The following is a 138,571-nucleotide window of genomic DNA, read 5'->3' on the forward strand; positions in this document are numbered from 1 at the left end:
ACATCTGTAATGATTGCCTCAGCCAAGTTTCTTGATGTGTTCATTTCCAATGGATAAGAACGGAGAGTAATCTGGGCGACCAACCTTTTGCTTTTGTTTTCCGCCCTTGTTTGAAGTATTTCTTTTCAGTGTGAGATACCACATCCTGATTACAAGTGTGCTCAAGGGGCATGTGATGGATAGAACTGCTTTGCTTCAGAGATCCCTGGTGAAGTTCCAGACAGACAGAAAACTCCCCTTTCCCTCCCTCCTTCCCCTCCCTAAAGTCAGGGAGACCTAAAATAATAGTGAAAAGGTTAAAAGGAAGCATACAGCTCCACATTTTACTCTAATAAAGCTGTCCAGTACCTGGCCAACTAACAGAACCGTTTTTTAAAAAAAATTAAATGGTAACTGCTTTGCTATATAAAAGCATGGCTTCAAATGGATGATAATAATGTGGCTCTAATACATAATACTGTAGTTATCTAGATTAACAAACAAGACAAGGTTTTTTTTAATCAAGTGTGTATCAAATATATTAATAAAGCTTGCAGGTGACAGGAGCCTTGAGCTGTTTATATAAGTTTCTATCAATGTAGGGAGGATTGCATAACTTATCCAAATCTTGCATAACTTTGGATAACTTAATAATAATAATAATAATTTATTATTTATACCCCACCCATCCAGTTGGGTTTCCCCAACCACTCTGGGCAGCTCCCAACAGAATATTAATAATAATAATAAAGTGACAAAACTAAGATATGGATTGGATAATAGATGCCTTAATTGTTTGTTTATATAAATGTAAAGAATGAAAATGAAAGATAAGGAGAAGAGGGATGGGCTTAAGTTTATAGGAAATAGTTTAGTGCCCAGATGAATGATTATTTGAAAGAGAGGACATGCATCAAATTCTAGCCACATTTACACTCACATTAAATTTAAGTGGATGCGTAAGTTTGACTCTGGATTTATTGCTGGAAGTTTATGGAAACTGTCACTTAAAAGACTGTGGTTGGTTTTCAACTAGGTTTTACTCAGAATAGACCCATTAAAATTATTGGGCCTAACTTAGCCATGTCCACTAATTCCTAGTCTATGTTAATAACACTCTGTTTCCTCTTCTTTTCCTGGACCTATGTTCTATGAAACTGGTGAGTCTACAAAAAAATTGGACACAGAGACATAACTAAGCAGATGGGGAAATATTCAAATGCACAAGTTTTGCATTCTTGTTTTTTGGCCATAGGACCATGTCTTGCACTGGCATCAGCATTTGCAGTGGCCATTTTTTTAGGATAGAATTTGATCTAGAGCTTGTCACAGCTCAGCCACCAAACCTACATTTAGCATCACCATTTAGGATTGCCTTCACCAGGTACCTGTGGTGGGCCACACCCTAGCCAGGGCCCAACACTAACGTCATCCACACTCAAAGCACTCTTGTATCTTTTTTAACAGTCATTGCTTACCCCAAAGAATCCTGGGAACTGTAGTTTGTTAAGGGTGCTGTGAGTTCTTAGGAGACCTTTCAGAGAGCTACAATTACCAGCAGCCTGAACAAAGTACCGTTTCCAGATTCTTTGGGCGAAGCCATGACTTCTAAAGTAGTACAGTCCTGGCACTATAGTATGTTAAGGGTGCTTAGAATTATAACGTTCTGAAGAGTAAACTACAGTTACCAGAATTCTTGGGGGGGGGAGGCTTTGAGTGTGGTTTGAAGGTAGACCATGAACACAGCCAGTATCTTGGTATCTACCATTTTGTTGCACTTTTTGATGGAAAGAGCCAGATTGTAAAAGGAAGTAAGTCCAGTTGTAAGTCAACTTACATCCAAGTCAGGCTTAAGATTGTTTTGCACTGCCATACTGTCAGATCTTAAGCACAAGAAAAGGACTTCTTTCTTTTTCCTGCAGGGTATCGTTGAACAGGCCGGCTTAAGCCTAACGCTCGAATAACGAAATAATGTTCAGGCACCAACAATTTATAGGCTGTGACTTCACCCCTGACATAATAAATGTTTCACTGTGTTGTTTCATTGCAGGACACTGATTTAAGACACCTCGACTCTGTTAATCTTTGGCTTTCAATTGTAGGAGAACAAATTGATTAAAAAGGTAAATAAATGCCGTGGGAGTAACCAAAGGGCCAGCCGTTACTTTCCAAGTCAGCATTTACGTGACTTGGGTTCATTTTGATGAGAATAATTTACAGCAAGATGAATAAATAATAGCAGCGTGTTCTCAGTGTCTAAACACAATACATAATACCCTGGGATTTATTTATTTTTTTAAAAAACCTCTGCTCTAATGACTGATGGTTGGCTTTTATGTCGTGAGCAACTGTGACAAGTAAATCATCTGAAAATAACAGACACGCTTAGCTTTGTGTAAACCACACTCCTCAAAGGGCATCCCAAGTCAATTTGGAGAGACACTGCGCTGCAGTAAAGCAGTGTGATCTCTTTTCTCCTTTCTTTATCAATAGAGAGCCCCGCAGATGGTTAACTGGGCTCACTGTCAGCTATTTACTACTATGTGGTTGGATCCATCTCTTCAAAAGACAGGTGTATGTATCATGAAGGAAGGTGTACTTCTGGTTCAATGAAGCACAGAAATGTGCTGCATTCAAGCATTTGGAGGACGGAAACCACCTTGAGCTGTTGCTGGGCCCACCACTGTCCTAGCATTTACCATGTTTCCTACCACCATAACAAGGTGTGTGTGTGTCCTAAACAAGGACATCTCGGCTCTTTTTAGGTGACACTTCGCTTCAAATCTCCTGATGAGAGCTCCCAGAGGCACCATATATATATATAAATAGCATGGGGAACAAGATGGAACCCTGTGGGACACCACAAGGCAACTTGTTGAATATTAGCCTCACATGACTACTTTCTGGAAATGGCCCTGGGGGTAGGAGCAGAACCACTACAGTATGGTATTTACAACCCCCTCAGAGGTCCCAGAAATATACTGTGCTCAACAGTGTCAAAAGTGGCTGAGAGATCAAAGAGAAGTGCTTTTTGTTCTTGAATGAGGCTCTTTCAATCCCAGCCACTGACTTTTGAATATCGTCATGTCCCAGTCAACAAATGCCTCATATCAGCCATTGCCAACCTGGTGCCCTTCGGGTTTTCTGGACTCCAACTTCCATTGAGCCCCGACAGTTCAGGAGTTGTAGTTCAAAACATCTTGAGGACATCAGCATGGCAACCCATGACCCAGATAGTTACTCTGAGATCGAAGCCTATAGAGGTTTGAGTCAGCAGGAGACAACCCTGGCTGGCTTGAGAAACCTTATCAGGAAGGTGAGAAAGAATACTACATCCTTTCAAAGGCATTGTTCCAGAAATGTTCACTTCTTGTTTAAAGTATCATCATATTGTCATCAAGCAACAGGCCTTCAAAGCAATGTTAACATTTCCTCTTTCAATTGTGATCCTCTCTACCTCATCTCTCAGCTATTTGATGCCAACTTTTGACCTTCCTCTTCCTGCTGAGCCCAATATGGGGTGTCTGCAAACATCCCTGAACTTTCACTTTGGCCTGGATTTTCTTTGGACCCTGAAAAAGGTTCATTAATTTGAAACACATCAACGTGCATTTGGGGAAGGATTAACTCACTAAGCACTGATGCTTGGAACAGTTCTGAAGAACATAATGTAACCTCTTGATCCACAGATCTGCAGGAGATTTGAAAAATGACATTAAAGGCTTTCCACCCCCTGCCCCCGGTAGAAATACATCTAAAACAAACAAACAGAGAACTGCATCAAACTTCCAAATAATATTTTGGGCCAAGATTTTCAAAGGACCTCAGCATGGGGTGGATTTTCAAATGAATCCAACTCCCTCTGCGGCATGTGTTCTTCTGAGACTTGTGTACAGAGCTGCAAAGGGATTTGTACCCCTTTAATAGCTCCTAGAATACTTATTTTTAAACTATGTGTGCAGATTGTGGAATATACTGATGTTGCCCTTTATTAGAGCTTCAGTGCCACCTTTTGTGGTGTATGGTGTGTTAGGGGAGGGGTATTATTCCTTCTGAGGCAGTTTGTCCATCTTTGGCCCCCACCTAGCACTCAGATCTCTCAGATCAGGTTTAAGACATGAATAAAAATGCATAGTGTTATGCTCAATATTTCTTTGGAAGAACCATCCAAAATCAAAATTGCAAGAGCAGCCAAGGCAATGTGCTGAAATAGAATAGCGTCGTTCATTGAGAAATCATGAATTTCCAATATGCACTTGAAAGGGAAAGTAAGGATAGACTGAATGAAGGCTAAGCAATGGGCAATAGTGCAAAAACAAGCAATATCAGTACACAATAAAATAATAGCTTTGTGCGTTATAATTTTGTGCAGTCTGGAGGCCAAGATGATGCAGCCGTCCATTGAGTAAGAGACATTTGGGACTGTAAGCACAATGGCAGCCCTAACTACTATTTCTACCTGGAGATTCCGGGGATTGAACCTGGGTACTTCAATGATAATGGTCAAAAGGACATAGAATCTTTTCTTCTTCTTCTTCTTTTTGGGCTGTAATTTTCAGACCCTACCTTAATATGTATTTTTGTTCGGTTCCTACTTCTCCTGTGTTCTAATGAATTAGAGATGTCAGCTGTAATGCATTGCAAAGGGAGACTCAGTGAGGATTCCGTTTACAAGGGGATTTTTGCCAGGTTGGTTCCTAAGAAAAACAATTTAGAATGAAACAGAGCATGCTCATTTAATAAAGAAATAACCATTTCATCTATAATTCAGTATGAATCCACCTACTGGTGTGTGTGTTTGGGAAACAAATTAACAGGACAAGTGCGGCCAAATCTAAATTAGCTTAATCCCAAAAGTAGATTGATTCATGGCTTATGTGCAGCTAACTGCAGAATGCTAAATGGCCCCACCTGTGCCTATATCCTCAGGCCCAAGCTTAGTCATCATTTCAAATGGCTTCCTGTTATTTACTATCTTTTAAATATAGGTATAGGAGCTTAATACTCATCTTGTATGGATACCTATCCATTGAGATGATAGGGGGCTATTTCTTCTCCTGAACCTAAAACTGCAAACAAGTTTAGATATACATATTGACAGCAATGGATTACACTTGGCACTAAGGGACGTGTGACGCTGCCTTATACCAAGTCAGATAATGGCTCCATGATAAATATTAGCATCGTCTTCACTTACAAACCATCCAGGCTCCATGGTTCCAAGCCAGGGGTTTTCCAAGCCAGCCCTATGTGGAGATGTTGGGAGTTCTGCAAGCAAAGCAGGTTCTCTACCACTGAGCTATGCCCCTTCCCCAAAATATTTGGGAACCTGGGACCTTCCAGCTACTGTTGGACTCCAGCTCCCATCATTTCTAGCCAGCATGGCCAATGGTCAGAGTTGACTCTGTGAAGAAGTACTTCCTTTTATCTGTTCTAAAACATTGGACTTTGAGAGAGGGAGAAAGACTTCTCTCTATCAACTTTGTCTATACCATGCACAATTGGATACACCACTATCACATGCCTCCCTTATTCATCTTTCCCCTCAAACCTTACAAACAAAAAAGCCTCTAAAATTGGTTATGGGGACCAAATTGTTCAACTGTGCAGGAAACAATATACCAGTAGCTACAAAAATTCTCATTGGATGAATTCCAGATAAGCCTGAATGATTGCTCCAGGTATTTGCACACTTTCCAGAAAAGGGGGGAGGGAATGGCCCTGAAATCACAGATAGGTAAATATTCACATTTTGTCCCATGAATATTTGAGAAATCAACTATTTCCTGTTATCATGACCAAGCAGTGAATGTAGGGAGAGTTAGGTCTCAAACATCATTGAAGTAGGGTTGCCATATTTCAAACAGTGAAAATCCGGACAGAAAAGTTGAGCTTTTCTTGGCCAAAGTTGTTGAGACAGCTGGATTCCAGGTATGTCCGGGAAATCCCATATGTATGGCAACCCTTAATGAAAATTCAGCCTCCAACGTCTAACCATCTATCTTAAAGATCAGTAACAGATGGCAAATAATTGGTCATGGATAAGACCCATGTCAGTTTTCTCCATTGGTTTTGGCTGTTAAAAATCTAAAAGAAAATGACAACAGAACATAACTGGAGTGACTCAGAGGGGAAAATAAGGTCAAATAAGAGGCTGGCCCAGAGTTTGCTGGAAAATGTTCAACTGGTTTCCTGTACAGAACATGTTACCATAATTACCAGACCACTGGGCACTCCTCCTTATATTTAACCTTCTTAGTGACTTAAAAATAATAATAATCTAGGCACATGGATATGAAGCTATGTACCTTACTTGATTCGTATTTTCTTTTACTTCATCAGAGGCAGAGTAATACCCAGTTCCCACAAATGACAGAGGAAACAATTTCTTGGTGTTCCCTCTCTTGGGCAGTAATTACAATTTGCTTGGAATGCAGTTTATTGTGATTCATTAAGCACACTTCCCAAGGGCATAATTGAGTAGCACCTACATAAATATCTGATCCGGTTAAATTCTTGGAGACGATCACAATGAAAATAATAGTAGATAGAACATTAAAAATGTACAGAGATAAAATTAACAGGATATCAAAGTTTTCACCGTATATCAGATCTCAATTCAGCCCTTATTAACGCCTATGAGAAAATTTTGACTGACTTGAAAGATATTGAATAAGTTGTTGAATGATATTTCCAATTTTGCACAGGTATGGTGAATAGCAGGCCAGCTCTACTAGAAATCCAGGGTTCTGGTGGGTGTAGTGAAAAAGTCAGCTAGAATCACCTTCCCTAATGTTTCATGTTCATTTAAGGCAATTATTGATCAAGATATCTGCATTCCAGATTGTATAATAAAGTTGTCAGCCTACTGTTTCCAACCTCTAGGAGAAAACCTCCAGATATGTTATAGATTGAGGTGGGGAACCTGTGGTCTTCTAGATCTTGATGGACTGCAGCTCCCATCATCCATGGCCATTAGGCCTGCTGGCTCCGGTTGATGGAAATTGGACTCTGACAATGTCTGGAGGGCCACAAGTTCTCCATCCCTCTTATAGACAAAGATAAGGAAAACCTGAAAATGAAACCAGTTTCTTCATTTTATTTACTTATTTGTAAGTTCATTAAGTATAATTATGCCATATTTCTGTGAGATTTTGACCAGCTTCGGCCCATCTGAAGCTGATACAGGCTCGTCTTGTCTTGAGCCCAAGCAGAGCGCCGTCACACAGCAGAAGGATAAGCAGGTAATGTGCCACATGCTGACTTTATTTACAAGCTATGCTGAGAGCATACAAACATGCATCCTGCCTCTGTGAGAGCAGAGAAGCAACTGTCTCTCTAACAAAGAAACTGAGAGAACACTGAAAAACAGGAAACCAGTGTACGTCACATCCAGTCTCCCATTCCCGTGGGAACCAACAGTAACTCTGACTGTGGAATGCAAAACAATGTCTTGTGACATGCATTCGCTGCTCAGTGAGGAAGCAGAAACCAACAATTTCTACAAATGATATTCAAGAGAGATAAGAACAAATAAGACATCATGAAAATAACATGCAATATTGTGAAAGTCACAATATATAACAGCAAATATATAGAAAGGTAGAGACAATAAAGGAGCAAGTTCAATTTTGAACATTGTACTGCCAGAACAAAGAGCACTGAAAGTAAATTAAGCTAGCTGGTAAGCAAAAATAAGTTAAATATTAAAAAGCCAGCAAAATGGAACAGGGTTTGCCCGGTGCCAGAAAAAGAAGAAGAAGAAGAAGAAGAAGAAGAAGAAGAAGAAGAAGAAGAAGAAGAAGAAGAAGAAACCATGCATATCAACCACTGAAGCCTCCTTCCCAACAAACAATCACCTGATAAATGGATGTGGTAGCATCTGGAGAAGGGTTCTTTGACAAAGACTGCAGCTGCAGTTTGCACAAGAATCACTCAGGTATATGGGAATCTGCAGGTGGTTGCCTGATACCTCAAGTTCCACAAATGATATAAATGTACTCTTCTTTAAAATGAAAGCTGCAGCTCTGAAGATTATGGTTCACCTTAGGGGACAACTCTCCCACCCCGATGTGAATGCCCATGCTCAGGCACCATGTTCCAAAAGCATTTGGGCTTCATAGCTCAGAAGTATCACCTTTAAATGCACCTCCTGGACATACTGTGAGCTAGTGAAGCTCTTAAAAAAAATATGTTCATAATGACAACCCACCCCATCAACAGGTTCTTTGCCATATTTTTCACTTTTTAATGGTAGCCCTGTGTACCACACATTATGACCTTGGCCCAGTGTCTCCACCCCAATCGCTCAGCCCAGACACTGAGGTCCAGTGCCAAGGGCCTTCTGGTGCTTCCCTCATTGCAAGAAGTGAGGTTACAGGAAACCAGGCAGAGGGCCTTCTCGGTAGTGGCGTCTGCCCTGTGGAATGCCCTCCTAGCAGATGTCAAGGCAATAAACAACTACCTGACTTTTAGAAGACATCGGAAGGCAGCCCTGTTTAGGGAAGTTTTTAATGATTGATTCTATTTTTAATATTCCGTTGGGAGGCGCTGGTGATAACCACGGTCAGTTCATTCAGTTCCTGGAGAAAATGCAGCTGCTGTACAAACTTAAGTTGGGAAAAGTCAGTGCAAGCCCCAGATCCTGTCTTGGCCATCCAGCAGCAAATGTAGATTGAGGACTACCAGCAAGCTGCCACCTTGATTCCTGCATTGCAGGGGGTTGGCTTTAGATGACGCATGGAGTCCCTCCCAGCTCTACAATTCTAAGAGTACAATCCACTCTGTACAGGTTTTAGTGTCTGAGGACTTCCTGTGACCAACTCTTGAAGGTTTGTTCCTTTCTCCTTTGTGGGGAAAGGGTACTGTGGTTGATTGATGGTAAGGGAAAGGAACCTATTCTAAATCCCTTATTGTTATTGCTACCCCAGGATCAACACTGAAATAAAAAAGAGATTCTAGTGAGGAGGAGACCATCTACAACTGAGTCAGACCATTGTTATATTTAGTTCCGTCTCTTCCACACCAGGGGTAGCCAATGTGGTACCCTAGCCAGCATAACCAATGACTAGGAATTATGGGAGTTGTAGTCCAATATCGGGACGTGGGTGGCGCTGTGGGTTAAACCACAGAGCCTGGGACTTGCCGATCAGAAGGTCGGCGGTTCGAATCCCTGCGACAGGGTGAGCTCCCATTGCTCGGTCCCTGCTCCTGCCAACCTAGCAGTTCGAAAGCACATCAAAGTGCAAGTAGATAAATAGGTACTGCTCCGGCGGGAAGGTAAACGGCATTTCCGTGCACTGCTCTGGTTCAGAAGCGGCTTAGTCATGCTGGCCACATGACCCGGAAGCTGTACGCCGGCTCCCTCAGCCAATAAAGCAAGATGAGCGCCGCAACCCCAGAGTCAGTCACGACTGGACCTAATGGTCAGGGGTCTCTTTACCTTTACCTAGTCCAATATCAGAGGAGCACCACATTGGCTATCTGTTGCGTATACAGACGGGCCCTGGAAAGCTACGGCCAGTCGGTGTAGACAATACTAAACCAATAATGGGAAGCAGTTAAAAGGAAGCTTTCTATGTCCTTTTCCAGTTGTGAGCATTTTAAGCTCTGATGTGCATTCTGCCACAGACCCACATTTCTTTCTTTGTAATGTTCTTTTATAGTTTATTTAATCATCATTGTCAGGTACCAGACACACAAAGTTTTTTCTTCTCTTTCTGCCCCTTGTTCTGCCTGTGTTTGGCCTTTTGCATTATTATTTTTTTCTAGTTACCTTGGGTTATGCTTCTTGTATGTGCAAGTTTAATTGCATGAAGAGCCGAACGTCAAGGCACTTTTAATTAATGCCTTAAGAAAGGTATAAACTGGAGCTCAGAAGATGAAAGCTCGGCATTTGACTAATTTAACTAAATCACACATTCAGGCACTGCCATAGCTATAAGGACAAGACCCTTTGCCAACTGTTTTTGCACACTTTGAGAATTATTCTCTTTTCTTCAGAGAGTCTTATAATATCGACATTAAAGTAAGCTCCACGGTGGACTTTCATGTTCAAAGTTCTTTTCATTTTTCTCCCTTCTTCAGATCTGATTAAAACCTTCAAACTTGCAAGTTGACATTCTTCTGCATATTGGAAAGGAGCGGGTAGGGAAGAACTGATAAATCTTTCTGCCTTTTGGGATCCCCCTGCATGAAAGATATTCTGCAGGGCTACAAAATATGCTATGGTGTTCACCTAGAAAAGCGGGTGGTGGTTTTAGTGGGGAATGTGGTTGAGGCAGACAGGTAGCATTAAACTGAAATTTATAGTATTCTCTTCTAGGCACTTTAAAAAAAAATCCACATTGTTGTAATATGGAATTTTCCATGTCCCATGTCACTTGATTCCCAGTATAAGAACTGCTCATGTTTAACTCAATCAGATTGAAGGATTTCATTGGTTATATTAGCCAGGCTCCTCAGAATGCAAGGATTCAAAGACTCCATTAAACTAATATGAAACGATTAATCTTAGGGTCGTGGGTTAGAGCCCCACACTGGGCCAAGGATTCCTACATTTCCAACTCTACAGTTCTATTATTCCGTGAATAACAAAGCTGAAAGGGTTCTGACTTAGTTTTTAAACAAATCTACCCTGCCTTTTCTCCAGGCAGCTCAAGATGGTAAACATGGCCTTCCCCACCAGTCTTCCATTTTATCTTCACAATAATCATGGGAAGTCCCTAAAGTGGGAAGACAGTGAGTAGCCCATGCTTGCCCTGTGAGCTTCATGACTAAGTGAGGATTTGACCCTGATTCTTCCTGGCCCTAGTCTGATACTTTAACCACTACAGTACCTGTATAGGGTCATACATGTAACCTTAAGCCACCTTCCTCCCTCATGAATGGGTAAAGTTTTCATAATATGTGCATTTTAGTTATAGATGTTCATATTTTACTACTTAATTACTTAATTGGTTTGTATACTTGTAAAACAGCTAAGAAGCCTATTTTGCCATCAGGCAGGTCTGTATGGGACAATGACAATAAAGATATCATATCGTATAATTAAATTGTTGCCATCATTATTATCTAATAAAAGGTAGCAGGAAATGCTTGTTTGTGATGAAAAATGACCCATGCTCTTGCCACATGTAAAGTGTGGTTGTGTGAATTCACCCTGGCTTTCATGTTGGAACTGAAGACTGCCTAGGATCAGTTCTTAGAAGCTTTGCTCCCTAATCCTAAATAGGTGAGGACAGGATATTTGTGCATAGTTCCATATTTGGGGACACTTTTCTTCACTGCTACTCCACATGTTGCAGAAATCAACGGCAATTATGGGTCCTCTTGAACACATTAAGCCCAATTATGCATCCCACAAAGCTATGGTACAATTCTTTCTTTGTACATGAATGTGTTGAGTGTGTTCCTCCTCTAGTTTATTTAACCATTCAGTTTAAAAGGGTGTATATGACCAGAGGCATCCTGCATAGTAGATCATAGATGAAAGTTCCAGTGCAAAGCAGAACAACCTTAGCTAGAAAACACAAACTCTTGCCTGATGAAAAACAAACTAAAAAATGTGTTGCACAGTAGTTAGGACATCTTGGCAGTGACAATTCGTGTACCACTAACAGCTTATGTGGTTTTGAGGCTTTACAGCCTTTGGGTAAAGAATTGTTCTGAGTGCTGCTGATACTGCTATTGCTTTGAGCGTCCTCACACATATTTTTTCATGGTATTAAATCATTCTTTTATAAACAATGGTTTATAATAAAACTGCTTCGTTACCACTGAACCCATCCCAAGCTCCTTGACTCTAAAATAAGGGTAAAGCTGGGACATATCTTACAGAGATCAACTATACAGAAATATACAAATACCAGAAGGTGGGCTGTATTAGCTGGGGAAAGCTAATATTTTGGCCCTGGTTTTATTTTTCTGTTGGAGAAGGAGTATTTAACATCCCCATTATAATCTCTCTAGGCTCACCATTGGTGATAAGATTCTTTCACAAGCCACTGTAAAGGACTCCTATTAATGGAAATAGAAGTGATGCAAACTGTAATTTTCTAGCATCAAAAATGAATGGGAGAATTTATTCCCTCAGCTACATATTCTGATTCCTGCAATGTGAGCACCAGCTATGAAGCACATATTTGAAGTTTACAGTCCATACATTTCCATTCTGATGATAGGAAATTTCTTTGGAAGGGCATTAGCTCAGTGCTAGAGTATCTACTTTGCATGCAGAAGGTCCCAGGTTCAGTTCCTGGTGTCTCTGAGTAGGGCTGAGAATGTCCCCTGGAGAGTCACTGCCAGTCAGATGGATCAATGGTCCTATGAGTGTAATCATAGGGAGATTACCCCTGTATATGGATAATCTCCGTATGGGCTGTTGCTGCCATTTTGTGGCTGGACCTGCCCTCCAGCTGCCATTTCATCATTTGCCCTGGCTGATGGGAAACATCATTCCATTATAAGTTTATTTTTTAGTAGATTCCGTAAACCTGACATTGTCCAAATTAGTTTATTTGAAATATGTGGTTGGAAATTTGCAGCATCTATCTATCATCTATCTATCTATCTATCTATCTATCTATCTATCTATCTATCTATCTATCTATCATCTATCTATCTATCATCTATCTATCATCTATCTATCTATCATCATCTATCTGTTTTATATATTGCCCTTCATCCAAGGATCACAAGGCAGTTTTCAGTGTAAAAGCACAAAAATCCATAATATAATAAAAGACAAAACAATAGCGTCCCCCAGTTTCAAACAGCATAGATTGTTTAATTGGCCAAAATCCTAATTAGCCAAATCAACCATTGTAAGATGGTTTCGTAACAGTGATAAATCTAAGGTAACATGCTTTGTATGCTACTGTCAGACAGGCCCTCTTGGTATGCAACAGCAGGGCTGAAGGGAAGGTGATAACACTTTCCCTGAAATTTTAATATCTGTTCAATTTGGCCCACAGATTCTAACCTGTAGCACTGTAGCACATTCCAGTATGCATAAGCAACTCCATGCTCTGGCTTGATTAGGTGGAGGTCCTGAAAGGTAAAATGAAGGTTAGAAAGGGGCCCCACAGAGCAAAACATGTGAGAAACACTGGTTTGCTTGGCCAATCTTATGGGTGTATTCCTTCTGTGATAAGTAATGGTCAAGAACACAAGCAGTGACTCATTTCTTCCAGAAGAGTCATCCCAAATGAATATTTATCCCAAATGGCTGTTATCTATCTATGAAAGAGGGGCTGTTTAACTATCTCATATACAGTTGATTTATCTTCGTAATGTGGAACCTCTTAATGACCTCTCCTTACTTACATTGTTAAACTTTTATTCAAGTACAATTTGAAGCCAAATAAATAATTTTACATATTTTTAAAGGTCTGATATCACTATAACTCTACTATAGTGAACTCTTGGCTTCATTTATGGGGTTGAATCTAAATTAATATTAATATTTCTTAATCTTTTTTCCCCACACAGCCCTATGCATGTTTGCTCAAAAGTAAGCCCCTCTGGAACTTATTTTCCCTGAGTTCAGTGGAATTTACTCCCAGGTAAATGCATACAGTGGTACCTCGGGTTAAGAACTTAATTCGTTCTGGAGGTCCATTCTTAACCTGAAACTGTTCTTAACCTGAAGTACCACTTTAGCTAATGGGGACTCCTGCTGCCACCGCTGCACAATTTCTGTTCTCATCCTGAAGCAAAGTTCTTAACCCGATATACTATTTCTGGGTTAGTGGAGTCTGTAACCTGAAGCGTCTGTAACCCAAGGTACCACTGTATTGGACTGCAGCCTGCATATTTTCCAGTCTTTACAATGAGAGTGAATCTGAGGCTGTGTAACACAATGTTTCATTCTAGAATCAATGGAGATGGAGTACTTGTCCACACACAACCTAGATCTATTGTATTCTTTTTCCTTTTTGCCCTTGAAAAGTGCTTCTTGAGAAACTGGCTTCATTCCAAATATGAAATATCACTGCATATCGATTTTTGCATTACCCAGCAGTGTGCTTATTTGAAAATGTATGTAGGGGGTCTCGGCTATTGGAGTTGTATCCTCAGCAGCCCAGAGTTACTTTGGGTGGATGTATAACAAGATTGTAATCACTCCTTATTTGTTCACCTGGAGCATTTTCAGGGAGACAAAAGCATTGATAACCTAAAGAAGGGAAGGGTTTTAAAATACATTTTAAGTACTCACACCCACCCTTTGGATGGCAGGATCAAGAATCAATCTAGACTGAAAACAGCATGTTGAGGACAAGCGTGAACAATTCCAGATTGAGAAAACCTGATTTTGTGCTACACAAGTGTGCATGAGCTCAGAAATGCTCCAGAGTTCCTGTGCTCCAAAACAGCATAGAATAAAAAATAAATCATTTCATTGTCTCTGGCAAAGTTATTGATTTGTTTCTGTCATGCTTTCAACCAGTGTTTGAATTTTTGGAGGAAAGGTGGGGTCTCTTCATTAAACTTCTCCCCCCCCCCTTTTAGCCCCATCATGGCTCCTTTAGGCTTCTAAAGACATAGCTAAGGGGACTACAACAAATGTTAAGGGGATGGCACTCCCTCACACACATATTATTTAAACACTGCTTTCAGCCACTAATATATTGCCCTTAACTGGGCTTGAATCTTTGCATTTTTGGATGCTTGTTCTAAATCCTTACAAATAAGGGAATCAGTTCCGCCACAATTTTTCCATCTGCATATGAAGAGTAAGACTGCCAATCAACCAGACCCAAGTTGACCAATTTTTGCTTTTAGGATTGTTATTAGAAAAGCAAAGGGGCAAAACTGCTGAGTGTGTGTTATCACCCAGTGATAGCCTGGGCAGCAAGGTCAGCAGCCAGCTCTGAGTGCTGATATACATTGAGCAGTTTGATACTGACACAGTACAGAAGTAGTCAATCCCCATTCTGCTACTTCACGAAACTGTCATGGAAGGTTGTTGTGTTCCCTTCCTGTGCGCCTCAGCACTCGGAAGCTCAAGGTGCTGGGATTCAGATATGGAAACGTTAAATTCAAAATTATTTTGCATCCTATAGTTCTGAGAAGCACCAGAAACCCGTCATCAGCCTTTCTGAGTTCAAGCTACCAATAGTGATCTGCTAGCTGGTTGCTGGGGAACAAAACAAAGCAATTGAACAAATATGAAGAAGAAGAAGAAGAAGAAGAAGAAGAAGAAGAAGAAGAAGAAGAAGAAGAACAGCATCAGACAAAATCGTACATATGAGGGTCAGCAGTAAAATCAATAAATATCTTAGGAGAATAAATTCATTCCATATAGTTACTCTGTATAGGTCAAGCAGAGTTCTTGGGTTAGGAAAGTCTACAAGTGCATGAGACCATCGGTGGAAACAGCCTGACCCTTGTATCCACCAACTTTATAAATCTTAAAGAGTGGGGTCTCTGAGGCTAATCTTAGGACCTGGGCATATGGCTTTAAGAAGTCATTCAAGTGACTGGGTCCCAAACGGTTCAGGGTTTTAAAGATTAATATTGGAATTTTAAATTGAGCCTTGTGGAAGACAGGAGTGCCTGGCATGCTTTGGTCCATGGGGTCACGAAGAGTCGGACATGACTAAACGACTAAACAACAACAAAATGAATAGGTACACAATGCAACTGTTGTGAAACTGGTGCGTTAAGATTAAACTGCCTAGGTCCCACCAGCGTTCTGGCAGCTGAATTTTGCACCACCTGAAGTTTCCAGCAAACCTTTAAAAACAGCCCTATGCAGAGAGCATAACTGTCGTTTGGTCTAGAAGTAACCAACACATGTGTAGCCATGGCCAAACTGATTTCTCCAGACAGGATCTCATCTGGAGAGCCAACCTAAGCTGGTCAAAGTCATGAAAGTAAACTGCAAAGAAGACACATTGTGAAAATAAGCAATTGCTCATTGCAATCAATAACTCCCTGAAAGGAATAATAGTGGCACAATATTGTAATGATGCGCCTACATAGCTCCCATATGCTTGAAAAGGTACATTTTCAATTGACTGGGCCTTTAAAGCAAAGGAACCCCCAAAATAACATGGCTTAAGTCCATAATCACCATTTCTGAATATACAAACAAGGATGTTGATGGTGAAATGCCAGATTAAAAAAATGTATTTTGGGTTTAAATAAAAATCTGCTTTCTACCTCTTGGATAAGAAAGAGTCCAAAGTGTTTAGTGAAATGATCTTTCATAAGTTATTAGCATCATTTGAACTGAATTATTGCAGTCACTCAGCTCCATCTTCTGGTCTCCAAATGCACAACACCAGTTTTTTAATATGTACATGGATGGAGTGGAGTTTGGTTTTGGTTGAATAGCTGTCTTATGAAACATTAGCAATCATTTATATTGCAATGTTTAGTGTGCAAAATGCATGAATAGTCCATTCTCCTTTCTGAATCATTATCCCCCTTCCCTGTAAAGAAAACCGAGGCTAATAGACAGATGGCTATATAAATAGTTTGTTCCACCCTTCCTACAAGGAGTTCAAAATGGCTCGCTGAAATTATTTGAAACAGGTTAGACTCAGACAGTGACTTGCTTAAAACACCAAGCTAGCCACAAACCATACTGGACCATCTTTTGATTTGGCAAACCCACCCAAGAGAAGTGTGACTTTCAAGCTACATGCTGTTTGTTTGGGGAAGGGCTGGGCTTAGTGGTAGAGCAGCTGTTTTGCATGTAGAATCCCCAGTATCTCCAGGTAGGACTGGGAAACACCCCAGTCCGAAATGCTGGAGATCTGCTTCCAGAGAGCATCAACAATACTGAGCTAGATGGACCAAAGATTTGACTTGGTGTAAAGTTGCTTCCTAAGTTCCTGATTGTTCTCTGGTCCTGACTCCTGGCTGGTTCTACCCCTTCTGCATTCTTGTGTTGTCATCCGATCGCAATTGTTTTCCAATTCTGATTTCTAGCTCCCAGTTCCTGACTCACCCTGGACTGCTGCCCATAGCCCGTCCTTGACAGTTAAGCAGGAAACTGGTGATGTTTAACTGTGGGTAACAGTAGTGTGTATGCTAAAGTCTGCTGAAGGGTAGTGAGACGAATGTTTGCAATGGAGGGAGCAGATGTTCCAGACTGAAAGGTCGACCCTGCTGTGAAGGCATAGCAAAATACCTATCTGTGAGGGCAGTGAGAGAGTCAAAAATAAAAATACTATTTAATAATAATAATATTCACAATTGGAAATAATAATAATTATTTTTAGCAATGAGAAGAAAATAGAAGTGTATGCCACATAATTAGGCTATTGTATTGCTTGCTGGTTGGTGGCTGCTTAGCAACTGGAAATAATAGTCATAATAGTAATGTATTGGACTGTTTACAATGTAGTCACAAGAAACAAAATACTGATAAAGACAGAAAGAGAAAACTGAACACAGCTGTAAAAAAGCCTAAAAACTAGAGACAAAATTGGCAAAATCCTGTTGAGAATTCAAAACCCCTAAGCAAATAGCAGATTCAATTACTATGGTCATTCCTGCTCAGTATGGCAAGAGTTAGAAGAACAATAAGACATACCACCAGAAACAATAATATTAATCTCTTGTCGCCATACATGGCACCATGAAAATACCCAAACATAGTACAGAAATGGAACTGGTTGTATTTCACTAAAAAGGACACATGCAAACTTATTCCCCCCCCCCAAAAAAAAGAGCTTGCTTCATGATTCAGCTAAGATGTTAAAACTTATTTAGCAGCTGTTCCCATTCCCTGTAAACTGCACGGCTTTCCGTTTATATTCCTCAGCCGAGCGTTGTAAAGAGTTCATAGCTGAGCTATTAAAAAAGACCCCCTGGTGCTGCTCCAGCTAGAATCTGAGCAGCCTGGATGGGCTAAGACATGCTTTCCTGTCAAAGTGACATCTCTGTTTCAGGCTGAAGAGAAATGGCAGAGTCACCTGCTTCTTGGGTTCTCACCAGCTGAAAACTCTCAGTGGATCTTGTAAGCGTGACTTCGCTACGTTGCTACGTTTCAGACAGTAGGCAAGAAAAACGTGGGGTGGGGTGGGGTAGAGAAGGAGAGATGGCGGCTATAGCACCATCTGAGTACCAACTGCATGAGGCATATAGGGTTGTTTATCTGTGCACCCAGGTAAGATTGAGTTCCTGTGCTGAAACTGCGTTTTGGCATTGTACTAGGGACATAAGCCTTTTTTCTGAATTGTATGCATCAGGGGTTGACAGCATGACACCCTTGGGTGCCAACATGCCCACCAGTACCTCCTACTGCATGTGTGAAATCTCTCAGTGAATATTCCCTGAAAAATCCACAAAGTATACAAGACTGTTTCTTCTTTGCATAGGGACTCACCTCTCCTATATCCTGAACACATCCAGTTAAGCAAGCCTACATTTCATTGGGGGTTTTTCTTTTTGATGGGGCAGTCAGTTTGTGCTACTTCACGCCCCTCCCCCAAACAGTCTTTTCACAACTGGGATCCTCACAGCAATTCCTCAAAATATCAAATGGCCTCCGAAAGGTTAAGCACCCCTGGTGGACTGGTGCAGAGAGAAAGCCTACAAGGCTGGCTGGCTGGCTTCTGCTTCTGTCTCTTGCAGGAAAGGCTATATGACAAATAAGAACGAAAGCAAAATATACAAACAGACATTCGTATGAATAGTCACAGTAAAAATAGCAGTGAAGATGCTTTGAGCAAATGTGAACAAAACTACCCAAAACTCTAAATCAGTGTAGAAGATGTGCTTTTATATTTGGAGAGGAAACACACATTTTTGTCTATTTCTAGATTGTAAGCCTCTTGGGACAGGGACCAGCTCACTCATTCATTGTAAAGTATAACGTACAGGAATGAAGCTACATTATTAATAATACTAAACAACAAGCATATGGAAAGAAAATGAAAGGTTTTTGTTTATTTTTTATTTTATTTTTTGTTAAAATAAAGCAGCATTTACACTTTGGTGAAAAACCCACCTCTGTAATTTATATTACAATATCCATACTGAAAAACAAAATAGAAATCAATTAATTGGTTTTGCAAACTTCTGTAGCAATATATTTGCTCAAACAGATCTCATTCAGAAAAATAATTACTGTCCACTACACTCTATGACTGCTACTATTAAAAAGACTGGCATTTTAAAAAATAGGGGAAATGTTTGTTTGGTCATATTGTTTATCTGTTTGCATTTAACTACTACTTACATTTAGTTTTCTTAGAAAGATGTCATTTACAAACAAAACTATACCAAAAAAAAAAAAAAAAAAGCCTCTGTCCATGACACAAACTTGCAATCTGCACATGACTTGCAGAACACAGTAAACCAAGGTTTGGCATAGCAACTTGTCTGAACCCACTCTTGTGACTAAACTTTGTTCTCACTAGCCACAAGCTGTAACCAAGGTTTGCTCTTGCTTTAGCTCAGCATGCTGCTGGACCAAAAGGGAGCTTGCATGTTCATGCAGGCTTGCTAAGCTGTAGTTTGGCTTGCTGTTGTGTTGAACAAGACCAATATGTTGAGTTTGGTTCCAATGCTGTGAACTGTGGCAGCGTGCCAGAAAACCCAAACAGGTAGGTGTAAAGAAACTATCTGACTATCTGGTGTCGCTGCACCCAGGAATTCAGCCTGCCAAATCATTTTTAATACATTTATTTAGAGCCTTTCTATATCACTGTCTGCCAAAGGTGACCTCAAAGCCACTTTGCATATAACAGTCACACAATTTCAATGCAAATCATAAAAGGCAATAAAAACACCAGCCATAAACAATGAAAACCAATTCATCAAGAACAGTTGAGTGTGTAAAGCTCTCGAAAGGAAGCAAGCAACAGAAACTGGGCGTCTTCACGCATTTCTTATGCTGGGCTCTGTCCAAGGATGTCAGGTGCTGATACCAGCCCTCTACCATATTACTCATACTCAGTGCTTTTTTTCTAAATAAAATAAAATAAAATAAAAAATGTTCAGGGGTAATCTCATTTTCCTACTCACACTGAAATCCTGCCCCTCAATGAGGCCAAATTTAGATTCACAAAATGTTTAGGGGTATGCATACCCCTGAATACCCCCCACCCCCCCCCCAATAAAAGCACTGCTGGTACTATTACTTGAGTTAGGTTGAAAAGCTTTTACTTGGTTCTTCTGAATTACAACCTCAATTATGCAAAAATAAGTTCCGTTAACACTTACTGTAAGCTCTAGGCTCTTGAGACTGCGATCCTAAGCATACTCACTCGAAAGTCATTCCTGCTAGCAACAGTGGGGAGGTATATCTTTAAATATGTGTAGGGTAGGATCAGGTATCAAAAATAAGGTTTGGGCTCAGATCTAAGCCATGATCCTAGGCATGGTTCGGCAGGGATTGGGGATCTCAGTTGCGCAGCAAATCCAATAGGCTGAACTTCCCCACCTTGCCAGATCAAATGATGAATAGTGAATTCAACCATTCTTCCTGGATGGATAGACTGTGTGAACTTGGTTGCTGAGCCAATCCAGCCACATATCTACCTGCCCCACATCTGATGTCGCATATGGATGTGATTTGGAGGATATAGCCTTGCAGGCCAAAATGGGCTGGAGGGTCATTACCCCAGACATATAATTGACTTCTATTTGAAACTGCAGGTTTCCATTTGGAATTAAGGTGCCAAGTCATGAAGTTCTGATGCACTGGAATCATGATTCTAAACACATCCCCCTGGTTGATTTCATTGGACCTACTTAAGTGTGTCAAGGATCAAATTTGTAAAATTATTGTATTTTAATCCTATTGGCATCCAAAGTTCCTTAAGCAGCATATAATGTTTCTGAGCTATGTTCTAGCCATGGCTAAAAATATAGTGCAGGTTTCAAGTCTTATGCATGTTTTCCACTTAGAAATGGGAGGAGCATACTCTTTCAGCAACAGAGGTGTTATGCTATGAAGAAATCTAAATGGGATGCATAGGAGGCCATCACGCTGCTCGCTAATAAAACATATATAGCATTCTTCCTAGAATGCAAAGCTGGGATCCCTCATGGTGAATGGACAACATACTTTAATATCCATACAGACTTTCAACCTGTCCAGTAAGTCAGATATATTACTTTCATCATATCTTCCTCTATGAATATCATAACTTGAAATATATAGTACAATGAGATCTTCCTGGCTCAGAATGTTTTATAAATGGAATGTCAGGTTACTCTATTATGGCAACTTTTTGATAGTAGAAGTTTTAGCCTGGCTGCTGCTGCTAATAGATCTGCTCTGAGAAAGAGGTTGGACCCATTTAATATAATCGCTTAAAAATAGTAAAAATGCGTTGGGGTGCTCTCATTTGTAATTTTCTTCTAAATACTTGTGTCACTATTATTTACCTGGGACCTTTGAGACAGGATCTTCATATATACTTGATTTGCTCTACCTCTGTAGACCTGTAACACTCTTTTCGTAGGATCTATGTGCAATATTATTCTTTAGGAAAAAATGAAACGTCTTGGTTCAGTTTATTCAGTGTGATTATTTGCAGCCACAATACAATATATTAGAACCAAAACATTAAACTGAGTGCAGATAGATGTTTCTGGATTTATTCTCCAAGGTATAAAATATGAATGGTATAATTGTTGAACAGCAAACAATTCAACTAAAAACTCTTGAAATGTTATAACTGAAACTATTTTGATGAAATATTAATCTTGGTATAGTCCCTTTATTTTGGAAAAGGATGCAATTCTTTTGTTCTCAAAACACATTATTAGAAAAGGAGAACCTTTACAGTTCAATTTCTGTCCTTATTCATGTTGTGCAAAACAATCTGGATTTTCTCATGAGAGATTAATGAACAGATGGGAGATCAGTGGCAGCAACACTCAGCATCTCATCCATAAGCAATGGGCATGAATGCGATCTAATGTCATTCTTTTTGGAGATGGCTTCATCCAGATCCAGCTGTTTATCATTGATCTTCACCTCCATGCAGCCATTATAAAACACTGTTACAGGGGTTGCCTCAAGTGGAACATCTGCATTAAAAAAAATCAGCACTCTTTATTTAAATATTGATCCATGCTTCTTTTTATTTTTTGACATGTATAAATGCTAAAAGATGTATTCAGTTGTGTATCTCGTATTACACATATAGACACACACACATATTCAAACAAATGTAGAAATCAAACAAGAGTGAGGAATGTCACACACAGAGATTAAACAAACAAAATAACACGGAAGACAAACATTTCAGCTATTGAAAATGCTCTGCATACTCCTGACATTGGGCTCCAATCCTTTCTGCAAAACAGCAACAGTCTGTAGGTACCCATTCATAGTTTGTTCATCACATTTTTTTGTTTTGTTCTTGTTATGGGTTTTGTTGTTAAGCCTCATTTTGCCACATGAACTTCAAGCTGGAGGCTAATGGGGTGGGGAGTTAATCTTATTGAAAAAGCTCCTCTTTATCCAGCCATTCCCAATCTCTTTTCTTAAAACATCTCATGGTTAAACTGTAGCCACATGACTCAAACCATGAGGGAAACCTCCTTCAGGTGGCAATTGATGGTAGAAGATTGGGATTTTCCCAGAAAATTTCCCATTGACAAACATGTGACTATAGGTGATGTGCCCTTTGACTTTCTGTTGTGTTGATTTATGTACCTGGATTATTTCTTTGTGTGTGCTAATTCTTTTCATGGTCCTTGAGCACTATGAAGCACATGGTGGTTCCATGTGATTCTAATTTGCTCTTTTCCCATTACTTCTATTGCCAAGGTTTAGATCATCAGCATTATTTTTCTCAGCTGATCTCCCCTTTCTCAAATGAAACACCCAAAACGGCGACTACTGACCACTGGATAGCAAAGAGTATGAAACTTCCATACAATGTGCTGAAGCTGATTCCACCCATAGCTAATCTAAACTCAAAGCTTACTTGCACCAGCTAGGTAACATTGTTTATGAATGTTACCTCAGTGAATTTCAGTTATTCACAATTTCCAGGTTGATTTTTACACACAGCATTTTTACACACACAAGGAAGTTCACCAAATCATAATAGCAGGTAGCATTTTGGATGGCCTCTCATAAAAAGGTTTTCCTTCACACATCTCCAAATTATTAATATAGAAATAATAGGTTGCAAAATACACTAGCTTAGTTGCATTACATATGTAATTCCTCAGACTAGCCAGCAGAGGACACTTAAAGTATGCTGTAACAGCTTCATAAGATTACAGAGGGGGGAAACATAAAGGAGTGGGCAGGGAAGGAGGGAAAATAGGTCCCCTAGGGTCATGTCCAAAAATAGACTATGTGAGAGAAAGTCCTCTTCTATTAGTGCCAAACTAATGCAGTTTTAACCACTATTGCAAAACCAGGTTTCACTAGAAACTATGCAACAGTGTTTTAAAAGAAACAAAAGGACAAATAAAATTGAAACAAAAAAGTATTAAAGCATAACTTGATTATTCTAATCAACTAAATTAATTAAAGGGAACAACACTTACCAGGAATGCCACCTAAGTAGGTATCGACAGAGCCATTCATCGCTTGATCAAGGGCAGAGAGCTCCTGTTCCAAGGAGGCAAGCAGAGTGTGTGAATCAGTTGTAAGTTCAAGCTGCTGTCTAGTCACTCTGAGTCTCAGCAGCGTTCTTCCTGAGGTACACAATCGCTTTGACTCCAACTGGGCCACAATGACATTCTCAACTGATACAATGATAGCCTATGGACCAGAAGCAAAAAATGGCCTTGTTAACTGAATTTCTTTATTTCTTTTTTTCTATCCACAAGGAAACTCGAAGCAGTTGACAGCAGAACAGTAAAACAAATACAGAGATATTAAAAATCCACAGACAAACATGAAAAAAGTTACAACAAATCAACACATGCTCTAATACCCTATAAATAAAATACCCAAGAGGAAAAAAACACCACTTACCAAACAATGCACAATTCATAAATATTCAATCAATGCATCCTGACAGCAAAACCATGGTAATAAACAACAAGGGGACATGTACTTTAGTGGAATATAACCCCCAGCTGAAAATATACTGAAAATATTGTGACGCGCCATTAAAGCAGGCAAATCCACCTGAGAGCCAGCAGGAGCTAAACAAAAGCAAAAGAGGAGCCCTGCTGGATCACACTAAAAGCCTATCTAGTCGAGCATCCTGCTCTCACTGTAGCCATCCAGGTGTCTATGGGAAGGCCCCTGGCAGTTTATTAACAGAATGGCCAGGCTAATCACAAGATCCTCTAACCAGGGAGGCACCCATTAGTACTCTTTCATCATAGGGAACTGAGAGTCATTATACCCCAGTACACCTTTATGGCAAGGCTGATGGCTCACACCAGGGGCTTCCCTAGAAAACCTGTTTATTGAGCATTCAGCCTAATTTACTTGTACAAAGCTTACATAGTGGCTAGACAAGGTTCCAGTCTTTACTGAGCATTTGTTGTGATATGTCTGCGGGATGGATAACAGTGAGCACTCCTTCTGATTTGCAAGTGTGCTGGTTACACATTTTCCCGCTAATCATTCATTCATCCTATATTTTTCAGTGCCTTCAGTGATAACTTCCCCAATTGCAAAGTCTCAGCTGTTGCTGTTTTAAAGTGTATTTGATGCACCAGGGCGAGAGAGCGCTTTAACTGCGCAAACCTAAATTTACAGTGTGTGCTTGAATCCCTCCCACCGAAAAAAGAGAGACTGGGGGAAAAAGAGAGGCAGCCTTCTCCATTCTCCCAACTGGCAACATAAAGAGATGAGCTGCTGGAGGCAACTGTCTCCAGTAATGGTTGCGACTGCAGCCCAGCCTGGGGAGACCTCACAAGGTGACAAAGCTGTACTTCAACGCCAAGGGAATCTCTGGTCTACTACCTTTAATTGTTACATGTTTTATTTTCATACTGTAGCACATGAGGAACCAACTTTAACAACGTTTTCAAAGAACTTCAGCATCATTATTTCTGATAATGTTAATAATAATAATTTTTATTTATACCCCGCCCTTCCCAGCCAAGGCCGGGCTCAGGGCGGCTAACAAGCAATAATAAAAACAAGTTGAATGAATACAACTTAAAAACAAGATTAAAATACAACATTAAAATATCAAAACATTAAAATATTAAAATGAGGCATTTTAATCAAAAGTAAAGCACTTTTGCAGGACTGTACTAACTGTACTATCATCCAGAGAAGAGTTTGCTTTAAAGAATCAGGTCGTAAAAATTCTGCACATAGTAAGCTAGCAGGTCAAGGAGAGATTTCCCACAGCAAACTTTCAAGCATGCTATCTCCCAAGGGCATTCTGGAGTGGTGCAGCTGAGAAAGTAAAGCTGCCCCTCAGAGTTCACCACTCTCAGTGGAAAAGCTCCATTCACAATTCCAAAAACAGCCTAGTCATTTACAAGTCCTAACATTAGAACTGTCCCTTGAGTCTTCACCTTGCTTTAAGCCTCTGTGGAGTGCGGAATGGAGGAGGATACCGAATTTCAGTCAGATCAGATGCCATGGGAAGGTTGAGGGCTAAAATAGTATCCACACTTTCCCTCAACAAATTATCCCCCCCCCCCTCACTCAGCAAAAGAAAGAATCTGGCCAGCTCTGCCCACCATGCATGAAGAACTACCTGTGTGCCCTTGGAGTTGGAGTCAACTATGGACAAAGCAAGAGGCACTGTTTCACCAGAAACCAAGGCAAGCAGGACTCCAGTGCCTGTGGATGGCCGGATGGCCAGGGTCACATTTATTAACCAATCTTCGGCGTTGTTCAGGCTGCTGTCTGTTTTATTTCAAACAAATAAAGCAAGAGAAAATTGTCAATTTAGCAAGCCACAAAAGAATTGCTTTCTAGTTTGCTTGGAAAACTTGACTCTCTAACCAAATATTTAACACTGGGGTTTTGTCCTTCCTGAACTTTTTTGTTTAATGACCAGTATGTAATTTCCTCAGAGATCCCCCTTTTGATGGTTATAAGCCTCCCAGGAAGCCCTGATAAAGAACAGGATCAGAGTGTGCCAGTTGCCCTGACTTGGTTATTGGTCAAACTGTATGATTCTTGGTTATTGGTCAAACTGTATGATTGCAATGTTCACAGAAAATAGGTATCTGCTGATCTACAGCACATCACAAGAAGCTTTTCACCCGATAATCTAGTTAGAATCACATCCTGACAACAATTTAGGCCGTATAAATCTGAAGGACTGCCTACTTCCTTTTGCCTCCCTTGATGGTCTGGTCTACAAGTGTTTACCTATATATGTTTCAAAAAATTACGTCCCACTTCTCAGGGCAAAACCCTCCCAAGTGTGCATCAAAACCATTCCACAGTAAAATTAAAATCTTGAAATATTATACTGAAACAAAAGCAACTATATATATATAAAAATCAGAATGCTGCTTCTTAAATATTTTGAAATGAAAAGGTGTCTTGAAAGATGGTAGGGTAGGAGCCACTATATATCTCCCTAGGAATGAAATGGGGCAGGAGGCCTGTACTAAAAATGTGCTCTGACATTTCATCTGCCATACACAGAAGCAGAGCTGAGGCCTGGGAAATAACTCAAACTAAACAGAGGACACTGCCTCCTACTTTGGGAATTCTGGTACCACATCAAGCCTACCACCCACATGGTTAGATGGAGAACGTTTTTATAGTTCCACTGATTGCACTGAGGGCAAAGTGAAAGATAATGCCCTCCCCTCTCTGTGTGCTGTTCCTTAAATATAGTAACTAAAAGGTAAAGGTAAAGGACCCCTGACAGTGAAGTCCAGTCACAGACGACTCTGGGGTTGCAGCGCTCATCTCACTTTACAGGCCAAGGGAGCCGGCGTTTGTCCACAGACATTTTTCCCAGGTCATGTGGCCAGCATGACTAAGCCACTTCTGGCGCAATGGAACACCGAAACCAGAGCAGGGCATGGAAATGCCGTTTACCTTCCCGCCGGAGTAGTACCTATTTATCTACTTGCACTTTGACGTGCTTTCGAACTGCTAGGTTGACAGGAGCTGGGACTGAGCAATGGGAGCTCACTCTGTTGCGGGGATTCGAACCACCGACCTTCTGATCGGTAAGCCCAAGAGGCTCTGTGGTTTAGCCCACAGTGCCACCTGTGTCCCAAATATAGTAACTACCCCAGGTGAAAAATATTTTCAGAGAAAGTGTGAGAATTACTTACTGTAGTTAATATGAAACTTTGCTACTCCAGTGCCAGGATAGTAAGATCCTTTCCCAACGCTTACTAAACAGTGTTTGCTTTCTTTCTGTTGAATGATGTCTTTTACACCAGAATTTCCCTGATTCAATAAGTTCCAGGCACGGATACACCCATCCAGGCGTGGGTTAATCTGAAGAAGAAGTTGCAGCATTGTTTGTGGCAATCCACAATGGTCCAAAAACATACCCCATACTACATGTTACCAAATGTCATCTAGACACCTTTTTCTTTCTTTCTTTTTTGGAAAAAAATTAATTAGTAAGTTTTATAAATATGCCAAATAGTATAATTTTATATGCTAACAAAATTATAAATGGTATATTAAAGGTAAAGGTAAAGGGACCCCTGACCATTAGGTCCAGTCGTGGCCAACTCTGGGGTTGCGGCGCTCATCTCGTTTTATTGGCAGAGGAAGCTGGTGTATAGCTTCTGGGTCATGTGGCCAGCATGACTAAGCCGCTTCTGGCGAACCAGAGCAGCACACGGAAACACGGTTTACCTTCTCGCTGGAGCGGTACCTATTTATCTACTTGCACTTTGGCGTGCTTTCAAACTGCTAGGTTGGCAGGAGCTGGGACCGAGCAATGGGAGCTCACCCCGTCACGAGGATTCGAACTGCCGACCTTCTGATCAGCAAGTCCTAGGCTCTGTGGTTTAACGCACAGCACCACCCGCGTCCCTTTTAAATGGTATATTATATGTTGCTAAATTAGTACATTGAGGTTTAATAGGAAAGTAAGCATTTTTTCCAATTTGCCCAAATATTTCACCACCTACCACAAAAATGGAGAACACAGGCTCTCTATTTCCCACAGAATTCCCACAGACTTTACATCAGTACCCAGGATTTCCCAGATCATGTACTTAGCTGCAAAATGAATTATGTTCCTAACTTGCCATAAATCCAATAATGTATACTATAGTTTCCACCCTCTACAAGAATTGATAAATGTCACAAGGTTTGCACGTCAGCAGAAGAAAAGAATTATAGGTGAGACAAGATAGATTCACGGTTCTTCTTCTCTTATTCTGAAAATGCATAGTCACCCTGACACAGCAATTGCAATGAGCATGTGCAGTGTTATTCAAGGAGGGTTGCTTCCACCCCCATCACAGTTCAGGAAAGAAATAAAAATCTGCTTGGGATCAAGAGTTTTTTGTCCATCTCTGAAGTAAGATACAAAAGGGTTTTTTTAGATCACACAGTGAGGTTTTATCTAGCTAAGGAACTGTCAGTACCTGTGTGGTGCAGCTCAGTTTTGCTTTCTGCTCTTTCTTCAAAGAGGTGGATTTTATTTTTATTTTTATTTTTATTTTTAGTCAACTGGACAGCAAGCTATACAAGAGCAATGAACAAAAGGACCTGAATTCTAATTTTTGGACAAGCCAATTTCTATGTAACCCTCGTAAAATAAGAGCTTGCAGTATGGAGACAGCTTTCTGTGGGCTGACTGGTTCTCAGAAAGAAACTTTAATTATATGCCCATCAAGCTAGATAAAAAGAACCCTCAATTTAAATGTTCCATAGGGCCAGTGTTCACACTTACAAGGTTTTTAACCTGTGTGCTGGTTTCTTTTTGTGCCGTGTTCCCACACCAGGACAACTTCCATTGTGGCCATAGTTTGCTTGTATGCAAATGCTGCACAGGAGTCTAAGAACCCTTTAAATTCCTTTCCTTTTTATCACTGTTGCCGCAAGAGTACAGGGGGTCAGTGCATCTGGATGTTAATCAGAAGGTCAGGGGTTGAGCCCACCCAGGGCAGGATTCCTGCATTGTGGGTGCTTGGACTAGATAACCCTCTACAATTCTATGATGCTTGAAACTTAAAGCTGCTTCTTTTATCTGCCCCTTGTTTCAGGGCCTTTGCAGGAGTGGTTTCAAGGATATGGAATGGCTGGGGAAACCCAGCCAGATGGGCAGGGTATAAATAATAAAATTACTGCTACTACTACTATGGAATGTCCTTCCTTGGAAAACTCAGCAAGCTCCTTCTCTTTCAATCTTTAAGTCAAAACACTTGAATTTCACTGGATTTTTGGATGTTTCTAAGTTGCATCCTGCTGCTACAATTAGTTTACTGTTGCTCTGGTAACCTGCACTTTGTTTCCTTTTTCTTGCAGCAGCATATATTTATTATGATACATATATATAGTAAACTGCTATAATGTGCCCAAATGGCAGGATACAAATCTTCTAAATAAATAAATCTAGCACAAAACTGCTAGCACAAATGAGGCTGTTGCAAATCTGGTGTTTCCAAGCTTAATAGCCCTATTCTAGTCCTCTCCATTACAACCCTCAATGAGCTGAACCACTTTTTCCTCCATTCCAGGATGGCTTCCCTTTTTACTGAAGTTACATGAATCTGCAGCAGTAGATACAATTAGTTGCATGCATCCTTGAATACTTATTTCTGTTCAGAGTTTCCCCAACTTGAATGGCTTTCAAACTAATTTGTTTCCTTTTTTGTTTTCTTTTTATCTGGGGTCTGGAATTACTTGGAACGAGGAAGACCAGACTTGAAGATTAATCTACAAAGTGGATGTGTGTTCTAAGAATAAAACTAAATAATGAAATTTACAAATCTACCTGAAAGGATAATCTCTCACTGGCCACTGAAATGCAGTGGTACAAAGCTTCATAAAAGATCTCAGGAAATATTGTCCATGATGATGTTTTTAAAAAGGGGGGGGGGATGCATTAACTCTAATTACAATAAAGGAGATAACGCAACACCTGATGTGTGACATTAGCACTGAAAACAATTACCGGTTTAATGAGAGTGTTGTCCACTTTGCGAGGTAGTCCTGCAATATACACCTTTGTCTCCAGAAAGCCATTGGAGGGCTTAAAAAGATTTCTTGGGCTATTGATGCTCATAACTGCTTCTTTTGCTATTTTTACACTGATGCTGTGCTCTAGTTCTTCCACGGAGATCTAAAGGTAAAAGAAAGAGATATACTTGTGAATGTTGAGAGAAGTCGTCCCAAACCAACAAAGGGGATCTGTATTCAGACAGCATTCTGCTTTGACTGGCACAAGGAAAAAGAGCTCAGTTTGGTTAAAAGAAACACAAAAAACCTATGTCCAGCACCCAGGGTGTGTGCACACTGATAGTATGTGCATACATCCATATACAGAAGTGTTGGGAGCATGAAACAATATCCACACAAGTGCATGTGCTCGCAAAGGACAGGATCTGCTAGAAGTGAATTTTCCAGCTTTTCCTGCCATTCTTTAGAAAATGCCAGTGTGAGCTCCTCTTGTCTGAATGAAGAATAGGAACTGTATCAAATCTTAGAGTCAGACCTCCAACGGAGGGTTCTTTTATTATGAAGACATGGAAGTATTCTGGGGACATGAAAGTATTTTGTGAAAATGACAATCTGAAGCTAGTATTGCATATTCATCAAGGGGCTTTAAAAGTAGCGTCTTCTTTTATAAGCAATTCAATGTTCAGTTTCCTAACTCATGGGGGAGGGGGCTTACCATGTGCCACAAACCATCGTTAATGGCTTTGCCACCGCTTGTTACTTTGGCTGCCAGTTCATTCTTGAATTGAATTTCAATCTTTCCATCACGCAGTGCAAGCAAAAACCATTCTGTGTTGTCGTGGGATTCGGCATACAGTATAACACCCTCATTATCGTAAGTCCGGAAGTCAAATTCTGCAGAAAATCTGGGTTGTTAGGAAGGGGGAGAATGATGATAAAGGAACTGGATCTGTACTTTAAGAACTTTGTAACAGAATGACAATACAATTAATAAATGGTACTGATAGGAGAGCGGCACGCTACTACTCAATAGAAACTGATAATAATAGGACTAAATGTGCATTCATACCGCTATCTACTTAAATGTGCATTCATACTGATATACACTTACCTTGTAACTTCTGGCAATCTGAACCTTAAATACAAAACAGGGATCCCTGAAAATTGCTCTGCCAGATAAAGCAATTCATAATACTTTTCAAGATTCAGGGCAAGACAATTCTGTACAACCTAGACATAACAGAAAACGAAATGTTACATTATGGTTTGATCAAGTGAGTCCACATTTCTGTTCTGAGCCAGTTTTTGTAATTTATTCCTAATCAATAGGATGAATTCAAGCAACTACCTCCTCCCCAACTATCTCCATGTACGTTGGCTCTTGCAGTCACCATGCAGTGAGAAGGTTTTACACATAAGCAATAATATTGATTATACTGGAATGATATTTAATTTAACTGGTTCCTGGTACTGAATTTCCCACACATTAGATTTGGAAACAGTTTCCACCCACTAAAGGGAAGACTGTTAATAATCCTGCCCAGATTAACAAAGACTTCTGTTTATTCTGCCTAGTATTAAAAAATAAACCTGTGAAGCTGAAATCTTCTAGGGCAATATTTACTCGGAAGATAAATGGCCTGCTTGCCAGTTCCATTATCTTCAGGGAATGGAATCACACCCCAGGTTGCCTAATCATTAAATCACAGTTAACTACCACTCACTAGGTTCTCTTAAGTATGTTCAAGCACAATAGCAACCTTTGATCTGTGAACTATATAAGCCCCACTACATTGAACTGCGTCAAAGCTTGTTTTAAGTGGTAGCTGTCTGAATACATTTCAACATGCCCAGCCTTGCCAAAGAAGTATAAAGGAAGCTATTCATAGAGGAATGTTTTCATTGAAATCATGCACAGCCTCATGGTTTCCTCAGCAAGAAGAGTGCATGTTAAACTGCTTTGCCCACTTACTACACCTCTTACGAATTTTTAGCTTGCTGCGAGAGAATTAAATTATTTTTGAAAAAGTGGAGCCACATGTTAACGTTATAAAACAACTATACTAGTGATGGATAGTACAAACACAGGCTTTGAACCTATTATTAAACACTTACTTTGGAGAACTATCTGAAGAAGTGTGCAAGCACACGAAATCTCATGCCAATAACAAACTTAGTTGGTCTCTAAGGTACTACTGGAAGGAATTTTTTTATTTTGGAGAACAGAGAAAGAGACAGTCATTTGCAGGACTATTGAAAGTGTTATGATATGGACATGCCATTATTAATTGTTTTCCCCTTTCGTTGTCTCCGGTCAAACAGGGTTTAGAAGTTTCTGATGTGCTAGAAAACCCCTGCAAATTTAATTTTATGGATACACTCAATGAAGGGTCTCCATCAATGACCTCAGGGCACAGGTAGGGATGTATGAGATGAGATGTTCCTTTAGGTATTGGGGTTCCAAGCCATACAGGGTTTTATAGGTCAAAACCAGCCCTTTGAATTGGGTCTGGAAACAAACTGGAAGCAACTGAGGTAGGGAGCGAGGACCAGCTTTATGTGGACCCAGTTTACATTCCCCTGCCATATTCTGGACCATTTTGGACAAGTGGCTGGTGCATGTGTGGTTTTTGTCAGCCTCATTGGGGATGAATATTACTTTCCAAGGAAAGTAAGGAGGGGATACTTCACCTCACAAGTTTTCATGTCCTTAGAAAGCTTGAAGCCCTTCTTGCCATCACAATAGCAGGTGTAGCTTCCAGGAGTATTGACACACATTTGGGAACAGGCATTTTCAGCACATTCGTCCACATCTGCAGTGAAATGGGAAAAGGCAGCTTGACATTTGCACTTATCACGAGCCCAACCTCCTGGGAAGCAAACTGACATTTAAGTGGCATGAAGCTCAGGCAGTGTTGGGATTGCTCAACACATCTACTGTTAAGTTACATGGCATGCAAGTTCCAGGTAATGGCTCCATGGTTCCCATGCCTTTTTCCCAAAATGAATTTGGCATTCATCTACTGTGAAACTGAATGGTCTGTAGACAACAAACCCAAATGCAGCCCACTGGTTAGGTATTGTAGCTTAGCAGATACTTCACCCACACTCCAGTTTTGTAATCCTAGACTACCACCACCAACTTCATCAAACTTTGTTACAAGTTTTGCCAGCCTACTGCACGTATATTTTCATGCATCTTAAGGAGCAGCATGCATGAAATTTCACATTATGTGCAAAGGACGATAGGCAAATCTAACTCCCTTAGTCCATGTTTAGCTGAGAAAAGAGAAGGTTAAGAAGAGACATAAGAGTGTCTTCAAACACCCAAAGGGCTGCCATGCAGAACATGCAGCAGACTTGTCCCTTTAGATGGCAGAATGAGAATGAATGGGTGGAAATTGCAAGGAAGCAGATTTCGGCTAAGCATCAGGAGAAACTTCTTAATGGTAAGAGCTGCCTGACAGTGGAACAAGCTGCCTCGGGCGGTCCTTTGCTGGAGGTACTTCAGCAGAGGCTGAGTTGCAATCTGTCAGGGATGCTGCAGTTGCATCCTGCATTGAAAATCCTGCACTGAGCAAAGGTTTGGACTTCAATGACTTCTAGAGTCCCTTTCAACTAGTGGAGGCGGTCCATTAAGATGAATGAAGCACTCCCCCACTAACCTCAGTCTGCCCTCAGCCAGCCATCACCTGCCTGCCTTCTTATTCTAGGGAGTTGGCACTGACTGTCTGCTTCCTTCTTCTAGTCGTGGTTTTGCCCTTGTAAGAATCAGCAGGGAGGAGGATGGGGAATAAAAGCAGAATTAGTTGGCTCTGCCGATCGTTGGTTCTGGCTCCACCTAGCTTTGGCCACCTTGCCTTCTGCCCTACCACCCTTAATGGGAAACAGCCACTATTGCTTCTAGCTCTAGGCTTCCAGTTTATGTGGCTGTCTTTCTCAATCACAGCAACTCAAAAGCAGTTTCCCCAACCAACCACAATCCACTCATACAAATATGTTCTTGTTGGCATCCGTCTGTCTCGGGAGACAATGTAAGCGCCTAGAAAATGTCTATGGTGGCTGTGAACTGCATAACCATGACTAACTGTTGGAGAAAAATATTCACAGAAATGAGCTGCAAAGCTAAAAAGCAACAACAATAATAATCGGAGTGTAAATTGTGCGAGCAAGCTCAGACCAAGCTGCCTTAACCATGATATGATATATTGCTATTTTAAAAAAATGTAGCATCTCAAAATGGTCCCTATTATATGCTCAAACACTATGCACCGCATACATGCATGCTACCTTTGTAAAGCAAAAATCAGCTTGGTACAATTGCAGTGGGAGATGAGTGTGCGTGCCAAATTGCAAAGCCCAGGGGGCTTGGGAAGCATTCATTCAGAAAAGAAATGTGGGCTGACCAGGGCAAAACACATTTTGTCCTGACTGAGCGAAGCTGACTACGTTCTCTGCTTTGTTGGCTAAGCACAATAAATAATTTAGAAGTGCAAGGCTGTGTGAAAGACAGCATTAGTAACTTGCCTTCTCTGAGAGTAAACAAGACTCCCACTGCCTGAGAAGATCCCACTGGGATCAAGCCCAGGAAATCTTGCAAATCCTGTTCCTAAAATATCACGCTTGCATGATAAAGACTTATCATGCCCTGAGATGTATAAAATTTAAGTTGCAGAGCTTGGTTTTGCAGCAGCCTAAGCATTTATGTGCATTGTCTGACTCAGAAAGCTAAAAATTTCCAGTGTATTCTAAACTGCAAAGTAGCTATAACCCTTCCACAGCTGCAGAAAAATATTGCTGTTTGCAATATTTCTGCCTCATTTTGGGTCACATAAACATGGTAAAATATAGTTTAACTGACAGAATGGAAGATACTTAAAATTTAACTAGGAAGGTCTCATTTACTTAGATAATAAATTCATTGACTAAGGGTGGTTTTACCCTTTACACAGCAGGTGCCAGTTCTGTGAATACATGAGCATTACACCAGTCTTTCTGCAGTAGAACTTTACAATGTGTGGATGTCGTACCAATAGCTTTAAAAGTGGCTGGTTAAGCCTTTTCAAGCTAAGTAAGGCACTCACCCATCAGCAACATGGGGGGGGGGCAGAGTCAAAATGGGTGTGGCCAATTTGTATTTTATAAATGGGGAAATAGGGAGTTCCTTTTGACATCACAGAATCATAGCAGGGGACCTGCGGGAGTGGACAATACAAAAGAGTCTTCTTTTTAAAATAAAAGTTGACAAAATTTTGGGATGTCACAGAAAACCCTTTGGCATGATGGTACCACAAAGGAGCTTTTGGGGGAGAGGCAGGTGTAGCCTGTGGGCCACAGCTTTAAGCATTCAGCATGGTGCCACGATTGGAAATATCTAGCCTCTGAGTGGCCATTGCAGCAGACTCCAGTGTAATACTTGGTGTACTCAAGAAGGTCACATCTGCCACATGAAGTATGTAACTGCTTTCACCAAACCAAATTAGTAAAATGTTCCGAGAACTTTGGAAGGAAGTTTGCATGGCAATCCGTGTGGTGTGATGGCTACTGGTCTTGGGTCTGGATACAGAAAAGGCATGTCCAAACACCTACTCAGCTTTGAAGCTCAGGTGGAGCTCTTATAGTTCAATCCTCATGTCCCACTGAGTTCAAATTTGCTTGTTTCTTTCTTTCTGGCATTTCTACGTAGCCTTTCAAGATAAGTCTTTTAGGTGATTTAAAATAATGTGGGGGGAAAATAGCATAAAGGATCTTTAAAACCTTTGGTACTGAAAACGTAGGAGCAACTGAACCTAACTGACACCAGAGCTATTAGGAAGCAAAAAATATGGCATCTCACCCTAAGGAAGGATGAGATGCAAATAACTCAACAGTGGAAACGGACATCACTAACCACATGGTAAAATATTACATAGGGACAGAAGCTAACCAGACTGGGAGGTGAATCTTACTTCAGCACTGACTATAGGACACTGCAATTTTGGACAGTAGGCTAGTTTAGAGGGTGCAGAGCAGGCCAACGTTGCTGCTTTAAAATGTTTTTATTGTTTTATTCCCAACCCCTTCAGCTGATGGAACCTTGGGTGGCTAGGACACACAGCTCTGTCCTACATCTTACTGCTACTTTCTGCCCCACTGGCCTCTGCATCACTCTGTCGAATGGTAGGGTTAGCCCTGAAGGAAGGAAGGCAATAGTATAGGGCTCACTACTTCACACGTAGATGGTACATAGAGATATTTTTCTGTATTCCACATATTTATTTGACTTCTTTGCTTGAAGTAGGCGTATGTTGTATATATTGATGGATGTGGTGTTTTCTTTAAAGAAGATTCCCTTCTTTCAGCTTCCTTTATGTTTTAGAAACAAGATGGTAGAAACTCAAGAGGGCTAATTTAGGTGGCATAGTCCCAATATTGTGACATTTGCAATCTGTGTGAAAAGTAATCTAAACTGCCTATGCATTACCAAAAAAACCATGAAATCTATAAAACAAACCACACACACACAAACTAAATAGAATGTGGAAAATCTGCAGAAAATAATGATGAATAAGTCAAGAAAGGTAAGCTAAAACATCATTTAAAAACAAAAGTTCTACCTTCACACTTCTTTGTAGTTGAGTTATAAGCATAACCTGCCGGACATTCACACTCATACTTCCCAGGAGTATTCTTGCATTGTGCTGTCCCACAAATCTTTGGGTCCAACATGCATTCATTCATGTCTGTAAATGCAAAATGCTATTATAAATTTCCCACAAAAAAAGGAATGGATTGATTTCTGCTGCTATTGGCTATTGTTTCTTGCCACTTGCCCCAAGGGTAGAAGGGATCTAAAGAGACAATAGGAAATGGTGAAATATGCAAAATGTGAACAGCATAAACCAATCATGGCCAAACTTGGCCCTCCAGCTGTTTTGGGACTACAACGCCCATCATCTACAGCTAACAGCACCAGTGGTCAGGGATGATGGGAATTGTAGTCCCAAAACAGCTGGAGGGCCAAGTTTGGCCATCACTGGCATAAACCATAAACTCACAGAATCTAGACATTTTACTATTTTCAAAAAAGTTGATAGCCATAAGAATGGGCAGTTTTCCAGAGATAATTATCTTATTTTTCATATTTTCTCACAGTGCACTATATTTTCCTTGCATGTGCTTATTCATGTGGCAAGGCTCCATGCGATCAGGCTAAGCAGCTATTTTTGATACTGGAAGTACATGCTCCCCCATTTCCTTTTAATTAAGCAGTACGATTGCAATCCAGGGCCCTGCATGGGGTGGATGGTTCAGCAGCAAGCTAGACAGATGGCAAATTGTGAACACATGGGTCACACCAGGCATTAGTGTAGCCTTCCCTCTGCCCCTTGTTTGACCCAATCCCATCTGTTAATAGACTACATTTTCAAAGAAGACCAGTGGATTTACAGGTATGTGCCAAAACTCTAAGGCTTTGCTACTCCTGAGGCCAAGGTTGCTAATACACACAGTTCCATTTAAGATATAAGACAAACATGTTGAAACTTGCCCGTATGGACCTTAGCACTGCAATCAATAAGTATAAATCCTGTTACAGAATAAGATTGTCTTTTTGTTTTATGTGCTGCTGACATTTCTATGTTTGGCTTCTTCCTTACCCTCACAGTCCAGTTTATTTGGATGTATATAATAACCATCTTCACAATAACAACGGTAGCTTCCAGGAAAATTAATACAAGTTTGACTACACCCTCCATTTCTGTTTGTTAGGTCTTCACATTCATTGATATCTAGGGGGAAACAAAACAAAACCTTCACTAAGAAATTGCTTGCATAAATAGTGCTTGTTTGATATGGAAAGATATATTTAAAAGTGAGCCAGCTCTATTTTCCACCGTAGGGAGAGAAAAAAAACCTACGATTACATACCCTCTTCACATTTCTCTCCTTGCCATCCAGGTTTACAGACACAGGTGAACTTGGCTTGCCCATCTCTGCATTCCTTATAACCTTCTTCATTGCATGGCAGTGGAATACACTGGTCTGATATTACTGCAAAGGCAGGTAGACAAAGCAGAAAAAGTGTCAGTCTTATGATCCACCTTTTCTTAATCTTGATAGTTCATCTTTTCTCTAAGAATGGAAAAACTTTATCTACAAGAACAATAATTGACAAAGCCAATTCAGCCCTGAAAAATGTATTTTATTCCTTGCGGGGTCTTTGGGTACAGCTAATGGATGCCCGTCTGACATAGGTTTTATTTCCAACTTCTTTCACCAGTCTGAATAACAGTAAGCTTCCTATTTCTGATGAAGTGAGTGGAAATTCCTCAAGAGTTATGGTTGCCCCTTACATATGTGGCCTTTAGGAATTAGATCCAGAGACCTTTTTTTTCTCCAGCCCTATAGAAACAGTTGATATAAGACATAATCTCCTGCTGGATCTCATTTTGTTAGTTTTGTTTCTTCCGATCCTTCCTCCTTTGAGAGGAAAGGCAGAATATAAAGCTAATAAATAAAAATAATATATTGTTAATGTTAAGAGCATTGTATCAATGTATATAAATGTGTGCTGCCCTGGGAACCTTCAGGTTGAAAGGAAGGCTGAATTCTTTTTTGAAAAATTAAAAATACAACACAATACAAATAGTAGGTCTTTCTTCCTTTGTGACCAGTATATGAAAGAATACAAGAACAAACAAAAGTTAAGACACCAGATTGCAGAACGATGAATTTGAGAACTTCATTCAGCATCAGCGTGTGTGCTAGAACAGAATGGGCAGATCTACATCAAACATTTAACCAATGTACTGTACATTTAAATCATGTGACTTTCCCCAAAGAATCCTGAGAATTGGAGTTCCCTCCTCATAGAGCTACAATTCCCAGCATCCTTAAGAAGCTACAGTTCCCAGGATAGCACCCACTGAGTTTTTACGCATTTCCCCCCAAGCCAGTTTTGATCTAAAATGAGAAACCGAATGACCTATCTGTGTTTTAATCCAGTTATGCTTACACAGCCTGTAAAAGCTTCTTCCTGAGATTGGTGTCAAAGACCAGGTGGAAAAGAGAAGAGGAAAAGCAGAAAACCAGAAAGTGGAGGGGAAGGAGGAAGGAACTGTGACGCGTATAAATGTAACAGAGAACACATTAGAAAGCTGTTGCTGCCAATAAACGTGGTAACATTTTTTAATACATTCACCCATTAATAATTTGTCCATCCCGCAATTTCCAATGCATTTCCCTGTCACTTTCCTAACTGCAAAAGTATTTTCTTTTAAAGTGGATTTATTGCGCCAGGGTAACAGAACACTTTAATCCATTTTAATTGCACAAACAATACCTGGTATGCACCTGAATCTCTCCCGTAAAAATACTGACAGTCTGGAGGCAACCACAGTGTCCCTAAGCCTTGGGATTCACCGAACCGTGAGATCAAGTGTTATGATTTCAGGCGCATCAACCAACCACTTCGAAAATTCTCATGTGGCAATGCTAAGACTTGTGGCAATGCTGAGACACAAAGTGCTTGCTGCAGGGCATGGGGCTCTGATACTCCTGGCACATCACTGCTACTGCAAGCCCGGTGCATCTCATAGTGCAGGCATCCCCAAACTCAGCCCTCCAGATGTTCTGGGACTACAACTCCCATCATCCCTAGCTAACAGGACCAGTGGTCAGGGATGATGGGAATTGTAGTCCCAAAACATCTGGAGGGCTGAGTTTGGGAATGCCTGTCATATTAGCTTGAGATGCTACAGAATTTTCGGGACTGGATTGCCAGGATATGAAGTCGCAGTTACAACATTTTTTGTTGTTGCTGCTTGTAATACCGTCAGAGCTTCTCCAGTGGGTAATCTGTGACAACCGTCTTATGGCACAAGCACATATGAGGAATAAAATTAACATCAAGTACAGCGACGCTCCTCACTAGAGACTATTCAGCAAGATAATTTGCTCACACTTCCCTGCCACCCCCCAAGAGCCTCTAATGAGAGTAAGAGAGAGAGAGAAACAAGGGATGAATAAGAACACACTTTAATTTGTGACTGCAGGCATGCTGGCACAGCAGTCTGGGAGCCACGCTCCATCTCTGACTGCACGTGTGATAATGATCAAGGATTCCTTTTTGCCCTTATCTGTTCTCAAGGACAAAAGACAGAGACAGATGCTTAAGGATTAGAATGTATGCTTCGCTTGGGATCTCTTTCCAAACACCTCGAAAATGTTGGGATAAGAACAATGAGAAGGAGCAAAGGAGAGAAGCTGCTTCTGGGGGATTGCTTCCTACTCATGTCTTACACCATACTTTGGATGTGTTTATTTATTTGAAATAATCTATATATTGCCTTTCCAGCCACAATGGTTATCAAAGCTGTTTGCGCCTGATCAAACAGACTGAATGAACTGCAATGTTTGGAGTTGGAACTTTTAAGGATAAAAAGAAAGGAACCACTAGAATCAGTCAAGAATTTAGTGCAATGGTCTCCAAATTTTTCAGACCCCTAGAATCAAATTCATGTTGCAGAAATTTACCTGTTATTGGGGTTCAGGAAGGGCTGAGACAGGGCAAGCCCTCAACATTTGTGGTAGCCCTGTTAAGGGAGATGTTGTCCCTCTCAGAGTACTATGCCTCAGACTGCACATGCACACCACAGCCCAGTTCCTCGACACCATGATGAAAATAAACTCTGGGACTTTGTGGTCAAAGTTCTTAGATACCCAGTCAAAGAAGACTTATTGCAGAGGGCATGGAGAGCTAAGATGGGGCCAAAACAGTGATAAAATCATGATATTTCCTGACTACAGGAAGGAGGCCTAGGAGACATTTTGTGCAGAAACACAGGTCAAGAGCACAGCATCATACTGAATAATCTTCATTAAATTTCCCATACTTTTCTGCATCAGCATTAATGAGAGAGTCCAGTCCTTTAAGGACCCCAGTGTGGCTGAAGACTTCCTCAGCAGCACTTGCAGAGTTCTATGCTATGCCTCAGAATAAAGGTCAAGTTCTCTTCTTGCTGGAAAAGCACTGGAGAAACTGAGTCTGTGTAGACATTACTGGCTTAAACCGCAGCTGCGTCATTCTTTTTCACAATTTGGATTGAATACGGTTTTGAGGAAAGCACGTCCAAGGGCAGCAATGCACAAGAAATGACAGGATAGATACAGGATAGATATGGTTCCTGACTAATGCTGAGCGCACTAGAAGCAGAGTAAACAGAGGGGGGGGTTGGGTTTACACAACATGAGTAACTGTGTTATCTGCAATCTGTATTTCTGGTAGACCAGCTGGTGTCAGTTACAAGAAAGGCTGGGACAGAAAAAATAAATGTACCTCTCGACTCAGGAGGTATGGTATACATAACCACAAATGCTTACCTTTCACACAAGACCTCAGGTCAGCTGGAATCCCAGAAGTCTGTAATGGACTCGTGAAAATTTCCGTTCGAAATGAAGCCAGGCAGTCTGTGAAAGCACAAGCAATTTTAGATGTTTATTTATTTGCTATATTTATGGCCTGCTTTTCAGGGCTGTCCCTCTCAAGGAAAATTAAGCTGCATATTGAAAGACAGTAACCACTACAACCACAATCCACTATTCTAAAGATTCTTAAGGACGGTGTTCCATATTCAGCTAAATCACACAGTGAAGGAATTCTGGCATTGTCTTGCTTCAGACTGTAGAGGACTATTGGTGAGTTGAAGGTTGCTTTTTTAAAGGCATCCCACATACAAAAAGAGTTTGAAGTAGCCTTATCCCTTCCATGCTGGCTTTTCATGTGCACAGGTAACAATAACAAACTTGACCCTCCACCTGTAGGCTGATTGTGAAATGATAGAACCATGTGCTTTTGCTGTTTGTGCAGCACAGGGCTCACCCGCACTTCTGTTTGTGCTGCGATTTCTAGGAACAAGTCTGTGATTTGTGGGCATGGGTCTAAGCGGGTTTCCCTGGGGAAAGGGGCAGGACAAAAAATCAACAATGCTTGGAGCCATGCCTACAGATCACAGACCTGTGCCTAGAAATTGCGGCACAGACGGAAGTCCTGTCAGAATCAGAAGAGGCACATTTCTTTTTCATTACAAAAGAGATCATAGAACTGGAAGAAAATGAAGACCACCCAGATGTTGAAACTAAGTTCCTTCAAGTGCTAGAAATCTATAAGAGCTAGTGATGGGTAGCATATTTTGCTAGCTTGAATAATGTTATACTCTTTAGCAGTGCTTTTTCCCCAGAGGGTACTCCAGGGTACACAGAACCAGCACCTTTTTGTTGTTGTTAAAAAGTGTGGCACTTGCTGTGACAACTTCATGGCAAGCACTGACACCTATATTTCCAGAAAAAAGCGCTGCTCTTTAGTGGTAAAGTTATGTAACATTGTTTTGGTACTCCATATCTGACTATTTCTGCCTGGTTTCACAACTGATAGCAATCTGATTCTGGCAAAAAACAAAATACCAAATGTGCTAAATACAATTAAACCATTATTATTTTTTCTTTTTTAAAAAAGCATGTCAATACAGTACAACATTATAGTGCACCCACCAACAGAAAGCTGACAAATCACTCCCAGGTACAGAAGGTGGGTGTAGACAAGGAATACAATTCCTCAAGCATAAAAAGAGTGCTTTATGCTGTACAAGGAAGGAAAGGAGAAATCTCAGAGTAATCAGCCATTACAGCCCCAAAACTGGCTAGTATTGCACCAATCCTAAACACATTTACCTTGGAGCAATTCCCATGAAAGTCCCAGCTAAGATTATTTCAAATTGTTCATTGAATCAGGCAGCAAAAGACAGCAACACCTGGCTTGCTGCCATTTCATGTGTCCCTCAATGCCTTTAGATCAATCCCTACACTGCTAGGCCTACTGTGGAATGAGACACAGCCACAAAGCTGCTGCTTTATTTATTTGGACAAAAAATAAGTGGTCCTGCCCTTCTGTCCCAGGAATGTGACCTCCAGGGCAGCTAAGGTTACAGTACAACCATCTAAAATCACACCAACAAAAAGCAATATCCATCAGCCTGAATGTCACTCGATAATCAAACTTTGCCAGTAGCAAAGGCCTGTTGAAAGAGCAGCTTTTTTTACTTTTCTGCAGAAGGCAGGGAGAAAAGAGGTCAGCCAGGTTTCCAGGGGAAGGTGTTTTGGAATCAACAAAAATGTCCCCATTTATGCCAGATGATTACTCTGATGACCACAATGAAACTCATATGGAAGGAAGTTGCCAAGGTAACTATTTCAACTTGTAGGTCCCATTTCATGAATCTTTCCCTTCTGATTGCCACCACATGGGAAAAGCATGCGGAAAGCATGGGTGGGTGGGTGGGAGTATTGCACCTGTCGGGCCTCCTCAGCCATTCTGGGCAGCTCCCAACAGAATATTAAAAACATGATAAAATATCAAACATTAAAAACTTCCCTAAACCAGGCTGCTTGCAGATGTCTTCTAAAAGTCAGATAATTGTTTATTTCCTCGACATCTGGTGGGAGGGTGTTCCACAGGGCGGGTGCCACTACCGAGAAGGCCCTCTGCCTGGTTCCCTGTAACCTCACTTCTTGCAGTGAGGGAACCACCAGAAGGCCCTCGGAGCTGGACCTCAGTGTCTGGACTGAACAATGGGGGTGGAGACGCTCCTTCAGGTATATTGGGCCGAGGCCGTTTGGCGAGCTCTTTAGTCGGTCATCTTTCAATGACATAATTGCTCCCAAGAAAACTTTCAGATGCAGTTTCTTTCTCCATATAATTGCTATTGCAGACAGAAGCTAGAATGCAGGGCAGTGTGTGATCTCATAGGGAGATGCTAGCCTTGCTGGATTGAAGAAAATATGGCATTAACAGAGAACAGTTCTGTGCTGTGCATCCTGCTCTCAATGAAAAACATCCCATATAGTGTCACAGTGGGGCAGCTATAATGGGAGATGCTGCCCACACAGACGAGTACAGTGGTGCCTCGCAAGACGAAATTAATTCATTCTGCGAGTTTTGTCGTCTTGCGATTTTTTTCGTCTTGCGAAGCACGGTGTTGGGAAAGTTTTGGAAAAGCTGCAAAAATCACCAAAGTCTTTAAAAACCTCAAAAAATGCTACCACACCGCATTCTATGAGTTGCTCCTCGAAGTCAAGTCGCAACTGTATTAACGGTGTTAAGAAAAAGGAAACAAACTTGCAAGACGTTTCCGTCTTGCGAAGCAAGCCCATAGGGAAAATCGTCTTGCGAAGCAGCTCAAAAAACAAAAAAACCTTTCGTCTAGCGAGTTTTTTGTCTTGCGAGGCATTTGTCTTGCGAGGTACCACTGTACTTATATGCTTTGCAAATATAATCACATTAAGCGGTCTCACTGACTGCAAACCATTTCATTGCAACCACCTTCCAATTTTCTCCTAAAATCTTTTAAAGAAAAATGTTACATAAGTAAATAAATTTGGACTTTTTAAAACGAAACTTACCTAAATATCGGGGGTAGAAATAATCCTGTGTTTAAAAAGAAAAAGGAAGAAAGACAGATCCCATTAGAATGTAAATCAAATAGGAGAAACAGCTTAATTGTTTGCACTGCTTAGGATGATAATTAAAATTTGCTTGTGCTGTAACTGTAATAGGTCATAAAGAAATTGATTTTATCCATTTTTTGTATTTGTTGCTTGTTTAATAGTTTAATTAAATTGTTTTTTAATGCAACTCACAAAATATTTATTAAGTAAAGTGCGGCAAAGCAGCCTAACTTTGAAAATACTTCTTGAGGAACCAACAAACTGAGATCAGGTTATCCTTTCTAATTATGTGGCTAAGAACCTGTAACTGAGCTCACTATTCAATCTCATTTGTGATTTCAAAGAACGAGATGGGGCATCTTTGCTTGGTCACTCTAGAACCTGGAGGTTCCATAATTTTAAAGTCACATCTTAAAGACGTCAATATATACTCTGTATAGTCTGAGAACATGGTCAAGTGCTAAGGACCACCTGACATCATCATCATCATCATCATCAATTATTTATATGCCACCCATCTGACTGGGTGGCCCCAGCCATTGCCCCAGAAAATTAAAACATCAATAACAAGACCTGATAAAAGCTCTGTTGCATGGTCATTCTCTATCAAAGTGGAACAGGAGTGAAGATGAAATATGAGCAATAATTAAATGACACAAGAGCCTTATAAAGAGCAGTACAAATATGAACTAAAGCCATAATATGGAAAAATCCCATATACCGTCACTTGCTTAATGATGTGAAAGTGTACATAGGAATTGGATATACTATTCAAACCCTAAACAAAGGCTCCTAGTATTTAGGTTTGCTGGAAAATTCAGAATAGTGCTTAATGATAGCTGTAAAATAAGTGTATGTACACATACTGAACATTAGAAGGGAATGTTACTGACTGCCCTTACACTGCCAGGCTTGGTTCAAGTTTCTTTCATTAATTTACAAACCCTTAACAACTTGGGAACAGCATACCTCAGAATGTCCTGTGCTGCCACCAAGGTATTTTGGGGAGTCACTGTTAGTGGTCCCCTGTGGCTTGGATACATGGCTCATATTCATCAGGAGCCACAAATGCACTATTGTGGGCTCAATTTTGTGTGACTCCCTTCCAGTTAAAGTCAGATATTTCCCCTCTATGTTAAACTTCCAGTGCTTATCAAATGCTTACTGAATTGAATTCTGATTTTATAGTATTACCGGTAACTCGTTTTTAGTCTTATTGTAACCAGTTAGAGACAACTGTGATTAACTGGTATACAAATTGTTGAAATAAATAAATAAAAGTTCTGCCTTGGTCACACCACACCTGGAGTACTGTGTCCAGTTCTGGGCAGCCCACTTTAAGAAGGATATTGACAAGCTAGAATGTTTGCAGAAGAGGGTGACCAAGATGATCAAAGGTCTGGAAACCAAGCCCTATGAGGAACGGTTGAGAGAGTTGGGTATGTTTAACATGGAAAAGAGGAGACTGAGAGGAGATGTGATAGCCATCTTCAAATACAGTGGTACCTCAGGTTACATATGCTTCAGGTTACATACGCTTCAGGTTACACACTCCGCCAACCCAGAAATAGTACCTCGGGTTAAGAACTTTGCTTCAGGATGAGAACAGAAATCGGGCAGCGGCCGTGGGAGGCCCCATTAGCTAAAGTGGTGCTTCAGGTTAAGAACAGTTTCAGGTTAAGAACGGACCTCCGGAACGAATTAAGTATGTAACCAGAGGTACGACTGTGTTTAAAGGACTGTCAACATGGAAGATGGAGCACGCTTGTTTCCTCCTGCTCTGGAAACCAAAGGTTTCATGTTACAAGAAAGGAGATTCTGACTCCCCATCAGGAAGAACTTTCTGATGGTAAGAGTTGTTCAACAGTGGAACATACTCCTTCGGAAGGTGGTGGGCATTGCTTCACTGGAGGTTTTGAAGCAGAGATTGGATGGCCATCTGTTGTGGATGCTTCAGTTCAGATTCCTGCTTGCAGGGGGTTGGACTAGACAACCCTCAGGGTCCCTTTCAAGTGTACAAGTCTACGATTCTATAAATCACAGAAGCAGACTATGCTCTACCATGACTACTTGCCACCCTTAGTAACTGGAAATTGTCCATAGTCTTAAGAGCTCTTACCGTTTCAGGGTTATTTTCAAAGACCTCTCTGGCTTCTTCCTTGTTGCAGTATTCTTCAATGCACTCCCGCTCCAAATTCCCCTTCTTGCTTTCTTCCATAAAGGAGTTTGCTCGACGTTTTCTTGCAAGAAACTCTGATGCATGGTGCTCAGATAAAACTTTTAAAAAACAAGCATTTTGGGTGTAAGAGGCTCTGCTGTGCAACCAAGCAATGTCTTAAATTAAAACAAAAATTTAAAGTTAAGATTTTGGTGGCCACGTGGACCACTATTAAAGCATTATAACTAATTAAATGTCAGCATTGCTTTGTTTTGTGTGTGTGTGCTACAAATCCTAACCCATTCAGAACCTGCTAAACATATTAAGAACATGACAAATTCCTGATAAAGCCAGCTGGGATAATTAAGAATGAACCTATGGAGTGCCATGAAGATTGGAAAATCTTCCACAGAAGCAGCCAGTTTATGGACTAGTCAATTTCACATGGCTACAGAATTCTCGTTTCCAGTCAGTTAGACGTGAAACTAAGTAGACCTGAAGATGCCTTTCAGGATAGCAGCAAGCAGGAACCCTCCATACACCCTCAATGGAACAGACACCATACATTTAAAGCACCTGGCTTTCACCAAAGTGTACTGGTAACTGTAGTTTGTTAGAGGTGCTGAGAATTGTAACTCTGTAAAGGCTAAACTACAGTTTCCATGGTTCTTTGAGGAAAGCCATGTGCTTTAAATGAATAGTGTGGGTAGGAACAGGGTGGTGGGGCCCAACAGCCTAGCAGGTTTCCAGCACCTATAACCTGTCATTTCATACAGAAAGTATCATGGTGACCAGGCTCCTCATGTGATGCGCATCCACATAAGAGAGAACACTGGCCACATCCATGCCACACTAACAGTCATGGAGAATCTTGGGAACTGTAGTTTCTTAAGGGCACATAGATATGTAGGCCTGGGGGATTAGCACTACAGTTCCCAGGGTTCTTTGGGGAAAACCATGACTGTTAAAGTGGTATAAGAGTTCTTGAAGTATATGGTACAGATGTGACCACTGTGAAAAAAATAGCCACTCTTGAGTTTCCCCTGGCTCAGGCTGGGGGTTAAACTGGGCAGGGGATAGTTGGTTTATCCTGGTGATTAGGCAACCATCTATACATAAGGAAAGGTAGTACTCTGGTTTCAAGCACTGTCTTTCATTTGCGATCCCCTCTAATAGTAAACACAGGGAGCTGAGCACCAGCAGAAAAGAAGCCAAAAGACCAGCCACAGAAAACTATGAGAGTGGTATCAAATTGGTTGGGGGAACCTTGAGATTGCGAAAATGCAAGAAATAAGGATCACACCACCCCTTAAAAACAACAACAGCCCAATGAGCACTGAACTGCTTAGCGGACACAGACTATTAAGTGACAGTTAGAAAATGGTATGGAATGGGTTAACTGATCAGCTGCCCCTCTGCAGCAAGTTTATCCACCTACCTACCTACTCTACCAATGGATTGTCACTGAACAGTTGCTTGTGATAGTTAACATATTTTTTGCTCTATAAGACTCACTTTTTCCCTCCTAAAAAGTAAGGGGAAATGTGTGTGTGTCTTATGGAGCGAATGCAGGCTGCGCAGCTATCCCAGAAGCCAGAACAGCAAGAGGGATCGCTGCTTTCGCTGCGCAGCGATCCCTCTTGTTGTTCTGGCTTCTGAGATTCAGATTTATTTTTTTTCTTATTTCCCTCCTCCAAAAACTAGGTGCGTCTTATGGTCTGGTGCGTCTTATAGAACGAAAAATACGGTATATGTCAAAATGATAGAGAGGATAACTTTAAGAATACTTAAATAAGCTGTTTTGGAGGGAATCTGCAAGCAATGAAGCCTGTGCAGCAGGAATGAACAAGCTCACTTTCCCACATACTGTTGAGTACTGGGCAGGGATGTATAAAAGAGGCCCCTGACAGCAGAGACTGATTGGCATGCAAAGCACTCTAGGGAGAGAACAAGGACACTCCAGCAAAACTAGGCACAACTTCTTCCTACTGGCTTGGACTGGACTGGTCTGTGGGTATTGATATGTATATGCGAGAAGGGTTAAGAAGATTGGACATTTCTAACTAGGTGACTGGGTAAAATGAACAAAATATTGAGATAGCCTTGTTATGCAGCTTTGTATACCTAGACACAACTGAGTAAAGAAAATACTACACTGGCAAATACAAAAACAGCAGATTTGTGCCTGTACAACTGCACAGCAGGACCATTCCATAGTTGTGTCTGTAATGTGGGATTATCTGGAACTGTGCATTCTTTCCATATTTTTGCCTTGTTAATAACGTCCTGTGATTAAAATCCAAGTAGTGAATAGGCAGGAAGGCGACTAGTAAAAAACTTCCATAGCCCTACGTAAATTTTAGTAGACTCTTCTTGGTATGGTTGTTTTAGACTGGAACTCAAGATATTTTACAAATTTTTAAAAAGTTATAAAATTTGTAATTGAATGTGCTTATATCTGTAGGATATAATTACATGGCTTATAATATAGCACTAGCAAAATGTGCACACCAGTGTTTACTAAGAAAGAAACAAACGCTGCCACCTAAAACTAAGTAATAAAATGATCAGTTGAGCCTTCCTGGGGAGGGTGTAGCATAACTTCAATAACACTAGCACTTCTTCAAGCACTAAAATCTTATATTCCTGACAGAGGGAACATGCAGCAATATATCATACAAGTGGGTCTACAATAGATAGCTATGGAGTACTCCTATTCAGGGTACCAGACATGACTTTCCCAAAGATACACCATCCCACCACTACCGCCTGGTTTTATATTCCCCATCCCACAACAAACACTCAGCATCCTGTGGCCACTTAGAATGTAAAGCCTGCTTTGAGCTGTTTTGGAGGGTCTCATCTCCCTGGTTAGACTTTCTCCCTCTGTATTTTTTTTAAACTTCTGCGAAACTTGGGTTTCTCTGAACCCTGCTGTGAATGGTGATGTTTTGGTTACTTAAGGAACAAAAGGTTACTTAAGGAACAAAAAAGATATACTGTATGTTAGGATACACAGCTGTAGGATATACAGCAACTGCTGCTAAAAAGGTATTTTTTAAAATCAGTTTTGCTAGTCCGAATGGTTCAGAGCATTTCTCCATAATCAGGAGCATTATTCAGATAATAGACAAGGACAGTAATTTGGATAAATAAGGCTCCATTTCTAAATAAAAATAAAACCCTATTTCAGTGGGACACCTTCTGAGCAAATAAGATTTGGTTTGGGCCGGGGGGAGGTTGAGCAGGAACTTAGGGGAGCTGAGTTCCCTTAACTTTTTTAAATTAAATAAATAATTTGAAGGGGGGATCCTGTGGGGGCTGGAACTGATATACCCCCAATGCCTGAGCCAAAAATCAATAAAGTTGTTGCCATTTCTAATCCAGATCACGGTCTGCTTGAGTTTATTAATCACATCTTACATTTAGCCATTGCTGTATGTGTATGGCACTGCGACTGGCCCACAACAAACAAACAAACTTTGTAGTGAGTCCTCCCACCTTTTCCCCCAGAAAAAAAGCACTGGCTTGGGCTTTAGGAGTTGAAAGTCACTGAAAAGTGATTCATGAATAAGGCTTTTACTGTCAGGGAAAGAAGAAATCTTCTTGCATGTGGGTCATATGTTTCGATTCAAATGAAAGGAAACTGACCCATTTAGAAGTGCTCCACTGCAATGCAGTGAGGCCTGCAAATCAAATGAGCTTTGGGCCCTTTCCAATCAAAAGTAGATTTTGAGTATATTTATTAATTTCTTATCTATTTGGGAGAATTTCTATACAGCTCAATATAGAAAATGCTAGAAAATGGTACATTTTGAGTCTCGAAAGAACATACGAAATAAAATACAGACAAAGCTGTACAGTGGTACCTCAGTTTATGAAGTCAATCCATTCCGGAGGTCCGTTCTTAAACCGAAACCGTTCTTAAACCGAGGCGCGCTTTCCCTAATGAGGCCTCCCACCGCCGGTGCCCTTCCACCATTCGGCTTCTGTTCTAAGACTGAGGTAAAGTTCACAAACTGGGACACTACTTCTGGTTTTGCGGAGTTCATAAACCGAATAGTTCATAAACAGGGCTGTTCTTAAACCGAGGTACCATTGTATAGCATCTTCAATAGTGTGGACAACAAGAGGCCAATAAGAAAGAAAGAGAATAAGAAAGTTCTAACAAGGGTCTAAGAAGGGATGGGAAACTTGAGCCCTCCAGATGTTGCTGAACTACAATTCCCATCATCCCTGACCTTTTGCTATGCTGGTTGGGGCTGGTGCAAGTTGAAGTCCAGTCCTGGTCCAAAGCAAAGCACATTGGACACTTGCTGGATATCCAAAAAGAGGGAATTCCACTAAATTAGGGTTGCCATATGCCTGGACATTACTGGGATTTCAATAGCAGAAGTTCAGAGGGAATTATGGAGTGGAACAGTTAAAAGTGCCTCACTTGAAAACTGGAATGCCTGGCACACAGGAAATAAGGGAGTCCCTCAAATACGCTGGTCCCAAATTGTGTACAACTTCAGTATCAGCAAGACCTGGCCTAGTTAGCACAGTGGCAGCCAATGCAGTCATTTCAGCAACATTATATGCTGATGACAGGCTGTTCTAGTCAGGAGTCTTGACTGCTGCACTCTGAGCTAGCTGGAGAGACCAGAGCAACCAGTAATTGATCTCTGATGTCACCAATGCCTGAACTGCTGTGGATACAGGTTATCCCTGTCCAGGAACAGCTGAAGTTGATCAGAGGTACTCCTCGCCACCTATTTGACCTAGCCATCTTTCTCAAGTCAACAGGGCACTTGCTATTGGCTTCCAACAGATATTGTTCAATAAAACAAAAGTAAAAGTGAAACATTTTATTAGCCCCATGTTCAAATCATTGAATGCTTTGAGTTACAAATAAGTTTCCTTCCAATGCAGATCTTTTGAGGCAAAAACATTTTTTTACAGCAGCATGGCATACACTGCACTTTCAAGATATAGCTCAGTTCTACTAATACAATTGTAAGTTTTGCACAAGTTGCTTTCTACTTTATAAAAGTAAGTTGGCATTTGCTTGTTGGATCCTTTAATTTGTTGAAAATCTGTTTCTGTCTTCTGCCAGAAGTAATATATCCAGGAAAGCAAATCTATTAAGATTTATAACTTTGAAAAAACTTTTCTATGTACAGCATATCATTTCTGAATGAAAGCAATTCCAATCAAAATGTCCATCAAATAAAAGTGTTTTCCCATAGATCGCTGTGAGATGCAGCAATTCTAATAAAACTTGTCAGACCTCTACAATAAAAATAATAAAACTTTTCTGCTATCTTAAAAACCCCCCAGCTTTCCTAGCTATGTAACATTATTCTTTTAATTTAATTTCAAGTCTTAGTTTTGGATACCAACGTTGAAAGCAGAGGTAAATTCTATGTTACTTGAAAGCTAATATTTCTGACATTTTGAACAAGCAGTCCTAAACACATTTACCATGGATAACAAATCTCTCCTCATCCTCCTACATTAGGCTAGTGGGCATTGTGGTCATAGGCTATGAAAATGCCTTTCCTTTTTGCCCTCTATTGTAAAAGCTCAGCAACTTTTTGCCCCCCCCCCCCCATTGTGCCATAGTTTAAAACAAACTATGGTTTATTGTGAATGAGCAGTGTGCTGTTGCATACTGCTGAAAAGTTCCTGTGGAGTCCTCCTCTGCTTCTGTTGCTTCTACACCAAGAAAAAAACCTTACAAATCCTTCATGGTTTGCTTAGAAACAACCCATAAGCTGAGATCACAGTGTGGTGTGTGCATGTGTTAGGAGCATCATGGGAACTTTTGAGCAGCATGCAATAGCACACTGCTTGTTCTCATTAAAATATAATTTGTTTTAATTTAAGATATGCTTTAAGGAGACAGGCTACTATAGTATACCTCTTTGTGATAGAAAAAGCACAGTACTTCAAAAGAAAGAAAGAAAGAAAGAAAACCAAGAATGTAATGGTGAAAGAATACTGCCAAAAACTCTGACAAAAAGAGAACTGACTCTTGATCAGAAAAAGAAACATTATTATTTTTTGTTATTATCCTGTGTCAGATATTGCATAAACATTCAGCAGCACAGCATTGTTTTTTAAGTGACCTCATTATTTTGCAGTAGTGGAAAACATGTTTATTTGTCAGTATTGCTAATTACTTCTTCAGCACATTGATTGCTTCCTAGTCCTTAGCTCTGCTTTGCACAAAAACTGATTGCTTCAGGATGGGGGATGGGGATTTGCTTGAGCAGAACAGGGTCACTTTTCCAACAAGAGTAGCTCTTTACAATCAAAATCAGCATCTCTCAGCCATACCTGATACAAATGAACCAAATCAAGTTTACAGTTGGTTGTCCTCCGCACACATTCTGGAGAGCAAATTTCCTCGAACTCAATGGGATTTACTCCTGAGTAAACACATCTGCATCTCTACTATTGCAGAAATTTGTTGATGCAAAGATACATGCTTTGCACCCTTTTTGTTTTTAGAACGGTTTTGCAATTGTCATTACACACTACAAGCACCCAGCTGGAGCAAGAGGGCACCGGGACACAATTCTGAGTTTCACTGAAAAAGCAAACAAAAACGAACTTTTAACTAAAGTTGGGAATCCAACTGATTTTACTTACATGTCCTAGCTTCAGAGAGAGCGATCGCTGAAATATACAGGCAGGAAATAAACAAGCAAGCCACGCAGTGAAGCCTCATCCTTTGGGGGAGTAGCTGCTGTGGGTTATGCAGGGCGTGTGTATCTGTTGGGGGTTAGGAAGGGGAGGGGGCTATTTGCATTTGCTGACAGGTCGCCTTCTTGCTGCTGCTTCTCTGTTGACACCGTGCCTGGAATCAGGGAGGCAGCAGCAGGGAAAATGTTCAGACCTCCCCCTGCTGAGGGAGGGGAGGGAGAGGAGACTGGCTGGGGGCTGGAATCTGGTTGCATACAGAGGCAGGACATTTCCAGGAAACATTCCTGCTGCATTTCACATGGTGGGTAAACAGGAAGCACGGGAGGGAACCTCGAGTCCATATCCCAGAGGCCGTTGAACCTCCCTGGTGCTGGTTTCCAGCAGCTGACTGGGGAAGACAGTGGGGGTGGGTAGAGAGAGAGAGAGAGAGGAGGGATACAGTATTAGAGACAAGGCTGCCTTTCCATCATATGTTTCCCCACTGCTTTCTTTAGCATTGCACTGCATCACCGGCCCACCTGCCTTATCCTGCTTTTCTTCCCCAAATCAAAGACTGTTACCTGCCAGGTTGAGCTTATGTTTGACTGGACTTTGGTTTCTATTTATGTATTGATAGCAGCTAGTCTTGAGAAGATACTGGAGACAGAGCCTAGCCCATGGGTAGGCAAACTAAGGCCCGGGGGCCGGATCCGGCCCAATCGCCTTCTAAATCCTGCCTGCGGACGGTCCAGGAATCAGTGTGTTTTTACATGAGTAGAATGTGTGCTTTTATTTAAAATGCATCTCTGGGTTATTTGTGGGGCATAGGAATTCTTTTTTCCCCTTCCACAAGGTCTGAGGGACAGTGGACCGGTCCCCTGCTGAAAAGGTTGCGACCCCTGGCCTAGCCACTGCGACTAGCAGTCACTGAGAGCCTCATCACCCTTGTATCTGTCTAATCTTAAAGCCGTCCGAGATGGTGACCATCACCACTTCCCATGGAAGTGTCTTTCATTGTTGAAACTATGCTCTGTGCATATTTCTATCTTGCTTTTCCATCCAGATGCTCTAGGCTGTGTGTGCTTTCCTCCCATCCCCCTTGTGTATTCACAACAGTCGTGTAAGGTAGGCTACGTTTTAAGTTACTGTGTGTACATAAACTGCCGTTCTTGTCAGTCGATTTGAGATGGGAATCCAGGGAGGGACCCAATCCGCATGGAGCGTACTAGCCCAGGGACTCCTGCCGGCAGGAAGCCCATTCCATATGATGTAGGCATTGGATTTTTAGGGAGGAATTATTATTTACTGGATCATTCCCTGCCTCTCCGCCAAACCTACCTACCTCGCAGGGTTGTTGTTGTTGGGAATTAAATGAGAACTATGCGTGCCACCTTGAGTTCCTCGGGCAAAAACATGGGATATAAATGCATTTTTTTTTAAAAAAAGTGTCGACTGGTGGTAACACAGGATTTACGTGCTTGGAGAGAACAGTCTTATACGACGAGAAAGCACCTCTCCAAAGGCAGCCTTTGCTGCTGCGCATCCGCATCGCGCGCGAGCTCTGGTCACCCTGGAAACCATTCCCCGCCTCCTTCGCAACTAATGGTCGGCGGGAAGCCGCCAATCCAGCCGCCGCCCGCTCTCCATTGGCTCCTTTCCTTGCCCCCGCCCCCGTTTCCTTCGCTCCGCTCTCCTGGTAACCATTGGAAACCGGCTTGGTTACGCGTCCCTTGCGCGCCCCGCGTCGTTATCGGCCTGCCTCGGGGACCCGAACCAATAAGCGATCTCCCGAGGCGTCACGTGAAAGAGGGGAAGGCGGGGAGAAAGCAGCGGGGGGGTCACGTGGCTCCGTTGGAAGGGCCGCTCTTGAGAACCGGCGGCCGCTTTGGGGGCTCTCGGAGTGACGGGTGAGGCGGAGAAAGGGCGGTTACCGAGGAGGGAGGGAGGAGCCGGTGAGTCCCGCGCGGCGCCTTCGAAGAGGACGACCCCCCCTCCGCGAGGGTCTGCCTGTGATGGGGAAGCCGGGGGTGGCGGACCTGTCTCGGTGTGTTGACGTGCTCCTACCCTGAGGCGCTGGTCAAAGGGGCTCCTAAGGCTCGGGCCCAGTTGCCTTCTGGGCGTCTGGTTAGGGAAACGAGGCTCAATCCAGTGTGGGGTGCCGGCTTGGTTAAAATCCAAGCTCTGGGAATATTTTGTATCCATTATCTAGGAAAACTTGCACCTCCACACTGCCCTACAAAATTGTGTATCTGGCCAGAAGAGATGATGCTCCACTACACTGAAAACAACACCCCCCCCCCCCCGCTTTTTAAAACTGCAACTTTTTCAGTGGGTTAGCCACTTGAAAGCCAGCCTTATAAAAGCTGTTGATTTCTGAGTTGGTTTTGGAATAATAAAGTTTGGTGATTCATTATTCATTGTATCCCCTCCTCCCTTTTTTATTTTAGGTGTAAGACAGCATCCGAGTTGCTCATGTCTTGGAACTCCAGGATCCGTCTACATGCTGCGTCCTTAATTCATTTGGTGTGCTGAATGGCTGTTAGATAGGGATGTATAGTCTGATGGCCAATTGTTGCAACTGGCTAAAGCGGTGGCGAGAACCTGTCAGGTAAATTACTAGACGTTAGAACCATCTCCTTTTCAATTCCTTGAAGTAGTCTGAAGATTGTACTATGTCTGGCAAGTGTCACATAGAGGAGGAGTACGTCTAATGCTGTTCTGCTTGTGCAGCAGACTTCTGCTTGTGCAAAGGAGCTCTGATTTTCCTACAGGCCACTGCACAACCTCAAAATTTGTTCCTGGGATCCCTCTAGAACAGATTTTAGGGTGAATGAGAACACATTGTGCAGGTGGAGTGCCACTCATGCAGCACTGGATACAACCCAAAGCCTTTAAAAACAACAATAATACAACCATTTTGAAATGGGATATTTTTAAAACTGTAAACTGAAGAGGGTAAAAGAAATTGGTAACTTTAAATGTGCACTTTGAAAGGGCATGTGGATGTGAAAATACAATAGACCTTTATTAGTGGCATTCATGTGGCTGTTCTTATTCCCCAGTCTTATTTAAAAACTTGTTGGAACTGTTTGCAGGTAAAGGTCCCTGTGTCTCTCCATTTCCACTAACCCAGAGTTTTATTTGAACCAGTATTCAGTCTCTGTAGCATTTTCTGCTGGAGATTAGTTCAAGAACAAAGACCTCTGGATGATGCATGATGTCTTTGTTAACTGGGGGAACATAATCTGTATGTGGGGAAATGTGGTGGTTAAAGGCATGGCAACATGGCACAAGGAAAACCGCGACAACATTTCTGTTCCGAGCTACAGTTGATATCATCTATCCACTTTCATCAAGAGGCAAAAACAGAATCCCACCCTCTTTTTTGCTGAGAAGCGCTGATGTGCTTTTTTTTTTTTAAAGCAGAAAATAGATTTCTTCTACCCAACTCAATATCCAGAGCTTGCTAGTTCTCCCTTGGTACTTGTTTCCAGTGCCACAGTATGGTCCAATAAAAACACAGGTATCTGAACATAGCACAAGAGGAAAGCAACACAGTGCTCAGAGAAATTTCAAAGTTTGTACAAATGTGGGGGGAAAACTTGACCAAAAACATATTTAAGTACACAGGGAGACCTCTACTTCTTCATATTTATGTAACTGCATCTCAGAATACCTCTGTGCTCCAAGTCCCTTCTCAAAACTTGCATTTTCCAGAAAGCCTTTGGAGTATCTCCCCCAGTCACACTACCCTATGGTATGAGTAGTTGAAATTTTTTGCATATTCTTCCCCTGTTTTCCCAGTGCATCCATTCCCAACTCTCCATTGCTTCCATGTAAGATTACAGTTACGAATGGTGCTGCATATAAATAATAGGTACTTGGTGGTGTTGATGATTCTTGAAGATACATTCAATCCCCCCCCCCCCCCAAAAAAAAAATTCTATATGGCATTCAGTCAGGACAAAGTCTGAAAATATTTTTTCTTTGTATATAATTCAAAGGAGTGTGACATTAATCATGGTGGGTCTTGATAATGCTGGAAAAACAGCAACAGTGAAAGGAATCCAAGGAGGTAAGTAATATCTAAACTATTTTTGTATTTATAAAAGTATTAAAATGAGCTTTTTAAAATTATTTTTGCACAGGAGGAATTTTTTTATTTATTGCCCTTGGCTAAAACAAGGCAAAGGCTGCAGACCTGACCTCTGTTATCTGGGAATAAACCCCATTGAATTCAGTAGTATTTACTCCTGTGTAGACATGGTTAGGATTTTGCTGCAAGATGCCATATAATGCTAGTAAATACAAAACCCCCAACTGAATAAAAAATGAATTTGTTTTAATAACTATACTGTTTAATTACGCTCAGGATATTTAACACTTTCAGGCATACGTTACAGATACTGCACTTTGTTACTTCATTAAGGAGGGACCAAATACAAATGAGTGACCAAAACCACAGATACAGTGGTACCTCTAGTTGTGAACACCTCTGGATACGTATCCTTCGGGTTACGCATGCGGCAAACCCGGAAGTAACAGGAAAGGTTTCCGCTGTGCGTGCATGCGCAGAAGTGGGTTAACGCCGCATGCGCAGAAGTGGCGCCTCTGGATGCGAATGTTTTGGGGTGCACACGGACTCCCGGAACGAATTAAATTCGTATCCAGAGGTACCACTGTAGGTCTAGGAAGAGCTATGTAATATAGCAGGATAATTGCTTTCTGTTTGATGCTACAAGTTGCACTTTTTAAGCTGAATGTGGATTCTTTTCTGGTTGAAAGCAAAACTTCTGTTGTATGGCTGTGCCCCTCCTTTGAATTCTGCTTGGGCTTATATTTGGAGATGCCATAGGCACTTGGGCTGCAACCTCATGCACTTACCAAGGAACAAGCCTCATTGAAAACTTGCTTGCTTCTGAGTATGCCTGCGTAGATGGTGCAGTGAATCACTGTCAGAACATCTCACTTGTTTTGTGAGCATTGCTTTCATTTGTTTTGTACATCGTTAGCCACATGCACATTTTTAGTGCTTCCAGAGCCTCTGGATATCACTGAAACTTTGGGAGCAATGTAGATGCAAAATGAGGCTGTTACGCTCAGATATATGCACTTAAATATATATATATTACTATTTCATGTTTCCAAAGTAAAGGGTTTACAGACAGTTGTTGGAGAAGACTGGTGCCTCTATCATGGTAGAGAAAAATAATATTTGTTAGGTGTTACCTTGTGTCATAAAATGGAAGGGAAACATCTTTGGTAAGCATTTGAGGAACTGCTGACATAAATTATTTTTTAATTATAGCACATATATAAAATATCCACATTAATGAGGCATTTCACATTTTAGTTTAGGATAGAAAATCAATCGTTCCCTTTTGCCTCCCCCCCCCCTTTGTATGTGCAGTAACTCTTATTTGCTGAAATGCACAGTAATGAGCATACATCAGTAAATTTTACCTAAAAATCAATGTTGTAGGTATTACCTTTTTATGATATTGACTTGTGATATAATTTGGAAAGAAGGAAATTGTATGTGCATAACAAAGTGTTATTCTAATGATATTTTTATATCCCTATTTATAATTGGGAAGGTACCAACAATTTGCCAGATCACCTTTATCCCTTCAATCATAAAAATCTCTTTTAGCATCACTTTCTCGCCTCTGCCAGCTCCAATAAAACAGCATGCAAGCTTAGCATCAAATAAAATTTCTGTTTCAGCTGGGGAGAAGTTTCAGAAGTGTCTGTTCTGAGTGCTTGACAGTTTACTGACATACATGAACACATTTTTTGGATGAATCCAGTCCAGAATAACAGTGGATTTTTCATATGTGAAATAGTGAGTATCTTTTCTAGGTGAAAAGATCATATGACTTCAATATGACCCAGATCCAAAGGGCCCATGAGCAAGGGCTTTTCATTTTCAGCATCTCAGTGGAAGTATTCCTCATTATGGTTCTCAACTGCAACTGGTGAAAAGAGAAAGTCACTTCACTTCTCCCCTGCTCTGAAAGCTCTTGGCATGGGCATTGGCATCTTTTGGCACTGTGATGCCTGTAGCTCCAAACAAATTCTCATTCTAGCTCTTCTTGGGTTATGAAGCCCTGGCAGAAAGCATGCCAGCAACAAATTATCTTCATTAAAAACAAATCTGGATTGAAATGTGGGAATATGAAATCAAGTGAAACAAGATCATTTTAATATGAGGAGTTTGTCACCTCCCCCTGTCCTTATTGGGTTGCTTCTTCAAGGTTTCCTCTCAGGGTATGGTACCTATCTCTCTCAGTTCTTCATAAACGTGGCATTGTTTTGCATATGAAGTAGACATTATTAACACAAATTTCTAGTCCCACAGTGAAATATTGCCTTAAACGTGTCCAGGATTTGTATAGTTTTGTTCTACAGGCTGAAATTGGTAGCCTACCATCAGGTAGGCCATAATTCGCAGCAAGACAGGTGATAAGAAATTTAATTTGCATTCATTGTGATCACAGCAGCTTATGCATTATTGTCTGTCCACATGACATCTTGTGATCCATGTTTGTAATATTTGTAGAACTAAAACTAGAAATGGGTCTGTAAAATTCATGTTATTCTGATCCTGAAAGTGCATCAATCTCTCTTACTAGATTGATGCATTGCCCCCCACTTCCCTTACCTCATCAAAAATAGGCTGGAGAGGAATAACATATTGGAAATAGGTTTCCCTTTCTACAAACTTGATCTTGAGTTGGAAAACATTACCCTCTTCTTACCTTTCCTTTATTTGATACTTTGAGGATTATGGTTCCCGATATTCATTTTAAGTGTCTCTCTGTGTCTGCTCACACATGCTTGTGTGTCTGTTAATGTAAAAAAAAAAATAATACTTTACAATTTGAAAAACCAGTATTCTGTCTTAAAGTGCCCACAGCCCCCCAACAAAAAAAAGGTAAACTGTATCACAAGTGTCTCATAACTTGTTCTTTAATTTCATCAGAGTCCCCAGAGGATGTGGCCCCAACTGTTGGCTTTTCTAAAATTGATCTTAAGCAAGGCCGGTTTGAAGTCACAATCTTTGACTTGGGAGGTGGCAAGAGAATCCGGGCTATCTGGAAGAATTACTATGCTGAATCATATGGGGTAATATTTGTTGTGGATTCCAGTGATGTTGAGAGAATGGAAGAGACAAAAGAAACTATGTCGGAAGTTCTAAAGCATCCCAAGATAGCAGGGAAACCTGTATTGGTGTAAGTAACAAAAATCAAGAATTATTTTAAGTACTGAGCTATAACTTAAATATGTTTCCTAAAACATTGAGTTTGTGATACTACTTTTTCCTTAAGTTGCCTTTAAAGCGGAATATTTTCTTTCCAACCAAACAAGCAGAGAAATTAAATTGTATTGTTCTGCCGTTGCATGTCATTAGAAATGATGGCTTCAATATGGCAGAACTATTGTCTGTGCAAACACTCTTGAAATGAGTTATATAATTTCTGCAAACATTCCATTATTGCCTGTAGTGATAACTCTATAATTGTTTTGACGAATAACGATGTCAACACAAGTAATATGACCCTTGTGTTGTCTAACATAAGCATGTTATTAGCTAACCGTTGGTATTAATGAGGTCTCCGTGTTTAACACCAGGGGGTGCAAGTGATGCATTATCAGAAGAACCTGGTGTCTAGAAACTGAACTTGTCTCATGCATAACTCTGTATCTCGGGATGTGTCTTACTCCAACATGTTCAGTGTAATGATGTAGTAGAAAGTGGATGCACTGCAATTTAGACACCTGCAGAGTAAAATACCCTTCTGCCCTTCTGAACAATATGGTCATGATCCAGCCACAGTGAAGCAGGTTTAAGTCCATTTTAATGTAATGCTAACTTACATGTTCTTAATTCTTCCATTGAAAGCAGTGGGGCTTGATAGTCAGTTTAAATTAGAACTATGAATTTAGAATTAGAATGAAATGAGAAAAGTGACACTCAATAGCAGCTGGTAACATTTTGACCTGATAGGGCTGCAACTTTTAATATATTGTGTTTTCAGCACAACAAGACTTAATACATCACTTACTAGAGGGTTTATTAACTGACAGTAAAGTTGTGCTTAAAATATAATTGAACAAATGCCAGACATTTACAGATGAATTTCATATTGTTTAATTATCAAAAAATCAATGTTTCATGTAATTACTAAAACCGTTAACTTGTTTATTTTTTTGTATTAATTACCCATGGGTAGTATTAATTTTTTGGTAACAAAATAAATATGAAAATTGTATTTGTGCTATTACAATGACTTTCTATACTGCATCACCTGTGACCAATCTCACACCCTCCTTCATTTTGCACTTGTTATTTGGACACCAGTTGCACCACCCTAGTTACTCTTCTGGTTGGCAACTTAATTCTGATGACTGTACAAAATAACTGGCAGAGGAAACTGAGCAAACCATCCTGCCAATTGCAGAGAACACTCTGAATAATCTTTTATCTTTGATGCTGGATTTTTGGAACTCAAATGTGATTCAACTGACGAGGATTTCAGGAAATTCAGTTTAGAAAAATTTTGGTTGAAATATCTCCCTGTATATCCCAAAACAGGAGAAAGGCTCTCCACATCATTATACAATTTATGCCTTAGTGAATCTGATTTTGCTGTGCAACAGACTGGATATTTAAGGTGTTCTAAGATATGGCTATTTGAAATTTTAAATTTCATGTGCATTTTTTGAATGAATATATATATACATTTTAAAAGTATTCCTGATATTTTTTTTAATTAAGCCCCAAAATAGTGTTTATGATTAAAAGTCAGCAATGTTTCAATACTTTCTAAAAATTAAAATAGGGGCACCAGATGTGGATGGGGGCATACCATTTTTATATAATCTGAGAGGGGTCATGGGTTAAAGGTTCAGAAATGCTGCTTTAGAACTCTTTCCACATTTCTGTCTAGGAGCTTCTTGTTTATAGATAAATCCCTACAGGTGAAGATCTTGTCATCAGTTACTTCAATCATTTTATAATAAAAATTGTTCAGAGTTTTGTTTTGGAATGAGTTAGCTGTAGCTGCCAGCTGCTATTTTTATTTCTTAACTTAATTATTGAGCTACATGTTTGGGGGAGGGAATTGATCATACTCCTAGTCCTACCATCTTCACTTTAGACAACTGAAATACTGGCAACATTTTGCTCTAAAACAATTAGGGTGAAATGAATGAAGTTTTGCTTCTAGGCAATTTCTTGTTATGATCCCTTTAAGCTAGTATAAGGTTGTAACTTTAGGATGGATGGTTTTGCAGAAGAATATCTAACCTTTTTTTATTATTATTTCTGGGCCACTATCTAGAATTAGATTTGTTTGTCTCTGTTGAAGTTTCAGTCAATACTTGCTGAAAGTCCATCCGTCTTCACTGGCCACAAAGAAAGAGTGAATGTGTAGTTTCTGTGTGTGTGTGTGTGAGAGAGAGAGAGAGCGAGAGAGAGAGATGTATGCCTATGTACTTGTATTTCCCTGTGACACATAATAATGTACTTACCCGTTATCTCAAACAACTTTCTGTACCTATTTGGTATAAAGGACTTGGTGGTGACATGATCCGTCTTAATAGTGACCTATGTTAAATTGTAGAAACTGAGAACTAGATTGGCTCACCCACTATAATCTAAAAACACTAAAATGGTTGTGAGGTATCAGGCCCATGGATGCCCTCCTCTTTCATACCTGGGGCAAAAGCATGAGTAGTTATGTACAAAAGTACATCTTAGTTGTCCATAATATTTGCACTCGAAGTCTTGATAGATGAATAAGTTCAACATGTTGATAGCTTTCTTCAATATAAACACGCTCTAAATTTCCAAGTTTGTACAAATACTGTATTTTTTCCCATCTTACCTAGTGCAGCCATCTTTAACATTTTCATACCAAAAGCTCCCTCCTTTAAACCAATAGGTGCAAATTGGCACTCAGTTTTAATTATATGTGCACACACCTGCCCATCTCCCTCCCTCCCACCATCTCTTGCCAAAGGAATTCTGGCAGATACTTAATGGGCTGAATTTTTCTCTTTCACGCCCAACTTCTACCCTCCTTTGCATCTGGTGACCTATTAGGCTCTGCTTTCTTGTAGTCTAATGGCAGATTACTATACCCCAATCTTAGGTAAAATCAGTGCTATTTTTCACTTTTCTATGCCCCTTATTTATCTGATAAGAAAAACAAATGTTAAAGAAGCCCTGAAAGTGGTTTTACTATATTGGTGCATGTCATATGAAGTCAGAAAGAGACTGGTTGTGGGTCCTGATTTAACTAGTTGGACCAATTATTCTAGTGTATGTGTTTGTGCCTTTTAATATATTTTGAACAGATCATATCTGTAGTATTACCTTGCATGCTGTTTAGTGGCACCTAATTGTAAGCCACTGTTGGTTGGAAAGGCATGCTATACAGTGGTGCCCCGCAAGACGAATGCCTCGCAAGACGGAAAACCCGCTAGACGAAAGGGTTTTCCGTTTTGGAGGTGCTTCGCAAAACGAATTTCCTAGGGGCTTGCTTCGCAAGACGAAAATGTCTTGCGAGTTCCTGCGGGGTTTTTTTCCTCCCCCCCTTTTTCCCAAGCCGCTAAGCCGCTTATCAGCTGATCCGCTAAGCCGCTTAACAGCTGATCGCTAAGCCGCTTAACAGCTGATCCGCTAAGCCGCTTAACAGCTGATCCGTTAAGCCACTAAGCCGCTTATCAGCTGATCCGCTAAGCCGCTTAACAGCTGATCCGCTAAGCCGCTTAACAGCTGATCACTAAGCCGCTTATCAGCTGATCCGCTAAGCCGCTTAACAGCTGATCCGTTAAGCCACTAAGCCGCTTATCAGCTGATCCGCTAAGCCGCTAATAGCGCTAAACCGCTAATGGGCTTGCTTCGCAAGATGAAAAAACCGCAAGACGAAGAGACTCGCGGAACGGATTCTTTTCGTCTTGCGAGGCACCACTGTACATGCCTCCTATTGATAGCATAACAGATACCCCTTAACTGCACCTCTGGCTGGGCTGGGGGAATTAGGATCATATTGTTGCACTAAAGCATGCATGGTTGTTGCACTAAAGCATGCACGGTATCTGAATGGACCTGCTGCCTATACAAATCAAAGACATTCTCAGAGACTAAGTGCTCTTCAACCAAAAGCCCCTTTTTAAAGTGATCAATATTTGTGAGCACAATCCTAGTAAAACAAGAAAAATACCATTCTGTTATAGAACATAGGAATTTAATATAGAAGGCTTAGTTACAAATACCTATCTGGCTATAAAGCTCTATAGATTATCTCTGGCATTTATATATATAGCCTAAACTATTTCAGAGGGATGTGAGGATTTCAGTGCTGAAAGTTGTAGATAAAAGTGAATACATTCTGAATGTGTGTTCTTGTACTGAATCAGTCAAATATGTTTAGAATTGCAATACCTTTTTAAGGGGATTAGAAGACTTTTAAAAATGTTTATTGATTAAAATCCTATATACAGAAATGAGAGTAAGTCTCATTGAATTCAGTGGGACTTGCTTCTGAGTAATTTCTCCAAGATTGTACTAGGAGTTCTCTTCTAAACCATATGGAGCTTTCCATCAGCCAGACCGTATTTTGGAATCGGCGTTCGAAATGAGCTGAGCGCCAGTCACCTTTTTTGACTGGCAAGTGGCCTTTTGTGACTGGATGATGTCTGGGTGCCACCCTTGGCAACTAACATCTCCCCCTGCCTGGCTGCAGTCAGCTGGTCTGCAGGCACAGCAGCAGCAAAAAAAGGGTGCATTTGTGGGGTGAATCAGCTTCTCCAGGGAGGGAGTTCCAGTGTCTGGGAGCAGCCACCAAGAAGGCCCTTTCCCCCGTTCAGGCACGCCTGTGAAGGTGGTAGGACAGAGAGAAGGGCTTCATTGAAAATCTCAAAACCGGGTCATATTTGTATGAGGGAATACAATCTTTCAGTTAGCTTGGACGTTAAGGGTTTTATAGGTCATAACCAGCACTTCTGGTAAGCTAGAGCCAGTGACACTGAAGCAGGCAGGAGATTTGATGTACTATTCTGAGATGTAAGACTCTTTATAAATACATTTTGTGGCCTGCAAAAAAACCCACTGTTTACTTCTAGATAGAAATATTTTTGTCCCTCTTGTCCATAAAAATAAACTTAGCTCAATGCTTTTCCATAATCATAAACAATGTTCTCCTTCAAACGATGTTTGAAGCTTTGTTTTAGATGGTATCCTTGTCACAGTCAGGAAGAGATAAGTGAGTAGCACATCCTTTCAGAAGGGAACTTGTTTACCAAATCATGCAAAAGAATTATTCTGATGTGTGTGGTGCTGTAACATAGCTCTTATTCTTAAAATTATTTAATTACTCCTGAGTCTGAGGTTTCAAGTGTCTTTTTTGTAGCAATAATGACTAATAATAAAAGCAGAGATTTTTAGGAAGTAAATTCAGCAGTACATCCTGTACTTTTTTAGCAAATGTTCTGAATCGCAGCAACATACAACTTGCAATATTGTAATATGCCAAGGCAAAAATCGTTGTCTGTTCTTTATGAAAATGTTTAATTGTATCCCTAGGTTGATGTATGTTCAGTTGCAGGGGAGGGGAGGGGAAGGGAAGGTATTGCTAAAGCCAGATACTTCATGTACAGGGCTGGTTAAACAGAACTTTGCCACATAGATTAGGAGATTAGGAGCAGTGGTGAAGTAATAAGTAAGCATGGTTTCTGTACCACTTATGTAGTGGTTATTTAAATACTACTGAACCTTCCAAAAAGAGAATCCCATTCCATTGATGTAATCTATTTCAGGCACATTTTCTTAGACTCTTTATGCCAGTGAGTGTAAATATCAGTTGCAGTCAGTTATAGTGGATCAAGAATGGTCTCTTACTTGTCTTTGCTTTTGTATATGCCTGCTCCTACAGTGTTGTGGACTATTCCATGCCGTGACTATTTTATTTGTCTCCAGTGTCAGTAGGAGGAGTAGGAGTACAGAGTCGGTAGGAGGCAGATCGAAGAGAAGGAGTATGACTAGGAAAGAATGACTGTCAATAATGTAACAGATGTGTTTTCTGATATCTTTTTGTTTCGGTTCATGTTGGATTACAGTGGTACCTCTGGATGCGAACGGGATCCATTCCGGAGCCCCGTTCGGATCCTGAAGCGAACGCAACCCATGTGTGCGGGTTGCAATTCACTGCTTCCATGCATGCGTGTGATGTCATTTTGAGTGCATGCGCAAGCGGTGAAACCCAGAAGTAATGCGCTCTGTTACTTCCGGGTCGCCGCGGAGCACAACCCGAAAAGGCTTAACCTGAAGCGACTTCAACCCGAGGTATGACTGTATCTTGGTGACCTATAAGCATGTTTAGCTGATAACCATTCCTGGGAACTCCATGGCAGTGTTTGTGTCTATGGCTTTCCATGAATGGGGAAGTGTGCTGATGCACCAGGAGGAAACAGTGGCTGCTTCTTTCCTCTCCCATGGTTTCACTCACTGTTGTGTCCAAATTTGAGCTTGTGGTTTGCCTGACTCCAAATGATCCATTAGCGGCAACTTAGATTTATTATTGGCTTACTGCTCGAAGTGTGTTTGGGAGAGCCCAGGATCCTAGGTATGCAGAACACTAAACCAAGTCATAGCTTAGCTCTCAGTAGCGTAGAGGAGTTTGGGAGAAACTTAAGTGGCTGCAGTTTCATCACTGTGCAGCAGCACACTTGCTCATTCACAGTAAGCCACAGTTTGGCTTAGTGTTATATGTGAATGAGACCAGTGTAGGAAGAAAATATAGCCATTACACTAAGGAGCTATAATGGCTGGTTGGTTGAGGGGGTGGAGAAACCGGGTGTTGTAAAAATAATTGAGGGAAACTCTGTCCTAGAGTCTTATAAGGATAACCAGTTCATCCCATAAACCATACTTTATCATTTTTTTTACCTCCTTAAACTGAAAAGCCTTTGCTTTTAAGTACAAAATTTTGTAAATGGCAAGTGTAAAATCCTTGGTGTTGTATTGCTATGTTTTTGCCACAGCTATTCCTTCAGGTTACTTTAAATTACAAGGTTGCATGAATGTAAATACGCTGCTGTTGGAAGAAAATGTTATATGAGATTTTAACTGGACATGCTTGGTCTGAAAAACCTGACTAGCATGGTAGTGACTATTGTGTGCTAGTCTTGCAAAATGGGAAGGACTGATTTTTTAAAAAAATGCTGCCAGGGTGGGGGAGAATTTTAAGCGTCAGGGCTGAACAACAGCATCAGCTGTTCATGCTTTCCTTTATGAATTGATACAAGAGTCCTAAATTTTACGTGTCTGGTTCAAATTATTGTAGAGTCAATTCCCATTTTGTTCTCTCCAAAATGGGGAACAGTGGCTTAATCTCTGTGAACAGACCAGGGTATTAAGATGGATCTGATCTTATCTTGGCTTGTTAACAGGTGAGTAAGTCAGCCATGGAAATAAGCCAACAAAAGGAAGGTGCTAGCCTGCTACAAATTTAGCACTCTTCATTTCCATGTTGTCCATAGAAGAAAAATCCCATACAGTACTTGGCAGTTCACATGGGAACTTAGACTTCTAACCTCTTGGCAGACTTTTTTTTTGTTTTTTGTTCTTTGTTTTGTTTTTTTTTAAGCCTTCTATTAAGCAGACTAGATTCCACTAGCCTATTGCATTTTCCTACTAGTCACAAAGGGTACATTCTTCTTTTTCTGATAGCACAGAGTTCCCTGGTTGGGACATAGGAAAGAACTCTGGGCTTTTCCATGCACAAAGTGATTTAATATAATGCTACCCTCTAGTTTTGTACCAGCAAGGAATGATTGCCCAAAGCTAAATGGAAGAGAGAGTGTTCTTTGCTTAGCCCTGACACTTATTCCCAGATTCATAAGCCATGGTTTTTGAAAGGTTGTCTGAACCTGGTCTGCAGATGGGGCCAGATCTCATTTGCTCCGTCCATGTTAATTGTGGGGGACACCTAGCCAGCACATTTTGTACTAGAATTCAAAATGTAATGCTTGAATCTGCTCTGAATGTAGTCTGTATTCTTAAGTACTTATTTTAAAAGCTTCATTTTAATATGACATGTATGAAGTACTTATCAATTACAGTATATTGCATATAATAAAACCTTTATAAAATTGGTCTGGAGCAGAATAGTAAATATGTATAATTTTCTTGACCTGACAATGTCCAGTGACTTTTCTTGCATACTTAGGCCAACATTTATTTTCCTGTTTTAAGGCCTGTTTAACTTTTAACTTTCAGCTACACATTTCAAATACGTTACTGCCTTTCTTTTCATATAATTACAACAAAATGTGTTTTCTTTATATAGTTTTCTAATATGTAAATTGGCAACATGGTTTAATTTAATCTTCCCCACACATACTTTTCATTCTTGTCTCACACTAGTGATAGATTTGCACTTTATGTAACAAACTGTATATATGGTAATCGTCTTTTTACTTTACTATTCTGAGTAAAAATAAATTAGCTTTTTAAATAAATTAAATTAGCATTTGTGAAATGTGGTAATTTGACAACTATGGAGAGCTAAAGCTGCTGGCAGCAAAAAAAGTTCTGCAGACAATAGCTCTTTCGTTTCTGAATAATTATGACTCCAGTGTTAAACCACATTCAGAGTAGACTCAATTGTAATCAATTGACTTAAGCTCCTTAATAATAAGTCTTTAGTTTTGTGTTTTTAGTAGTCAGTGTCATGTTACTGTGTTCTGGCATAATTGTGGGGGGAAATATATTTCTGAGATGACCACAAGAATCTCATGCCCACAAACGGACCGATCCCTTTTATGGTCTAATTGTTGCAATGCTTACATAAACAGATGTTATACACAGGGTCAAAGAACCACATACCTATTTCTATGTGTCCAATACAACTTTCAGCTTGTGTTGTATGCTCTATGGCAAAACATTTGTGAACAGAGAGAACTTTTGAAAATAACTTTTTTAAAAATAAAATGGCTTAGTGGATGGTATTGTGATTCAACCAGAAAAAAATCTATTGAGGGTGATGAAGCCTTTGGACATGCCTAAAATAGATCTTTTGGTTCTAGCCTGTGGCATGATAGCAGCTTATACATGCCCTCTACACCAGGAAACTGGAACTAGCAACAAGGAAGGGACAAACAAATTTTTTCCTGTATAATGTATGAAATAGTCTTTCCCCCCATTTTTATTTTTTACCTTTTTGACCCTAGTCTTCGGATGAAATTAATAAACCTGTATTGCTAACACTTGTTTAACAGACACAGAAAAGCTGTGCTGCGAGAATAATTCCCTTTTTGGAATAACAAATGTTCAAAGTTGGTTGAAGCACGCTATGCATTTGCACCAATTTTTGTTTTTTTTAATCATATATATTGAAGAAACTTATTATGTTTTGAAAGTATAAACCAAGACCTTGGTTACAGATGCACATCTCCCAAAATATCATAGAACTGTTATGTTTATACAAATGACATGGAAGAAAACGTGTAACATACAAAAATAGTTATATCCTTTACTGCATTCTTAAAGATTTTACACATATAATGTTTTTGTAACAACCTTTCCCCCTTTTAACCTGTTTCAGTGCAGCTCTTTTAGCTGAACAATCTATTTCCCTGTTCTTCAACTAGTATTTTGTGAAATACCACAGTCACAAATTATTTCAAACTCTTTGTTCTTAGAAAAGCCAGACAACAGAGGAATGTGAACTTGCTGCAGATTTGCTGAGCACGTTCTGGATGACATTATCCTAGCATTTATTACACTGGGCTTGCAGTTTTCCTTCATCTAAACTGCTGAATAAAATTGCTAGGAGCTTACAGTCACTTCCCAAGGAAGTGAATCGAATGTGGAGGCGAGTGCTGTGTGGCACGTGGTTGCACCTGTTGTCACAAGCACCTGTTTGACTAGTTCCTGTGACCTGTGACTGGTAACAGAACTCCATCCTGCTACACCCAGCACTACCTTGTTCCCTTTTTTGAGAAACGCTTCACTATTATATGAAAGTCCACCACTAGATCTTAAAAAGCAATGGCAGGGGATGAGGGTCAGAAAGTCTGCCTGTTCCCTTGTAAGTCACCCCTTTTGTTCCTTAGATCCCCTGCCAAATTTGCAGCATTCAGGGCATGTGAAAAAGAGAATGTTGAATCAAACTGTGGCTTTGCCTGATAGTGCAAACCCACGCCCCCAGCAGGGTCACCTATGTTCATTACATACTGGATTAGGGCTATTGCAAAGAACATTTAACTGCCTGTATCCCCCCCCCCCCAAAAAAAAACCACACAAAAAACCCTATTAACAGCAGGGGCAGCACCAGCAGCATATTGCTCTGCACGGATGCTTCTTTCGATACCTTGCCGCCAGCCTGAATTTCTCTGTTGTCGTCTGAACATAGTCCTGAGTTTTGACAACTTCCATTTCGATGCTGTCGATCATTTCACCTTGTTCTTCCACCAAAAGTGAGATTTGGACAAAGAGGCCCTTCAAGTCTCTCACCTGGTTCTCCAGATTGACCAGTTCTTTGTGTCTCTGTTCAATCTCAGATAGCTGAGCTTTTGTGATATTGACCTCGGTGAGCAAGTTTTCGTTGAAGATTTCCCATTTTCCTTGCTGAACCATGTCGTTCACTTCTTCCTCGGAGACTTCTTTTCCAGCCACTTCAAGCTGGCGCACAATAAAAGCTTTGCATTTTTCTTGCTTGGCTGTTATGGCGGCGTTGTACAGAAACATGATATTTTGGAAGCGACGGAACAGGACCGCCCGCTGAGCACTCAGAACCCTTATAATGGCAGATGATGAACCATGTTCTTTCTCTGCTTTCTTCAGTGTTTTTGACAAGTCGTCCAAGCACTTGCTAATGTGTTCTGCTTGAACCTTTATCCCTTTTGTGATGCTGCACTCCTTTTTAAGTACGCTGAATCTCCTCATGGAAGCCACTAGGCTTTTTTGCTGCTGGCTGAACTTTTGGACGTCTGCTGCCAAATTGTTAATATCATTGTGAAGTTGCTGGATTTCATTCAGGTACCTTTCAGTTATGGGCTCCTTTTCAAAAATGACAGCTGTTTGTTCAAGTTCTTTTTCCTCTGCCACAACACTAGGAGAACGACTGTTTTCTTCTATTAATTGCAGTTCCTTTGCTCGCAATTTAAGCTCTTGAAGGCGGTCTTTCATCTTCTGTAGAGTTTTCTGCGGTTCTGTTCTTTTTAAAACCAGACAGTTGTGTAAACCTAAGGATTAAAAACCACTTTAGTAAGCTGTTGTTTACCCACAGACCTATTACAAGGATGGCAGAAAACCTTTAACGGAGAGGGAGGGGGAGTCAGAAAAATGCAGCAGCAACCATAAATAGGTTGCACATAAAGCAAATTTTATTTTTCCCTTAGACATGCTCTTTGAAATACTTGGTCCACCTCAAGATTCTTTGAAATTTGCAGGAAATACACATAATTGTTGATTGTCTAATACTGGTCCAATATTGTACTACATCTTTTTATTATTATTTTTTGGTGTGATGGGCAGAAAGAAAACTCAAGTGATCTGCAAGGTGACAATATCTTGAAAATTACATATGTAAACATTTTTTTTAAAATCCTAATCATGAATTGGAGACTTACATGATCTTTCACTTCTTACCTTCTCTCTCCAGAGCTAACCATGGTGCAGTCTATAAACTTTGCAGAGCTAACTGCTTGGTGTGGTGAAACATTGTACGAAAGTAAACAATAACCATGTCTGGTTAGAATGTACTCTTCTGTATTTATTAATAAATACAACTGTATTTATTAAAGGAATGAAATAGGTAAGATAATTTGTGCAAGAAATCTGCACTGAAATCTGCTAATCATGACTACAAAGTCAGAAACATTACTTCTGCACTTTGGAAAGAACTAAATCTGTCACATTAAAAACAAAAACAAAAAGCTAGTTTCTTTTTGGGCATGGAAGCAGTCCAGTTATTTTGTACTTCCCAAGAAGAGATACAGCTGTTGCTTCTAAAACCTGAAATGCTTGGTAAACTTAAACAGTCATTACTTTAGTTTGGAGATGGTGGATTATTTATATCAAGGATGGGGAGCCTTTTTCAACCTGGGAGCCACATTTTCCAGGGAATGCATGAGAGGCTTGGGTGGAATGACAGGCAAAAGTAAGTGAAATGATGGCTTGAGACTCTTACCTTTTTGTACATTAGGCTTTGTTGCATCCACGCAACAAACACACACAGGAGCCTACATACTTCACTTTATCCAGGCAAACGAACACAATTCGTGGAAGCATTCTAGTCAGGCAAAAGAAACTGAGGGCATGGAGCAGGGCTGGTAAGAAGGGGAGTGGTCTGCAAAGGTCCCAAGGGCCAGATAGCGCATGCTGGGGCCAATATTTGTCCCCTGGGCCTGAGATTCCCCACCTCTGCCTTACATCATTTAAATATCTATATCCTCTTTCCACCCAATGTTGCCCAAGGTTGCAAACAATAAATAAGATAAAACAACCATATGAAGTATAAAACAGCAGATAAAACAGGCAGATAAAAATACAGGTCTTTTAAAAAATAATAAAAACCCAGCCCATTATATTGGAAATTTGGATATTGTAGGGATTTTTTTCATTACACATCTGTAAACAGTGTCTTGAAAGATATACATGCATGCACACACCACTCCCAATTTGAATAACTTTTTTTTAAAGAAAAGAGTGTCTCAGCCTGTTCAAAGGATCAGGCATTGCCAAAGACATTACCAGAATGTGAGTAGGATTATATATAAAAACTTGTTATTCGCAAATGCTTTATTCTGTACTGGACTGAGGGAAGTAATATCAATGTCTCTTTGCTCTTCAGTTTCTACTCTCTGAAGATTCAATAGCTTGTTGATTGATGACTAAGGATCCAATCCCTTGGGGGATATCTTCTATTCATGTTTTTGACATTTGCAAATGAACTGTTCCCAGTAGAGTGTGCCCTAACATGCAGTCCCATGGCCCTTTGATAAAACTGTGTATCTCACAGGATTATGCTCCAAATTTCAGCTCTTGTGATGCTTGTTTTTCATTGAAGGGTTTTATTTGTGGAGAGGTGGGTGAGAAAGAAGGAGAAGGTTTATGGCCTTGGAGAGAAAGAAGCAAAAGTCTTGGTAGGCTTTCAGTTTGACTGACCTTTTGGTGCATTGCCTTCATGTTAAGGCTATGCTTGCTGGTTTGGTTCACTCTAATTTTTCTGTTGTTTACCGCATTTCTGTATGCTGCTGTATAATCTATGGTGTCCCTTTATTGTTACTATATCCTGGACCCATATGCTGTGGACTTAACTGTGAAAACTGGATAAGGATTGGGTGGCAAGAGCTGTAGGCTTTGAGCTGTACTCAGTGGAATTTTTCATACATTGGTTCACTCGACATTGCTGCCTGAATACAAACTTCATTTTGTTATGAAGCAGGAGGTTTGATACTCAAAAACCACTTACTATGTTGCTTGGCCAGATCACATAGGACATCTAAAGTAAATGCATTTGCAGTTCTGGTGTCAGGACTTTGCACTCAGTTTGGCTAACACACACTGTGTAATGAGTCTAATGTTTCAGGACCAATGGTAGAATGCTTCCATGCTGAAACAGTTTCCAGTTGTCTCAGTTGCAATTGTAAACAGTGGAACTTCCCTAAAGTGCTTGGCTCAGGAATAGTTCCCAGATCAATTAATGATTTGGTTAGAATGCAATACATATTTTAATTTAATAAACTGGGTTTGGCAGCAGTTCTTATCTGACGCCATACAGACTGCCTTTAAGGAAGGTGGTGAGTAAGTATCAGCAATATGGTACCTTGTTGTAAGCATATTAATGAAACCATTTGAGCATCTGAAAATTATATAGCTGGGGTTTATAGCCTGAGATCTGTATTTGCTTGTCATATGATTCTGTGGGAAACACCTAATTCATTGATACAACTGCTGAGTATGTCCTATTAGTCCTTTTTCAAATGTGTTTTTCTCCCTCCTTAATACTGAGGTATAATTTTCTGTGCCTCCTTGTATCATTCTCCTAAAGTGCAATCTCCAATCCCATTTCCTTAGAATACCATGAGTGTTCTGGAACTTAATAGGCAAGCATATTTCAGTACCAGTTGTTGGAAACTTGCAGTCTACAAGAAAAATAAGCTGTGTTCTGATAATACATTGCAAAACGCTGTGACTTCTAGAGCAGAAAATTTTATTATGACTTTCTTCAGTAATGTTACAAAACTGCTTGGTACAATTTAGCATATTCTTTTTTCTTTTTAAATCAGTTTGGTGCATGTAAAAATGAACTGATGTACTAAATTGAGACTTCAGGGTACCAACCTGAAAATATCTCTTAGCACAGTCTAACACATCCCTGGCCAACATTAATTTAGTATGTCTAACCACTTAGTAATTAAGTGGCAGAACGATAGTCTCTATTTTGTCACCTACGGAAAACACTAACTTGGATTGCATTAAACTGAATTAATGTAAAACTGTAATTCTTGAAGCCTTGTTATTACAGTTAAAAATAAAACCTTTAAAAGTTGGCTGTTGCTCATATGCTTTTTAAGAGGCTCAGTACTCCATTGCTATATCTCTCTAGCTGTGAAACACAAGTCTACACAACAAAGAATAGAAAATGGCTGTAATAGACTTTGCACTAGCCTCTTTTGCTTCCAGGAACAATGCAAAACTCTGCTTTTAACTCAATATGATTGCCCTGGTTTTAACTTAAAAGCCTTGTGCAGTTTGGGATCAGAGTATCTGCCTCCGTATGAATTTGCCTGAGTGTTAAGATCTTCCTCAAGACACTATTCTGTTGGTGCTCCCATTTCCAAAGGTGAAGTGACTAGCAGCTGGGATAGATTTCTTTAAATTTTTGATTGGTATTATCTAATTCTGGGTGCACTCTTTCTGAAGGCCATCCTTTCCTTTAGGCATCCGGACAAACTATTGTTTTTGGGGTTTTTTAATGACAATTTTTATTTTTATTTTCTCTGTTACTTGCTGTTTTGGCATTTTATCATTCTGCTGCGGTTGCTCTCTAAAAAGTATGCAACATTTTGAGAGGTTAGGCTAGTATTCTTCGAATTCATCCCACTGGTGCAAGGACTTCTGCTGGCTCAGTAGAACTTCCTCATCATCTCCTCTCCTCTCAGGCCCCCCATCTGCTCCCGAGGATTGGGGGAACCCCTAGAACAGATTTGCTGGCGCACAGGGTGAGGAAAGGAAATGGAAGTTCTATTGCACCAGCAAAAGTCCTTGTGCAGCATCTTCATTGGCCACAACTTTATATTTGCTGCTTGCTTTATCGTTCCATTGTAGGCTGCTGGGATATAACAAACTTTAATTTAAATATAAAATGTTTGAAATTGTAAATATATCCTCTCCTACCACTCTATTGCAGTACTGCGCGCATATACACACACACAGTATATATATATATATATATATATATATATATTTAAAATGCCTTGTGAAGATTCTACATTGCTTTTTCTATGGCAGAAGTTTACATTCCCCCTGCCTCAATCTTCTAAAGTCTCAAATAAGGAATAGAATATCTTCATTTTTCAAGAATAGCATTGCCCTTCTATTAAAGATTGTTGGTGTTGGACCAGGGTCAACACATGTATCGTTTTTACAACAGCTTTATTATATAATGAAGTATTGGATGAGAGTTGATTATTCCAGAGGTGAGAACCAAATGATACAGGGTGGAGATCACTAAATGAATACGCCCAGAGAAAGGCAGTGTGATTCAGAAATGAGGAGGAGGAGAAGCACTTCGTAATAAGAAACAGCTCATAATGAAACCAGAGCTTCAGTTGCCAATCGGCAGCAACAAACTTGAAAAAACCAGCACCATAAATGTATGCCTTACTCGGAAAGAGCCATAAATAAATTGAGTTAATGTTCTTGGTGACTGGAGAAATCAATTGTATTTGTAACTGCAACTGTACTGTTTGTTGAATAATGTTATGAACAGTTTCATATGGGCTGTGCCAATACTCTTGGAGGTAGGAATTGTTCTCTGCAAGAGTTTTGATTGTCATTGCAAGACAGATTCTGTGTTGCGAGTTTTGCAGGGCAGGCATGATTTGTTCCCTTGTTGACGCTTTCCCTGGTAAACAGGGAGTCTTGAACTGTTTCAGCTGCTTAACAAAATGTCTACTTCTGTATTGGTGAAATACTCTAAGGACTTGGATACCCTGCAGTTGAGCTAGTCATTGAAATCTTTACAGTGGTTATTGCACATTTAATCAGGCTAAGAGATACAAAATCTGTTGATAACTTAATTTAATGTTTCCTTTGAGTGTTTGCAGTGTTAACATTGCAGCATTTGTCTAGAACAGTCTTTCCCGAACTGAAGTTTGAGGAACCCTGACATTCTCTAGGAGAATAACAAGAATGGCAGAAAAATATTTCCGAAAGGCGGGTCCCCAATGTATGAAATGCTGCAGGTGTTTTAGAGCTGCAATCTTCAACCTTTTTAGACTTGGGATCCATTGTTTAGCCCCAACAAGGCTTTCCAGAGCTCACTTCTTAATCTTTTAATGTATATTTCTATGGTGGTAATGTTACAGACCCACTTTAGGTCATGCTGTGACTCACCATCTGAAGACCAGCATTCTGGAATATGAAGTGACTTTGGGCAACCTGGCAGTGAAGGCTCTTGCCAGCATGCCCTAATATGCAGCATGCATATTATAGAATACTCTCTGTTTTGAGGGGAGTTGTTGACGGACAAGTTGGTGTACAAGGCAGTTTCTGAATGCAGAAAATATGAAAAGCCGCTATCTAAATTCAGAGTACAGAAACAGAATATTTTTAAATCACTTGTAAAGCCAGACTTTATAGGAAATTTCTAATGTATCAATGAAAGTGCCATCTGAGGCATTACATAATGCTAACCCTGCAGCTTGCAGCAGGCAAGTTTAGCTGAACTTTTAAAAAAATCATGTTTTAACCTTTTATAATAATACCCCAGCTTTTTGAGGATTAAGGAAATCCTGGAGTAAAGTTTCATTACATCTGTTATCTGTGAGCATGACCTTTGACTGCAAACGTTTCCACATACAGTACTCATATTTTTTTTCATAATTGTAAGATGATGTCATTTCTGTCAAATGTACACATACACTCCCTTTCCCATGATTCCTAAAATAAAAGTGCTGAAGTTCTCCAACTGTAATAAAGTCCCCCGAGGCTCTTACAACCTTTTTCTGTTTCCTTGATTCCACACCATATTCAAGTAGGTATATTAAGCATACAAGTAAATAAAACAAGAATCCTTCACGCAGTGTTTAGCTTCGTATTCTTAACTTTACAACCACCCACCTCCCAGAATATTGCTTCAAGTATATATTTTGCTGTGAACCTTCCTCAGTTTTAAAATGAGGAATTTGTGCAAAGAATGGTTTTATTGACTTGGAAAATTAAAAATGAACTCTCATCTTTTAAGCTGTTGCTGGCATGCTTCCAAATGAAACAAGTTTGGGTGCATAAAACACGTCTAGCAGATTAGTATTCATGTACCTAAGTAATAAAGCTCTACAAACATATCTATTGGAAATGTTTTCAAACTTTGCAGAGGGCAGACGTCTCCTGTATTCTTAACACATCTTAACATTGGGGGCTTTTAAATTACTCTGTGTTCTACTTTGTATTATTTGATGTAAAATAAAACCGAACTACTTACCTTTTTTAAAAATCCTGAGTTGCCGGAAGCCTCTTTAGGATCTGGTGCTTCAAGATGCTTTGCAATATCCTTGTGAGGGTAAATAACAGAGCAGGAGTGTGATTTCCATTAAAACAGTTTCTGCTTACTTAATCCTCCTAGACCTTAATGATCATTGGGAAAGTGCATCTTAGAAAGCTGTGGAGTATGAGAGCCTTCACTAGTTACGTTGTACAACAGAGCAAATTGCTTACTTTACACTTGGGGAATCTGGTTCTGCCTGTTGGAAACCCAGCCTTGCTTTCAAGGCGGGCCATTCTATTCTAATGAGGCAGCACCAGGAAGTGCCATTGCCTGCCTTCCTCCTTACTGGACTTGCTGGTTTACATTGCAAATGCCTGTTGCTTAATATGATTCTACTCCTAAAAATAAATCCCCTGAACATCGGATACTTGGCATGCAAATAAGAGGAATTTTTAGACTATGCATATCAGTGCCAGGGATCACAGATAATATAGAGGGGGGGAAATGCTGGGGTCCTCAGAGGCCAACAAGCATGCATAAAGTGCTATCGTGTGAATGTACAGAGTGACTGATCCCTCCCCAATCCATGCCATCCTTTCACAGGAGATGCTGTGTGTGTGTGAGAGAGAGAGAGCGCGCACACGTACGCAAGAGCGAGATAGAGCGCTAGCCCTTAGGAATAGCTATCGTGCAGGCATGAAACACCATACAGAGCTTTTGGTTCTGGCCACTGAAGATACACAAGTTTGAACTCTACTTAAAAATAACTCTTTGAATTTGTGCATTCCTTTTGTTGGAACAATTTACAACAAAACAATAAGCTTGACATTCACCTGCTTCAAAAAAAATAGAAGTGTATACTGTGTGTTTTAAGAGTAATTAATACAATGTTATGATTTTCCTTTTCTGATAATTAACCATTAGGTGCAACTTATTCCTCTGAGGAGTAATTATTGTAAATGGGCAATATCGGAGACTGTCACTGCCTTCTATTGCACACATAAATTGAGATTTTCTCCTGCTATTGCTTGTTGTCTTGTATGTTTACTAATGTAAACAGTGCTGTTGCATCTTCTCACTTGGTGGCTTTCTTTTTCTTAGGTTAGCAAATAAGCAGGATAAAGAAGGCGCCTTGGCAGAAGCAGATGTAATTGAGTGTTTATCTCTCGAAAAGCTTGTCAACGAGCACAAATGTCTCTGTCAGATTGTAAGTGCATTTTAATAAGATTAATTGTAGGTTCATTTTAATAAGATTGATTAACTTCCTTAAACCTGATGTGTGAGCAGAACTTTGAAACTAGAATTGTGTAATCCCATTGTTCCCATCCACTTTACAACCAGCCATTTTCTCTTCTTCTGTGCTCCTGAGCTCTGGTTGTGATTACTGCACCAGTTTTAATAAAAGACAGGTAGACTTGCTTCAGCGGCTTAATATCCAGGCTGTAAGGAAATTAAGGCCAAACCCACCCTAGCCTTTGCCACCACTCAAATGCTTTAGGCTACTGTTCCATTGTAGTGTCCATCATTGCAGTGAATTTAACTGCTGCTCTTGAGCTTTATTAACTTATTTATTTAACAAATATTGCTAATAAAAGGTGGCGACGGGGTGTGGTGGGGGATCAGTAACCTTTAGAGTAACCGAGTGAAATAGTTTAAGCAATGGCAAATCTTCCCAACATGTCTTTCACGATAAGTTTTATTCCAGGGTTCTGGTATTTGTTGGAACATTTCTATCTGTGGATCTGTGCAATATGCTGGTATGCACTTACGCCAAACACATGGGAGCGGGGCTAGTAAGCTCAGCCCCACAACCGTCCTCACACGCCCCTTGAATGCGTGGTGGTGTCATCCTTTCTCCCATTTTATTCTTTGACATGGCAGATTCACTTAAGATGACAGCGCTTTAAATTCCATTAACGTTGTGCCACATGTGCACTGCTTTAGAAGAACCCTAGTAAAAAAAAAATCCAGTGTCTAAATCCTCATTTAAATTGCTCTTGTACCAAATTGCCAAAGTGATCATTTTCCTCATATTTTTGGAATATATATGAGGGCAGCTTCTGGGAAAGCCATTTTTGGAGTGTGTAGGCAAACCTGCACCTGCATCTCTCTGGATTGCAGCCTTTACAGTTCAGTACTGAGATGAATCAAAATGTGTATGAGTTCCAGCTGACAAGCACCTGTATAATTGCCAGTGAGTTAGGATCTCTTTGTCCACTTTGATAGTAATTTAACAATATAATGCTGCTGATTTTTCTCTTGCATATAGGAACCTTGTTCAGCGATCATGGGCTATGGAAAGAAAATTGACAAATCTATAAAGAAAGGTTTACTCTGGCTGTTACATATTATAGCCAAAGATTTTGATGCCTTACATGAACGAATCCAGAAAGATACCATAGAGCAAAAAGCAGCTGAAGAACAAGAGAAAAGAGAGCGGGCAGAACGAGTGAGGAAGATACGGGAAGAAAGGTATGTTTGTTTTGCTTTATAAGAAGGGACTGTATGAAAGAACACTATTAAGTTTTTTTTTAAAAAAAATTAGTTATTTAAAAAATGTCATTTGTTTAGTTTGAAGTAACATAATAACTTTCATTTATTTATTTTGAAGTAATGTAACAACTTGAAATAACATAATAATGTATATTTACTTAAGAATATTTATTTTGAAATAAATATAATAGCAATCCCAAAGGGAAATAAAAATACTTTACCAAGATATGTAAGTAGTTACATAAAACATTTTTTCTACTGCCTTTCATCATACCATATGTCAGTGTTGTGTACAACATGGAACAACATCGCATCTCAGACAAGTGTAATGTGCACAACCTTGTTTACTGATGTCTTTATGGGTGCCCTGGAGGAGAACAGTCAATGAATCTTCCATGACAATGTTAAAATTACTATTTAACTGAACTAGAAAAGTACATGTGTTGGAGACTGCTAAATCATCGAATCATAGAGTTGGAAGGGTCCAAGGGTCATCTAGTCCATCCCCCTGCAATGCAGGAATTTCAGCTAAAGCATCCATGACAGATGGCCATCCAACCTCTGCTTAAAAGCCTCCAAGGAAGGAGAGTCCACTGCCTCTCGCGGGAGTCTTGTTTCACTGCCAAACAGCTCTTACTGTCAGAAAGTTTTTCCCGAATGTTTAGTTGGAATCTCCTTTCTTGTAAATTGAAGCCATTGGTTTGAGTCCTACCCTCCAGAGCTGTTAATTGTCGCTTTCCAAGTGTATTGGTAATCATGTGGTAAGGTAAAGGTAAAGGGACCCCTGACGGTTAGGTCCAGTCGTGACCGACTCTGGGGTTGCGGCACTCAACTCGCTTTATTGTCCGAGGGAGCCGGCATACAGCTTCCGGGTCATGTGGCCAGCATGACTAAGGTGCTTCTGGAGAACCAGAGCAGTGCACAGAAACGCCGTTTGCCTTCCCGCCGGAGCAGTACCTATTTATCTACTTGCACTTTGACGTGCTTTTGAACTGCTGGGTTGGCAGGAGCAGGGACCAAGCAACGGGAGCTCACTTTTGATCAGCAAGTCCTAGGCTCAGTGGTTTAACCCACAGCTCCACCCACGTCCCAATCATGTGGTAGAAGTCGTCAACTACTTTGTCAGAACCTGGAGCATCATTAGAGTGAGGCTGTTACAGTGATGTCTGCTGTGGTGGTGCCTGCTGTTCCTTGCATAATCTTAGGGCTAGGTTCAGGTTCTTACATGCTGTTATTATGATGTGCACAGCATTCTGGAGTAAAACAACCATGAGTGATTTTATTGACAGACCACATGAGGTTTTTGTTTACTTTTTTAAAAAAAACAATCTGTGTTCATAATTCCTTAACGTGCCAATCTTTTCCATTGATTTGTGTTTTATTCAGCACAGGGTGTACTGTCCACACATTAAATGACCATTCTAAAGTACAGCGCTCCAGTATCATTTAATCAGTCCAGATAATAAATGTATTTAAATGTACTGTGCTTCTGTGCAGTTTCTAAACTTTCAAAAGCAGCAGAGAAACATTGTGTTTACACACCGAGCATACAGAGTCCATGTGCTCAAGCATCTGCCTTGCTTGCTTGCTTGCTCTAATGACCAGGCATGGTCATTACATTGAGGCTGCAACATTAACTCTGCTTACCTTGGAATAAGCACCATTCAATTTAGTGGTAGTTGCTTTTGAGTAGACATGATTAGGTTCGCCCTGTAAGCTTGTTTTTGGTAGAAGTTATAGATGATGTAAGATTGCACAGTATCAAGTTATTTCCATGACTGCATGCATTTGGGAGCACTTTTTCTCATACAGTAAAGCATGTAGAGTAAAGATTAGAGGCAGGCAGCTGCAGAAAATTCTGCATGGTTCATCAAGAGGCGGTAAAAGGCAGATACTTTGCACCAATTTTTCTCACTTCAGGTCAGCATCCTAGAAATGACTGCTCAGTAGTCTCGTGTTCCTATAGTTTTCTGTTCCTATTCTATGATAAATTAGGTGAAAATAGTACCATGCTTCGGAGAAAGCTTTGTAGACAGAAGTCCAGACAGTGATCTCTTTCCAAACTGAAGCTTTATAACAGAAAAGAGATGTTGATATTTTGATCATAGTAATGACTTGTTTTCCAAATCTCTCTGCTCTCCACTTTCACTTCTGTCCCCATGATTTCTACAGTTGCTGTCTCTAGGATTGAAAATATATATTTTTTAAAGCAAACAATGGATATACAGTATTTCAAGTCTCTGTGGAATTTATGGGAGCATTGTGTTTGCTTTTTCTGGTCATTTTAGTATATGGTGTGCAGAAACATAGATGAGATAATGTAGGAAAGATTAAAAATCCATGTAATAAGTAATTAAGTTACAGTGGATGCAGCATGTACATTGATCATACACCAAATCTCTTACGAAAGTTTTCAAAACTTTAACAAAAAATCAGTATGTTTCTTGTTGCTTGTACCTCTCAGAAAAGTGCTTTGAAATACAGATTTGGTTCCAGCAGAGACTTTCCACTGGAAGAAGTGCATCTAACTGGATCTAACTCACAAGTGTTGTGTACTGAAAACTTTATATGGTTGACAACCATAATCTCCTTTCCTACTTCTCCCCCTTCTCCTACACAAGCCTCTTTGCCACTGTTTTTCCTCTTCTCTCTCCTCCCCACCTTTTCCCTAGCTGCCCCCATGCCTTTATTTTCCTTTTGGTTCCTGACTGTTGTTTGTCTGAATTAAATTGTCCAGAAGCACCACATGGACTACCTCCAAGCTAGTCAAATGATTCCTCTTTATGGAGTGTGCTGTATCAGAGGTTCCCAAACACACCCCTTCTATCTATCTTCCTACTCGCTGCACCTGGTAAATAAGGCTGCCCTTGTGTGCTTTCAAAGAACAGGCAAGTCTCAAATCATCCAAAATAGGTGCTGCTAACAATACCACAACAACAAAATTGGAGAAACCTGCCATGAGAATCAGGTGGTGGTCTTGTGCGCGGTAAAATCTTTGGAAAATATAGGGATATTGAATTTTATCTTGTTCTGATTTGCACTCAATTTTTTGCCTTAAGGATAGAACAGAATGCATGTTCAAATGCATATTGAAAACTGGTGGTGCTAATAGCTAAAAGAGTGCGTGCCATCAGCCAGGACATTTCAGAATTGGATCTCATTTCAGCCCCTGCTGGCTGGCCTCAAAAAAGCCAGTGCTCTCACCTTCACATTCGTTCTTTGCAATTTGAGGAATAATACACATTTGTTACAAGGGGTGTTGTAAGGATGACTGACATAATGTACATGAGATGCTTTAAACACTTATAATGTGCTAAGGATCATAACCTCAATGGCATTTCCTTTGGAATCATGTTGATTCAAGATCTTCTGTCTTTCTTTTTTTAAAAAAACAACAATAACAAAGAGATCGGAAAGAGCGAGAAGAAGCAGAACGTGAAGGAAGAAGTGTTCCTAATGAAGATGACACTGAACCAGTAAGAGGCAACCCATTCCAGCCTATATCAGCTGTAATCACTGAGGTATCGGAACATTCGTATGTTTTAAAAAATGTTTTTGATAATCCATATATTTGAGACTGATACCGTTCAATATAATGGATATGGATTCTGAGTCAGAGTGTTGATTAGTAGTGATTTTTCCTGCTCAACCTTCCCCTTAATAGAAAAATTATTTGGAGTAACACAGCAACTGCCCCTACCAATATCAAGAATCATAGATAAGTGCTGGTTTGGGTTTGAAAGGATGGTCTAGAAGTCTTAAAAGAGGTACATTACAGTATACATGTTCAGGTAAGGGAGTTTCAACATGATCATCACCATTGTTTACTTGGAAGTTATTAACATTGACTAGTCTGACTGTGGGAACTTATTTTAAATATTCAATGTATAATATTAAAAACTGGTTTGTATCCAGTGCTGCGTGAGCATGGTATTCCACTTGTGCAACTGGACTTCCTTTCTTCTCCTCTTCCCATGTGCCTCTGCTTAATCTGCTCCAGACGGTCCCTCAACCCAGTGGAGCAAATTTTGAGGTTGAATGTGGGGGTGGCAGGGGGTTTCAAGGCAGAGGAGGGGGAAGTTCTGTTGTGCAAATGGAACTCTGCTGTACAAACTGAACAGCAGCATTGGCTACAACTCAGTATCTTAAATAGTCAAGCGAAGACTGTGGTGGACATCTCGTTTGGCAGTTCTCCAAAAATTAATCCCAAACTATTTGGTATTTCATATTATAGTACTGTACATATACAGTCCAGTACCCCTCTTCCATGTCTGCACATCAGGCAGCAGCCCCTTGCAAGTAATGCAAACAAGAGTGCCATACTTTTTTTTTTATAAGATATTTATTGAAATTTTCAAAGTGTTACCAAATAAAATAAAAGCAGTAGAAAATACAAAATAAAAATAATTAACAAAGTAGAAAAAGAAAAAAAAACAAACCCCTTCCAACCGTATGAATACAAATTCAAAAATAAGAAAAAGTGACAAAAAGAAAAAAAATACAAAAATACATCACACACAATTAAAAAACATTTAAAAACAAATTCATTATTCTCATATCCTCAACTGTCATTACCTTCTTTCTTTGACCTCCTCCTCCTCCCTTTCTTTGTATCCTAGTTATTAATTATCCCAGCAAATCCTTTCCATATTTCATAATATTCTGTCATTACATTACCCTAAATTGTTTTAATCTTATCTTTCTATAATAAAATAAACCTTAAAGCTTAAAACTTAAATCTTATCCTTACCAACTTCTCATAACCATAATATTCTTTCATAATTCTTTAAACATCTTTACTAAAGCCAAGTAGTTTCATTCCAACATTTTTCTAACATTCATCAATTTTATAAAACAGTTCTAATGGTAGAAAAAAGAAATACAAACAAATCCAATCTTCATCCAACGTCCCTTCCTCCTGGTTCCGGGTTTTGTCAGTCCTTATTATCCCGTCAATCTAGCCCATTAACCTGGCAGCCTTATATCCGAGGCCCTCAAGTCTCTTCCATGTCCCTTCCGCAGCTCTTCTTCATATTTGTAACTGTATTTTCCCTTGTCTCCTGCCCGTGGTAACTCCAGCTTGGCAATATTTTTAACCCTTCTTGACGGATCAGCCCCTTTTCCATATTCAACACTGAGTTCCATATGGTATTTAAAAGCATGTTTCAAGGCCCTCCGAAATTAAGAGCCCCCACAATCCCAAACATCTCACGGCCCATTGTCAGATTTGAAAAGTCCAAACATCCCAGCATAGGGGGGTCAATCCAGCCCCCCATTTCCAAGCCAAACCAAACTTTTTCTTTCCAAATCTGGCTATTTCAAATTTCCTTTGTCAAATCCGAAAACTCATATTCCTGTTGGGCCTGTTCTGTCAGGACACACTCCTGATTTAATTCCTGAGTGGGCTCCACATATTTTCCCACTGTCTGTTCAAAATTTCCCACTGCCTGTTCAAAATTTCTAGTCGAAGTCCCATCCAATTCACCTTTTCATGTAATTGTTCCAGTAGGGCATTTGTTTTATAGAAAGCACACAACAAAGCTTCTGAATACATTGTCCTGCAAGGTCGAATGCCTGTTCCCACGATTGTTATCTGTAACAGCTGCCGGCTCTCTGGAGTTAGTTACAGTTACAGTTCCCTCTAGGGGGAAAACTTCTATTTGTTCTTGCAACAAAATTTCCCTTTTTGAGATACTTTGTCAATATTTGTTGCTTAAAGATGCGAAGGGAAGCAGTGGAATCGCTATGTTTCTCTTCTTTTAGCTATCTGTCAAAATGCTTGTCTCTGGTCAATGAACTTCAAACGTCAGTCCTGACACCCTGCTCCAGGATCAGGACGGAGGAAAGTTACTTTACTTTAAACTCACTTTAAACAGTCCGGAAAAGATCCCCCTCCTTCTCCTGCTGTCGAAGGGGGGTTCCACAATTTTAAATGATGAAATCCAATCCTTTAAAGGAGATTTTCTAAGCTCTAGTTTACGTTGTCTTTGCTTTATTCTGTCTACAGAAGAACGGAAGGCTGACTTCCTGTTTAGACCTTCCCGTTCCGTACCAAATTAAAATAGGTTTTTAAAATCCAATTCCTTTCTGCTCGCAAGTCCTTATCTAATGTCCAGTTGTTCAAAGTCTAAGTACTCACGGGTGCTTATTTTAGAGTCCAAATTGTCCCAGGAAAAAGGCAGCGCTCTCCGGCAACGGCTGTGCGGCTTCGCTCCACGGAAATAGCAATTGACTCACAGCACCGCGCCACTTCCCCCTCTTCACTTCGGATCCCGTTAGTGGGTTCCTTAGCGAGTTGGGGGGGGCGCTAAAGGTGCCCGCCGAGTCCCATGGTCACAGGCTTCATCCGCCTGTGATTTTTAAAAGGGTCCCCGCTTCGCTGTAGCGGAAAAGACCCGTTTCCCGCGGAGCTAGTCCCTCCTGTTCAGAGGGAGTCCGCCATTGCCGATGGTGCCACCCCGGAAGTCCAAGAGTGCCATACTTAGGACTGTAGGCTTGGCTCCTATCCAGGAGTGCCATAAACTTCTGCTGCTGCACCAGGTATTACTCTTGTTCTATAGGATAGCCATCATTGTTCTATGAAAAATACTAAGTATGGGCTTGTTACATCTATGCAATCTAACTTTTTATAGATACTTCATTTCTATGAGCTTCTTTGAAAATGTATATGCTCCTGCTTTTCCAAGTTTGCTGAAAACATAAAATATAATTCAAAACAAATACAAGTGTTAACAAAAGAGCTGCATTAAAATCAGCTTCCTTGTACTCAGACTACTCTTGATTGTTCCTTTCCTCATGAGCCAAAGACCTTTGGAAGCATATATTAAGGTCAGAACTGCCTTCATAATAGCAGCACTTTTTTTTTTGTTAAACTGGTTTAGAATAGCATTACCAAAAAATGTCAGCCGCTTAGCTTCCGAAATCAATGTAAGTGATTAAAAGCTTAGTATTTTCAGCAAAGAAGAAGCTATATTACAAAGTCTAAGTACATTATACACAGTGGTTTGTTTGTGGAATCCCCCAGTAATCTCTGTGTACATACACGGGAACTAAACTAACACTACTGAAAATATTTGTAAAGCTGAACCTTTAAATACCTGACATTTAAAAACAATTAAAATGTAAAGTTGCATATAGCATGCCTTTACTAAGAATACAGAAACTAAGTAATATTTAGATATTAAGTCTTCTATATCTGAAGTTTCATTTTATATTATTGATTATCTATGATCTAGCAGAAAGGATGGTGTGCTACCTAGGAGATTAATAAAAAATCTAGGCTGACTGTGAACTCGCTTCAAATAGAGGCACCCTTTCTCTCTGAAGATATATTGCTGAGCTGAATGTAAACAATTATAAAAAGTTTTGCTTAGCTTGTGCTACAAATGATTTTAATAATAATAATATAATATTTTCACTGATCCTTGTAGAGTTGTTTGTTTGTTTGTTTTTCTTTTTGCTGACTTTGCCCCTGTTCCACTGTCCACCCCAAAATTTCATGTCTGCACTGCTGATTTACAAAAATTGCATTTTTTTTCTCTGCTTTGTTAGAATGAAAAGAAAATTGAACAAGAAAAGAAGAGGCAGCGGGAGGAAAATGAGAAGTCTTCCATTGCCTTGAAACCTAAAACAGATCAGGAGCAAATGGACACTCAGAGCCTGAACAGCCAGCGATCAAATGAGAGTAGATTGGTAGAAAACTATAAATCTGCACTAACACAACGTTTGGAACATGAAGATGAGAATGACCAGCAAATTTCAGAAAGTCTTGACTCTGGAGATAATGCCACTTTGAATTCTGGAATAGGTGGGTTGAGTTTCATGCTTGTAGTATAAACACTGGCTTCACTTGCTAGCCAGCTTCTATTGTGTTTGCCACAACTCCCCTTCTCCATCCTCTAGCATGCACATAATGGTTGGATGAAATGCAGGAAATATTTTTCACTTGCACTACAGTTTGGAGAAGTGAAGATCCAGCAGGATAGCTGCCTTTTCCTCCTGCTTCTGATTAAACAGGATTTGGGAGAAATGTAGGGGTTCTTACCTCATTTGCAGAAGATAAATGGCATAAGAGATTCCTGCTTCCGTACTGTAGTGTAATTTTCAGCTCAAAAATGAAGTGAATGGGTTGGGGGTTTAAAAGCTGCTCTAAATCCTTCATCTTTGTTACCAAAGGGGGCCCTTGTTGAGTGGGTTTTTAATTCCTTCGTAAGCTGGTGGGTTCCAGTTATGATACCATACTGCAAATGTTGCTCTTAAACTTAGATTGGACTGTTTTAATTGGATAATAGGTATGCAATATGTTTCTGTAGTACGTTATGATGAAAGTTTGCCTTGTTTATTTAAGGGCAAAGTGGTAATAGTATTAACTTATTATATGATGACATCCCAACATCATGCAAGCAGACAGTCACTCATGCAATGCATCTTCCCCTTTCCCCATACCATCAGATGGGCACAGTCAAATTTCATCTTTTACTCTGAATGATGATGATGACGACGACGATGATAATAATAATAATAATAATAATAATAATAATAATAATAATAGTAATAATAAAACAAACCCAAAATAAGTTTGCAGTTCTGTATATATTTCACAGAGTGCACTTGTGCTTATTCTGAGCAAGCAGGCATTGGATTGATAGGGTCATTCTGGTTAGATGTTGGAACCTTTCTCATCCTGCCTGATGGAAATTAGCAGGGAAAGTCAAAAGTCTTACCATGCAATCCTAAACACACTTGGTGGGGCATTCTGCTTTGTGCTGTTAGTCAGAGGCTCTTTAATCAAAACTAACCTTCCCTCAACATTGTGCCCCCCAGGTGTTGTTGGGTTATAACTTCCATCAGGATGTTCCACTCTGGTCTGTGGTCAGGGATGTTGGAAGCTGTAAAACAAAATATTCAGCGGGCACCAGGATAGGGAAGGCTAGCCTGAAAATCGTCAGGTATTCCCAGATTGGCTTGCCTCTTTGGAGGCTCTCCCTAAGATGTCCCCATTATCTTAGGTGAGAGAAAACTGTAGATAGCCTTCTTGATTAGACAGCCAGCTTTTAAATGGTTGTCCCCAGGGAGGCTTGCCCAATGTCCATGTGGATGTCCTTTCAGTACCAGGTGAAAACTTTTTACTTTTTTCAGGCCTTTTAACCTCTGATAAGGTCGTTTTTAATGTTGCAGTTTTATTTGCTGTTTTTATTTGATTGTCGTTTCAAAGGATTACACTGTTTTTACCATTTGGAAACTATAAGCCATTCTGAAAATAGAAAGGCAGGATACCTATTTGTTAAACGAACAAGTAAACATTAGAGTTGGTTAGATGCAAATGCTAAATTGCAAGTGTTGCTTGTGTTTTGCTTTAGAGAACAGCAAAAAGAAAACAAAGAAACTAAAATTGAAAAGGAGTCATCGAGTAGAACCAGTCAATACGGAAGAGACGGTTTCCCCGAATCCTACACCAGTAGCACCTCTTGCACCAGGTTCGTAAGCATGAATAACTAATGGTATGTCAGTTTCAAAAAGGCCATTTCACCTGACCTTTCAGATAATAGGAAAATAGATCTCACATGGCTTTTTTCATAACATACAGAAATTTTAAGAATAAACCTGCCGCTGTTGGATTTTATTCCAGAGTGAACAATGCTCTTGCTAGGAGGGATTCCCCCCACCCCACCCAGCACACACTGGGAGATAGTTGGGAGCATCATTTTACAACTCCTGGAATTAAGATGCTTGAGGAATTGGATCTCCATTACCATAATTCTGACAATAATTGACCTGATTCAAAACTCTTGGGGTTAATGGATTAACCACCACTTTTTCCACTTCCCAAATGTTCTGGTGGCAGTTCTTGGTGAAAGCCATATCGAAATATTGAATCGAAATTGAAGGAATATACAAGCATTTTGTGCCCTTAAAAAAATAATAATCCTAGATTAATGGGAAACAGGACAGAATGAATAATAAGTGAACAGATGTGAAAGTGACACAGATTAGAAATAGTCTGATGACTGTGGGCATATAGGGAATCTCTTTCTCTCCATGCCCTGCTTATAAGTTTCCCAGAAATATTGGCTGGTTACCGCTAGAGACAGAAAACTGGATTAAATGGCCCATTACAGATGGTACTTGTCATTAGTAGCAACAAAAAAGGAGCACGACTGTTCTTACGTTCTTTCTCATCCCTGGCAGCTTGTTTTAAAATGGAATTTTCAATGCACTGTTTATTTATATTATGAATTTCTCCCCAACAGCCTAGATCTCTGCAGACATGTTGTGTTTGGGTCCCACTGACACCTAAAGGAAAATGTTCAGTGAGATTGTATAATTTGCGTATTTTGACTGTCTCGGTGATATGTTGTTTGTTTGCCTTTAAATATATGCGTGTAACCTTTTCTGGGTTATGAATGAATGAATACATTCCATCTTCACAAAGATGAATGTTTGCATCAGTAGATTTCTGTTTGACAATGTGGTGTTGCTCTTTGATATTCTTTTTCCTGTAGTTGGCTGGGAAACTCCTACTAAAGTTAACAGAATTCGAAAACTTGAACCTCTTGGTGAAACCCGTCGTAATGGTAATTTCAGAGGAGATCACAATTTGTTGGTTTTCCTCAGAAACCTGTTCCATTTTGCATGCTGGCTTTTTCTTTCATTTCAGCTAACCATGTGCAGCTTTAATAGCATTTTTTTTTTCAAGTTTTGAAAAGAGCTCATTCTTTGTTCTAGCTCCCCCTCCCCTGTTTAAAGCAAAGTGTGGGCTGCATCTTGCTTATACAGTATTTGCTTCATTCTGTTTGCTTCAATACAAATTGGTCTCTGGTGTGCCCCTGCACCATGATTTACAAATAAAGCAACCAGCACCCCATGATAACAGATCCCATTGCATATAATACTAAATATGTACTTAGGTGTAGACCAGAGGGGGGGAAATGAAACAAATTGCATATATTGCCAGCTTTACATATATCAATGAATTCCTAAAGCTCAGGTGAGGTGTAGGGATAAATCTGTTTTAAAATAGACCTTTGTTCTAAATCTCATTGATTCTACAATAAATAAATTCTTTTAAAAATTCAGCTGCCATTTTCTTCTTCTCAGATGACTAATGGAGGGAAAGTATTTCAAGACCTGTGAAATACATCTAGATGCTTTTGCACTATAGCATATCCTCATTGCTTAAGCATTTCTATTGAGCAATATTTCAAAAAAATGGGGATGCCCTTAGATCAGTGGTAGAGCACATGCCTTGTATATACAAGACCAGACCTCATATCTCTACTTTAAAGGATTTCCCCTAGAAAAGGCTGCAAATGATTCATGTCCTAGCGAACTGCTACAAGCCAGAATAAGTAATATTAAGATGGATGAAGATTCAGGTAGGTAACCGTGTTGGTCTGACACAGTAGAAATATATATATAAAAATTAAAAAATTGTCCAGGAGCACCTTAGAGACCAACTAAGTTTGTTCTTGGTATGAGCTTTCGTGTGCATGCACACTTCAGATACCAAGATGGATGAAAGCAGCTTCATACATTTGCAGAACTATTATTTTTCCGAAAAAGTAAAAAAAATGTTAATACTTGTAGTGGTAAGCACAAATACTTTGCACTGTAATGAAACAGTTACGTAATATGCCTTTCCACAAATTTGTGTAACAAAATGCATCTTTCTTTTTAAGGAGTATAAAGAGAAGAAAGCAAGAGAAAAGAGAGAACAACAGAGGTAGGGAGGAGAGTGAAGGGCTTGCATTTACTGATTTCATTCCCTTTGCTCAAAACAAGGCAGCCCGATTTGTGGCTGGAGCATGAGAATGGAAATCAAAGATATATATATATATATCCTTGGACCCAAAACAGAGCGACTTTCCCTCTCTTTCTGATGTGTAGAGCCAAAATGGAAAATCTTCTCATACAAGAAATACTTCTGATTGCACTTGGTAACTCAGCTTGGTGAATTACTGACACAAGAATACATATGGTATTCATCACCCATAGATTTGATTCCCAGAAATACAGTTAATAATGTTTATCTGTCATTGAGTTCCTTGCATTCTTGTCCGCATTTCATTAACGAAGACCCACAACTTAGATTTGAGATGATAAAACAGAATCTGGGGACAAACAGAGAGTCATGTGCTATGGCTTTTTTGATGCTACTATGGGCACTAATGAAATTTTAGAATCTTCTGTTAGAAAGTGTGCATTTGCCAGAATTCCAATACTTTTCAGCTTCAGGAGAAAGAACAGACTTCATCAATCCCCCAAAAGGTTTGGTCTACACTTCCCATCATCTTTAGTCAGCATGGCCAGCCAGGGCTGATGGGAATAGTAATTAAAAACATCTGGAAGGCACAAGGTTTTGGGGATGTTGAGACAATTTCCCTAAAATTCAGACCATTTAAAAACTCCCCTATGCAAAAAAAAGGGGACATAAGATGTATATAGCTTACCATCTATTTTTGGTGCCACAGATTCAAAAATATCCTAAGAGCTGCTTGCATGCACTTTTCCTGTTTGCTGTCTCACTTTCCTGCTGAGCACATAAACCAATAGTTTTCTTTTTCTTACTTGATAATTTTGCACGTATTAAGCTTGCATGTCTCACACATGGATTTTTTTAGAGTGTAAAGATGAATGTTTTCCTTCTCTCTTAGCTATATTTATTAATTTGGCTGTGGGGGGTGGGGTGTCTCCTTTTTCCTTTTCCAAATCCTGTTTATCTTAGGAAACACATTGTATTGTCTTAAAAAAAGAACTCCTATTCAGAAGTGTACAAGCAAATCTGGAGCTAGTGTGTCTGGACAACAGTACAGTTGAAGGTGTCCACTTAAAAAGCCCCTACTATCATTTGCTGCCTCTTTGTAGCTAACTATGTTGATGTGGAAAACAGTGGAAGAGAGGGAGGAACCCTGCAAGTGAATGGTCGCTTGAAATTCTTCCTTTCCCTTTCTTTATCGCTCCTGGTCAATGTGGGCTTCACATGGTTAACTATAAAGCAGTTGGGGAAAATAGCAGCAGCAACAGTTTGGGGTGCGCCTGTGTATATAATCAAAATTATCACCCCAACAATTCAGGTTAGACAAGTTTTCAATTCCGTCCCCTTTTTTCTTCATATTACGTTTTGACCCTATCCCTAGATTTCTTTAACATACTATGATTTTCCTCACTGGAATACATTACCTGTAGATAAAGTATCTGCTGGTGTGAAATGTTTCAAGCATTGCCATTTTTCTTCCACAAATCTTCATGACAAAATAATGTCATTAGGAGAAATTGCGAAATATGGGTTAAAAAATTTACGGGCAAAGGTATACCTTTTCAGTATTCTATGTTTTGCCATGCCCCCATACTTAATAAACCAGCAGACACTGGTGTTCCTCTTCTTCAAAAGAATGGCTAGATATATGGCATTTTATATATTAACTTGGTTTCTTTTCTGATATGTGTTAGATTTCTATGGAAAGCCGCTGCCTCCACTGACTATACGGCAAAGACCTAACAGCGATACCCATGAAGTAATTTCTTAACCAACAGTCATGTGGCAGTTTTTAAAGAAGCATGTATCATGTAAAGGGAAGACCTGTATAAGACACTGTGTTCTTGTTTCCAGAGACACCTGCTTTTCTTAAACGTTGCTGGGCAAGGACAGTAAGGCTGCCTTGATATCTCAGCCGTGAAGATGGCCCTCACAAACTATCCTATTTCCTTCTTGACTCACCAGTTCTTCTTCAGGGTTAATGTGGAACAAGAGAACTTACATAAGTAAAACTCTTGGGAAATGGAACACTTTTTTTCCTTCCTGGAAAGGATAGTTGCAATCCTGAAGAAAACATTTTCAAGACCAAATGCAACTTAACTGTGCACGTGCAAAGACTGTTTTTAAGTTTGGCTTAATATAACAAGGAGACTTTTTCTTTTGTTCTTTTTGGGGAGTTGTAAAATACATGCATGTTCAAGTGGGGGGGGGGTATAAAGTGTACATTTTAACTATTTTTATATTTTTCTAGCATTTTGTTTTAACAGAACTATTTGGTTAACAGAACTATTTTGAAATATTAAAGTCCATAGCTATATTCAAAAGCAGAACATATTTAAGAATGTCACATTTTCACAGCACTTCACTCTTGCATGTGATTTGCCTCACAAATTGTCTTGTTACTTTGCCATGCTCTGATCCGCCAAGAAGAAATGTGAGTGCAAATGGATGTTGTGCTCATGTCTTTAGTGAACCACAGCTAGACTTCCTGGAATAGTACCATTTCTATCTTCTGGAGGCAAGATTTCAGACAGATTATTAATAATAGTCTGTGTGCAACGACCATTCCTGGAATTGATTTTTCATTTCTTCCTGTTAGATTGTGTTGCTCTTGTGCAACAAATGGAATTGTATCCAAAATTATGAGAGTTTTCTTCATGGAATCATTTGGTTTTGACTATAGTAACCTAAAATGAATTATCTGAGAACAAAAGCCCCAGGGTCTAAGGATGGAAACTACAAGCAATAAAAAGTTGAAAATAATTTAAATTTCCTGGAAAATTAAATCACTTATTGCAGAAATTGGGAACCTGTCACTCTCCAGATACTGTTGGACTAAAGCTTCTGTCATCCATCACTTTGCAGCTGGCTGAGAGTTGCAGTCAAATAACATCTGGAGGGCCACAGGTTTAGTGTGTATGCATTTTTCTTAAGATAACAATGAAATGGTACTTTTTCACACTTTCGTGTTCAGATTTGTGCATATGAGAATATATGATCAGGGAAGCCCCTGTACATTTAAGTATGATGGGCAGCTCTGAATATTCTTGTACACAGTGGGTACAAATTCACACTAGCATTAAAGTGAATAAGAAAATCTCTTCTCCTATTGGAGCCCTCTGGATCTCGGAAAACTGTCATGTTCTGACAACGTATTTCTAAACTTTTAACAAACTGGGCAGGAAAGGAACATGAAAATATTTCTTTGGTACTATGTTTATGTGTGTTTAGATATCAGTTAAAGAGAATAACTTGTACACCAGAAATAAAACTTGACTGTTGAAGCCTCACATTTACTTTCAGCTTCTGTGAATTTTGAATAATTGTAAATGTCATTCCTTGAAATATATCTAACTTAAAGTTTATATTCACACAAGTTTTTATTTGCATGTGGATGTTATCCATCCACTGACTGATTAATTCTCCTTGCCTGGGAAAAGCAAGGAACCACAGGACCAGCTCTTACCACATCTGAGGATGATCCTGTCTTTTTTTTGGGGGGGGGCGGTTATTTTAACTGGGTGTTTTGTGATAAAAATATGCTTTGTCCAAAGTGCTAGTAGAGCGTGACAGCATCATTTTAAAAAGCATTTATTTGCTGCGTTTTCTCCTCCTCTCCCAAGGATCTCAGAAGTGACCTACATTCTTAATCCTCCTTTAATTCCCCCTTAGCAACCCTGTGAAGTAGGGAGCTACTGTCCTGCCCATCACCACGCTGCTTTCCCCTCCGGGTCCTAGCTTGGAGCCCCAAGTCGGGAGAAAGATTCCCGGCCCTGCATGGCCCTCGAGGTCCCTTGTGAAACCCCGCTCCTTTCGTAGCAACTGCAGGGACAGAAGTCAGCGGGTTGCCTTCCTGCGAAGAAGCCAAGTCGCAGGAGGAGGGGCTGCAGCCCCGCCCTTGTGGTGACCCGGCGCGCTCGACGATGCCATTTCCGCTGCGAAGGGCCGGCCCACGGGGCGCCATGCGTGCGCTGCGGCGCTTGGGCCGGCTCGCCCGGCGGCTCCGCGGCTGGGTAGACGTCTGTCGCCGGAGAGACACCCACTCTTCGGCCGAGGAGCAGGTGAGCGCCGAGCGGGCGTCGCCTCCTCCAGCAGGGAAAAAGGCGCAGCCCGGGCTTCCTGGAACCAATCGCAAAGCAGAGCCTTCCCGGCCGCGCGCCGCTAACTCCTCCCCTCTTCCCTTCAAGGCTTTGAAAACTCCTGGTAGCTGCTATAGACGCATTAAAAAATAGATTGAAAGATGCAGCGCCAGTTTCCGGACTCGATAGAACTTTTTCTTTTCCCCTTAAAGGGCTGCCCCTTGAAATCCATCCGTTATTTTAAAGCTGGCGTTCGTGCCTCCCCCCTCTTTCCCCACCCCGCGTCGTAGCAAAAAGGCGAGACGCTGCTGCTGTTCTTGCACGCGGGTCTTTCATTAGAGTTTCGGAAGCTGCAGCCCTGCGCGCTTTCCTCACTGGCTGCGGTTGGGGCTTACTCTGAAGGAGGCTTGCAGAGGATTTCCTGGCGCGTAAAACGGAAAGCTCGGCCTTCCTGCGTGCGCCTTAAGGCGTCTCTGCGCGACCGAGCAAGGGGTCGAGACGCGTAGTTGTTTGGTAAGGGGAAAGGTTTGCCTGGAGACCCGGGATCGGCCCCACCTCCAAGAGGCGACCTTAGCACTGCGTTATATTTCTGGATTGCTGCATGTTGCTTGCTTATTTACTGAGCTTCAGCGTGCACCCCACCCCGCCCTGCAATATTCATTCCACACCAAGTTGCACAGCCACTCTCGGGCAGCCTGAACTAGAAAGAACTGAAGCCCTCCCCCCCCCCCGCTGCTGTTTTTTTGTTAAGGCGCACACGCCTACTCTATCAAAATGTTGATTCTTCTGCCCTTAAGGGGGCATTTAAAATGGTTTCCCCTTTCAGAACTGGGAGATCTTTTTTTCACAACTGATGAAATGCAGCTGCCGGTTTTTCTTTTTTTATGTATCTCTGCGAACACAGTAAAAGATGGGGAACAGAATTCTGATAAATTCACCACCACCTGTCTCCCAACTGGGTCTGAGTGGAGAGTAAAGCTGCCTATGGTATTTTAAGTAGCCATCATCAGCCATGGCCAGTTCCAACTCCAGCCATGTTTATTTATTACATTTATATCCCGCCTTTAAAAAGCTCGAGGCGGCTTCCTTGGTTCTCCCCTTCCCTATTTTATCCTCCCCTTCAAGCCTGTTAATTAATTTTGGGTAGAGAGACCAAGTCACCCAGGGAGCTTCATGGCTGAGTGGGGATTTGAAGCGTGATTTCCCCCGAGCCTTGTTTCTTGCAATCCTAGTAACCACAATGGTTCTGCCTCCATCCTTTTACTGCACCCACCAAGATACAGTGATACCTCGGGTTAAGTACTTAATTCGTTCTGGAGGTCCGTACTTAACCTGAAACTGTTCTTAACCTGAAGCACCACTTTAGCTAATGGGGCCTCCCGCTGCTGCCACGCTGCCAGAGCACGATTTCTGTTCTCATCCTGAAGCAAAGTTCTTAACCTGAAGCACTATTTCTGGGTTAGCGGAGTCTGTAACCTGAAGCGTATGTAACCTGAAGCGTATGTAACCCGAGGTACCACTGTAAAGAGAAACTGGAGAGAGGTATCTGATTATCTGTCTAGAATACCTTTCCCCAGTCGAGTGACCTTCAGATGCTTTGCACTTCAACTACCATCAGTCCTGGTTAGCACAGCTGGTATAGGAGATTATGAGCAGACTGTTGGCAGCAGGTGTTTTAAGAGGTCCATTTGCTCTCACTCCCATTCAAGGGGGGGGGGTGTAAGCAAGTAGGTAGAAATGATGGATTCTGTGTGTATTTTCTTGGGGAACCAGGATTGGAAAGATCGGGCATGATGCATCTTTGAAAGAGCAGTAGCATGTGTACTGCTTCCTCCTGCCGCTTGTGGTCCAGCAAGGAAGTCTGCCTTGTCCTCTTGCCTGCTGGCTCTTGTATGGATGATGCAGCATTGGGGACAAAGGCTGAGATTGAGCAGGGCCAACCCTGCTGTAGGGCAGAGTGAGACAATCACCTCAGATGCAAGTACTTGGAGGAGGGAAGTGTCCATAGCACTTCTGAGCCTCTGACATTTGATCTCCCTCTGCTGGAGATCAGAGCCACACACACAGACATCCAGGTGCAGTAAATGATGCCATTCTGTTGCCAGTGGTGTCAGCTTCCATATGTGGAATTGGGGACAAATGGACCATCTTGTCCTTTGCCTCAGGCTGCAAAATATTTTGAACTGGTTCTGTGGACAGGCAGGAAGAAACAGTCTTTTGCTTGCTTATTCTAGAGGTTTTTGCTGCCGCGTTTGCATTTTTCTAGAGGTTTTTTTACTGCATTTTTATATTTATAAATGTATTGTAAGATGCTTGAGGGGAGGGGAGGGAAAACCTTCTGGCAAGAAGCAACTAGCAAGTCAGTAATAATAAACAACTTACGGTGAAATCTTAACCATGTCTACTCAGAATTAAGCATTACTTAATTCATCAGGCCTCTCCTAGGTAAGTGGGGTTGGAATACAGAGTTATTTTAAAGTGAAGTGGAAGGGGAACTTATTGACAAATTATTTGTATTAACCTTTTAAGGATCCGTGCTGGCGTAGAAACATCAGTTACTTGTTGAGAATATAGCTTCTTAAACTGTTCCACATAGAGTTAAAGTATAAGTACAGTACAGCCTTTGGGTAATTGGTATTCATATATGCTTTTTTGTCATCTTCTCTCCAAGTTGGAAACAAAATCAAAAACAAAGCTTCAAAAGAAAATATGCCAAGTTGTTCTCAGTCATTTTGAGAAACAATACTCCAAAGAGTTGGGAGAAGTGTGGAACTCAATCAGGTCAATTTTCTGTTTCTTTTCTCTCCCCCACCCCTCCCCACTTGTTCATTGCACCATAAAATAATTACAGTAAGCATAGCTCCTCAGAATGCAAAGATTTGAGTTTTCAAATGTGCTTTCTGTTTCCTCAGCCTTTTATACTGAGAAGGCGGGGGACAAATCTGATGACCACATAAAAAAGGGATGACACAGTTCTGGGTTTTTAGGGGTCAGATGTTGAACTTCAACTTACATCAGCAATGGCCAGTGGTCAAGGATGCAATGCAGGGGATTGGACTAGAATGACCCTCAGAGTCCCTTCCAACTCTGCAAATCTCTGATGGAAGTCAAACAGCATCTGGATGGCACCATGTTACTCTATTTTTAATGAGTAGTCTGGGGCTGAAAGTACATTTTGCCATGTACCTTATTGTCAGGGAACTGCCATCAGTGCCGGAGGGAGAGAGCAAAATCCAGAGGGATTCCAGAGAGCGTCCCGGGATTGGGAGAGGCAGCCCATCTTCTGGGGAAGAGAATCAGCGTAGCACCAGTGGAGAAGGGGGGGCAGATGGGGGAAGCGGCGAGGCGGTCCCATGACTCCTTGCTGGGGACCAGCGGGGAGAGTAGAGGTCCTCCGCTGCCTACGCCCTCCTTGCGCAGAAGGCTTTCGCGCAGAGAGAGTAGGAGGAGACTAGGCGTCAAAGAGCTTCTTTGCTGGAAGAAGTTTAAGAAACGCCCACTGATGGATTCTGCCAGCGATTGAGACAGCCACGGGTGAGTGGCTGTCCGGACAGAAAAGGTTCACTCAGGCAACCCAGCCAGGTGTTTGCACCAGCTTACGCACGAGCAACCCCTAGAACCACTACACTTATATATTTATCTATTTATTTAGGAATACATACCTTGTTTTTCAAAGCAAAAAACCCCATTCGCATAGCAGCTTATCAGTGTTCTGGTTTCATAATAAGTTGTAGAGTGTAACTGTTAACAACTTGAAAACATTGTTACAGTCATATCTCAAGTTGAATGCGCTTTGGGTTGAGTGCGTTCGAGTTGCGCTCCGCGGCAACCCGGAAGTAATGGAGCACGTTACTTCTGGGTTTCGCCGCTTGCGCATGCACAGACGCTCAAAATGGTGTCACGTGCATGCGTGGTAACGGCGAAATGCTGCACACACCGTCGCGTCTTGCATTGTGTTTGGGATGCGAAAGGGGCTCCGGAACGGATCCCGTTCACATCCCGAGGTACCACTGCACTGTTGTTTTCCTTTGCAAATGAAATTGTGGGTAAGCATTTGAATGTACCTTGATTAAATTTAGATCACCAAGGACTAGAAGAATTGTCCCAGGGATTTGATATGACCCGTTCTCTGCTAGTTGGCCATCCCTAATGTAAAAGAAGAGTTCATAATTAGGCACAGGAAGCCTAGTATGCATGCAAATGACACAGGAACATTTCTATTTAATCTAATACAGAAAAATGAACTAAATTCTATGTTTGTCTGGGTTTGCTCTGCCAAGACTAAGCTGTGCCCTTTTTTAAAAAATGTCTCTTGCAGTGTAAGATAGCCTTTGGGGATTTGCACAGTGCCTTTTCTTTTTTTATAGATGATGCAGACTAACCTGTACATCTGGAATAATGCTTCTGGGACAGAAGAACAAGGCTGACTTCAGCCTAGAACTTTTCATTTTAGAAATTTCCCTGAGCTTTACTTCAAACTCTCGTGTGCTGTTAAGAACATAATAAGAGTCTCCTGGATCAGGCCAGTGGCCTAGCCAGTCTAGCATCCTGTTCTCACAGTGGCCAGCTAGCGAGGCTGAGAAAGTGACTTGCCCACCCAAGCTGACCCAGAAAGCTTCATGCCGTTCAAACCTGTGTCTTCCACTTCATAGCCCAACTAACCGCTACACCACTTTGACTCTCCTGTAATACCACAGAAAGCAGAAAGTAAATCATGTGATAAGGGAAAAATTCAAAGGCAGTTTCTATAATCCCACTCACACTAAGAGTGACTCATTCCAAACTAAAAATTAGGTGCAATATGTTACCCTCCTGTAGCCTTTCATTCAGTGTATTGATCCAAATGGTAATGATGAAAATTCATTTGCATGTAATGCAGTCTGCAAATTAACTGTAGCCCATCATTTTAGCATAAATCTCTGCTTGGTGTTGAGCTGTTTCCTCTCTCCTTTTCCTGATGTTGACACACTTTTGGCTTCTTATATCCCAGCGCATGCCTATGTGTAACATGTATATTTCTTTTTTAATCTCCAGTCAAGTGCTTTCAACACCTCAGTGCTGGCAGTATGCTGTCCTCCTTAATAAATTCAATTTTTCCTCTGAAGTGGAGAATGACTTGCACTTAAAGGGCTATCGCCTCATTTTCCCGGAAACTTCGTCCTGTTTTCGGCAGTCGCTCAAGTGTTACATCAGTAGCAGTCCTGGAAGGTTCCCTGCTCAGAAACACAGAGCTGGTAAACTGAAAGAATATTACCTGCTGAATGCAGCGTCAGTTCTGGCTGTGCTGGCCCTGGAAGTTAAGAATGGAGAGAAGGTTTTAGATATGTGCGCTGCTCCAGGGGGTAAATCGATAGCAACGCTTCAGTATGCTTGGCCAGGTAAACCACTGCACTCCTAAACCAATTAGAACACACAAATTGGTTGCTAGATTGCTTAAATAACCTATTAAGCAGGTTATTCAGAGGCATTCATTAAGAAAGCTCTTGCGGCATTCTTTCCCCTCCCTATTGCAGTCAAAACCCAGCACATCAGGAACTGGAATCGGAGCTGTCTAATTTTTATTTCAAACGCAATCTGCATATTATGCCCTTGCTGCCTGACACCAATTTTTTTGTGCATTAGTCTGAAGGCACATGAAAAGAAGTGCTCTGCGGTCCTCTGATATTTTCGCATCATCTTTGTGATAACCTGGTACTCTAATTTTGCAGGGTCAGCTAGAGAGGGAAACAATGCAACCTTGGCATGCTCACGGGGTGCTGATACATTAAAAGAACACTTCCCAGTTTGTTGAGTGCAGGAGGCACATGAAAAGGAAAAGAAATGTAAGAGGATTAGCAGGGCCAACACTACTATTTGACAGACTGTGGAGGCTGCCTCAAGCTGCAGATGCACATACCCTACCCTATACTCCTTTAAGCTAGCCTGCTGCCCTCAGACCTGGTGAAGGATGCTGTCCTGTCATCACCCCTGTAATGCAGATCATCCCTTCCTGTGGGTGCTTTGCAATAAAAAAGGGACAGTAGATGCTTCATTGCACACACCTGGAGTATAGTTTGCCACCAAATGCAGTTCTTACAATATTTTTATTCTACTGTCAATATACGTGTTCCAAAAGAGACTGCTTGACCATTTGGCTAGATCAGTGGTTCCCAAACCTCCACCTCCCACCCAACAACTTGAAAATGATTTTTCTTTGTGTTGTAGCAAATGTAATGCTGTGTGCTAGGGCTGTATGATTTTTTTTTAAATTATGTTTTTATTGCTTCTTTTATTTCTTACATAGAATTCAAATGGTAATACAGTAAAATGCAATGTAAGAAACAAAAGAAGCAAGTGAAGTACAATTAAAATCAGTATTGATATTTAATGTGAAGGATTTGCTGTCTCCTGTCTTCAACCACAAATCCACAGACACACTGTTGACCACCTGAATGAAGCTCGTGGACCAAGCAGTGGTCCACGTTTTGGGTACCCCTGGGCTAGATCACTGTTCAGCAGTGATGGTTTCCACTCCTAGTATTGTGTACTGTCAAATCATCTGGCAATGGGCGAGACCAATCACTTGATTGTGTCACCACTACATGCTGATGTGTGTGTTTTTAAATTAGTCCTAATTCTTGCTACTTCTAGCTTCGGCTTCCGATTTAACAGGGATTGTTCTGATAGTCTGGTTTGCTTGCCACCTTGGCCAATTTGTTGGGACAAGTGGCAAATTGACTGCATATATTAACTTATCTGATGTTCTTTTTCTTTAGGGCTTCTGCACTGCAATGAGTATGACCATTTGAGATCACGCTGGCTGAAGCAGACACTAGAATCCTTCATCCCAGAATCTTTGATGAGTCTCATTACTGTTTCACAGTTGGATGGAAGGCAAATTGGAAATCTTCAGCCTGAAGGCTTCGATAAGGTATCTCTATCATGGCTGCTAGCTTCATGGGGCTCAGACTCTCTCATTCTCCCATCAACCCCTTTTCAGTTCAGGGATATCACAATTCTCAGTGATGGCTCTTGAATAAAACAGGAAGATAAAAACTGTAATTTATTAATTATGCATTTATCCTTTGGGTCGCAGAGGGTTCCATCAGATCTCTCATCAGGGCACTGATATTAACATCATTTTTTCAGTTTATATCCCACCCTTCCTCCAGAAGGAGCCCAGGGCGGCAGACACAGCAATATTAAAATATTTTAAAAACAAGTATGCCCTTTCAAACTATATGATTCTCTAAGATATTTAGAATAACCCTGCCTGGTGGTACCATGGCCTGCCTTGATTCATCTGCCATCAGCTAGGGAAAAGGCATTATTTGCAATGGCACATTATGGAACAATCCCTCCCCACTCTCAAGATCCAGAACACCCTGCCTAGTGCTGAGTTTTCAATAGCAGTTGAAGACGTTCTTGCTCACCCAAGCTTTCGGGGGACCCTTGATCACCAGCATAAGAGCTCGCTATTTATTATTAGTGTTGTGTATGTTGTTGTTGTTGTTTAGTCATTTAGTCGTGTCCGACTCTTCGTGACCCCATGGACCAGAGCATGCCAGACTCTCCTGTCTTCCACTGCCTCCCGCAGTTTGGTCAAACTCATGTTCTTAGCTTTGAGAACACCGTCCAACCACCTCGTCCTCTGTCGTTCCCTTCTCTTTGTGCCCTCAATCTTTCCCAACATCAGGGTCTTTTCCAGGGAGTCTTCTCTTCTCATGAGGTGGCCAAAGTATTGGAGTCTCAGCTTTACGATCTGTCCTTCCAGTGAGCACTCAGAGCTGATTTCCTTCAGAATGGATAGGTTTGATCTTCTTGCAGTCCATGGGACTCTCAAGAGTCTCCTCCAGCACCATAATTCAAAAGCATCAATTCTTCGGCGATCGGCCTTCTTTATGGTACAGCTCTCACTACCATAGATCACTACTGGGAAAACCAAAGCTTTTACTATACGGACCTTTGTTGGCAAGGTGATGTCTTTACTTTTTAAGATGCTGTCTAGGTTTGTCATTGCTTTTCTCCCAAGAAGCAGGCGTCTTTTAATTTCATGACTGCTGTCACCATCTGCAGTGATCATGGAGCCCAAGAAAGTAAAATCTCTCACTGCCTCCATTTCTTCCCCTTCTATTTGCCAGGAGGTGTATAGCGTATATATTTCTTACATAGTTTTGTGAAGCTTTATTTTTTTAAAGGCTGTATGTTTCTTTGATACCTTTTGTGCTAACTGGTTTAGTAACTTTTTTATAAACATTTTTGTTTTGCATTTCCATAAATGTTTGCATTTGAATAAAATATATGAAGTGCTTGAAATGCACTAAAAATAATAATATTTGATTTGTAGGGAGATGGCACTGTCATTGGGTGTATTCTCACAGTATGAGATTTTTCTGTCCAGAGTTTCCATGTTTGGTTTATTTTTACTTTGCTATTGGTCACTCAGGTACTAGTGGATGCTCCATGCTCAAATGACAGAAGTTGGTTATTCTGTTCCGATACCCAGCAGGCTACCCTACGATTAGCACAAAGGAAGGCATTATCTGCTATACAGATACAGCTGCTAAGGTAAGAAACACAAAGGAAGACGACTGAAATTCAATAACGCTCAGCCCTGCACTGAAGGACGTGCTGAATTGTATTCTGAGGCTTGGTGTCTGTCTGACCCATATACTATCCTCTCCATATGCAGCCACACAGAGCCAGTCATCATTTAAGAAGGCATACAGCTACAGTGTCGTCTCCCAATAACTGGCATGGTTGAGAGAGAGAGAGAGAAATTCTGCTCTTCATGCTGAGCAATAGGCCTTTAACTAGGACAGTCACAGGAGGCAGAGGAACAAGTTTGTGCTTACTTGCCTTTTAATGTACTTCAGTACAACACAGTCTCCTAAACCTTTTTTTCAAAAAGCTTTTTCTTTACCCGTAGAAAAAATAACACAATTTTTTATCACCTCAGTACAGTTTGGGGGACAAATGTATCCTAAGAAAGCCATAAAAAATACATTACCTGTGTGAAGGTATGAAATGCAAGACCATTTGCACCTGTATTGAGAACTTCCCTTTTCCGGTATAACAATATTGTTGCCTGTAAGTCAGTGGGTCAACAGTACCCCACAATGTTGACTTCCGGGGGAGGCGCCTCCAGTAATGGCAGAATTCCTCTGACCGGGAGGAATCTGCTCCGTGGAAATCTGGGTCTGGCCGCCACGGCGAAGGCGGAGACCCGTTAAAATCACAGGCGGGAGAAGCCTGTGAATGTGGGATTCGGCGGGCACCTTTTGCGCCTCCCCCACTCGCGGGGAACCCCAGTTTTTGGGGCTCCGGAGCGACGTGGGGTGAGCGGCACAGTGCATCGAATCGTCTGCTTCTTCCACGGAGCGAAGCCGCATAGCTGTTGCCGGAGAGCGCTGACCTTTTCCTGTGGACAATTTGACTTTAAAGTAATTACCCGTGAGTAGAGCTGAAACGGAAGAATTGGATTTCTAAAAGTTTAATTTGGTATCGTAACGGGGAGGTTCAAAACAGGATGTCCGCCTTCCCTTTTTGTAAATAGACTGAGGCAATGAAGTTGCAAGCTGGAGTCTTGGAAGGTCTTTTGTAAAAGATCAAATTTCCAACGGTAAAGAACATTAAACCCCCTCTTGGAGGCAGGAGAAGAGAGGGGGAAGTTGCGGATTGAGTATGCCTGCGGGAGAGAGCGAAGAGGCTTAAAACACCGCCGCTCTGACCCTGGAAACAGGCTGCTAGTAAGACTGACGTTTTTTGGAGTGTTCATTGACAGCGCTTAGAACGTTCATTGACAGCTAGCTAAATAAGAGAAATACATTGTTTCTACTGTTTCCGGCTGCTTTAAAAAGGAGTAAAAGTAACTGAAAATTGAAACTAATTTGAAACTAACTTTGGATTGTTTAAAAGAGGATACTATTGACTTTTACAAATAGAAACTGTTTCCCCCTAGTGGAAGCCTTTGAAACTGGTTGATTTACAAGAGTTGGACTAGGGGAATTTCCAGCTGCAAGTCAAAAACCGTGAGACTCTGGGACTGACCTTGAATCTTTCAAATGTTATGGTAAATGGAAGAGGAAAAACAGACCAGTCAACTGTTGATAAAACATTAAGGTCTGGGAAGCCCTCCTGTTCTTTTTGTTGCTGTCTCTATACTAGTATATTTGAAACTAAGAGGAATGTCGACAGAAGAGGCTTTGGTGGTGGCATTATATAAGATAAATGACTCATTGGATCAGCTTCACAGGAAAATGGACATGATAAATGCGAAGGTGGATGTTTCAATTGTTGAGGTTGACTTGAATGCAGGGAGTATGGACAATACCAATACAGAAACCACTCAGAAATTGATACAAGAACCTATTTTGATATGGCACGCTGTGGAGGAAGTTAAGGAAAAAGCTGTTGCTGTTGAAGGTACAGAAACACAACTGGAGAGAAAGAGAAAGAGAGCCCCAGCCCTACAGAGGCAATTTGATGAACATAAGTTGACGCTCGCTATGACTGAATTTAAGAAAAACAGATGAATTTGAGGATTAGAGTTCACCTTTGGTGGACATGTCCAAGGATTAAGACACTCTGGGAGATGATTAATAATGAAATGAAAAAGGTATTTAAATATACCCTTTTGAAGAAACCAGAGGCCTTTCTCCTGGGCATGGTCGGTCAATTGGTGTTAAAGAAGGATAGAATTTGTCTCATGTATGCAACAATAGCAGCAAGAATACTCATTGTGAAGTACTGGAAGACACAAGATTTATCTATCCGGGAAGAATGGCAGATGAAGTTGATGGACTATATGGAATTGGCGGAAACGACTGGCAGAAATCCGAGACCAGGGAGAAGAGTCGGTGTAAGAAAACTGGAAAAAGTTTAAGACCATGTATAGAAATATTGTAAAAATAATGAATGTTAGAAAAATGTTGGAGTGAAGTTATATGGCTTTAGTAGAAATGTTATAAGGAATTAAGTATAAATAGAAATAGAGTATTAAAGGGAAAAATAAGATTAGAATATGTTAAGGTAATTATAGGATAGAAAACAGAGGAAGATGGAAAGGAATTGCTGAAACAATTAATAGAAGTGGAATACAGAAAGGGAGGCGTGAGGAGGTCGTGGAAATAAGGGAATGAAAGTTAAAATATTGAAATTGTTTTGTGTTTTAAATGGTTTGCGTCTTGTTTTGTTAATCTTTTTTTTTGCTTTTGCTTTTTCTTTTTTCTTTTTTCTGTTTTATTGTGTTCAAATGGTTGGAAAATCAATAAATATTATTTTTTTTAAAAAAAAAACAGTACCCCACAATGTTAAGTATGTACACCTACAAGAATGGCATGTAGCGTCTAACTGACCCTGCAGTTTCTAAAATGTGAAATAGCACATTGCATCATTAACATGCATAAAACATTGGCTGCTGCATTTTATTTTTATTTTTTTGCCAATGCCCGTCTCTTGGTGTCTGCAGTGGTAGGGCATTACTCTTGACATTTCAGGTAAGCTGGGTATGTTTCTAGACTCCGCCTAGGATTTGATCCCCTCCAGATCTGTTAGGAAGAGTTGGTTTTGGGTTGTTTTGTCCATTGTAGATCGTTCAGTTTCCAAATAATACCAGCATTTAAGCAGGAAATGTATACGTACTATATTCGGGGAGGGGAAGAGAGGGGGAACCACCACTGGTCACCATTTGATTATGCATTTGGAATTATCCACAACACTTTCTCTTTTGAGAGCCAGTGTGGTGTAGTGGTTAAGAGCGGTAGTCTCATAATCTGGGGAACCGGGTTTGCGTCTCCGCTCCTCCACATGCAGCTGCTGGGTGACCTTGGGCCAGTCACACTTCTTTGAAGTCTCTCAGCCCCATTCACCTCACAGAGTGTTTGTTGTGGGGGAGGAAGGGAAAGGAGAATGTTAGCCGCTTTGAGACTCCTTAAAGGGAGTGAAAGGCGGGATATCAAATCCAAACTCTTCTTCCTCTTCTTTTATTATAATAAAGAACAATCTCATGCTTTCTATCTGATTTCTGTCTGAAATTGCTGCATCATTATGCATCAAAGGAAAGAGAATCGCTGTTCTCCCTTTTTTTTGGCACATAACAAAAGTGTCAAATCTTCTAAACCAAGAAAGCTGCTGTTGACACTTCTGGATTTGTAGACAAGGGTTTGTGGCCACATTTCTGGTTTGATTGTTTTCCCGAGTCATGTTTTCCTTAGCCAACCTTCTGACTGGCGGCACACTGATCAGAAAGCTGTTAGTTGTTATATTCTGTCCAAAACCCTGTACAGTGGTGCCCCGCAAGATGAATGCCTCGCAAGACGGAAAACCTGCTAGACGAAAGGGTTTTCCGTTTTGGAGGTGCTTCGCAAAACGAATTTCCTATGTGCTTGCTTCGCAAGACGAAAATGTCTTGCGAGTTCCTGCGGGGTTTTCCCCCCCCCCCTTTTTCCCAAGCCGCTAAACCGCTTATCAGCTGATGGCTAAGCTGCTTATCAGCTGATCTTTAAGCCGCTTAACAGCTGATCATTAAGCCGCTTATCAGCTGATCTTTAAGCCGGCTAAGCCGCTAATACTGTAGCGCTAAGCCGCTAAACCTCTAATGGGCTTGCTTCGCAAGACGAAAAAACCCGCAAGACGAAGAGACTCGCGGAACAGATTCTTTTCGTCTTGCGAGGCACCACTGTAAATGGGTTCTTAAGTTTCTTGTTCAACCAAGCTGGCCGAGATTATGAGCCGCTCAGGCTGACTGCTCACGAAGAGGCTTGAGGCAACTCTCCACACCACATTTCGGAAAGATCTTCCCGTAAACAGGAGAAGGGGGTCACTTAAAGGCCCTTGATGGGAAATTGCCATTAAGTCTGGCCACCTGTTGAGATGAGGGTCCATGTTGCTTGCAAACATTTACAGATGCAGTCAGCCTCAAAATGATCACAGAAGCAGAATCTGTATCACTCAAAATAAATTCTACAACTGGCTATGATGGGAGAGGGGACAGTTTTGCTGGGGCACAAGACAAGTTCTAACTGGGAAAAAAGGTTTTAAAATTCAGATCAGATTTGCTCATTTGTATCTAATCAGGTTCCTATGGGAGAGGGCTTACTTATCTTACTATTTCCAATTCTTACCAAATATGTTAATTTAACCAATTTTGTAATATGGGATATATTCCATAGTATTCCATGTGTCATATTTGACAACAGGGCATCCTAGTTTTTTTTTAAAAAAAAAAAAAACCTTTGACTGCTCACTTACTTCTTCATAAAGAAAAATTATGTTCTATCCAGAGGAGACGTTTTCAGCTGGGATAGAAACCTAAGAGCATACTCACAAATGTTCCCAGTGGGACCCTATACTATACCATGTATAGCCCTGGTGCTGTGTTTTATCAGTGTTCCTAGCCAGATCATGAGGCCAGCAGGAGAGTAGTGGTGTGTACATGGTCTCTTTCCAGCCAACATTGGGCTTGGATAGTGTTGACCTGCACTATAAACAGGAACCCATTTCAGGCCATTTTCATTGTTAAAACCTCCTGTAGGTGATCTGGGAATCGTAAGTTTGGTTTGTACAGTGCTGAAAATCTTGAGGGTGGGGATCTAGGCTGTGTGTGGAGTACCTAGCCAACTCTCAGAAGTAGAATTCCCAGAAATCCTCAAGAATAAGGAGGAGGGAGCTGTAATAGATAAACAATTAACAGGAATATTTTTTTTCCTCGTGCCTAATTAAAACAATTGGGTTGGGTCCAGAGGACATTATTCCTGCTTTGGTCACATCAAAATCAGTGGGGCTAATAGCCTGATTTACTTTATGTGGGATTGCAACTTTCATCAGCACTTGGTTATTGCTAGCCAAGCCCATACAATTAAATTAATTTTCCAAATAATGTATTCTAGGTTTTTCATCTGTCCTCAAGAAAATTCATGGCTTGAATTAGGTGTATTTGGTATACTGTTGCTTATACTGCTGCCCTTGCCTTATGTTTTACTGAGGCAAGTAGAAATGATTAGAAATGTAAAACGTAGAGCCATATAATATGATAAGGTTATATGAAAGAGGAGGCCAATGAGTTAAGCAAGGATTTCCCCCCCTCTTCCTCATTCATTTTCTCCCGCTATATATTATTTTATGGCTATTGATCAAATACTAAAGCTTTTTAATGTAGTGCTATGTTTCACCTCAGAAGTATCCCAGCTGTCAGGATGAATTGAGAGAGAAATAAAATAGTTTGTTTTCCTAAAAGTAGTGTTCTTTATGGAACGCTCTCATAAATGGCAGCACAAGAGAAGGTTGGGGACTGTTTTTCCCCCTTTTCTTTGCATGACTTCCTCAAGAAAAGGTCTACAGGAAGCTTGTGATTTATAACCGAAATATGAGTGTCTTATTGCAGTAATGCATCATGTCACCCATTTCCTTTGGAGAAATCAATCACATTTAAAACACTGACCTCCTTCAGTTTTCTCTTTCCAATATTTGACATGTAAAATCCAATTTGTGAACTCCTGGCTCAAGGAAGCATACATCATTCAGTGAAATTTTTGCAAATTTGTATAAATCATTCTAGATTATAATGCTGAAGTGGAACATTCTTGACAGCAGGAACCTTGTTGGTAGAGAAAAATCCAAACAAACCAAAATTGCCCATCTCCCCAAAGCACATTTAATCCAATTGGGCCTGCTGTCTAGAAGAGAGAGAAATTGTGTGTTTGATGAAAGCATACCAGGCTACAGCAATAGCAGCTGCAAACCAATAACTTTTCTGCTATAGTTTTGAATATTAATTCAGCCATCCACCTCTCGCTATTCATAAATAAATAAAACAATAAATGCATTGATTAATCCATTGTTATACATCCCTTTTCTGTTATGCCTTCTGGCTAAAACAAATAAAAGTAAGTTATTAATACTATAACATTTCACTGTTTTGCCATGAATCAGCAAGACTCTGAAACAGTGGGTTTTTACAGCTTATGTGTGTGCATGAGATCACTCCATGTGGTTTATTACCCATTAACATATTAACACGCTGGCTAAGGGCTAATGTCCTGAAGTGAAAATCACCGCCATTCTGCTTCTCCTCAGGTCTTGCTGCCGCGCTAACCAGTTCTAGGCTGTGGTCTGGCTTAGCGTTACAGTCAGCCCTGAGCTTGTGTTCATTTCCTCCAAACAAATTTTGGTTATAGCTCATGGTTTGGCTGGAGGGACTGTTGGAGGGCGAGTGTAATATTTGGCTTCCCACTTCACACAGTTGCCCTCTCACTTGTTGAGGTTAACAACAATGAAGAAGGGGGTAGGCTGGCATGCTCACAGCCCTCGGTGTTTAGTTGGCCGTGAAGAGGGCTAGCTTCAACTGTGCTTCTGGGTCTGGATTGCAGGTAACCATAGCTTGCTAAATTTGGGCGTTATGGTAACCTCAAAGTTATTGGAGGCCAGAAAGTGAGGGAGTGAATTGGAACTAATCGGGGAAAGAAGGAGGGTGAGACTGCACAGATTTGAGGCATAGCACTGGTAGCCAGACCGTGGTTTCCCTATGCCATGCAAACGGACCTAACAGTTCACTTCATTTTGATCAAAGAATCACAGTAATTTAGAGCTTTGCTTTTTTCCACATGTTATAAATGGCTGCAAGGCTGGAACACACAGTGGGAGAAGTGAATGATGTACAGTCAGGCACAAAGTACTGCTGTGATCGTTCAAACATTTCTCTAGGTATATTTCTATCTATAGTTTGGACAAAGTATGGCACCAGTTTCTGTCTGGTTTGGAGTTACGAATATTCATCTAGTAGTCTATATCAGATGTTCCTTTGAATCTTTCTTTTCTTTAAAGGCAGGCATGGCCAAGTGTTAATTGGGCATGTTCTTAGGAGAAGGGGTGGAGCTACATTTATTAATTCATTGCATTAATCACCTTCCTAAGATCCTAGGGTGATGTACAATAAAACAAAAATGGCTACAAGATACATCAACCATGTTTTCAAAATACATATTTTTTCCTTTCACCTTGCACTACTTACGAGAGAGTGTTGAGTTTTAGTGCCCATTCAAACTAAATTTTGGACCATGTAGAGAAATTCAGTGTGAAGCCCCATCGCCCTAGCAGAAGCACTTATATGGGTTTCCACTTGCGGGACCAGGTAGTTGACTCTAACTCATAGTGTGTTACAAGGGTAGCCAATTTGGTGCCCTCATGGTGTTGCTGGGCTACAACTCCCATGTGCTTCAGCATGACCAGCAGTCAGGAATGATGGGAATTTCTTCAGTATTTGTTTTCTATCCCTTGGGTCTATTATACCTCTCTTGGTTTGCCTCCATCCAGATTTCCAAGAATGCTGTCAGTACTCCAGATAAAAGATATATAGACTGGACTTAGGTTTGGAATTTAATGTATGTTTAGATGTAAGTGAGGAGATTTCACCCCTCCCATATCCAAGAATCTCCTGAGGAGTCTGCTGATTCTCCAGAGAGGAGGAGGCGTGTTCTGCTCTCTACTTATTCTGCTCCAGCACCAAGTCAGTCAGTCAGTCAGTGTCGGAGAGAGAGAGAGAGACTGAGTGTTAGAGATCGTGTGTAGAGATAAGGTTGCTGCTAAGAGCAGCTGCAGACACTCAGTGCAGTGCAGCATTCATTTATGCTTAGACCTATTAAGCTCTGTATATAGTTGTATTATAGCTGTAGTTATAGAATAAAGAAGATATTCTACAGAGCTGCTCTCCGAGTTGTTTATATACTCTGCTAGAGTCTGCTGTACTCTGCTGTGCGACGACTGTCTTCTTGTGGGAGTGAATCCGGTGCTCACAACTCTAAGCTGTGAGTCCACAGCACTTTGACCTGTTCCTGTGCGGAAGGTGGTCTCTGGAAGTGCTACCCAGCTCGCCTAGCCCAGTCGGGGCTGAAGTGGATGAGTCCAGTTGGTGGCACTGGCTCAAGGGCGACGCTGACAGTAAGCACCATCTTATAAGAGGCACTCGCCCTTCTCATGCACGGGATGAATGCCTCTTCTGATGCTGTTATGACAAAGAAACAACACTTCAGAAACAATGCTTTGCAACCTATATGCAAATTTAATGATGCAGCTAAAACTCATATGATCAGTTCAGTCGGGGTTTAGCCCTAGCCACAGTGCCCTGCAGCATCCCTCAAAGCCTTGTTCTTTTTCTACACATATACACAAATCTTTTTTGCAACATGCACACTCCCATCTCTGTAGAACTCTGCAAACTGAGAGGGGTGACAGATCCCCCACAGAAGCTCCCTTTTTTTGCCAGTGCTTCCCTCCTCCCCCAGGAAACAGAAGAATCTTTCTTTTTTGTTTCATAGGTTGAAAAGCTACACTAAGTTACAGAGCTTCTTATACACCCTTTTAAGACCAACGGCTTTAAGGGCAGCAATATTGTAGCTATGCCAACTGGATAAACTAATAGAGGTTAATCAAGATTGCAGCCTCTCTGTCTCTCCCCCTCCCTCCCCAGGCATGGTCTGTTTTGGATAACAAAAATTAGATGAAAACAATGGATGACTATGTGAATGATAACAGTTCAGCTAATATTTCAACTTCATATATATCCCTTTCAACCTAAAATGCTCTTTTCTCTTGGCTGAGTTTTATACAAAAGGAGCTATCATCACCTCCATAACGAGAGGTGAGACATGTATGAAGCTTTCTGGCACTGTTTTTGGCACATCACCAATGCCAGCATGTCGCCACGCTTCAGAGGCATATGATAAATTGCATATTGTGGATACAGAAGGGATTTTCTGGCCTTTTCGGATTGATTTTGTATGGGAGGGGAAAGCCTACAATAACTGGGGAATGTAAGTGGAGTGACTGTGATGTGGCTAGGACAGGTTGATCTTTAAAAGGAAAACAAAATCTATGATCACTTTCATAAGAAGGAATGTGGGGATGAAAGTAAATGTGATTTCAGCTGCTTGAGTGGCTTAGAGGGGATTGCTTTTCTGCTGATCAGAAGCAGCCCGGCATTCTCAGAAAACGACTTCTAATAGCAAACACGAGATGGCAGCATTGAAGTACAGCATAATCTCCCATAACTCAGCCTGGAATTTTTGCTTTCTCTTTTGCTGCTGTTTTAATACGAACAATGGATAAATTAGGGACATAATTAATGCTGGTCCTTCTAACAGGATAAAGAACATGTAATTAGTCTCTCAAGGAGTGGGCTGAGGAAGTGGAGTTTGTAATGTGAATGACTGTGCCAACTCTATTGCCCTATCTGTATGCATGTATGCCTATCTCTGTATACAGTGTGTGTGTGTGTGTGTGCGTAAGAGAGAGAGAGAGAGAGAGAGAGAGAGAGAGAGAGAGACCAAAAGCAAATAAATAGCAATCTATCACGAAGTTTAATGTGCCTTTATGTGAAGGAGTTGCTTTTTGGCAACTCCTAGCGACAAAAGATTTGGGGGGGGGGGGCGTGAGCTGACATTTAAAATGTAAAGTTTTTCAAAGTTGCTGAGAATTTGAAGTGATACTTATTGCTCCTATATTCTCTTTTGCTTTTTTGCCTTTTTTCTTTTCGTGTTTGTTTTCTCTCCAGCCACTGCTAATGGAAGCCTTTAAAGGATATTTCAGAATGCGTTAACAGCTTTTAAGTCTTCAGAGCGCTTGGGATAAAAAAATGTTTATTGTCCCATTTATATCCATGGCTTAAATCCACATTCTTCAACTTCCCTGCTTTGTGATTGATCCATTTATCGGTTGTTCTTTGAGCTGGTGCTAAATTTTGCGATTAATTGAGCCTTGCTTAAATTCATAATAATGCTGCGTATAATTTACATAGCCCTTTCCTAGAGTGCTTAAAACACTTCACATTTTATATCAGTAATCCTTAAAGAAGCCCTGTAGGATTGACCAGTATTATTACCATATTACAGTCTGTGGGGGAAGTAAAGGGGTGATTCAAGAAAGTTGGTTGTGCTTAAGTTTAATTAAGAACAGTGGGCCAAGGTAGTTGCAACTTGTTTCTCAGTGATTTCAATGGAATACAAGTGCAACTAAATTACTTTGGATTAGGGTCACATCTACACCATACATTTAAAGCACATGGCCCTCCCAAAGAATCCTGGGAACTGTAGTTCACAGACCTACAGTTTCCAGTACCCCTTCAACTACAGTTCCCATGATTCTTTAGGAGGAAGCCATGGGCTTTAAATATATGGTGTGGATTTGACCCAGGGATACAGATATGTTTTCTTCTGCCTCCTTCTGTCTCCCTGTCCTTTCTGTCACTTCTCCCTAAAAGTAGTCTCAGTGCCATTGGCACAAATCAACCAAATGTAAGAATACGGCCTATATTATGTGATGTCTTTTCCCAGTTTGTTGGCAGGTTACTGCTACGGAATTTTGGTTCAATACAACTCTTCAACAAATTGAAACTTTCAAATACACTGTATACCGTTTGTTGATAGTTTATCATTTGGCTAAATTCTGATACACAGAAGCCAGTTTGACCTTGTCCCTCATATTCTACAGCACAATTTAAATAGTAGTACAGTGGTACCTTGGGTTCTTAATTTGTTCCTAAGGTCCATTCTTAACCTGAAACTGTTCTTAACCTGAAGCACCACTTTAGCTAATGGGGTCTCCTGCCACCGCCACGCCGCCAGAGCACAATTTCTGTTCTTAACCTGAAGCAGAGTTCTTAACCTGAAGCACTATTTCTGGTTTAGCAGAGTCTGTAACCTGAAGCGTATGTAACCGGAAGCATATGTAACATGTGTACCACTGTACGTAATATCATTCCCAATAACAGCAGTGGTATGAGGATATGTATATTCCTGCATCAGGAGTATTGTGGATAGTCTGCCCATTGAGCCCTAGAATGCTATACTGCTAAGCAAGTTGGTAACCTCAAAATAGGTACATTGTAAGATAGCGAAATGAAAAGGTAAGTTTCTAGCGAAAAGCAATATTGGGTATGAGTTTCGCACCATAATCAATGTTTAACAACTGTAATTGCAAGCACAAATGAGGACTTTTTATGAGCATGTGACTTACGTCATTTTTCAGTATGCATATCTAGTTTTAGCAGTTCTCTGTGCACAGTCAGCATCGCACGTATAACACGATGCTGTTAATAATAAGAACCCCAAAATGCTATTCTAATAGAAAATCTAATTATACAAAATTAAGACTTTAAAAGTATTTTCTCAAATAACACACTAATGGTTTCTGTAATATAATTAAATCGGATTTTATATTCCTTAGTTGCGTGTTAAGAAGTGTATGACTTGCTGCTGATAAGCTAGGCAATGTCCAGTCCACGGAAAGTGTGGATCTTACTACAAGGCTTTCTCATTTGAAGTGCATACGTTGAATCAATCCAACTCAACATTTCCTGTTCCTTGCACACAGGTCTGCAATTAAAGCCTTGTGTCCTGGAGGATCCCTGGTTTATTCCACATGCACTCTTTCTAAGGCGGAGAATAGTGATGTCGTAACACACATCCTCGACTCCTGCAGCAATGTTTGTCCAGTGGATATGAGCGCCCTGGCCAGTTCTGCATCCCAGGAATTCACTCTCGCTTCTGGTGTCCAGCAGCATGAACTTCTAGTACTTCCAGAAAGGGGGAAAGCTTGGGGACCAATGTATGTAGCTAAATTAAAGAAAATGTGATTGATATTCTTGTGGTTGCAGTTCTTTTAGGTCATAATGACCAATCCTTTTTTTTAGGGGCAACAGCTTTTTGAAGTGAAAACCTGAACAGGAGATTGAAATCCAATCTCTTCTATTTGCTGGCAGCATCCCCCTCCATTTTTCTATTTCGGTACCCAATTAGAAGATTGGGGGAGGAGCAGGGGGATGCCCAATGGGACATGCAGAGATGTGTTTTAAGTAATTGCCCCAATTCCGAATGTGAATTGTAGGCATGTTGAAGAACACCCAGTTCACTAGTCTGTGGGCCATGTGTGTGCACTTGCCTGTAGCTTGTAACGGAATTGTCAGAATTTGAGCACTCGTTTTAAATCCAGTTAAAATATATTTGCTTGTAGAAACTTATTTGAACACAGGATGACACTAAGAGCAAACAGTTTATAAAAATGGAAGCAATTGTTTCATGTATTCACAGCACCTCACTACACAAAACGGGGGAACATTTCAGGAACGAATGCCTGCTACAAATTCTATTTTTTTAAGAGAACAGGAGTGGAGACTTCCTATTAGAATCATAGAATTGTAGAGTTGGATATTCTGGTGGTATCTTCTAGTTCTGTGCACACATTGAGCAGTGGACAGCAAGTTAACACCTAGATCACACTAATCTATAATGCAGTGTCACCTGCACCCTGCAAATAGTGACAACTGGAAACCCTTTTGCCCAGATCCTTCTGCTCAGCTGCAGAGCTCAAATTTGGTTTGCCAAAATAGTCTTGTTTTGGAATTGCTTCACCAACCTTCCGTTTCCAAGGATGTTCAGTGAATCCTAAACAGCCACCATCAACCTCATTTAACCGGGAAAAGTTGCTGAGCAGGCATCTCTTTAGCTAGCTCTAGAAACATTAACTTTCAACTGCTTATTAGCAAGTAAGTATGTTAAATAGAAAGTTCAGCCACTGGATAGCATTTCTTTTGAACACAAAGAAGTAACTTGGGTTTTGTGATTTTCAGATGCCATGTTGCTGGAACAGTTTTCAGGACAATGAGAGATTGATTTAAAGTTATTAACGTTTTATTTTCCACTATCCCACCAGATTATGCATTGTGCACTTTTAAAAAGTCAGTGTCTGGTTTATATGGAGAATTTGTCCCTTTATGGTGAAGCTGTGTCATGTGCCAACAAAATCAGTTTTATTATGAAGTAACTTGTTGCCTTAGAGGATTGTTTTCTGCCTCCCTTGGAGGTTGTAGATGACACATGGAGACCAGCTTATTGTTACTGCTTTTACCTCTGTCAGAATATGCAATGAAAGAGTTGATTGTGTTGAAAGGCCTCTAAAACAGCAGATTGTCAAGCAAATGTGGTGCTTTGGCATGGAGTTTGGAGACAAATGCATCTTATCTGGCAGCTGCAAAACAAAATACTTGAAATGAAACTAGGATGACAAATGGCAGTAGCCGCCACACAGTGTTACAAGAGCATTTCTACGCAAATTCAGCCATAATTACTGGTATAAACAATCCTGAACAAATGGCTTGTCTAAAGCAATGTTCTATTCTGAATGCAAGAGAGAATGAAGAAATGGCACTCTCAAGCAAATGTCCACTCATAATTTATGAATTATTGCAAAACAATACTAATATTTATTTCTTCAGTATTGATCACCCGCTCATCAATGAATATTTCAATTTTAAAGCAGGGAATGATGAAATAAAATAATAGCAGCATGCCGAAAATAATATACAAATATTACAGAATCCATAGAAACAATCGATAAATAAATTAACAGCTCCATCATAAAACAAAACTAAACTGATCTTAAGGCAACAATTAGCATTTCCAATTTAACCAAGTATCTGGATATAGAAAATAGGATATTCAAAGTGAAACAACCAAACGGCCTTAGCAGTTGTTCCCATCCCATCTCTCAACTGGAGCAACCCACTCCCCTTATTTTTCACATAAAGAAGGCTGCACTCTGTGCCAACAGATTTTCACTCTAGAGCTTATGAGCAGCTTCCCACCCATCACTCTCAGTATCCAATCCAGCCAGGTTTTCACTCCGAGTGACATCAGCCCTTGCCTCAATTCTCCCCAGCAAAAACTTCCCAACTTTTTCTACAATAGCAATAGAGCAAAATATACAAGAGAAATAGAGTTGAGATACCCAAGTAATGACACCAAAGGGGCACAACCCCTGGACTGTAACTTCCATTATTGGCTATGGTGGCTGGGGCTGAGGAGTTGGGAGTCCAACCACATCTGGAGGGTCACCGCTTTCCTGTCCCTGATACACAATGCTGTGATAGATGGACCAATACTTCAATAGACCAAGGCCACTTCCAATGGACCCATGCTCCCAGGCCATTAAGATTTCTCACAAGGACAGCCTCAGACTGACTCATATGCAGAATGGCTCTCCTAAAACCTAAGAAGAGTCTGCTGGATTAGGTGAGTGGTGTTAGAATTCCTGCTCCATGATTGCAGTCATGGGATTTTTGTCTATCACATGACGGTGTATGTTTTGACTCCACAGAGTGCGAAGTGAAGGAGACAGGATGTTGGTGTTACTGTGTTCCATGAAGTGGGACTATTGTCCTTTGTTCTTTTTCTCTTTGCTGTCTGATGCGAGAGAGAGAGGGAGCCATGTTGCGGTGCTCCTTGTGTGTTTATATGTAAACAATGTAGATTAGCCAAAATGCTGAGTTGCTGAGGTCTGTTACGCAAGCTGCGAAGACTCTGCGGATCCCTAAGTGTGCCGATGTCTGTTTGCATCGGTCACTGTGATGTTCGGACAGAAGAAAGCTTTTGAAGCTCCCAAACGAAAGGTCAGGAGGTAGAAAACATGCCAGTCTGGCATGTGTATTTGCCAGGGTCCTACTCGAGAGTAGGATGAGCTCCTGACAAGTGGCTCATCTAGTCAAGCATCGTGTTCTCACAGTAGTCAACTAGATGCCCAATGGGAGACCCGCAAACTGGATCTGAGCAAAACAGCACTCTTCCCTCCTATGCTTTCCAAGAGAAAGCATACTCCAACTATGGAGACAGAACATATTCATGAAGGTTAGTAGTCACTGATGGATATGTTCTACCTCCGCAGTTTACAAAAACTGTTTACAGGAATTCACGCCACCATAAATGGTTATGTGTCTCCTTTAGCATCATACTGGTCGTATTTACTTAGTAAGGTCAGTGAAACCTGCTCTTAAGTAACTGCACAGCCTCACATCCTTTGTTGTTTAAGACTGAGAAGTCCTCCATGCAGGGTGCCAATAGATTGGGCTAGCCTCCAAGGCTACAGCATTTAGTAACAGCATGTTTAAAAGCTCCCTCAGCCCACATAACGGTGAAGCAATTAAAAGGCACCACCAAGCTATAACATAATTTTTAAAAACCCAGCAATTCATGAAGCCAGCATGTTCACATAAAACTGCCAAAAATAATAATAAAAATGTGCAGATCAAAGTTTGTACGGACCACAGAGGCACTTTAAACACACAATCCTCCCCCCGCCCCAACCTAACCCTTAAAAGCTCTCAGAATGGATTTTACCGCATCTCGTACATATATTTAGGTGTCAACATGCATTTATCAGCCTAATGATGGTTTCCCCCACAAGAATCCTGTGAACTGTACTTACAGGTGATGGGAATTGTTGCTCTGTGGAAACTAGAGTTCCCAGGATTCTTTGAGGGAATGACCTATGAATGTGCTTTCGATATACGGTATGGTTGTGACCATAGGCCATATTAAAATCGGTTCACCACCACAGTTCTACCCATGCTTATTTGAAAAACAAATAACATTGATTTCAGTGGGTCTGAGATTGCAGATCTGTAATGAAGCCCAGCTTTTCAAACATTCTTCCACTGTATTTTGGATTACACTGCTTCAAGTTATTTTCAGCTGTGTGTTTGATTTGCGTGCTGAATAAAATATATTCTTGCTTTTCTGCTACACTTTCTACATGGTAAATGAAACTGATGGAAAGTGTTGCAGCGGGGATATTGTGATTCACCCAACTGAATTTGTATCTTGAAATGATTCCAAATTCTGGCATTACATGTAATATTCTGGGGATTACTGCTGTTAGGTGTTTTCAGATTGTCATCTGAATGTATTAAGAACTGTATTTCTTCATGTGATTATTCTTCAGGTTTCAAGGGCAATTTTATAACCTTTATGAGTCTGATGATCAGCTTGTACACAGGGCACTGCCTTGAACAAAGTCAAACCATTGGTCCATCCAGCTCACAGCAAGTTCCAGTGTTTGTTTTCCAATTGTACCTGGATATGCAAGGAATTGTTCTTAAAAACTAGGGAACAAACAAAACTTCCAGCAACTGGCAAACCCGTCACCCAAACCCCCCCCCCCCCCCACAAAAAACCAACCATGATTGGGTCAGGCAAAGATCTAGTGAGTTGGCATCCTATTCAGATCTGGAAACAGCTTCCAGTTCCCAGTCTAAAGTGATCCTGTCAGGGTGCCTGCAAAGTGATTGATATGGTTAATACAAACTAGAGATTTCTGCTGAGCTGCCAGGCTGCACTCTTAGCCCTGCCTTTGAGGACGAGAAGCCTGAGACAGCAACAACAAAAGCATCACAGGGAATGCCAGGCAGCTATTTTTGCCAGGGTAACTGGAAGGACTCAAATGGAAGAAAGACAAGACATGCATTTGCTATACCTTTTGTGTGTTATCACCAGAGCAGTTTTTTTTAAATTAAAAAAAGGCCTCTTTCTCTCAAATTTAATAAGCACATTTCTGGAATTACATAATTAGAATTAGAATTAGAATTGGCTTTTTCTGTGTCAAACACTGCATTAACCATTCGCAAGAGAGAGAGAGAGAGCGCACTGGAGTCCAGCAATGCAATGTCTGGAAATGTCCTAGGAGATGCGGAAACGTATGGTAACAAATCACTGAGATGTGTTGCTTAGAACAGCAGTGCCCAGATAAGGCTGAGAAAAACTCCCATCTGAAAGCCTAGCAAGTCACTCTTCCTATGTTCCTATGAAGTGTTTTAAGAAAAAAATACAGCTGGTGCTCTCCTAAATGATTTGCAGCCTGTTCCTCTCTCCCATTTTCCCCACTGTTTCTTTAGACAGATTTTTTTTTTTTTGCACATAGTAAAAATAGAAGAGAAGATGGGCAGTGACAACTAATGTACGCTTAATTCATTGTTTCAGCTGCCTTGCCTAGCTTTACCCAGACCAGAAATAAAGAAGGTGGATATTGTACAATTGGGGGCAATCTGGACACTGGAATTTTAGTATGGAAGGAGAGGAAGCAAAAATGACAACAGTAGCAGGAGCAACAACCACCAGGCAGCAAAAGAACCATGATTTAAGCAAGGAGGTTGTATTTAAATGGGGAGTTAGGGCTAGATTGATAGCATTATGTCAGTAGCAAAAAGAGAAGGCCTGGAACAGTAGTTAATGGTTGTTTGGGTCTATGTTTAGCCACGTTATTTGTAAGTGTGCACAATGTTGGGATGCAAATGGTGTTTCCATATGCCATCTCTATATTTCCTTCAGACTTGCTTACATATTTTAATTGCATACATAAATGAGCAGTTTATTCTCAATCACTCCTCAATTCCTATTTCCAGACAATGTGATCTCAAAGAATGGATGTATTTGACTAAAGGTGTATTGAGACACTTGTGTCCTCCACAGTCCTAGAACAATACAAAATGTGCTCTAGGAAAATCCCAATAATTCATGTCCCTGGTGCCAACTCATCACTCCCATTCATTTTTCTTTACCCTGAAGCAGGTAACAATTTATGGTAACACCATAAAAATATGATAAGCAATAAAATAACTAAAAAATACAATAAGCACTACAACATATGAATAAAGTAAGGCAAGAACCATCTCAGCTGCATGGAAACCAATACAAAAGTAGGTATACAGCAACCAGTTAAATCTATTTCCCCAAAGCCCTTTCCCCTGTGTAATTGTCTCTGAGTTACTATGACGTTATTGAATTTGTATTAGTTGTTTTGATGAATTTGTTGCTGTTGTTTGCTTTATTTACATACTATTGTGTTTGATATTACAATAATCGTGCTGTTTGGTGTGTGTGTTTTTTTATAATGCTGTTGTGATTGTTGCGAACTGCACTGAGCTCAATGTTTGTTGTCGGAAAAGCGGAATACAAATATCAAATCAAATTTGTCCAATCCTTTTTTAAAGCCACTCAAGTTGCCATTGTGTCAGAAACTCAACAAAGTATCACTGACCACGAATCTAGCTTTGCTGCCTAGCCTCCCACAATTGTGTGTGCTGCGGGGATTCGTGCAGTTCTGACAACGTCCCACTGTTAAATACAAATGAAGGTAAATGTGGAAGTTATTTACCTATTCAGTAATCAGGTTGTCAAACTGAAACGGCAAGCATGGGGACTACACGTGAACTCCTCTCATCTTTGAAGCTGTGTCGTGTCTCCCATACACAATTTTGACTGAGGAAAATTTTGCATAAACTGTTTCTTAACAGCAAAGAGACATCTGTCAAAAAGGACTTTCATCGGCTAGTCTTTCAGCCTTCCCAGAATGCCTGTTGAGCCCTTGAGGGGGTGTAGTGGGCTTGGCGCTCTCTCTCTCTCTCTCTCTCTCTCTCTCTCTCTATATATATATATTTCTGATTCCCCCACCCCTTACAGTTTACAGAACCACATGCAGTGTGTGGCAGGCATCCCACAGCTCAGAGGGCCCTATTTAAAATGCATTGTATGTAGTAACTAAAATAAAATGACTTCCTTCTTCAGCAAAAATGTCATAACTCTCTTTCATGGCTGAGTGGCTGTGAAACCATTCTCAAGGGGAGGGGCTGGTGTCAAATTATAAAACCGAGCTTGGTATAGCTTTCATTATTTATGTGCATGTGCACTGAATTTTTCTAGTTTTTGCTCAGAGTTACAGCCTTCCCCTTAACATGCAACAAAGAGATACCTCCCACTCCCCCACAATTATACACTTATTTTATCCAAAAAATATTCAATTTGGATTATGTATTATTAATATTTAATAGTCCTTAAATATTTCATATTACAGTCTGAACACCTGTGTGATTCACGGCCAGTGGTTCAGCATTCATTTAATAACTCTGGGATGGAACTCAAGACCACAAGTGTTTTAAAACTGTCCGTTATAGCTGTTTCATCCACAATTTCTTGGCCTCTGACTCCAGTAGGAGGTCCCCCTGTTTGTGTGTGTGTGTGTGTGTATGAATTGTGTTTTGTATGAGAATTGTTATTGTTTTATGCAAATTCTTAACAGTATTCATGTTTTTAAACGTAAGTCACTTGGAGACCTTGAGAAAATCCAACTAATAAATCTAAATCTTAACAGAAAATAAAGGAATAAATAACACGAAGAACTGGCCAGCTTGAAATATTGCAATTGGGGTTAGGATAAACATGGGATGTGCTAGGTCCAATGCTGCAAACAGGAAGAGCTGCTACGGTGAGGGCCTCCAAATAGGGATAATGTTAAAGTCTAGAGTGACCCTAGATAAGACTAGCGGATCATGCTTAGTATGAGTTGGCCTCCTAATAAATGGATGGGGAACCTTAGGCCCAGGTGCTGAATGTGTCCCTCCATGCCTTTCTATCTGACTCCCATAACTGTCTCTAGGCCACTCCTTGCCACGTCACACTCCTGACTCACCCTGCTTCACACCCTGCAAATTTTTGACCAGCTGTCCTGTGTCCTTGAATTATGATAATGTCTCTTGTGTCATGAACTGGCAGACTGTGGAGAGGAAGAAGAGGATCCTGGCGAGGGATGGAGCTGGGACTGGGACACACGGGGGCAAGCTGGGGATGGGGGAGGAGAGGTTGGCATAGGAAGTACTCACAGGGTGGCGGAGGATGGCAAGGGGATGGAGGCCAATACATAGGAAGCAGAGCAGCAGAACCCATTCTGAGAGCCTGGGGAGCTGCTGTCTCCATAAACATAGTGGGCTCTGAGGTGTGGGGTGCTTCAGGAGGCAGAGGCAGGCAAGGGCCCACAGCCCAGTTCACTAGCTCTAGGAGGAAGTGTGTGAGTCCTCAGCTGGAGTAGGCTTGGAGCAGGTGAGGGTCACCTGCCTCATCAAGCCCAGATGCTACAATCATCATGTTAAGTATAACTGGGCAGCAGAGTTGAAGTGCTGGGTCTGCTCAACTGCCTATGTTGATAGACTTTAGCTCGAATGCACCAGGATCTCTGAGGCACTGTGCTTTGGTCTGGACTTTGGACACGTGGATTGACTCTGGAATGGGGACTTGATATCCTGACTTGCTGCCAAGTAGGCCAGGGGTTCAGGACATCTTGCTTGGGTATGTGTGGAAACTAGTCTATGATACAAAGGTTCTGTCCACTGTTCTGTCCATTTTTGCCTCTAGTCCCATCCATACTCTGGACTCATACAGTGGCACCTCTGGTTACGAACTTATTTCGTTCTGGAGGTCCGTTCTTAACCTGAAACCGTTCTCAACCTGAGGTACCACTTTAGCTAATGGGGCCTCCCGCTACCGCTGCACCGTTGGCACACGATTTCTGTTCTCATCCTTAGGTAAAGTTCTTAACCCGAGGTACTACTGCTGGGTTAGCAGAGTTTGTAACCCGAAGTGTTTGTAACCCGAGGTGTTAACCTTCAGTGGTAACCTGAAGTACCACTGTATTTAAGGCCCCCAGAAATAAGGCCCTTGGGATGAAAAAGGATCCCAACCCCTGACCTAATGGGAGTTCACATATTTAAAGTGTTGAGTGTCCACCCACACATTGTGATGCCCTTATTTGCATCTCCTAGCTAGACTTCCATTGGAGATAATATGCCTGACAGATAAGTGGAAATTATTTATGGTGACTGATGATGACAGTGCCATGCATCCATGCAATCAAGTAATAGCTTGACACGATTTTATCCTAATTCTCTATCCCTAACAGAGACAGTTAAGGTCAGAAAATAAATCTCGAAAATCAATTGGGACATTTTCACAAATCAAGAGAGATGAAAGCCAACAGAAGGGTAATTTGGATAACTTCAATGTGTGTTACATCAATGTGTGTTTGTTCAATGTATAGACAAGCCAATGAGAGGACAGCAAAAAAAATTATGGTGATTCTATTTATGTGTAAATCTTCAAAGCAAAGACAGCACAGATGACCAAACTATAGATGACAGGGCTGCCACATACATTTTTTCCCATGGATCTCCTCCATTTGCAATTAAAGTGGGGAATGCGAGAGGTCTACTTTTGTTCTGAAAAATGTGCAATGGGAGATGGGAGAATTAAAACATGCCCCTTTCCACTAACGTATCTCGCTGTGTTCCATTATGCTGTGCATTTTCTTTGAGTTCAGGTGTGGGGGTTGGCTTGAAATTGCTTCAAGCACCCTTCCCCAACCTGGTGCACAATGGCCAGGGATGATGAGAATTGTAGTCCCAAACACCTGAAGTGGAACACAGCCAGGAAAGGTGATAGAAGAACCAGTTTCACTCACGTTCATGAAAAGAGGAGCCGCTCACCCTCCTCCATCCCTACTTTACATGTGAACAGTGAAGACAGGGGTAACTGTCCTGTCACATCCCGTTGGGACCTAAGCATTATGCTATATCAAAATGGGGGATATTTGCCTAGCAATAGAGAATTGGTCAGCCATTACCCTGTTTAGGGAAGTTTTTAATGACTGCTGTTTTAATGTATTTTTAATATTTTGTTGGAAGCCACCCAGAATGGTTGGGGAAACCCAGCTAGATGGGCAGGGTATAAATTATTATTATTATTATTATTATTATTATTATTATTATTATTACTACTACTATTACTACTACTATTATTAATTCTAATATCATCATCATCATGATAGAAAGCTCTTTCTGCTGTTTCTTGTTGTTGTTGTTTAGTCGTGTCCGACTCTTTGTGACCCCATGAACCAGAGCACTTCTGTCTTCCACTGCCTCCCAAAGTTTAGTCAAACTCATGCTGGTAGCTTCGAGAACACTATCCAACCATCTTGTCCTCTATCGTCCCCTTCTCCTTGTGCCCTCCATCTTTCCCAACATCAGGGTCTTTTCCAGGGAGTCTTCTCTTCTCATGAGGTGGCCAAAGTATTGGAGCCTCAGCTTCAGGATCTGTCCTTCCAGTGAGCACTCAGGGCTGATTTCCTGAAGAATGGAGAGGTTTGATCTTCTTGCATCTGCTGTTTCTGGTTAAGTGCAATTCTCTTTTTCTTTCTCTCCACTTACCCACTATTGCTTAGAAGACAATGAAGCTAATGACTAGTAGCAGACGCTTTCTGGTTAGTGCCAGTGACATAAACTGGACATCATTTACATTTTCCGAAGCTAACTTTAGTTGGATCAGACTGCAGAGTGTTTGATAGGGACCCTGTATGAGAAACAACTCCTCCCTTGCCTACAGCAGCATTTTTAAAATTCTACTCTGATCACATGCTTGTCAGTTAAAACTAGGATAGCTGTGACAGTATATTTTTATTAAGACTACAGTATGTGTTTGTGTGCTTTGCTTTTAATTGGGGGAAATGATTATTTTTGCATGAGGTAGTTCAAATCCAGCATCAAGGGAATGGTTATGGCATTTCATCTCGTACTCTGTTTGGCAATACACAGCAGCTGCTGGTATTCTCCAAATTAATTTTCCTCACCTTCAGTAGCAGATGCCACCGTGGTGGCTGTAAAATACCATGAGCTCTGGAGGTTTCAAAGATTAAAAACAAGCCAAAGTCAAAGCTGAAAATAAATAAATAAATGAGCACGAAAAGAAGCTATTTCCTGTATTAAGACGATATAGTGCCTCTACTATGGTTACATTGGTTCTTCACCTCTGCCCCCCCAATACATTTAAGTATAAGAATTGCACGGTATGGTTGTTTTGTGATAGCAGTTCCTGTGTTGGAATCAGAGAACTGGAGAGTCGGAAGGGCCATCAAGTCCAATCCCCTAAAATGCCAAAGCATCTCTAACAGATGGCCATCTGATTTCTGCTTTGAGACCTTCAATGAAGGAGTGTTCACCACCTTCCAAAGTAGGCCACTGTCTACTTTCCACTGTCAAACAGCTATTACTGTCATGAAGTTCCTCCTAATGTTTAGTTGGAATCTCCTTTCTTGTAATTTGAATCCATTGGTTTGGGTAAAGGTAGAAAGGCGCGGGTGGCGCTGTGGTCTAAACCACTGAGCCTCTTGGGCTTGCCGATCAGAAGGTCGGTGGTTTGAATCCCCGTGGCGGGGTGAGCTCCCATTGCTCGGTCCCAGCTCCTGCCAAGCTAGCAGTTCGAAAGCATGCCAAAAAGTCCAAGTAGATTAATAGCTACCGCTCCGGTGGGGAGGTAAATGGCATTTCTGTGCACTGCTCTGATGACAGTGTTCCATTGCGCCAGAAGCGGCTTAGTCATGCTGGACATGTGACTCAGAAAAACTGTCTGCGGAGCGGACAAACGCCAGTTCCCTTGGCCTCTAAAGCGAGATGAACACTGCAACCCCTGAGTCGGTCATGACTGGACTTAACTGTCGGGGTCCCTTTACCTTTAAAAAGATAAAGGACCCCTGGATGGTTACGTCCAGTCAAAGGCAACTATGGGGTGCAGAGCTCATCTCGCTTTCAGGCCGAGGGAGCCAGCGTTTGTCCACAGACAGCTTTCCGGGTCACGTGGCTGGCCAGCATGACTAAACTGCTTCTGGCACAATACTTAAATTCCAGTCCTCATGTAGAATAACTGCTGATTAAACACTCCTCTAGCAGTTTTTAATCAAATTTGTTTTCAGTGCAGCTTTTTAAACCTGTTCTTATATGAAGTCCCTTTCATCTTCCCTTTGTAAGTTTTATATTTGGATTCATGTAAGTCTGTTTATCGTAAAGAATGTATGAGTTTGCAGAACGTACCACGCTTGTCTACATGCTTACCGTACTTCTAGAAGCAGCTTGTACGAATGGAAGTGTTCCACAGAGGGGTTTTTCTCACACACACTTTATTAAAATCCCATTATATTGTACATTTCCCTGCACACTTAGAAAGCAAGTAATTGACAAGAATTCCCTTTCCCCATTTGGCCTTTATGAACTGGCAGGTGAACGTCAGCTTCAGTGATGACCTTTAAGAACATTCTACAATATCATTGTTTCTGACCAGAACAAGTCATAATAAGTTTAACTTCATCCATAAAATAGCAATGAAGCTGTGATGATTCATTTGGGCAAAAAGTGAGGGGGGAACGATTAAGTCCATTGTTGTTCCTGGACTTTTAAGATTTTAGCTATTTTTCATTTCCTACTATATTTCCAGAAATCACTGGTAGTTGGGCTGGCTACTTGCAACATGATCAGATGAATCACAATCCTTCATAAAAGGTGCTTGTATATATTATAGCAGTACAGTATGTTGTAGTACATGCCTCAAAGATCCATTGTTGAGGAATGCTCCCTTCTACTCATGGCATATGTAATATCTACAGCCTTTAATGGCAAGGAGGAGAATGATGTTACAAAGTTCTCACATTAGTAGCACAGAAAAAGAGGAATAAATAAATTTAGCAGGCAACGGATGATTAGGAAATGGGAAAAGAGGAGGAGAAAACAGACAGAGACTTGAGGGACAGATCTTAATTAAGGGAAGGAAGGTATCAGGGTCAAGTCTACAGCTTGTTAGAGCCATTACAGAAGAAGATGGAAAGAATCTGGCAGCAGTCCCAGTTAACGTTCAGAAACAGGAGGTTTCTGATTATCAGGAATGCTTGATAATTGCAGGGCTCTCTCTATGCGAGGCAGTATTTGGTAGCAACTGTTTAAATACCCTAGTAAAAGTATTCATTTATTTTTGGCCTTTGTATGCTGCCCAGTCAACCATGTCCTCTTGGGGTTTCACAATTTAAAATCCATAAAATAAATATAATAACAATTCAAAGAATCGGCATAAAACAAGTGTAAATCAGTATAAAACCCATGATATTTTACTGTGCTAACAGTGCCAGAATATGATTAACAGAAGTGTACCTGTGAGTGATTTTGTTTCTCTGTGTGTGAGCATTTGTGTGCAAGAGAGAAAGATTTTAAACTGAGAAATGACTTGTGATAGTCACCACTGATACAAGGACTTCAAACTTTGTCCCAGGCAGTTGCTACAGACTATAATGCTATAGAAATGCTCTAGTTACCTATCTGGAATAGATAGCATGTGAAGCCAGCTTCAGGCTTGTCTTTTGTTTATGTTCCTGTTTCTTCAAAAATCAAAAGAAACTACAAGATACTTGTCAGCTTTCTCATTTCAGCTCATGTAACTGTGTCCTGGAATCCACATTATAACATATTTTATCTTGCCACCACACACTACTGAGAAACGTCAATACAAATGATAGAGTAGAAGACTACCTAACAGCTTCTCTCTATGTGTTGACCCCCATTGCTCCGAAGTCATACTGAAAACATTATCGCCTTTCTATGCCAGGAGGTTTTTCCTAGTCTCTGTTGCTTTCTCTGAAGATGTATTGTACTGTATAGCCCATATTTCCATTATCAAGGTTGGCAGGTTTGGAGCAGTGTTTCTAAAGGGTTTGTTAAGAAATTACCCAGAGACTGTTGTGTCTGGGGGGAAAAACAAACCTAGCTGACTGTAGGTTTTGTTACAAAATAAGATAGCATAAAAATAAGCACAAAGCTCAGTAATGTGGAAAGCAATGTCTTAATAGATGGAGCAACATGGAGTCAGTGGTTAATTGGATTTATTGTTAAAAATTAAAATAAATCCCTGCCCTTTCAAAAGCTGTATTTATGAAACCGCCTGTGCAGAAGAGATGATGAACACATGGAAACCAGGAGTTGGGCCCTACATTGCAATTTTGCTTCCTTGCCCTCCAAATATGTAGACTGCATTCAGACGTGGCGTTTATTGCATTAGTTTTATTGGTTATAATGCTAGAGCATCTGTCACAATTTCTAACATTCCTTTTATAATGCAGTGTTTATTTTTTCTCTTGTTTTTTTGGATAGGTGTAACATTTCAGTTAAGTAAATGACTCTTAACAGTTCCCAATTTTTCCTAATTAATTCTTGGTAGGGTTTTGGGTATCTGACTCTGCTTCCATGTCCTAGCAAAGTAAATTCTTGCACGAGCTGCTGCATATTTGTGTTTAATATACCTTATTATTTAAATTGCATTGTGTATAATTTAAAAAGGCATACAGTGGTACCTCGGGTTAAGTACTTAATTTGTTCCAGAGGTCTGTTCTTAACCTGAAATTGTTCTTAACCTGATGGGGACTCCTGCTGCCGCCGCGCCGCTGGAGCACAATTTCTGTTCTTATCCTGAAGCAAAGTTCTTAACCTGAAGCACTATTTCTGGGTTAGCAGAGTCTGTAACCTGAAGCATATGTAACCTGAAGCATATGTAACCCGAGGTACCACTGTACTTGCTTCCACCTAAAATATTTTCTTAATGATTGTTATAACCATTTGCCAAAATATTTTGGCTTTCCTACACCTACATCACATATGAAAAAGATATCCCTTTTCCTCACGACAGATACAGCATTTTCCATCTTCTACCCAGAGATGGCATTTTAATGCAGTTTTCCTTAAAAATGGTTGCAACTGAAAAGTCAGATCATTCCCTAAATTTCCAGACTTCCATTCTTATTTCTTTTGCATGTCTATGTTCCACTTCAACACACACACACACACACACACACACACACACTTACAATAAGAAATATTCAACCATGTAGTTATGTTAGCGCAACAATTTTAGCTGTATCTCTCCCTACCCCCATCTACTTTATTGTGGCAATGAAGATAGTACAAAAATGAAGTAGTCGCCATGGCAGCAGAACCAGCCATTTAAAAAAAAAGGATGCAGAAGTTCTGGAATGGGGTAGATTAACATTATATCTCTCTTTCTCTCAGCAAGTGTGTAGATGTAAACCTAAAGCAATGTGACTTTGGAAGGGTTGGACTCAAGGAAATAAATTTTACTTGGCATTTCTGTGAATAAAGCAAATCCATCTCTCAAAATCTTTGCAGATGCTATCTCACCATGCACTCTGCTTCCCAAAACAAGATTTGAATTTCACAAATGAAATTAGAGTGGCAAGGCCTTGCCCTGAATAGAAACTAATCCTTCAGAGTCTTTACCCTGAAGCTGCTCATGTAATCTACAAACTTGTTAATGTGCAAGTTTTGCTAATTCACTCACAATAACCTGTAATATTAATGCAGGCAAGTGTCAATATTAACATTCAGTATTAGATGCATAAAATGCTTCCTGTTTGCCTTTTAAATAATAAAAAATGTGCACTGTAAGATTCAGGTATATCACTCTGAAATTTGTATTTTATTCGAGCAATCCAGATCTCATTACATTAGGCAAACACTGTACTAGCGGAAAGTGGATCATGTAAATACCTCTAATATTATTCATGAATTTTCTCTTCTGCAGTGGGTTGAAAATATGCTACAGATATTCTCTTATAAGTGACCTTGTTTAAGTTTTAGTATTGTATTCCTATATATTTTCATTACTATTTAAGAGGCTTTGATTTACCGCTAGGTGTGATTTAATATTTCCCTGTTCTTACTGTTCATCTGCATTTTCACTATATTTTAGTTCCTTTTCTTCACCATATCCTCTCCAGACCTTGCTGGTCTGTTGTCGCTGATTTCTATCCCTGGTTTGAACTGCCACCTATACTTAATACGTTTAGCCTTAGACAAAGTTTTAATGTAGCTTTTAAAAATCAGTCCATAAGTTATGACTACTTTTTGCTGTGTCATCCACTGGTAGAAATGAGCCCATTAAATACTTGTTATAAGCTGTCTTGCAGTGTAATGCCGCTAGTATATTGGCTGCAGGGAAAATAAGACTTGCTGTTAAAACACTTCAGAGCATAGAAAGAGAGGTGTACATGCCATGTATAGTAATGTCATTGCAATCACCTTAGGGCACTGAACTTGTCTTGATTTTTAAAAAAATCCTATTAGCAGAAAATGGTGCTTTTGATGACCTTTTAGAATTCATAATAGATATATGTCTCATGAAAACATGCTTGACAAGAGAGATATTATATGTAATCCACATATATGAGCAGACTCTCTCTCTCTCTTTAGTCTGCTCACACATGTGGACAACATCCTCATGTATACATACATGTACAGACACCATTGCTTACTATGATAGGAATGAGTCAATCCTCATATGTGTTCCCCTCTCCTTTCCTCCTCCAGATGCTTTTGTTCCTAATTATCCAAGTTTAATGCAGGTTTAATGAGAGCTGGACCATAAAGAAGGCTGATCGCCGAAGAATTGATGCTTTTGAATTATGGTGCTGGAGGAGACTCTTGAGAGTCCCATGGACTGAAAGAAGATCAAACCTATCCATTCTTAAGGAAATCAGCCCTGAGTGCTCACTGGAAGGTCAGATCCTGAAGCTGAGACTCCAATACTTTGGCCACCTCATGAGAAGAGAAAACTCCCTGGAAAAGACCCTGATGTTGGGAAAGATGGAGGGCACAATGAGAAGGGGACGACAGAGGACGAGATGGTTGGATAGTGTTCTCGAAGCTACAAACATGAGTCTGACCAAACTGCAGGAGGCAGTGGAAGACAAGAGTGCCTGGCGTGCTCTGGTCCATGGGGTCATGAAGAGTCGGACACGACTAAACGACTAAACAACAACAACAACAATGCAGGATTGGAGAACCCATGACGCTCCAGATGTTGGTAAACTGCAATTGCCAGATCTCTGGCCATTGGTTATCCGGGCTAGGGCTGATTGGATTTGGAGTCCAACAACATCTGGACAGCCAGGCATTCCTTACCCTTAGTTTCATGTTACAAACAATTCCTAAACTGTGGTTAATCCTAACTACAGTTTGCTGGGGGCACGGGGGGGGGGGGGAACACAACTGCATACAGAATGTTGTAGTGTGTTTCAATCTGGTTTTTTGTTTATCACTGAATTTACAGATTTTTGAGTGCTTTGTAAATAGTTGCTTTTAACTGATATTTTGTTTTATTCTTTTTGTAAACCACTTTGAAGTTGTATTACAACCAAGGGGTGTATACAGCTGGCAAAACATGTAAATCTGTAGGTTTCGAGCCTGCTTGATTTAAACAAACCATACTTAGAGCCTAATAGTTTGCTGGGTTTAGGCAATTATAGCAAGCTAAGGTTGATTAAGGGACGCGGGTGGCACTGTGAGTTAAACCACAGAGCCTAGGATTGCCAATCAGAAGGTCGGCAGTTCGAATCCCCGCGACAGGGTGAGCTCCCATTGCTCGTCCCGGCTTCTGCCAACCTAGCAGTTCGAAAGCATGTCAAAGTGCAAGTAGATAAATAGGTACCGCTCCGGCGGGAAGGTAAACGGCGTTTCCGTGCACTGCTCTGGTTTGCCAGAAGCGGCTTAGTCATGCTGGCCACATGACCCGGAAGCTGTACGCCGGCTCCCTCGGCCAATAAAGCGAGATGAGCGCTACAACCCCAGAGTCGGCCACAACTGGACCTAATGGTCAGGGGTCCCCTTACCTTTACCTTTAAGGTTGATTAAAAAAAAACAAAAAAACTTCTGAACTCCTCCATGTAGCTGTACCAGAAGTCTGGGAGGAGGAGGGCTATAGTTCCACAATAGAGCAGCTGCTTTGCATGCAGAAAATCCCAGTTTGAATCTCAGGCATCTCCAAGCAGACCTGGGAATGTCTTCTCCTGGAAACCCTAGAGAATTTCTCCCAATCACTGTAGCCAATGCTGAGCTTGATGGGCTAACATTCTGATTCAGTATTGACCCAGGAGAGGCCAGGTTTGTGCCCATCATGTTAATCTCTGCTCATGCTAATTTTGGTTCTTGAGGTGCTACGAAAGCTTGAAGCCTATTTGACGACAAATTATGCGATTCAGGAAAAGTAAGTCTACTGTAAGTCACCTTGCTCTAACATGCCACTTTCAGCTCTCTAAAATGGAACTATAGTCTGTCTCTAATCTAATGCAGTATGAGAAGTGTTGCCCCTTTCCATTATTCTGTAGCAAAATTAGTGGACCTTAAAAATTCTGTCATAAAACCATATTGCACTAACAACATAAGGCTTTCCGTGAATGAATCTTCATAACATCATTAGCTTTGCCTCTGGTCTTTAGCTCCACTATAAAAAACCCCTTTTACATATTCTTTACCATTCCCTCCCTCCTTCCTTTCCTGCTTAAATTAAGCAATTTTAGCAACTGGTTCTAATTTTGGGTCTTTTGCTTCTGCCAGTTCACTTGTAAGAACTCTCAGAAATATTCTGCAAGCAGGTGATGGCTCTGTGGCATCCAGGGTCTTCTGCGTTATGACTCTAGCCATTACATTTTGGAATGCCATCTCTGAAAGGCTACTTGAAAACCCTTCACTCAGATTTTCATTACTACATAATAGCCATCCTTCTGGAGACGTGCCCTCTTGCATAAAAAATAAAATGAAGCAAGCTTATTCTGACAATAGCCCTAGCACATGCTATGCCTGAGAGTGGGGATGGTACAACACAAAAGCAACCTCATCTTGTTTTCTAATCACTTTACAAAGCAAAGTCAAGACATTTTTTTTTTTTTTTGCTTTTGCTTTTAGATAAAAGGCATTCAACTGAGTTTCACTCCATTGAACCCAGTCTGCAGAACTGACAACATACCTTGAAAAGATTCCTTCAGTAGATAATTAGATCAGTATAATACAAGTATAGCATGAATTAACCTTTGCACTCACATGTGAATGCAGTCATATATTCTTGGTGTGAATTGTTTTCACTGATTAGCAGGGCTGTCTATTAGGAATTGTAACGTATTGATTGGTGCAAAATGGCAGCAATTAGAGATTTTTGAAAGGTCCAGAGGCTCACAGATTAGCCACATCATGCTAGTAGTTATGGGTTTTCAATAAAGAAGATAGAAGATGTGTTGAATTTTGAAGCACAAGAGTTCTTAATCATTTCATTATGAAAAGTAATGGCGTAGCTTATTTTCTATGGTAACCTGACCTCCCCTTCACATTAGGCGAGACCAGATTTTCAGATTATTGTCTTTACTCTTTACCATGATCATTTATAATAATAGCTTGATTCATGCAACTATTTTTAATGTATTGAAATTAGCACAAGTTCACATTTTGGTGTGCTGGGCACATTTGTGATTAATCATGTTTCCAGATCATGACTTTATTTATTTATTTATTTAGTAGGTAAGTAAGTAAGTAAGTAAGTAAGTAAGTAAGTAAGTAAGTAAAGTAAGTAAACCACCCTTCATCCAAAGACCACACAACATAAGAAAAGACTAATATGGATTGGTTATATTTCAGTCTGCTTAGGTGAGCTGAAAGAGAAGTTGTCTTGAAAAGTTTTAAACTGGAAGAAGTCAGATTGGGCTATTAAATGAAAAGGGGTTCTAAGCCTTTCCATTATAACTTTTATATGATTTTGTCATGAATGATAGATGTGTGAGTAATTGATATAATAGTTTGAGTATAAAATGTTTAAGTAAAATATACTCTGAATGTTCATGTTATATTGAATACAGGGACAAGCTGCCTCTAGTTTTGTACAAGTGTATACTTGTTCATTTGGTATTACTCTGCTATTCCTTACACAGGCACAAACTGTACATTCATTGAAAGTTACATGTGCATCACTTTACAAGTGTACAGCTCAACTGTTTTCCATACACAGATTGCATTCTTCCTGAATGTAATGTGTGAACGTTCAATGCTAAAATGGTAGAATTTGTCTGACACAGTTTAATCATTTTCGTGTTGTCTTTTTAGGGTATATAATTGTATCCTTTTAAAATTGGTTTTGACTTTGTTCACCCAGGTTGTCTGGATAAAGAGAAATGGTTGAAAATGCCAGGAACCTGTATATTGCAATTTCTAAAGGGTGGGATTTTCTTTTGTTTTTGTCCTTGCTAATCAGCCTTCACCTTGCCTGCCCTTCTATGTCCTTTTTGTGCACAGACTGCTGAGATGTTCTGCTGTTGCCCTACTCCATTTTCATGTGGGGGTCCTAACTTCTTCCCTTCCTCCCTTTTCTATATTCTTCCATGTGGCCCCCACAGCAAACCATGACTAATGGCTCCCCTTAGCTTGTAAGGATCAAGTTGCTGATGAATAACTGTTAATGAAAGGCTCCCCCCTCCCACAACTCTCTGAGAACAGAATTAGGCTGGGGAGCACAATTCAAGACAAATATTTGTTGTTGTTGTTGTTGTTGTTGTTTGTTGTTGTTGAGAAGAGCAATTACAAATAGATTCCATAAATCTGTGAGGCAGGAGTACATAGGAGGGCCAAATATATGACACCTTCCCTTTCCAGGCAATCAGGACTTATTTGCTATGTTCTGTCTCCATCATCAGATGCAGTATGTCTGAGCAACAGTTGCTTGGAATTACAGGTGGGGAGAGCGCTGTTGTACACAGATTTTGCTTACAGACCTCCTATAGGAACCTGGTTGACCACTGCAAGAACAGGATGATGGGCTAGACACACTATTCTCCTGATCCAGAAGTGCTTCTCTTATGGCCAGTGATAGCTAATGGTTTGTAATCATTGATGTTGTTTATCAACCAACAGTGTATATTGGGTGTAATGAGTTCATTGTTTAATTTAACATTGGACCTTTCTAAACCCATTGGCTGGCCAGTGTGGTTGAGATCTGTGCAATGCTGCTTGTGGATGTGCTGAATTTCAACAGGCCACTTTAGCTATGCAACTTGGTGAGCTTTTTGACCTCGAAAAAAAGAAGACAAGGCCTTTGCAGTTGTAATAAAGAAGTTACATTAGATAAAGTTATTTTCAATGGCTCTTTCCAAAAGATTGAGAGTCAATTATGCCCAGCAGGTTCATCTTCAGGGACAGCAGCACAGATGGGTATATTGTACTTGTCAAGAAGATTTAAAGATGCAATGTCAGAGGTTGATCCCAAGGCCTTCTTTTCTCCCAGCAGGATATGAATAATTTCCATTGAATTCCATGGAGTTAGTTGTATTCTGTGGTCAGGCAATTCTGGCTCTCCAGCTTCCTTGTATAGTTACAGTAACAAAATCAGAATCATTCTTGTTAAATATATATCTGGCTACACCAGCAACGTAGAAATTAAACAGGAAGGAAATGTGGTATTCTAAGTCAATTATTCTCACATGGATGGTTGAGACCCACCATAGGGAGACAGGAACTTTGCTAGAGAGTTGCCAGCAGATGACTGGACAGCTGGTTGAAAAACACTAAGGGTCTCAGGGAGGACAACAACAGTGTCCCAAGCAATGGGAATCTTCAGTATAGCTGACTACTTCAGTAGTTATCCACCATCAAGAAAGCTTGAAATCCTACATAAGAGGAGGCTTCTGGATTATACCAATGGCCTATCTAGTCCAGCATCTTGTTCTCACAGTGGCCAAACAGATGCCTGTGGGAACTCACTGAGCAGGACCTGAGCACAAGAGCCCGCCTGTGGCTTCCAGCAACTAGTACTCAAAAGCATGACTGTCTCCACGCCTGGAGGCAGTAAATCACCATCATGGTTATTAGCCATTGGTAGCTTCTCTGAAGCACCATGTAAAGAAATTAACACAGTCCAGTCCTGTTGTTACTTCAAACAGAATAGCTTTGGTGGGTGGTATCATGATTGGTACCACGGGATGAGGGAGGGG

General features: G+C 40.7%; 4 protein-coding genes and 1 long non-coding RNA gene across 7 annotated transcripts; 2 read left to right on the plus strand and 3 right to left on the minus strand.

Moving 5' to 3' along the window:
• Positions 1–19,144: 19,144 nt before the first annotated feature.
• PROS1 (protein S) lies at positions 19,145–53,493 on the minus strand. Its single transcript, XM_081002701.1, has 15 exons — positions 53,232–53,493; positions 46,554–46,711; positions 44,390–44,414; positions 41,315–41,401; positions 37,862–37,984; positions 37,591–37,722; positions 36,550–36,675; positions 32,645–32,766; positions 31,065–31,183; positions 30,669–30,858; positions 29,949–30,116; positions 27,139–27,307; positions 25,590–25,741; positions 23,461–23,677; positions 19,145–21,981 (listed from the first exon to the last, which is right to left on the minus strand). The coding sequence occupies exons 1-15, from the start codon at positions 53,308–53,310 to the stop codon at positions 21,794–21,796; spliced, it is 2,055 nt and encodes a 684-aa protein (XP_080858827.1). The 5' UTR covers positions 53,311–53,493; the 3' UTR covers positions 19,145–21,793.
• Positions 53,494–55,008: 1,515 nt separating this feature from the next.
• Positions 55,009–95,530, plus strand: ARL13B (ARF like GTPase 13B). 3 transcript variants are annotated; one of them, XM_081002734.1, is made up of 12 exons: positions 55,009–55,171; positions 55,712–55,872; positions 57,269–57,339; positions 60,250–60,499; positions 79,094–79,199; positions 80,262–80,464; positions 83,892–84,006; positions 88,037–88,292; positions 89,845–89,961; positions 90,988–91,059; positions 92,164–92,207; positions 93,935–95,530. In XM_081002734.1, exons 2-11 carry the CDS (start codon positions 55,814–55,816, stop codon positions 92,169–92,171), a joined length of 1,257 nt encoding a protein of 418 aa, XP_080858860.1. In that variant the 5' UTR covers positions 55,009–55,171; positions 55,712–55,813; the 3' UTR covers positions 92,172–92,207; positions 93,935–95,530. The 3 variants fall into 3 exon arrangements, with proteins under 3 accessions (XP_080858860.1, XP_080858859.1, XP_080858861.1); XM_081002733.1 differs by lacking the exon at positions 92,164–92,207 and having other exon boundaries at positions 55,010–55,171; XM_081002735.1 differs by lacking the exon at positions 90,988–91,059 and having other exon boundaries at positions 55,011–55,171.
• On the minus strand, positions 68,342–78,693 carry STX19 (syntaxin 19). Its single transcript, XM_081002769.1, has 2 exons — positions 77,990–78,693; positions 68,342–71,522 (listed from the first exon to the last, which is right to left on the minus strand). The coding sequence occupies exon 2, from the start codon at positions 71,464–71,466 to the stop codon at positions 70,591–70,593; it is 876 nt and encodes a 291-aa protein (XP_080858895.1). The 5' UTR covers positions 71,467–71,522; positions 77,990–78,693; the 3' UTR covers positions 68,342–70,590.
• A 618-nt stretch (positions 95,531–96,148) lies between the features above and the next one.
• Positions 96,149–116,930, plus strand: NSUN3 (NOP2/Sun RNA methyltransferase 3). Its single transcript, XM_081002746.1, has 6 exons — positions 96,149–96,301; positions 98,991–99,100; positions 101,354–101,697; positions 103,075–103,229; positions 104,745–104,866; positions 116,663–116,930. Exons 1-6 carry the CDS (start codon positions 96,164–96,166, stop codon positions 116,922–116,924), a joined length of 1,131 nt encoding a protein of 376 aa, XP_080858872.1. The 5' UTR covers positions 96,149–96,163; the 3' UTR covers positions 116,925–116,930.
• On the minus strand, positions 97,551–98,981 carry LOC308475642. Its single transcript, XR_013985330.1, has 2 exons — positions 97,853–98,981; positions 97,551–97,608 (listed from the first exon to the last, which is right to left on the minus strand). It is a non-coding gene; the product is annotated as an uncharacterized lncRNA (long non-coding RNA).
• Positions 116,931–138,571: the final 21,641 nt, after the last annotated feature.

The sequence above is a fragment of the Podarcis pityusensis genome (genome assembly GCF_964106645.2).
Source record: "Podarcis pityusensis genome assembly, chromosome: 4".
NCBI classification, from domain to species: domain Eukaryota; kingdom Metazoa; phylum Chordata; class Lepidosauria; order Squamata; family Lacertidae; genus Podarcis; species Podarcis pityusensis.

What these genes read in the sequence shown, in the direction of transcription:
- PROS1 (XM_081002701.1), bottom strand. Translation starts at nt 53,310, where the DNA reads ATGAGGCTTCACTGCGTGGCTTGCTTGTTTATTTCCTGCCTGTATATT. An exon ending in TTTCTACCCCCGATATTTAG is followed by an intron (nt 41,402 to 44,389) that starts GTAAGTTTCGTT and finishes GTGCTTTCACAG; the next exon opens with ACTGCCTGGCTTCATTTCGA. An exon ending in ACAACACTCTCATTAAACCG is followed by an intron (nt 27,308 to 29,948) that starts GTAATTGTTTTC and finishes CTTCTTCTTCAG; the next exon opens with ATTAACCCACGCCTGGATGG.
- ARL13B (XM_081002733.1), top strand. Translation starts at nt 55,814, where the DNA reads ATGTATAGTCTGATGGCCAATTGTTGCAACTGGCTAAAGCGGTGGCGA. An exon ending in CGGTGGCGAGAACCTGTCAG is followed by an intron (nt 55,873 to 57,268) that starts GTAAATTACTAG and finishes TATAATTCAAAG; the next exon opens with GAGTGTGACATTAATCATGG. An exon ending in AGTGAAAGGAATCCAAGGAG is followed by an intron (nt 57,340 to 60,249) that starts GTAAGTAATATC and finishes TAATTTCATCAG; the next exon opens with AGTCCCCAGAGGATGTGGCC.
- STX19 (XM_081002769.1), bottom strand. Translation starts at nt 71,466, where the DNA reads ATGAAAGACCGCCTTCAAGAGCTTAAATTGCGAGCAAAGGAACTGCAA.
- NSUN3 (XM_081002746.1), top strand. Translation starts at nt 96,164, where the DNA reads ATGCCATTTCCGCTGCGAAGGGCCGGCCCACGGGGCGCCATGCGTGCG. An exon ending in ACTCTTCGGCCGAGGAGCAG is followed by an intron (nt 96,302 to 98,990) that starts GTGAGCGCCGAG and finishes CTTCTCTCCAAG; the next exon opens with TTGGAAACAAAATCAAAAAC. An exon ending in GAAGTGTGGAACTCAATCAG is followed by an intron (nt 99,101 to 101,353) that starts GTCAATTTTCTG and finishes TTTAATCTCCAG; the next exon opens with TCAAGTGCTTTCAACACCTC.